The sequence below is a fragment of the Lutjanus erythropterus genome, chromosome 4 (assembly GCF_056507025.1).
Source record: "Lutjanus erythropterus isolate fLutEry1 chromosome 4, fLutEry1.hap2, whole genome shotgun sequence".
Classification (NCBI taxonomy): domain Eukaryota; kingdom Metazoa; phylum Chordata; class Actinopteri; order Lutjaniformes; family Lutjanidae; genus Lutjanus; species Lutjanus erythropterus.
In genome coordinates, this window is record NC_139320.1 from 2,570,999 (window position 1) to 2,695,728 (window position 124,730).

General features: G+C 39.5%; 4 protein-coding genes across 5 annotated transcripts; 3 read left to right on the forward strand and 1 right to left on the reverse strand.

Moving 5' to 3' along the window:
- Positions 1–9,501: 9,501 nt before the first annotated feature.
- On the forward strand, positions 9,502–25,652 carry kcnj13 (potassium inwardly rectifying channel subfamily J member 13). Its single transcript, XM_084716764.1, has 3 exons — positions 9,502–9,788; positions 19,748–20,310; positions 24,796–25,652. Exons 2-3 carry the CDS (start codon positions 19,794–19,796, stop codon positions 25,368–25,370), a joined length of 1,092 nt encoding a protein of 363 aa, XP_084572890.1. The 5' UTR covers positions 9,502–9,788; positions 19,748–19,793; the 3' UTR covers positions 25,371–25,652.
- Positions 25,653–34,693: 9,041 nt separating this feature from the next.
- efhd1 (EF-hand domain family, member D1) lies at positions 34,694–63,629 on the reverse strand. The gene is made up of 4 exons (XM_084716765.1): positions 62,608–63,629; positions 43,776–43,923; positions 41,731–41,865; positions 34,694–36,173 (listed from the first exon to the last, which is right to left on the reverse strand). Exons 1-4 carry the CDS (start codon positions 62,925–62,927, stop codon positions 36,039–36,041), a joined length of 738 nt encoding a protein of 245 aa, XP_084572891.1. The 5' UTR covers positions 62,928–63,629; the 3' UTR covers positions 34,694–36,038.
- A 2,635-nt stretch (positions 63,630–66,264) lies between these two features.
- On the forward strand, positions 66,265–94,193 carry nlrx1 (NLR family member X1). Its single transcript, XM_084716766.1, has 12 exons — positions 66,265–66,506; positions 69,096–69,149; positions 74,640–74,758; positions 78,477–78,870; positions 79,656–79,887; positions 80,600–81,767; positions 83,657–83,840; positions 84,037–84,132; positions 86,840–86,926; positions 89,287–89,535; positions 90,057–90,261; positions 91,655–94,193. Exons 2-12 carry the CDS (start codon positions 69,133–69,135, stop codon positions 91,802–91,804), a joined length of 2,901 nt encoding a protein of 966 aa, XP_084572892.1. The 5' UTR covers positions 66,265–66,506; positions 69,096–69,132; the 3' UTR covers positions 91,805–94,193.
- Positions 94,194–98,082: 3,889 nt separating this feature from the next.
- Positions 98,083–119,736, forward strand: LOC146327356 (Na(+)/H(+) exchange regulatory cofactor NHE-RF3-like). Of its 2 annotated transcripts, none has more exons than XM_084716769.1 (11): positions 98,083–98,176; positions 101,617–101,644; positions 104,673–104,734; positions 104,843–105,054; positions 107,879–107,950; positions 112,057–112,189; positions 114,038–114,174; positions 114,277–114,484; positions 116,849–117,045; positions 117,119–117,268; positions 119,304–119,736. In XM_084716769.1, exons 1-11 carry the CDS (start codon positions 98,161–98,163, stop codon positions 119,331–119,333), a joined length of 1,245 nt encoding a protein of 414 aa, XP_084572895.1. In that variant the 5' UTR covers positions 98,083–98,160; the 3' UTR covers positions 119,334–119,736. The 2 variants fall into 2 exon arrangements, with proteins under 2 accessions (XP_084572895.1, XP_084572894.1); XM_084716768.1 differs by having other exon boundaries at positions 98,084–98,176; positions 119,301–119,736.
- Positions 119,737–124,730: the final 4,994 nt, after the last annotated feature.

Genomic DNA, 124,730 nt, shown 5'->3' on the forward strand with positions numbered 1-124,730 from the left:
ATATGTGACAATATTTTCATGATTCCATACAAAGTCAGTAATTAATTAGCTAGAAGATGTATAGACCAGAAATGACCAGCCAGTTATTTCCTTTCTACCTCCAAATAATGTGTCTGTTGGCAAAGCTCCCTCTTTTAATAAATCCATTTGATAATTTTTGATTTCCTCAGTAAAACAATAGTTACAATTCCTATGTTTCAGATCAACTTTATTCACAGTGACAGCATTAAAAATCATACCTTCGGCATTTCTAAATATCCTGGTATATTGTAGTACCTTGATACCACCCAAGCCTGCCATCAGTACCATATTCAACTTTCTCATGAGGTAAATGTTTTGAAATATTTCATGTAAGAAATACAATTTGAAAACACCCTGCTCCTTTAATATTCCAGCTCATCTGCTGCAGTCAAAGGGCCCTCAGACGTGACACACTGCTGTCCCACAGGAGCAGCAAACACCACCAGCACAAGATCCTTGTGCAAAAGTGCCAGCTGTAGTCCAGGAGTACAGAAATGGAGCAGGTTAAAAGATTTTTTTTAAAAAAGGATGTTTTGCACACAGTCTGTTACACTGTAAAGGAGAACCAGCCCTTTTCTTGTGTGGTGTACATGAAGAGTGTAAACACGATGATTTTGTTCTTTGCAGCTTCATTTGTAACATATTTGTGGAGAGGAAAAAGCTCATGACCTTCTCACTACTCTCTTTAATTATAGTCCACATGTCCTGCAGTTACTGTGTAACTATACATAACAAGAGGAGAAAAGTGTCAGTGGGAACCTAAAGCACTGACACGTCTCTTGTTACACAGTAAGTACTGGACATGCCGTGTTAACAATCATACTTACCCTGTAATAGAAGAATAGGCACCCATTAAAACATAACTAGGGCTGCAACTAACAATTATTTTCATAGACGATTAATCTGTTGTGTATTTTCTCAATTAATCGATTAATTGTTTAGTCAATAAAACGTCACAAAATGGTGAAAAATGTTGATCAATGTTGCCTAAAACTCAAAATAATGTCATCAAATGTCTTGTTTTGTCCACAACCCAAAGATATTCAATATGATGTCACAGAGGAGTAAAGAAATCATGAAATGTTAATATTTAAGAAGCTTAAATCAGAGAACATTTACATCTCTAAAAATAACTAGAATATACATTTTGTTTAAATTTATCCCAGATGTCCAGATAACTGCTCAGTAGATCACACTTACCCTGTAATAACAGAATAGTTAAAAAAATCAGTATTATTTCTTTGTAAAATCCTGACTTGTTACTCCCTTATTCCATCTTGTTACACAGTACCTACATAGATGTATTGGTAAGTACTGTGTTAGTACAGTGTTATTAAGAAAGAATTCCACTGGAGTGGAGTAATTACACAGTACGATGTGGGCTGTGATATAAATTGTTACCAAAACACAATCTAAAGTTTTAAATAGGTTTACTGTTATATCTTCAAACTACAAGTGCAGGGCTGTTGTGCTTCAATCAGTCCCTGTCACAGGATGATACTGGTATACAAAAGCACAATGAAATGGCTTTGATATTACTTACAACCAAGTGGGGGAAAATGAGCTCAAGAAAGCAGGAGGGGGCTCTAAACTCCTGCTGAGGAACTGGCACTCTCTAATAATGAGAGTCACCCCTTGATGGAAGGGGTGGAATTGGTGGCTCCCATAAGACCACATTGGTACAGGGTACATGTCAGTGTTAAACGACTGGGTTGCTAATAAAACACAATTATCTCAGGTGGAGGCCCCAGATGATGACACAGTGTCTGTGTGCTTGCAGGGACCTCTGGGGACACACTTTAGTCCTTTGTGACCAATTTTTATGCAGTTTTTAATTTGCCATCCCAACACAGATGCTGTGTGTGTGGCTCTAATTGATTTATCTTTAATTACTGGCTAGCGGTAGTGGTCCGAACATGAGACTAATAATTGCTTCGCGTGCTCTCTATCCTAGGAGAAATAAATTGCTTCAATTGCTCTGTGGTTAATTTTGCAGGAAGAGGGAAATCTTCCTTCCCCCGAGAGCCTGTGGTCTCCACTACAAGGCCAAGAGTCTCATGAGCAGTAATGAATTAACCTCCATTTAAACTGGCCAGTCAGTGTGACATTTGCACATTTCTTCAAGCGAGCTTTGTAAAGGAACAATGCTTAAATGTTCAAGTGTTGGGCCTGTATTTGTTTCAGGTTGAAGCAGACAGTTCTCTACTTGCACAACGTAGTGTGATGTGTGTTTTACAAACTGCACATCTGTGAACTGTTCTGTAATGTTACTTTCATATCCGACCTGAAGTTGCTTATATCACTTTTCACTGTTTGCTTGGTGCATATTGTTGATAGTATTTACCCTTCACTTTTGTATATATTTTTTTGTTATTTGAAAAGCTATTGTAAAGTTGCAACTGATGATTATAATACCTTAAGTACTCATGTATGTAATTTGCATTACATTACATAGGTTAACTTTTGTTAAAGTAACATATCAACAGCCTCTTAAAGTAATGACCTGAGTCATTTTTTCAGGTTTTTCAGAAAACACAAAACAAAACTGAACATGAACAAACATTGAATATATGATATTTTTTAAAAATTTCACTCAAAAACGTTATGACAATAGATAACTTTTGACATACTAATAACAATGTCTGTCACTTATGTACCATAAGAGAAATAAATGACTTAGACACATTTTTGAGCATGCCTTTGTGACTTAAGCAATTTTAAACATTTTTTGTTTAACGTATTGTATTTTTTGTATTTTTTGTTTAATGTATGGTCTACTTCATCTGAATCGTGGCCTAGTACATGCTGCTTCATCTTTTCAACGATGGCCTCATTGTCATTTTCAAGGGATGAGGTCTGATCGGTGTCAGAATTGTAAAGTGCCTCTCCTACCAAAAAGGAAAAACATTTATTGCCTTGTGGTCACTCATATTAAGCTACATCAGGGATTTCCAAAGTGGTGTGCGTCCACAAGCTGCTTGTAGACACTGCACATCAGGCATACTATAATATTGGTTAAATGGTGTTATGATTACTAATATTATATTCAAGTGCTATTTTCATTAAATAAAAACACAAAAGTAAAGAGCATCATGCAGTACTCTTGGGTGTATGCTTTTTTGGATGTAGGGGTCTGGTAATTCTACTAATTTCCTCCAACTAAACTGCGACAAATCCAAAATTATCATCATTGGACCAAAAGCACTCACCAAATCCACCCATAACTTCAGTCTCAACATCGAGGGCTCCACAGTATCAACCTCTCCTCACATCCAAAATCTTGGCATCATTTTTGATCAAACCTTCTCCTTCCACCAGCACATTAAACACAACACCAAAACAGCCTTCTTTCACCTCAAGAACATCGCCTGTCTCTGTCCATCACTGTCCTCCACAGCTGCAGAAACCCTTATCCACATCTTCATCACCTCCCATCTGGACTCCTGCAACAGTCTCCTCTATGGCTTACCATCAAAAACCTTCAATAAGCCCCAGTGCATCCAGAACTTTGCTGCTCGACTACTCACCCACACCCGCAGCCGTGACCACATCACCCTGTCCTCCATAAACTCCACTGGCTCCCCATCCTCCAGAGAATTCACTTCAAACTCCTCCTCATGACATACAAAGCCCTCAATAACCAGGCCCCACCTTACCTGTCTGAGCTCCTTCATCAACACACTCCCACCCGCACACTTCATGTCTCCACTAGGTGGCGTTATGACTCCCGATTGTTATGTAGATGTGTTCACACCGGGACTCCTGCCAAACATGTGAAGTTTGGTGCATTTAATCCATAGTTATAGCAATTTTGTGTTTCATGGCAAGACATCAAAACTCGACACCACGCCACAGCCACACCCTTCAATCTTTCATTCAGATCTTTTAATGACTTTTGATCACAAACTTGTCTAGATAGCAGATACCGATTTTGAAGTCAATCGGATTATTTCTGTAGGAGGAGTTTGTTAAAATATGACGTGTGTAAAACGGCAAAATTGAAGACTAAATTCAAAATGGCCGATTTCCTGTTGGGTTTGGCCTATGGGACCAAGAGATTTTTCTGTGCATCAGGACATGTCTGTGTGTACCAACTTTCGTGCACATCAATGAAATGTGTCGCAGGGGCTGTTCTTTCAAGGGCATGGCCAAGCCACTTAGCCATATATAAACTGAATAGTTGTAAAAGGACTGTGGGGGAGGGTGGACGAGAAGGACAGAGACACCAAAGTGAGCAGGCAGTCTCATGTTCTCACATGTGCTTAAAGCTCTTTCAACCCTTTAACTCGCCCCCTTGGAGAAAAACTACATGAGAGAGAGAGAGAGAGAGAGAGAGAGAGAGAGGGCGTGAATGAAAGAGTGGAACAGTGGAAAAGTGAAGGGTGACACATGTCTCAGCAGTAGGCGAATGACCCATCTCTCACTCTTCAGACTAATGAGAGAGAATGAAGGCAGAGCTACAGTAAAGCAGCTCCAGTGCCTCACATTCTGATGCTGTCATCTGCCACCTCCACTGGAACCAGTCAGACCGCTGGAGGGGCCGTCACTCACAGAAGAAAGCTCACGTCTGTCTGTCCAAAATGGAAAAGGTCCAAGCTGTGGGGAATTTTCATGTCCATTACAGCTTGATATTTATTTTGTAGAAGTGGAATTATTTGCCAACAGACAGCAGAGGAAGAACTGATTTTGCAGGAGAAAAGACAAACAACAACAAGCAAAACAAAACAAAAACAGGACAAAGGAAACAAGGACAGAGGGAAAACAACAGACAGAGCATTATATACATATATATGTCTGCCTGTATATACTATACATATGTGATACATATTCTACATGGACAAATCATAAATATCAAGTTGTACATCATATTATGCAAACCAGCTGACACCTCAGATTATAAGAAAGGGTGCAACCCATCATTACGTCAGGTTACAGTAGAATAAGGGACCCATATTTTCTTGTAGATGTCTTGCTTATCTATCAGCTTATAACATAGTCTTTCATAGGAGGACATTTTAGCCATTTCAACCAACTGCTACTTCACCAATGTATCTCCTTTAGTTTTCCAATGTTGCAGCATGAGCCTGCATCCAGTGATAAGCGCTATCCTGCATCATGAGATCTGGTGAACATTTAGACCACTTCCTTTCAGCAGCATTCCTAATGGACAAAGCATCAGTTGCTGTATGATTGAAGAGGATATTACTGTAAGAATGATGGTCATCTTAGACTATAGAAGATCTATCATGGAGCATGAATACAGCATATATAAGAGGGTTCCACAAGAGGTTTCATATCTCCAGCACAAGTTTCTAAGTCCTAACTGTGTCATTTTACTTGGGGTCCAATAAATCCTTTTGATAACTTTATAATTAACTGCCTTAATATGGCTGAAAATACAGTAAACTATAAAAGGTGACAGTGCACCTTAAAACAAATGCAAATACAGTATACTCTGTGACAGCACACCTTCACATTGATAACAGTCTTCATGTCTACATGTTCCCATTAGCAAATAAACAAAAACATAAGTATGTTGGTTGATAAAAATAATAAATAAGTTCTACTTACATCGTAGGTGCATTCTCTTCACTACATCCACAGGAACAACCTGTGCTGCTCGTTCTGAAACTTTCTGAAAGAAAACTATTTTTGGGAGCTATTCGTCTTTCTCTGCTGCTTCTTTCAATTCTGCCTTCTCAAACGTACTTCTGTGTTTGTATTTTGCTTGTTTCTAAATAACTTGCTGTCTTTACTTTTCACTAGCTAACTTTCTGTTGATTTTCCCTTGTGGTGGTATCGCACATGTCCATAACTGCAATTACTCAGAATTCCACACGGGCCTCTTTGTACATTCTGGAACAAGAAATCGCCAATTAATCTTTATTTAAACTCAATTTGCGAAACATGACATAGCTTATAACTTAGTTTGTGTTATTGTAATGTTATTTATTTGGTGAATGACAGTAACTATGTTGCACCATGACGTAAATGTCTTGATTGAATAAGCACTATAAATACCACGGCTTCTCAACAAAAAGTGTGAGAGGAAGTAGAAGCTGTAATAGTGTAATATTTCATTGTTTCATGAGAATTAGAGCCCATATCTGTTTAGTAAATGATTTGAGACTCATGCACACGGGCCCTAACTGGTCACAGGTGTAACCTGTTGGTTTTCATCTGTGTGCAGGTGTGACACCTGTTAGCCTATATGTTTTTCATCCATGTAAAGGTGCACCATCACCAGTTAGTTTTTTTGTATGAGAACTTGCTCAGACATTGATGATGCTTTAATCTGTTGTGATGCTCCAACACCAGATTTTGTCAGGCAGGCTGGTTTATCACTATCTTGGTCTTGCTATTTTGTCTCCTCTGTATCACTGCAATTCATTTCACTGGTGTTGGTCATTTTAAAGCTGTATAATTTCATTTCTTTCTGTGATGGGTAGGGCCCAGTAATCTCGCATTAGGGCCCGGTGCTGACTCGTTACACCACTGGTCCCCAGTGTATATTCCTAATTTCACCCATCCAGCCCAGTAATTTTTTTTAAATATATTTAAGGGTTATATTTTACTACAATGATTTATGATTTCTTTATAATGATACCAGACTATACAGGAGGCCCTGTCCTCCATTCTCTATGGTGGCATAAAGTTTTGTCTGATTTACATGTGGATTTTCTACCAGCCCACAAAAAGTTGTATTTAGCTTCACTGTATTTCAATAATACATTGTGTGGTAAGCTTAACATGTAACTTATATAATTTATTATCTTTAAAAAATAAAATAATCTCATAGAGGTGTTGGCAAAGTTTCAATATAGGTCAAGAAGGGCTGCCAAATCTTCTGAATTTCCAAAACCCACCTAGCTGTGGGGAAATGGGAATCACTGCTATCAACTTATTGACAATGCATTTTCCACAAACCTTCAATTCACACTATTGGTTAAAATAAAATTCCCCAATAAAGAAATCTGTGGATCCAGTGGAGAAGTAAATCCTGTTTATATATTAAAGGGATGGTTTCACAGGAAAACAGTGTTGCAGAATCTCCAAAACAGTGGAAGTGAATGGTGACCAGTTTTCAAATGTAAAAACAACAGAATAAAAATATAAAATGCCTCCATACTGCTATTCCACATCTAAAACACGTTTGATCATTCAGGTTTACTTTTTAGATATACTCTATTTTGTTGCTGTTTAGACGTGTTGTCATCACCAGCTTTGCATTTCACTTTTCAAATACTGCAGTGAGTGTTGTCTGTCATCAACGTACGGTTGGTACCATTAAAAGCTCAGAGTTTTGGTCCCAACCCTACAGCAGACACACACTGGGCCTTATGCAAGAACCACTTACAAATATAAGTGATTTAGGAGAACCAATGGCATTCACCAGTTTTATCATATTTTGAATTTTCTTTCAGATAGAAACAATTTATGAGGTCCAGACCTGTCATACAGTCATGTGCAGTCAGTCTGCTGGTATCCAGACCAAAGTTTTTCACTAATGACTGAATATTTCATTAGTTTGAAGACATTTTGAATGTGACAAACAAATTACACTTCATAATTATGTCAACATCATCCTGTTTGACTACATTTCAAATTATAATATAGCTGCAAATTTACTTACAAAGCCTCTCATCATTAATCTAATGATCTATTATTACCTGCTGTCAGGTGTATTGGCTGTATATCTATGCAAGTTTGTGAAGTCGCTGTTCATCCTCACTCTGTCTTCTGTCCCCATGATGAAAACTTCAGCTTGTCCCCCTCCTCCTGCTGCAGTCATCCATCACCTTGCTATGGTGACATTTCATCGTTATTTCAGTGACAGCCTGAGCCTCAGGTAACACGACATTAACAGTACTTGTGTCTCCCGTTTCTTTGCTTTAGCAGGTCTTCTAATTCCACAAATATCTGCGTGAAAATAAACATTCAGAACTATTAGACAACCTGGTTCAAAAACAGCTCATTCTGCTGTTAAGACCATGTCTCAGACTGTGTGGGCAGGACGAATCACGTTCCAACACAGAAGCTTTACTTTCCTTTGCTTTACTTAGTCATTAGACAGTGTTTTACAACAGGGAACTGAAGCCACCGTCTGTGCTCTTTATAACAACCAGACTCCATCAACACAAACAGTCATTACAGCTTGCAGGACACAGAAGTTGTAGGATTAAGGCTGTCTAAATCTGTTTATTTGTGATATTGTGTGAGTTTGGTGTTTTAAACACATTTCTTTCAGGGTCTGAACTAACGTTACTTGCTGCAGATTGTGCAGATTGAGACAGTGGTAGATCAGCAGCTCCCGTGTCCTGAGGGGGAAAATTGATGTTTTTCCAGTGGAGTTCTGTGGGTGTGAGGAGAGCACAGACGGCTGCTTCAGTTCCTGTTGGTAAAGACTGTTTCACAGCAAAGTAAAGCTGTGAAAATGTTCTAATTATAGCGCACATTTACACCAATATTGAGTTTGTCCAGGTAAAATCACTATTTGTGTCAAAAGAGTGATTTAACTTTGTTGGGTTGGCTCAGACTCAGAGAGCAGCTGCAGCAGCGGGAGAAGAAAAGATTTGTTACAACCACATAGCAGTTGACATGGATTTTTTATGATTGGTTTGTGGAATTAATTAGGTAAATAATTCATGTAAAAAATCTCTGAGAACAAACACCCCTCAATTCAAAGACAATATTTTGATTAAATCTCATTCCTAATATTTTTTATATGTTTATTATATAGATGAGACCCTAAATGACATTGTTAGAAGACTGCTGTGGGTTTGTGTTTCCAGAGGCTTTAAGAAGACATGGATATCCCAATGGATTTTAGGTCAATTCTGCTTCAGAGCAAATTGTTGGACAAACGGACAGACAGTGCTGTCCTGCTGCTCGAGGGTCAAAAAAAACGTGTTGACTTTTAACCTCCAGTCATGTGGTTCTACTGTTCTTCTGTCACCGGCAAATAAACTCTGTGTGACCCCTGAGTTAATGTGTTAACTATTCTGTGGAGAAAAAATAATGTGTCAGTTGTTCATGAATGAGTTTCGTGTGAAAATGAAAACTAGTAGCATATATTTTAACCATAGTTCAAACACACTGTGCCAAATGGGAAAAAAGATTTTAAATTTATCCTACAAATTTAGGAAAATGTGTATGGAGTGATGCTGCACAATGTTATTTTTCTTTCTATAAGCCTTTAAGATGTGTTATTATTTTATGTGACAGGAAACTTCAGAAAATCCATGAATAAAGAAGAAGAGAAGGTGGGGACAAATCTCATGGACTCAGGCAAATGCATGCATTCACACTTTTTACACACAGGGATGCAAAACCTTATCAGCAACCCCAGTTTCTCCCAGCAGCAGCTGCAGGACACCAACCAGCAATAAGCAGCTCTTTGAATGAACTGTGACAAGGTGTTGTTCTTCCCCCCTCCCTCCCTCTGTCTTCTGTCTTCCGGGAACACTAATAGGCTCCATGCAGAGTAATGTGACCAATTGAATCATCCTCGCCCCGGAGCTGGAAGCTGCAGATCGGAGGAGCAGAGAGAGCGCCGCGCTCAGTCCGGCTCCCACACTGAGAAAACTTCTCCGGGGTGACGCTTTCTGCTCGGGACTCCTCTGGGATTTTACGGCCCGTCCTCCAAGGAACTAGTGGCACTCTTTCCAAAAGCCTCGGCCCCTTTCTTTGCCCACTTGGCACACCTCAGACCAGCTCTTAGGTGAAAAGGTCAGAGGGCCCTGGTTCAGCCGTGACCGCAGCTCGAGGTGAGTACAAACTTGAGCGTGTGATGCTGGGCACAGCTGAGGCCCTGATAGCAGGACAATGAGTGAGTGATCAGCTGTGATCTGATCAGTCCTGGTGACCTGTGAAGGTTCCTTACTAGTCAGATAACGTCATTTATGTGCACTTTATAAAGTTTACAATACATGCTGTAAAGACACAGGAGCTGTTTTAATCAACTAAAAACTTTTCTACAACTGACTGTGGCTGATCCAGGTGGTGGATAACCAGCATGGACACAAGGGCATCTGAAAGTCAAGACAACAGCTGTCCATTTGTATCACTACAATGAGACAGATGATCAAACAGATGAGTTTTTCGATTTCAGATGTAAACGTTGTGTGATAAAGTGGTGTTAGAACAAGAGGTGAACAGCTGCACACTGAACGTTACATAAATCCTTCTGCACTGCTCCGAGTATTTCCACTAACTCGCTCTCTTAACTTGTCATTAGCACAGATAGCTAAGAGACGGGAAAATGGCTGACTAGTCACTGTCCCGTACAGACGTCATTACTAGGAGATGACTACAGTAAGTCTAAATATCCAGCAGCCTCAGGGAGCTCACGCTCCTCACAGCAGATACACAAAGTGCTGTTTGTTTGCATCGTCATACATCTGAACAACTCCAGGAGGAGAACACTGCAATGTCATGACATTACAACTGCATTACTTTAGTGGAATAATGCTTTAAGTAGAAGGTATGCATTCAAAAAGTTCATTCAAATAAAAGTGTGGAGGTGTTCACAGTTACACATAGTCTAGTGTGAAAATATGTCAAAGTAAAAGACACAGTAAAAGATTTCCCCCAAGCATCCCATGATCAATGTACTGAAGCACAATGCTCAAGAAAAATGTTCTGTTCTCTGACTGTAATCAATTTAAACTTCAGAATAAGAATCAGGTTTATTGCCAAGTAGGTGATTTTGGTGCAGAACAATCAACACCGTAAGTAGATTAAGACTGAGGTCAAGAGGACTGAGAAGTCAAGAGGCACAAACAGAAAATTGAGATATGGAAGAAAATATATGCACAATATGTTGTATAGCACCCATTCTTCAGAATTGAGACAAATCATGTCCTCCTGCAAAAAACTTTAAAAAATATTAATGCCAACACTATATACAATTTTTTTTGGTGAAAATGTATTCTTTAAGAATTTATATATATATATATATATATATATATACATATATATGATTTTTTTCTTTTGTTGGTCCTTTAGAGTTGTGTCCCAGATTTCCACCAGATTCTTACAAAAACATGATTTAATCAGGCATAAAAAGGGTTATCTATACCCTAAAGACCCTGTCTTACTTCCTGGTTTAAAAAAGGCCGGAATACTGCTGGTAAACTTTCTATTTCTGACAAATTCATTAAATGATATTTCTATCAGATGTGTCTCAAGCATAACATGTTGACTCTGTAGTCCTTCTAAATCAAAGATAAATAAGAATTGGGTAACTTTAAAAAATAAAATGGCTGTTCACTACGACTGTACTGTGAAAATTCATCTACATATGATAAAAAGTGTAATCTCTAGGAGACTGACCGATTACAATGTCAAACCCCCCTCAGAATATGAGTGAATGAGTGATAGATGACAGGACTGTACAGTTTTGTACAGAGTGTGAGGTATTTGAGTGTGTTCAAGAATCAGGGTCCAGTCTGAAAACACAGTGTGATGTGGAAACTTGAAGCCTGCAGGTCACAAACACTGACAGCAGACCTTCACAATATGAGCTGAAAAATACCTCCCTGAACTCAGTGAAGCAGACTTTATTTAATGACTATAATTCACACACTGCATTTACATGAACTCTGCAGAAACTTTACAAAATCAGGATACATCATGACTGGTATGAACGATGTGTGATGGTGTCTGTTTTTAAGCCTTTAGGTTAAATAACAGACACACACTGCAGACTCATCTGTCACTACCCTGACTCCTAGAAATCAGTTCATATGCTACTTGTTTGCATTGAGGAAGCAAACATTTTAATGAAAATAGTTTTGTTTCAACTTAAATTTGATATATAGTTACAAGTACAAAGTTTTTGTTTTGTTGAAATGCAAAAGCTTCATTGACAGCACATATCATTTGTTTTCCTCCAACATTCTCTCATTGGTTAAGGTCAGAAGTGAGAGGTAACAAAGTGCAAATACTTTCTTATTGTGCGTTAGATATTTCAGGTCTATTTTTAGATCTATTCTTACTTTTACTTACTACATTTAAAGCAAATATCTGTACTTTCTTCTCTTCACATTTTCAAATCAGGCTTGTTACTTTACTTTTAATGATTAATGATTTCAACCTAAATGGATAAAACAATAACACATGACAGTTCCTCTGTGTATCCATCAGTGCATATCTTGCATGACCTAAAACAACTTAACAAGACATAAAAACATGTAAAAGAAGTAATACAATGAAAACAGTGTAAAAGAAGTGACAAGACATTACAGACTGAAAAAACACAAAAGACAAAAATGACGTGTGACAAAACAAGATGAAAATTAAGAGGGTGACTTTACTTTTATACTTTAAGTACGTGCTAGAGCCTGAACTTTTTCACTTTTACGGCAGGAAAGAATTTGAATCAGTACTTCTATATGAGTAAAGAATGCAGGAGCTTTTGCCAACTCCAGTGAAGCACAGGGAAAGTTGGTGGTCTTTGTTGAATACTGAAAAAGTCAACAGTAACTTGATGCAAAAGATATGTTTACAACAAAACCACCATTCTTGCCTAAAACCACCATATTTGCTTAACCAGAATGTTTGTGTAGAAAAAAACACTAATCATGCATGGGACACTGAAGACAAACCTCTGTCTCTAGTGTCAAAGTCCTCTGCTTTGTTCACCTACTGTCCACCCTGACCACCTCCCTTTAACCTCTTTGCCCAACAAGAATAAAAGACCTCCTGAACTGGAAATAAAGTTTCTGGTGAACATAACCCAAAATGCATTCAGCAAATCCATTCAGTAATGTTTAAAGTGTATTTCACTTTCAACCTGCATTGTGATAACTTCATGCCATTACAACAACTGACAGCTAAAATGTTCTTAATGTAAAAAACAAAAAACTATGACACATATCACCTGACTGCTCCTCAACAGGACAGAAACGTTTGAGTTACTCAGCAGTTTGCGTTACACACATGTATTACATTCATCTCGTAAAGAGATATCTGCAAATGCATGCAGAATCTGAAGGCATGGGACCAACATTTGGTATTGGAATCACGTTTGAACAGGCATGCAGGTAAACAAAAAAGAGCAAAAGAGGCAGAACATATTGGTAAACATGCAGTCTTATCATCAATCAGTTTACACAGTTAGATATAGTTTGAACAAAATTTATCTGCATCTTTATATAGATATTCATTTATAGAGATTAAATGCCAACTCCAGCTTTCGCATTTCAAATTGCTAAATGAATAAGACTGAAAACAATGAGCGGTGTACAGAAGGAGTCTTGTCCTGGATGTCCTGGCTGCACCAGAAGCCCTGAAACACTTACTGTCGCCCCCCAGGGGCCAAAATTGGTGTCAGACAATTGCAGATGGGTTCTGAAATTCATATGACATTAGTACATTTAAAGGACCAGTGTGTAGGATTTAGTGGCATCTAGTGGTGATCTTGCTGATTCCAAACACCTCACCTCACTCTCCCCCTTCAAAGCATGTAAGAGAAACTGAAGTGGCTGCAGATTTCACCAAAAATTTGAAAGGCTGTATGTAGAACCAGCATTTGCTCTGTCTCTTCTTGGCTACTGTACAAATATGGGGGTGCAATATGGCGGACTCTGTGGAAGACGACCTGCTCCTTCTGTAGGCTCATTCCAGAGATACACTTGCTTTTAACTGTGTAAACACATGTGCATCCACATGCATCATGGCTGCCTCATGTATCCATTTCACATTTCCATTCTTATTTTCAGGTGACACAAATGAAATATATGAATATTATGAATATTATATTCCATTTCTGCCAAATTCTGACAATAGATCCCCATAAATCTTACACGCTGGATGTTCAATGAACATCTTTACAATTTTAAGCCATAAAAGTCTAAAGAATCAAACATGCATGTTGTAAATGTTCACTTAAGACTAATTTATGCTCCCTTTACGAATGAAAATAGACATGTATGTTTTAAATGATATAAATGTCACTGCTCACATACTTCCATGCATCTGTTATGTTGGCTTGGATTTTAAAGCAATACATCCACTAGATGGCGCCACTCAGAGTCAACCCTGAAGAGAGGGAATCAAAAGTTTCTGATAGCAATAAACACGTCAACGCTGGAGTAGGCTGTAATAATGAAGCACTCGAGAAAGAGTCAAAAGTGGAGGCAGCATTGTATGCCGTTACGTACATCACAACATGCAGACAGAGATATTTTTTTTTCACTGCCTATTTGATGACAAACATCATTTATTGGATTTGGAAACTTTCTTCATTGTGTCATGTGGTCATTTTTCACTTGAACTACAGGACACACCACTGTACTACCCTGACGACTACTGAAGGTACCACTCAGTTCTCATTCTTCAGGTGAAGGGCTCATAGGTCACGGTCAAATAGTCTCACTAAAAAATCAAACGTGCAAGGCTCCTTTAAAAAACACAGCAAGGCACACTGTAAGGTTTGTTTAAAATTAGGATGCTTTTATTTTACATGGCAAAAAGAGTCAAAAAGAGTTAAAAAAAAAAAAAATGACTGACGTGTATCGACCAGCTTACTGCTCAGTTCAGTCTCTATCTGTAAGCTTTCAGAAAACATCCAGAAGAACAAACGAAATGAATGCAGAGTACAGACAGAAGGCTTCCTCTATATCGATGTTTATCTAAAATAAGACATAAATGAACCTATACAGTACAGGTTTTCTGTATGAATATACTGCACAATATTTTAGTATTGCCTACCCTCATGCAAGTGTCATATAACTCTGTTTACATTTCATTTTTCTATATTTTTCCATCATGTTATCCCATACACTGAAATACAGCGGTTTGACCATTGCACTGCATTTTAAGTTGTTTACAATAAATTCCAAGATTTTACTGGATTTTCAAACAAAACAGTGAAGCTGTCAAAATTTAAAAAGGATCTTGTTAAAAACCAAAGCAGAAATAATAATTCAGAAATATTGGTACCTTAAAGGAATAGTACAACATTCTTAGAGCAATGACTTTCTTTCAGAGAGAGTGAGATGAGAAGGTGGATACAGAGGTTTGGACAGAGTCAGGCTGGCTGTTTCCTCCTGTCTCCAGTCTTTATGCTAAGCTAGGCTAACCACAACCTGACTCCAGCTCCATACTTAAAGGACCCATGTGTAGAGCTTGAGATCTGTGTCTGAACCCAATGGGTTTGGGTCGAATCGAGCCTTATTTCTGATATATTTCATGGGCTCACATCAGGTTGGGGCTATTTTTTTTTTTTTTTTTTTTTTTTTAAGTTATTTTTTTGGGCATTTTTTTGCCTTTAATGATAGTGACAGCTGAAGGTATGACAGGAAAGGGGGGTGAAGAGACAGGGGATGACATGCAGCAAATGGGCCGCAGGCCGGATTTGAACCGGCGGCCGCTGCAGAGGACTAACAGCCTCAGTACATGGTGTGCACGCCCTACCAACTGAGCTATAGGGGCGCCCAGGTTGGGGCTATTTTATACATAATTTTATTTACTTTTTTTTTTTGTCCCTGCCAACTATTGTTCCTTTGGTCTAATCATTATTATTATTTTGTATAGTGCATGTTCACTATAAGAAAAGTTTCATCTCAGTCAGGATGTATAGAGGGGGGCTTGAGGGCTGTAATCAGGTTCAGGCTGAAATATGCTAATAAGGGTCGGGTTTGGGTTGGTTTGAGACAGAACTTTTGTCAGAACATTTCAAGCCTGATTAAAGCTCTACCCATGTGTAGGATCTGGAAGCACATAGCCGTGTAAGGCTGCAGATTGCAGCCACCTGAATACCCCTCGCCTCGCTCTGCTGACTGACTGGTCCAGTGACAGCTCTGTAACAGACAATGGAGCTTCAGCCTGCACATGGCTCTCATGTGACAACCTTGCTGACTGTTATCAGGCTGCTGTTTCCCCCAGACTAAGCACAAAGACAAATTTCATCCCAAACCAAAACTCTTCTCAATACTCTGCTGTTACTGCAGCTGATGTCCCACACAAGTCCGTCTGGCAGCTGCTGGCTTAACAGATGTTGTCACATGTTGATTATGCTGTTCCTATTTAATGACAAGTACTAAACTGAGTTCTCTTAATTATTTTTTTAGTCACTGAAGTATTTTTTCCCTGTGTTTTTAAGGTTGGAACATGCTTTAGAAAAATATCAGGAATATATGTCATTTTTGTTGTCATTAGTGTGTGCGCTTTCCAAATGGCACCACTGTATATATGCATTTTAACATTTTAACTTCACTCACTGTGCCCTCACATTTGATTTATAGTTTTCTTCAAACTTTAAATCGGTCATCTCCCTGCTTCTTGAGTTTTTTGTATTTAAAAGCCGTGCAAAGTTCACAGCAGATGCATCAAAAGAAGTTGCAAGTGCACAATAAATGCATGTGTAAAACGATGGTGAATGTATATTGTAATTGGTGGACCAGATGAGTGGAGAGCCATGCAGTGCAGTAAGTTTAAAGCTCCCTGCAGATGAAAGACGCATTCCTACTCTGCATGTCGCTGTGTTCCTCAGACTGATTCCCAGCTGGGACCTGCTCTAATCTCCTGGCAACAATATTGACATAGAAATAGAAACTCTGACGAGGACAGGACTCTAGCTGTCTGCCTGTCAGGACTGCTGCCACATACATCTGCTCACAGTTCTTCCACACACAGTCTGCATGTCCTGTTTAAATAAAACACGTGGCGATCCTGTACATGCAGCTTAGGTTTGGGATTTAAAGGAACAGCTCTACATCTTGGGAAATATGATACCCAAACTCAAATGAAAAGACGGATTTCTCTTAGAGATGTAATCGTATGAAATTCTCATAATCACAATTATCATGACCAAAATTCACGGCATTGTTAAAATGTGCTGAAAATGTATTTTAAAAGGCACTAATACACACCCTGAAACCACTTCACCAAGTTTTTTAATGAAAACTAAAAATATAATTAGCAGCACTTTGCACTGTGTTTGCTTAAATATTAAAATAATAACAGCCATTGGCACAAACTTTTTGGAAGCATGTGAAAATGTTAAATGAGCAGTGCACTGACATTAAAGATGGCACTGTGTGGCCCGGAGAGGTAATTGTACTTTGTGTGTATTGCAGAGATGAAAACAAAAAAACATATTAAAGGGTGGGTGTTTAAGCAGCCTGTGTTTCAAATGTTTGCTGCAAGAATATGAAAGGGATCCAAATTCAAATCAGTACACAAATAAGATCAAGTAGAATAAAATAACATTACCAGTACCAGATGAAACAATATCATCTTAGATAAAAACAACATGTACATACATACAATCCAGTCTTACCAGATACCACAGTCTACCAGTATTTGCAGCGAAATTGTTTTATATGATATTATTATTCTCCATTCACTCACTTAAATTTGAAGTGGTAATACTAACTGACTGGAATTTCTAGGGGCTTTTCTAGAGGGGGGGCATGGTGGAGGCACAAGCCATCTCTGAAATCTCATTGGCCACCACAAGTGGCACCCCATTATCTTCAACTGTGATTAGTTATCTGTCCAGTAAGAGGCAGGACCTTAGGTTTAACCAACTGTTTGATGTGTATTTTTAAACATGCATCTTTTGTATGTAGCCTTCTTCTCATTTTTACAGGATTCATTTAGCCTACTTAATAACTTATTTAAATAAAATACAATTATTATTAAAATACAATTATTTTTCATGATGGAGTGTAGGGGATGAATTAAGGACTATCACAGCTTGAGGACAGATGTGTGATGGAGGTACAATTTCCCTCTGAGGACTTTATATCATATTTGTATGGTGTCACTGTGCTGTGATCAGTAGGACTGTTAAAATTTGAAACACAAATATTAAACACTAAGATATTACAGGTTGGTAAGTTGGTCCTTTTGGTGCTGCTACAGGAATGAATAGTTTGTCTCTAAAATCAGACATGTACATGCATGTGTGTGGACTCAAGTCATCTGCTGACTTTAGACTTGATTTGACAAAATGACAGTCAATTGAAGGATGGAAAGGGGGAAAGGTGTGTTTGCAAGTGCAGACCAGCAGAGAGAAAACAGTTCCTGTGATTATCACACACAGATGTACACACTGTGCTGTGGTGGACAACAACAGATGACAACATGCAAAATATGTAGGTCAAAAGTGAAGTAACTGTGTCATAGAAATAATAGCTGATTACTCTGCTCTTAAATGATCTCAGCTTTATTTGAAAGTAATAAATACACATTTTAAACAAAATCTGTTACTTGTGTGATTTCCTCCTTTGGGTAGAATGTGAATTCATGCAATCTGCCTGATTTTCATATTGTTTTTTCTAGTGTGTCCACATTCAAACTGCAAGATGTTCAACAATACTTTGAGCTAAATGCTCACGTCAGCATGCTAACATGCTAAAGTTACGAAGCAACAGACCATTTTCACGGCAGCCATATTGATATGAAAGAGTAGGTGAAAGGAAGATTCTCAGTCAGAGGTCAGAGAAGGTGGAAAACAGGCACAAGATGATTCTTAGTTCAGGCTGATTTATTCACACGTTCACATAGAATCTGTGTGGAACAAAGAAAACACTAGTCTTTTATAGGTAAAGTGTGTCTGTATGTGTGACTAAGATAACAGAGAACTGTAGTGATGTATCTCTGTGTATTTGTTTTTATTGTAGATTCAGACCATCTCAGCTTTTTTTACCACATAAGGTTTCAGTCTATACTTCTTTACATTAACAAACATAAATTAAACCAAGGCAACATTCTTTGTCCCTATATGGACACTCAGAACTGATGAAAGCCTATGGACCCGGAGTGTAGGCGCATACACTGATAGAGGGAGTCAACTTTGAGTCCTATTCAATGTATATAAAAATCACTCATTGTTGAGAATTTGGACAAAACCTTTTTTTTTTTTTTTTTTTTTTTACAGGGTTTTGATTTTTAGTTGTCGATTTAGCTGGAAAATATATTTTAAAAGATAAAACTCTTTATTAAACTTTAGAATGGGCCTTCTAGTAATCAAATTTTGTGTCTCAGAGTTCTCTTAATGTTAATCAAAGTACACATTTTTAAACCATAATTCTTATTTATCTTTGATTTAGAAGGGCTACAGAGTTGACATGTTATGGTTGAGACACATCTGATAGAACTATTATTTCATGAATTTGTCGATGAATAGAAAGTTTATTAGTGTTTGAGCAGTATTCCCACCTTTTTTAAACCTCTGTAGCAGCCGTGGGTCCAGTTCCCACCTACGACCCTTTGCTCCACCTTTCCTACCCTCATTTCAGCTGTACTATCTTAAATAAGGCATAAAAGCCTGAAAAAGGATGACCAAAGTGATTCTCATGAATGTACAAATGTATGTAGAAAAAGAGGAGACAACCCACCTGATATTTGTTGATATATTTCAGTCTGGGCAAAAGTTAGATAAAGAAGGTTAATTTGCTCTTTCTTTTTTTTTTTTTTTACAAATGTAAAACCGTGTCACTGACCAAAAACAGCTGACTGAAGTTTCTACTCAAATCACTTTGCTAACAAAGTGCAGTACAGAAAAACGTGTTCATTCATTTGGTCTTGTTCAAGGTTTCACCTTTGACATTGCAAGGCAAGCCATTTCACACTGCCTTCAGTCTTTGTGCCAGACTAGACTAACACATCTCTCCTCTGCACTGGACACACACAGATGAAACTGATAATGACACTGACTGATTACTTCTGCCTGTAACCTTCTTACAAGCTGTCTTTTCTCATTTTGTTTCAGGGTCATCCTCACAGTGACTTACCCTGCTTAAGATCGATCTCTAACCATGACGACCAAATCCAACAGTAGTGTTCTGGGTGGCAAGGCTTCCTCCTCTCCTCTGTTGTCCTCTCCACCCCGCCAGCGCCTGGTAACCAAAGACGGACATTGCTCCCTCAGTCCACCTCAGAGCCCGTCAGGCTCGTGGCGCGGGGCCTCGGCCAGAGCCTGGCTGCTGGCCTTGCAGGACCTGTGGGGACTGTTGGTCGGCCTGCGCTGGAGATGGGTCCTGCTGGCCTTCTGTGCCTCCTTCTTGGCCCACTGGCTGCTGTTTGCCTGCCTGTGGTACCTGCTGGCTCACCTCAACGGAGACCTAGCCGTGCAGGACCATGATGCCCCCCCACAAGGGCATGTGGTTTGCGTGAAGCACATTACCAGTTTCACAGCCGCCTTTTCCTTCTCCCTGGAGACACAGCTGACCATCGGCTACGGCACCATGTTCCCCAGTGGGGACTGTCCCAGTGCCATTGCACTGCTGGCTGTGCAGATGCTGCTGGGGCTCATGCTGGAGGCGTTCATCACAGGTACAACTGTCCTCTCTCTACACACATCACTTACGCTGAGATATATCAAGAAGCATTTCTACAGGGTATTACATGGGAAAGAGTGAGGGCTGTTTTATACCCGAGGAATAGATAAATCTGTTTCCTCCTCCATCAGTCATACAACAGACCTTGTGATGTTTTACCTTGTCTTACGTTTAACAGTAACTTCGGTATTTTTCAACTTGCACTGTATTTTCTCATGGTTTTGTATCAATTTCTGAACAATTTTGGAATTTTGTCTAGTACTGAGGGAGAGCACTGCAGCTGTCAGATGCCTAACTGCAATGTAATCCTTATGGGCAAAAGTGCCCTCCAAAGTGTATTACAAACAGTGGTGGAAAGAGTACTGAATATCTGTACTCAAGTACAAGTACTGTTACATTGCTAAAATATTATTCATTTACAAGTAAAAGTACTAGTGTTCGGAATATAGTATATTTAGTAAAAACACAAGGTATTCGTTTCAAAAATGAGTTACAAATTTTGTGCATATTCCTTACCTGATAGTTGAAAATGCCAACAACTGATTACCATTAATGATTTATAACAACAAAACACTTTTTTTGTTTCTCAATGTCAGTTTTTTGACACTTTTTTTCATTTTAAGTCTAAGTTTCCTTTGTCAACAATTGCCTCCAGCACAGAAAACGATGTCAAATGAGGTGAAATTACTGCCATTAAATTTCCATGAATACACTTTAATTGGTTAAATTCTTAATGATGACTAATGATCAATCATTAACATCCTTACACGACACCTGTGCTGCTGCAGTATTTTATTTTGTGTCCATATGTCCTGGTTGTCATTGGCCTGTTTGTGATTAGATCACCTGATTGGCTACAAAAATGCAGATTAAATCTTTAGGTAAGTAAATGAAGTAGAATACATAGTGTAATGCATACTTAAGTATGAGTAAAAATACAGACTAAATCTACTCATAAAAGTACAAGTACCTAAAAAATACTTAATTACAGTAATGTGCGTATGTGTAATTAGTTACTTCCACCCCTGGCGACAATTATAGAAGGGATCCCTAGAGATATAGACCTTTTTGTGAATGAGTAAGAAATGGTTTGTTTTACCTGAAACAGCTGTTTTGTTTTTTGTTGTTTTTTTTTTTTTGGTTTTTTTTTTGCTCTCGATAAACCCACCATACTCCATTTACAAAACCCTCATTTTAACACCTCATCCTTATTCAAATTCAACAGAAACCAAATAAAACTAAGCAAAACTAGCTCAGGTTTGGTCCAAATAAACCCTTAATTCCCTGAGTTAAATGTGAAAATATTCTGACTCTACACACCATTTCTGCCTGCTTCTTCTCTGATGTCTGATCTCTCTCTTGCTCCTCTGCTGATATTTTCACATCTAACCTGTGAACAAACTGTTTCTGACCAAACCAAAGCTGTTGATCGTTCTAATAGTGGAAAGATAAACCATGACAGTGTTGATAGACAAAGCAGAAGAGCAGGATTCCCAGGAGGCAAAATAACAACAGAAGGCCAACACAATTAAGCCAAACTGGAGTAAAAACAAAAAACCCTCTAACTTGTCCATTTGTGTGAATGTGAACATGAGTGGTTCTTTGTCTCTATATATCAGCCCTGAGATGAACTCGTGACATGTCCAGGGTGTAGCACGCCTCTCACCCAGTGTCAGCTGGGATAGGCTCCAGCCCCCCATGACCCATCAAGGATAAGCAGTTATGGATGATGGATGGATGGAGTAAAAAAACACTGAGCCAAAACTGAAGTAAAACTAAGACACAAGCAAAAGACACTAAAACAATAAGACAGTAAAAGAGATAAGAACAGGAAAAGAAATGGTTTGTTTTACCGGACAAGAAAAACATGACGCTGTCTCTTTTAATACTGGACCAGTTTCAAAAACTGTTGTCCTCATCGTCACTTAGACCCAAAAACATGGGAAAATAGGGTCCGGTTTGAAAAACACTGAAGTTACCCTTTAACCTTAAACAAACCTTCCCTTACCTAAACAGTAACAGTTAACTCTGAAACACTTAACTGATCTAAGACCAAACCCCAGCTTCAGAGGGCAGAGCTTGTCCTTGTGTTACTAAATCCATTACATTAAGAGAGTGTTTAATATTAAGCCCTAAAAGTGTTTCTCTGGGAAGGGTGAACCACTATGAAGCAGCCGTGCTGAAAACAGCTCATTGTTTCAAAGCTTTTGATGCAGACAGAATGTGACCTCTGCTGGCCGACCCTTGGTATTGCATTTACATGGAAGGCTCCAGGACTATGATGGCACAGGAAGTTATAATATTGTCTCAAAGCTGTTATTTTGATATTTAGTTCTTTTAACTAAAGCACTTTTAAACAGTCTACAGCTGTGCTTTTACACAGTGTGTCAGATCATCCCTTATTCCAAACCAAACATCTGTGATCTGACAGTGATGTAACCGTTCTCAGTATGACCTCAGTGTTTCTACAGTCCTGGTTACAGCCTCTGTCATCACAACAGTGGTAGAAAGTAACTAAGTACATTTGTTTACGTATTTGACTAAAGAACAACATTGAGGAAGTATATCTATATTCTATTACTTTGTATTTCACTATATTGTAGAAGGAAACATTTAACAGGTATAGTTACTAGTTACTCTACAGATCTTACATTAAAAAACATAGAAGTTTATAAAACACAACAGACTGTAAAGATTAAACCATTGTTTTCCAACCACTTGGCTTGTGATCTCAGTTGAAGACATTTGCCATATTTCATATGAGTGGTTAGCAGTTCAGCCAAAGAGACATTTCCCCACTGAATGTTTTGCATGGTTTTACTTTAGTGATTAAGTAATATTTCACACACAAGTAAAGGTTTGTACGTCAGATTTATTTTTTCTTCTCTTCTCTTCCATTAGTCATCCCATGACCCCTCTGATTTAACCGGTGATCCACAGATTGGAAACCACTGGACAAAACTGTGCATGTGTTAGATAAAATCTAACTTCTTTAGATACAGTCACAGATTATGTGTGGGCTGTGGAGGTAGACTGCAAGGGGGTTAAATACACAGGACCCTTCTAATTTGTGCTAATGCTGATAAGGATAATTTAAACTCTAAATTAATTAAGTATGGTAAAACAAGTTTCAAGGTTCATTTGTTTATCATTCTACAACACAGGGTTGTACAAGAAAACACAGTAGTCCCTTTATGCTCCCCACAAAACAAATAAAAAGAAAACTAATATTAATGGAGGAGTAATGAGAATGAATGAAGCAGTCTGACAGTCTGAGGGAAGAAGATGCTCTTCAGTCTGGCTCCAGCAGTGGATACTTGTCTATGTCCTGTCTGATGGCAGCAGGGTGGACAGAATGTGTCTGGGTGGGTGTTGTCTGTTAGTATTCTTTGGGCTCTGCAGGCTCCTCATCTCCCCAGTATCACTGATGTTCTGTAGATGAGTATCATTGGCAGTTTTAATGACCCGCTGCAGTCCTCCTGTCCTGGGCTGTCCACACAATGCAAGTTTGTGATGTTTCCAATCAGAATGCTTTCTATTGCTCCTCTTCCTCTGTTCAAGTTACCAAGGAATGTTGCCTTATAATATCTCCTTAAAAGTTCCCATGAAATGACTAGCGGTGTGCTTAGTGCTTCCAAATATTACATATTTCCTATAAAAACAGGCAAATATGGAAGTACTTGTTGTGGACATTGATTTGGTGATTATAATAGTGCTGAATATCAGAGATACATGCCATGCAGGAATAATGGTCCATGGATGTTGAACGGTCCTATTAGCTGACTCTGCTCAGACTGAGAGCTCCCAGACCAGGACTGAAAACAGCTTCCAAGACCAAGAGAGGCTGATTTGATGACAAAGAATACAGTACCAAGGTGGTTGTGGCTTCTAGTACCCCATAACTGAGTCAAGGCTAACCGAGCTAACGGCAGCTAGTGGTTACCTAAGTTATCTTTGCAACAAGTAAAGCTATCAGGAAACTCATAAACGACCTCATTATCGGTACTATTGGGTTTGGAGGCTGTGTTCATCCTGGTGCCCCCATGTTCACTGGGTGGCTGCTGAGTCCACTTCAATTGCCCACGAAGAGCAGATTACAGTTATGGTTAGCTACTTTAACAAGTAAGCAGCTTAAAGCTGTCTATCAGTGAATGACGTTATGGAGTTGTGTTTTTGTACAGTAAGGCCCAGCCCCCAGAAACACTCCTCCCTGATGGTGTCATAGCCAAGAATGCATTTCATTGGCCACAAATTTAGTATGTGCAGGTCAAGTCTTCAACAATTTTAAATTTTATAATTGTCAGGCCAGATACTGGTGTACAGGCGATTTTGGCTTCATGAGATCTTTAAGGAAAGTTATGTGTCTTGCTGCTTTTTGTCAGAGCCTGACTTCTTTTATTGCAGTTCACTGCAAAGCTGCATGAGACAAAAAAGCCAAAACATCTCATCATATGAAGTTTTATTTTGTTTTATCCTTCAGGTGCATTTGTAGCCAAGATTGCACGTCCCCAGAAGCGAGCAGGAGTCATCCAGTTCAGCCCCCAGGCAGTGGTGGGCCAACACCAGGGTCAGACATGCCTCATGCTACGAGCCACCAACCTGCTGCAGCGCCCTCTGGTGGACGTAAAGGTTAGTGCTGTGCTCTACGAGGAGCATGACGGTCAGGCCCTGCACCAGACAGCTCTGGACTTCCATTTGGATCATCTGGGCCAGCAGCCATGTCCCTTCTTCATCTTCCCACTCACCTTTTACCACCCCCTGGACCGTCGCAGCCCCCTCTACCCCGCCCTGTGTGAGGGCATGTCCAACCACTTTGAGTTGGTGGTCTTCCTCTCAGCGCTGCAGGAGGGAACTGGTGACTCCTGCCAGAAGAGGACCTCCTACCTCCGCCAAGAAATCCAGTTTGACCGTCGCTTTGTGCCCGCCTTGGGGCTGGATGCTCGGGGGAGGTACATAGTAAGCACCCAGCATTTTGACACGGCCCACTCAAAGGAGCCTTTGAACAAGGACTGTGTGGTGCAGATCAACGGTGACGGCAGTGACAGGATGGAGTAAAAATGCTGAAGGGGAGGTCTTATAGGGACAGCTGTAGTTTCTGAGGGATGACTGGGGAGGGTAACAACAGGGGAATGTTTTGTCAGGAGGTACTTGTTGAAACTTAAGTTCAGATTTAGGAAATTAAAACATTTAAAATTCTAAGTATATCAGCCATGCTGCTGACTCCCTCACCTCCTCCCTCCAGTCACCTGTAGGTCTTTTCCACTAACATGGAACCAGCTCCATTCTGGTTTTCATTTGTGTTTTCACATAAAATAAATTGCTTCAGGAACCTGAAAAGCTGTTTCCCGTTGTTGCCCTCCATTGATGATGATGCTTGATTACAATACACTCAAAACTGGTGGAAATGCAGGCTGGTTCACCAAGGTTCCAAGAATCTTGAGCGAAACCAGTTCAAGTTATTTGTTGGAAAGGGCATTTGGAGTCCGTATTGGAGCAACCAGGGTATGATCCCTCACTGGCTTCCCACCCATCACTACTTCCAGTGGTGTTGGTATGAGAATGCTCAAACTATATTTAAAAATATTTAGTTAATTTGTGGTGGCACAATCAATTTCAAATTCAGTTCCAGTAATCAACATTTTACTATTAACATGTAATCAAATTACTAGTAATTGGAAAGTGGTGCGTTATGAGTTTTTTTTAGTGTCTTTCTACTTATTGTTTTAGGGTTTATAGCACGTTTGGTTGGCAGCCAGCTGTTTTCTGAAAAAAAAAGCTCTAAAAACACTGTACAATACAGTGACAACAAATTCCTCTCAGGAGTTGGTGGTGACCAAAAACAGAGATAAAAGAGTGAATATTGAAGTTACATTCATGAGGGGGACACCAAAACTCTACATGAATGATAAGGACCCGTGTGTAGGACTTGGTGCTATCTAGCGGTGAGCTTGCCAATTGCAAACATCTTGTCTCACTGTCCCCTTCCAAGCATGTAGGAGAATCTGTGGTGGCCGCAAAAATCCAGAATAGCACAAAAGGCTGTACGTAGAGCCAGTGTTTGTCTGCTTGGGGCTACTGTAGAAACATGGAAGTGCAACATGGACACCCCAAAGGAAGAGGAGACACTCCCTCTGTAGATATAAAGGGCTCATTCTAATGTAACAAAAGCACATTGATTCTTATTTTTCTGTGATTTTACACTAATAAAAATATACTTATGAATATTATACTCCATTTCTGCCATTTTCTGCCAATACATCTGGCAAAATCTTATACACTGGACCTTTATGAAAAACTTCATCTTAAAGCCACATGTATATTTGTGACAATAATTGAAAGTTGCTATGATTTAATAAATGTGTGGGGTTTCAGAATGACAAACACACAGTGATTTCTCTTTAAGTGAATGGAGACACTCTCTGAGAAAGTTGTTGATTTGAAATGCATTCTGCCATCACAATTTGAACTTTTTTTGTATACCTGCATTTATTGAAATCTAGTTTGATCAATTCAGTTTCACAAACAATTGATTTTCCAAACTTTTCATACAAGTTAAGAACATTGATTGATTATTGCAAACTTAGATGTACAACATCCAAATATATGCCCATAGGTGAACAGGTAGTGTGGAAGACTAATAAAGTTATGATAAGATAAATGAAATGGAAATTTGAGGATTGGCATCAGGCAGATTGAGCGGTGACAATTATTTCCATTAACTAACTTCCATAAGCAACACATAATGCCACACTTGAATGCTGTAGAAGTACAGTTTGATAGCTGTTCTCCCTGTGCCTGCATGGGCTTCTTCCATCCAAAGACATGCAGGTTAACTGGTGACTAACTTGCCTGCAGGTGTGAATGTGAGTCTTTATGTGATTGGCTGATGACCTGTCCAGGATGCACCCTGCCCCTCACCCAGTGTCAGCTGGGATCAGCTCCAGATTGCTGAATGTTATTTTCTACCTTCCAGGGAGCCACTGCTTTCACTTCAATTCACTTCACTGTCAAAATCATCTTAAAGGGACAGTTTGGGCTTTCTGATGTGTGGTTCTATGAGGTACTTTAGTCACTGTATAACCTACAGCAGGTGGGGGTCAACATGTCTCCAGTTTGGAGAAGCAGGAGGACCAGTGCAGGAAGCAAAGCAATGTACTGCTGTGGACAGGGTCAGTAAGTATACACTAAATTTAAAATATTTTCACCAAAATGAAGGTGACAATGAAAGTTTATCTATTAGTTTCAAAACAAATGTCTCAATCTTGTGATCTGTTTCTATGATGACAGAATAGTTACACCAGTGAAAATGTCTGAAGTCATGGTCAGGATTTCATTACAGGCGATATGAGATGAGCACAGAGATGAGCTGCAGAGTAAAACACAGCAGCATCTGTCCTGTCTGTTCACTGCAACTCTGCATTGAGATTTGGGGTATTATTACTTCTATGAAAGTAACAGCGACAATAAAACTGTGTTTTACACTATGATGGTGACATGTAGTCTGCAGATCACATGTGTACCAAACCGTTGGAGGTGATCCATACAGGACATGGGACAAACTGTGATCCAATGCACCCCTGCACAGCTTCCTATACGTGTACTCCTGCTGCTTCTCCATACTGGGGCCATGTCGACCACCATCTACTGTAGGTAATACACTGACTGTGGATAAGTACCCCATACAACCAAACTATCCCTATCCCTCTAATGGACACTTTAGGAGACAAACTGGAGCCAAAATCAAAGCTATTTACTGTACTGGGACCTTATAATTGGGGGTTATAAGTGGGGGTTGTTTTATATTGGAGGAGTAGATATTGAACAGCAGGTATTAGAGTGTTGTGTCCAAGTCTGTTACCCCATCCATCAATCCTAACACAAACCTTGTCATGCTTAACTTCAAACAAAACTTCCTTCAACTTAACTCCAGTACCAGTTATCTCTGAGTACGCCCACTTCAAATAATCTGAACTATCTCTCTAACCTGTTGTAGATTTAGGGGTTCATTACAACAGTGGATCTGAATATTTTATGAAACTGAATTGAATATCTTTAACTTCTTCAGAGAATGATGAAGATCATTTAAAGCTGCCATGCCTCAGTGCCAGCCCAGTAAAACTGAACCTGGCATTAGTGTATTGAAAGTCGTGAAAGAGCAAGTACCAATAAGGAAGGGACAGAATACAGTGACTCCTCTGTCATCTCTATTAAAGGGCATTGATTTCCTCTGCTGATGTTTGTGGACTGAAGGCTCACACTGTAGACTCAATCACCTGAGATGACAATCACAGCAGACCTTCACATGGTTGTAATTCCACTGTCAATATTAAGCTGCTAAGGTTACTCATCGGAAGCCTTCTGGAACAAAGACATCACGTCTTAAAATGAGCTATCTAACATTAGACTGACCTGCATACAATGACATATGGCTCAGTAGTGACTGATAGAATGATATTGACTGCTGATTGATTTGTAGATTAATGCCTTTATTTTGAAAAATCATCACCTAAATCATTATGCAAAGCAGAAATTAATGTATTATGTTCAATTTGTACGATAAAAAATGTCTTTAGATTTAGAGAAAGAAAAGTTGAAGTCTAAATGTTGTAGAAAATGTGTTTTTATTTGGAGTATTTTCCCTTTACAGGCTGACCTGCAGAGCATCACTGTGTTATCTGTGTGGTTTCAAACAAATCATGTTGCCACTTCAGACACAAGAGGAAATGTTCCACAAACTGTGATTGTGAAGGATGAGATCTCAGTGTATCTCACATGCTTTAGTGCCTTTGTACAGTGTACATGACATGAAATAAATATTTTCTAAACAAGCCTAGAAGTGACGGGACCTTTACTTCATTTAACTCCTATGTCATGGTTACCATGGTACCAGGATGCTGTACTGTGTGGAGGAGGTGTGCTGCACCCTGCTGGTAAAAGGCTGCACTATACATCTGTGCTGCATGTGTCAGCAACGTCCATTTGATTGTCTTCAAGTGACCTTTAGCCCATTGTTTTAGCCCTGTAAAGCACTGGGCTAAAGGTCATAGTTGCCAGAAAATTGTGTTTATTGGATCTCTTAAAAAAATCCCCTTGAAAAATTGATGTAATTTATATCTATAATATTTAGTTTCTATCATATTTGATATGCTGGGCATTTATGAAAATTAGTTTGTTTGTTTTTTTATTTCACCTCGTGGTGGATAGAAACAGCTCAGTCAGTATACACTGAATTATGATAGCCAAGAAACTGCTTTAGTGAAAATCAATTAAAAAGACAATTATTGGCAAGTGCTCACATAACTGTTTGCAACATCCAAGTGATTATAATGTTAAACAAAAAACAAACAAGCACATAAATATCTCACTTTCCACTCAAAATCTTAAAGGGATAGTTGATCCAAAAATGAAAATTCCATCCATCCATCCATCCATCTATCCCTCTATCTATATATCTATCTAATCAATGGAAGTGAACAGTGACCAGTTTTCAAACAGAAAAAACAACAGAAAAAGTCGCAACATGCCATTTGCACACCATCACACCACACACACCCAGTTCAGACAGTGTGCATGTGAACATGGCTCCAAGCTAAGGATCTACAGTGAAGATTCAGATTAAAAACATGGTGTCAATAACATTTTTTACTCAACTTGGCATGTTGGGGCTTTAGGAGACTTGGATTACACCAGACGAGCAGTATGGAGGCATTTTATGTTTTTATTCTGATGTTTGTGACACTTGAAAACTGGTCACCATTCACTTCCATTGTTTGGGAGATTCTGCTTCCGCTTTCCTGTGAAAACTGTATTTATGTTTTGTGGATTAAAAAATTAAATCTGACTTTCAGTCATCATGAGGGTGAGTTTAATGACTGACTACTACAAAATAAGGTACAAAATATGTCATATGTATTCTCATATTTGCTAACCCTCCTGTATTGCTCCCATTTAGGACAGATTTTCACTTCTTTTTTTTCTTTTTCTTTTAATCATCACAACCTGTTTCTTAGACTCTACAGCGTGTAAAAGCCCTACGACTCAAGTATTCCAGAACACTGGTGCTAATGCTAATTTTTCACAGTATCACTTTGGTGTGTATGTGTGTGTGCAGGCTTGTTGGGGCTCAGCTTTTCTCAGAGTCAAATAGGGGGTTGGGGAAACACTGCTCTACACCAAACCAGACGTTCTGGAAAGAGCAGTTAACAAGTTTTAAAGAAAAGGAGCATGTATTTTGTAAAAACTGTTGCCTCAATGACTAAAAGAAAACTCACCAGAATGCAGGAAACAAAGTCTTGGATACTAAAATTTTTTGTTTCAAAATCCTCCCTGTTTTTGAGGTCTCAAGGTTGGCAGGTATAGTTATTCTTACTAAAGCCGTTTAAAAATTAGCAGATGTCCCTGCTAAAAATGTGCAACTCACTATGTGAAGGCAGCCATGGTGGATTTTGCAGATCTTTTTTTAGTAAAGTATTGACCATACTAATGTCATAGAGGTCTCAGTAACTCATGTATCAAATATGATGCAGATGGCATTAGAGGGTAAAGGCATATTACAACCTCTTACACAGAGTGAGAGGCTCCTCTGTTGAGCTGTTTCTCCATGCTGCTCAGGTGAAGTGGAGACTGTGAAAAGCCAGAAAGTGTGTCACTCTGTCTGTTCCAGCCCTGTGATGAATTCATAACCCATCTGACTCCTGCCTATGCATGCTGGGATATGCTCCAACTCCCAGTGACCCTGAGCAGGATAAGCGGTTTAGAGAATGGATATCAGGGATAATGCCACCACTCCTCCTTCACGAGTCAGAAGATGGACGGAGTCATTTTTAACATCAGTGTTATTTATCCTTTATTGCAATCAAGTCAAACGTTTCCATTCTGACAGCGAGTATAACAACACAATATCTTTACAAGTGACCAAAAATAGATTTCACTGACCTTTTTTTTATATTTGGCAACTTATAGGTCTCTGCTAAAACAAATAACAATATATACTATTTTATTTATGAAAAAATACATTGTCAATTTCCACAACAAATACCAAAGAAGGTATGTGATACATACAGTAGTTTGTTATATGACAACTCCAACATGCTACAACTTAAATACATCACTACAGAGGAAATAAAGGGCCACACATGGACTGCATGTAACAATAAGCACTGCTCAGGTCAGGGTTTGTCTGCTCTTACAGGCTCACGACTCCATTTTTAGGTTCTAAAACAGTCAGTATATGACTGATGTCAGATTAGTGGGTTATTATTGTTGCATTTTATACATGTAAATATATTTATGCTGTATTATTTACTCATGTTCATACTTTTACTTTATCTATATCTATCTATCAACCCCAAATGGATTCCTGTCCCTCAGGCTGACAAACTCGGACGTAGGCAGCGATGGATCAGGATAGAGCGGGTTCAGGACTTGGATATGCCATCTTTTTTTAGGTTTGGCGTGTTGCGGATGTGGTGCATATTTGTGGCACTGTCCTTCTAACATTTGAAAACACTGCACACTAATGTCAAGAAAAAAACCCAGCAGCGCCCAGAGTGACGGAGAGGTTTTCTCAGTCAAGAGAACCGGATCCACATGCTTTTCTTCAGGCTCAGATGGAGCCACTGCTGCTGTCTGTGCTGCACTGTTACTGTAAAATCCACCTTAAAGAAACAGTTCAACATATTTGGAAACATACTTTCTTTGTGAAAGTGAGATGGGAATATGGACATCAATCTCATGTCTGTGTGTTCTGCACAGAGCTGGAGTCAGGACATGGTTAGCCTAGCTTAGCATAATGGCTAAAGGCAGGGGAAGACAGGTAGCCAGGTTCAAAAACACCTGCCAACACCTCTAAAGCTCATGGATGAAAATGACACATCTTGTGTGTTCAATCTGTGTATAAACACAAATGCAGTTACAAACTGGAGCTAACTGTCTCCACTTGCTTCCAGTCTTTATTCTAAGCTACGGTCACTACACCCTGACTTCAGCTCTGTACTGAACACACAGACATGAGACTGATCCATCTGAACACCTCAGACAGAAAGCTAATGTTGCTAATGAGCTAACATATTTCCAAAAATATTGAGCTATTTCCTTAAGTATCACAGTTCTTTTTTTAATGCTAATCAGTGAGAACACCCACTGAGTTCCTGCTGTCACAGACTGAACTCACTGACAGGGTGGGTCAGTGTTTTTCATTATTGTACAGAACACATATGAGAGATAGGTGAGATCACATGGTGCAGAAATATGTATGTCTCTCCTCCCTCTGACCTGGCCATGTCCTGAGAGGACAAACTAACTGTTCAGGACTCAGTCTGCTGTACTCCAGCCCATTCTCAGTCATGTGAGGTCATCACATACTGATGTTTGGTCATGTCCCTCACTGTCTCATACAAACAAGCACTTTAAACGTGGAGGCCAGGGTTTGGGTCCCTAGAGGAACCAAAGGTCAATGTTACCTAAATAACAAAAGGCAACATAAAGTAACATAGGGTTAGGTAAGGTAAGCTAACCTAAGGTAAGGTAAAGGTAAAATAAGGTAAGGTGACGTAACGTAACGTAATGTAACGTAACGAATTAAAGTAATGTAATGTAACGTAAAAAGGTAAGATAACATAATGTAATGTAACAAGCTTATTTTAACCCAATCCATGACCTTTTCCTAAAGTGCAAACATTTTACAATGTTAATCACGTGTCAGAAAGGCTTTCTGGCAGCGTCTCATACAGATATTAACAAATGATGGGACAAAGACATCAGTATCTGATGAGCTGTGATGAGAACAGGTTGTGTACTCATAGTGCAGCACCAGAGCTTTGTTCTCTCATTAAAATATGAACTGCTACATGTCTTAGTTTGTGGCTGTGACGAGATGTTACCATAGTAATCCACAGCTGAATGTCCAGGGACAAATCCCCTACACAGATGATCAGTACATTGTAACAGACTCTAAGATCATCAGAGTGCTCCAAATTCAGCCTCATGAGTCAGTCAGAGGACGCCTGAAGATTTCAGTCTGTCTGTCTCCATCTGATGTCCTCAGTATTAAACTGTCAGCGTTACACATTCTGTCTACATGAGCAGGAAACACTGTGAGTCACAGGTGCAGAACTGGAGGAGACGGTGGACAGTATGTCTATGAATGACTGGTCACATTAAAGGGGCACTCCACTGATTTTACACAGCAACATCAGTTTAATGCTTTGAAAGATGTGAGCAAGGAGGGAGGGTCTAATCAGAGATGATATAAAGCAATGCATTGTGGGAAATGTAGGAGCCAGGGTTTTTTTTGGAGTTTTGACAAGTCTTTTACAAATCGGTCTTGTGCAAGTTATTGGAGTGCAATACTAAATTAGTGGAGCACCCCTTTCAAAGCTACACTACTAGACCTTCCAAACTCTACACCCAAACATGATGTCACAGTGTGTAACTCAAAGTGATTCAAACAGTGCTGACCCCTGCAGGTCTGCTCTGTTTTACAGATAAACCACCTGAAGCCTGAAAGATTTCCCAACCTTGACTCCCAGCTTTGAGGTTGGGGACTGTGCTTCAGTGTCTTGTTATGCATACACGCTTGCAGGAGATTTCTATTACTGGAAAATAAGCTAAATTGATGTAAAATCTATAAGAATCTATATAATACACTTGCACTGCATGCATGGCATGCTCTTATGTTCATTGAACTACACCATACCAAATTCACATGACAACTTATCAACTGTGTAAATGCTGGGGTCATGAGAATTTAGATCCTAAAAACAGAATCACAGGCGGGCGGAGACACCCTGGATCACAGGCAGGAAGCATGCTGACAGGGAAGCAGTCTGCTCAGGTCGGGGACATTTAGAGAAATATGTTTATTACTGTTCTTGCTGAGAGTGAGATGAGGAGGTGGATATCTGTGTGTGCAGTACAGAGCCAGAGGCAGGATGTGGTTAGCCTAGCTTAGCATAAGAACTGAAAGCAGGGGAAACAGCTAGCCTGGCTCTGTCCAAAGTAAAAATACACCTACCAACACTTTTGAAAGGTTCTTACTTTCTGAATTTATACCTAAATAGAAATGTAAAAATGAAATATGTGTGGTTTTTGCATAAGTTACATACTCAATCTAAAAATGTGAAATTAATTAAAAAAGTTTCAAGATGTGTGAAATTAAAATCACAAGCTGTTTATTGTACATTTCTGTTTGTCTACGGATTAAACAAATGAGATATAACATGTAACTGAGCTTTAGCTAGCTGTCTTTATGCTAAGCTAAGCTAACCACATCCTGACTCCAGCTCTGTACCTAATGTTACTTTCCATTTAAACTTGGAAGAGTTTCCAGATGGATATTTCCACGGGAACACCCCCTGAGGGCAGATTTCAGATTCGAAGGACCTCACTAACCCTGAACTCAAAATCAAAAATGGCTGCTCCTTACAGTAGTGAAAGCTGTGGTAATACACTGTTTATTAGTAGGGCTGCAACAATAATTCCCTATTTTGATAATCAATTAATTGATTTGAGTCATTTTTTTAAGAAAAAAAGTAAAAATTCTCTGATTCCATTTTCTTAAATGCGATTAATTTTCTGTTTCTTAGACTTTGGGAAACACTGATCAACATTGTTCACCACTTTCTGACATTTCATTGGCCCAAACAACTAATCAATTAAGCCAGAAATGATCAATAGATTAATTGATAATGAAAATAATTGTTACAGGAATATGGCAAGATTATGACAGCATTAATTAATTGATTAACTGAGAAAATAAACAGAAAAATCTAATCAAAAATAATCATTAGTTGCAGCCCAATGACATCATTCCCAGCTCTGACTTGCAAGGGAAATGGAACACAGCCTAACACAGAGACACGAGACTGGTGTTGGTCTTTTTATCTCACTCTCAGAAAGATAGTAAATAAGATAAACTCCCTGATTTTGAAACAGTTCACAGTTGAGCTTTAGTGGTCATTTCGGGCACAATAACAAAACCAGGGAGCGTACCTTTAGTCCAGACTGGTCCGGTCTACAGGCTGTGTACTGTTGATGACAGCCAATCACAGTATGACCTGTTCAGTGTTGGATTAGAGTCAAAGTCAGTGGTCAAAGGCGCATAAGGCTCACATTGCCACTAACTTAAGTTCCCACACTATACTTCCTATTATTATATTATATTATTATGATACAGTTATTCATACTATTATCTACTAATCTAATTCTATTAGGTTGCAGAGCTGATGTTTAGTTAATGACACCCATTGTAACAGTGTTAACAAGGTGAGGATGAAACGAGATCATATGACACAAACCATGAAATTAAAAACGCTTCACAAACAACATATGCATAACATATTCACTTAATCTAAACAAGTTAAAATTCCCTTCACTGACATTTGTTGTACAGAGGGACACAAAGAAAATATTCCACAGAAATGCACAAATCTATGATATTTCCATGAATTTGGAGAGTTGACTAAATGTTTCCTTATTGTACATCTGAAGTGGTGTTTTTGACTGACTGTTTTGCAGAGAGTCTCATATGAATGAACCTCGCCTGTGATATCAGGTATTTTCAAGTATTTTAGTGAGTACTTACTTAAATGCATCTTGCTATTGTTGTTATAAAGTGCCAGATTCAGAGTGATGGCATTGGTTAAAGTCTAAGTGTGAAGCTAATTCTAAAATCTCACTAACACTGACTGCGTGTCAGGGCTGTTGTGTGTCTCCCGGGGCGGGTCATGAGCAGAAGGTAGACTGCAGCTGCTTGAAGGCAGCTTGCCTCTGTTTCTTCTCCTCCTCCTGTCTCTTGCGTTCTTCTTTTTCCTCTCGAATCTCAGCCTCAAACTTGCTGCCCTGAGAAGCTGCCTGCATCTGGTGACACACAAAATGACAGTGTTCACTCCCATCAACACAAATCATCCTGAAATCCAGACTAGTCCTTTCTCTTGTTGTAGAAATGAGCTACAGAACCAGTTATCTCGTAGACTTGTACCACTTGCCTTCCAGATCTCTGCCTCAGAAGGTGTGGAGCTCCTTGGACATGATAATGTGGCTTGTGGGTTAAAAAGACAGTTCACCCAAAAATGAAAATTCAGTCATTATCTACTCACCCTCATGCCAGTTGAGGGTCAAGTTTATTTTGTTAATCTGCAAAACACTGCTGGAGTTTCACAGAGAAACAGTGTTACAGAATCTCCCAAACAATGGAAGTGAATGGTGACCAGTTTTCAAACTTAAAAAAAAAGGAAAAAACAAAAACATAAAATGCCTCCATACTGTTTGTGTGGTGAAATCCAAGTCTCCTAAAGTCCCAACAGGCCATTTGCACACAGTCACACCACACATACCCAGTTCAGACAGTGTGCATGTGCATGTGAATGTGTCTCCAAGCTCAGGATCTACAGTGAAGATTCAGACTAAAAACATGGTGTTAATAACATTTTTTTAGTCAGCTTGGCATGTTGGGGCTTTAGGAGACTTGGATTACAACAGACAAGCAGTATGAAGGAATTTTATGTTTTTATTCAGTTTTTTTAATGTTTGAAAACTGGTCACCATTCACTTCCATTGTTTGGGAGATCCTGCGACATTGTTTTCCTGTGCAACTCCAGCAGTGTTTTGCAGACTAACAAAATAAACCAGATCCTCAGTTGGCATGAGGGTGAGTAGATAATGACTGAATTTTAATTTCTGGGTGAAGTGTCCCTTTATGGTTCTGACCAGCAAATGTGACTTTGACCCCATTTACACCTGGTCTCCACTGACCACTTGTGATTGGATCTCGCATCTCCGCTCTATTGGGGGGTACCATTTATTTTTGAACGGATACTGATACCTGGAATTTGGTACCAGTACCCAACGATACCTTTTTTCCATTACTTTACTCTCTGTAATATCAAAAATGTAGTTACAGTTATGAAAAACAAGTCTAAACTTCTCAATTTCAACATTGTTTTTCTTTATTTGGTTATTTATTTAGAGCGTTTTACACACTAAATAAAATCCCCTCCTCCCTCCTCTCAAACCTGTCTCAACAATCTGCAGTTTGTGTGTTGTTGTTGTTTTTAGCACTGCTGTGCTTACATACTGTAATTTTTCCCTGTTAATATTCTGCACTGATTGATTTAACATGAATTGGTTCTTTGTAGTACTGCCAAAATTCGGTCGGTACCATTAAAAGTACAGAGATCGGTACCCAGCCCTACGCTCTGTATGCCAATAAACACTAGTTATTTTGTCAGTAAACATCCATTACTGCCCATTTGGCTCTTGTTACTTTTTAGTTTTATAGTTCAACTCCACACGAAACTGTGCCAACAACGAACCTTATGTTTTACCTGTACTGTCAACAAACCTGCAGCAGAGACGCTCTGTAGTGTGCTGAGATTTCAGAACTGAACTATGAGCAGGACAATGTACACTTTCTCTTTTCTGACTGTGTGGAAATTTGCTGTTTCCACATCACAGATGGCAAAGAAAAGCATTAAATACACTGAACACAACATTCAGCCTAGGGCTCGGTGATATGGAAAAAAATATTATCACAATAATTTTTCCCGTATTGATCGATATCGATATTTATCACGATATATAATTTGATAATGCTGTGAGTTTGAAAAGTATCCAGATAAAGTCTGACACCTGAAGAAACCAAATGATTCATTAGATGAATTTAGAATATAGTTTCTTAATATAAAATTAGGTAATATAATGTAAAGAACTGTGCAAACAGTTTGTAATAACACTGAAAACAAGCAAACATGCTTTGTGCATTGCCCTTTAGTGTAAAAGGAAAATAAAGTGAAGCAGTATGTCTTCTATCACCTAGTGCAAACATTCTCCAGTTTTGTTTTGTTTTTTTTATGGCCGAGTCGCCAGTTTTGCCTACATTTTTGGGAAGTGGTACCTCTAGCTTTGTTTTTTAAACAACTAATTAAAACAATCTAAAACATGCAAAAAATGTAAATAAAAGTAAAATCTGAGACTTTCTATCACATCAAATTCCCAGCAGCAAACATTTCAATCTCAAATGTTTGTAGTGATACAACCTAATACAAAAAACAAACAAATGACAGAGAATTAGGGAGAAGTTGAGAGAAATAAGTACCTGCAGTCTAGCGTTTTAATTAATTTCTTGAATCAGTCTTCTCCACGGTGCTCATGGGCATCATGTCTTTGGCTAGAAAGTATGACACTGCGTCTGTTATATCTCTGCTCCTTTTCGATCGCTTCTCATATGGGGTTACAGTGGCAAAAGAAGACACTATTGATTGTTGTTTTGGTACAGCTCCGCTAGCGCTGCTCACAGCAGCATTAGTACTAGGCCAGTGCGTAACACTTGTTGGGGGATGTGCTGCAGTTTTAGGCCAGATTTTCATGCTCTCAATGTAGTCGCTGGGATGCCACCTTTTCAAGGGATGGAAAAGGTCTGTTGTGTTTCCTGTTCTGGTTGGCACCAACCGACAACATTTTGCATACCGTCTTTGTGCATCGTCACCTTTCAAGTAGCCAAACCACTTCCAAATTACTGACATTGTGTAACTTTTTTTATCCACAATTTCATCCGTTTTTGAGGATAACACAAGCTCTTCTTCATCTTCCCCACCGCTTTGCTCCTCACTTCCATTCTTTTTGTTATATCGTGTAAAGATATGGTGGAGGACTGTGTCACACTGTGAGTTCAGTCGTCTCTGTTCAGACAGGATGGACACATGTGCATGTCCTTTTCAGTGTTCCATTTATCTGTTTTCAAAATGGCACCCTGGTGAGTCATTTTCTCATATTACAGCTTAACAGTCACTAAAATACACTAAATGTCATACATACAACATTTTAGGCAGAATATTGATCCATTCCTGATCAACACAATTTAGTTTGACAGCTTGATCTGAATTTCAGGAGTCCCTGTTGGAAACGGTCATAGCTAAAAGGGAACCCTGGGTTTGTTAAACTGTCATAGGATCTGTACACATTTTTTTATTGTGCACACTGTACAAACTAATTGTCTTTTAAAATATGACAATGCTTTGTTTAAGGTCTGGGTAGGCTTACAGACAGAAAATTCATGGTTTGGGTTTGGCAAAGATCATATTTTGGGTTAAAAAGATCACTCTTGTAAGGTCTATTGCAGGTCTGGAGCTCCCTTCTCAACACAACAGCCAAAATGGTGGCCACCTGGTTACAATCTTTCTTGTTTTACAATAAAACAGTCAATAAAAATTGTTTCTGATAACATTTTGGGTGAGAAAAAGGCAACATAGTGACAGAATCTTGATCATCACTGCCTTGTTTGACAGTTTGATGAGAGTTTTATGAGCAGTGCGAGTTCAGATGACACTTTTCCCCCAAACTTTACTGAAAAAATGAAGTGTGCATTTGTTTTGGTCTGAGATGCTGCTGCTCTATAGCGACCTCTGGGGTAAATGTGGTATACAGCACCTTTGATGACAGAGGCAGACAAAACAAAAGCCTGTGTCCAGCACACGACACAGCGTCTCTTTGCTTCTCTTAGCAGCACTATGTATTTTACAAGACAACAAACAACTCCACAAAGAAATAACTTAATCTAGAACATCTGCCAAATTCAAGATTTAAGAACTTTATTGTCACTGTGCAGGCACAATGAGAACGTATTTAGAAGAAGGACCAAAAAAATAAGAATTTGTTGTAGACTTTGAAGTCATGTGAGCAAATCAGGATTGATTTTTACATCCTCCAAAAAGTTTTTTTCAAATATCTTCAAATTCACCATTTCACAGAATCTCTTTCAGAGAAGAATGAGATGTGTTTGAAATTGTTAGAACTGGAAAATACCTTGGTCTCAGCCAAGACTCTCAAGGGTGTAATCTCAGAGATTTATACTCTGTGGTGTTGCTCTGTGTATGATTCCCTGCAGCTGTTGGGGGAGTGATCTGGGGCAACATTTATTTCTGCTGACTGGACCAAGATCTGCAACAGGATCTTTCAGAAATCTCCTTCAATTTCTATACGTGAACAAAATTACAATTTTTGTCATAGGATTTATTATAAATCTATTTGCCTCAAGAAAATGTTCTCCAACAGCTCACAATTCTGTTATAAATGTAAAATACACAAAGGTACATTCCTTCTGGTCATGTTATCACATCAAGGTATTTTGGAAAGAGGTTCAGTCTGTGTGAATCTGTGTGAATACACTGACTCCTTCATATCTGCTGAATCATATTTCAGCCAATCTCTTTGATAAGGAGACCAACTCTGTTAATAATTCTTTTATTTAAGGCTAAAAGTGTATCTTGCTACTGTCATACTGTTGTACAGTTTATCTATTTACAGCTTTATTTATTCATAATACATGACACTATTGTTGTTATTGTTAATGTTGAAGGGTGGATCTGTTTGTTTGTATGTATGTTTGTATATTCAGGCTCAGGAAGTAATGGATAACATGTAACAGGATTATGTAATCTGGATACAGAAAAGGTAACTGTATTCCCTTACAGTTACAGACACAAATGCATATTTTAGACAGATGTAAAATACATTTTAAAATAAAATAACAATATACAACACTTCAGAGTCTCACAACAGCACTCTGATAACAGGTGAAACCAGCTAATCTTACAGTCAGTTCATTATCATGGCCCGAATCAATCAATCAGTCAATCAATAAATCAATAAACCATGCACAACAAAGGAAGGAACAGCTGGACAAACTAATAAATGTGTCAATTAACATAGAATGTTAAATTAAGATAACAATTCAATCAAAATTTATATTGAGGTAATCCAAAAGTAGTACTTTAATATTGTGATTCCTGGATTGGCTTACTGATTACATTTTTAACAGGTAATTAGTAACTGTATTGGAATACATTATTCCATGTTGGCTACTACTGTTGCATCGCCGTTTAGAAGCATCATCATATTTGGTCTTTGCAAACAGAAATGATAGAGCTACATGTTTATTTGCATACAGAGCGGAGAAGTTCAATCTGATCAACAGTGGTGACATACTTAGAGCTGTCACTTAGGATCAGACCACACAAGACACATGTTAATACCAGCTGGAAACGGGGCAATAAACAGGTGTGTTCCAGGTTGCTTCAGATGCATATAGAGCCATTACACCAGGACATGCCCGGTCATTTAATTCATACTTCTGCTCGCCTTTTAGCCCTCAGCCTTCAGTTGCACCACAATAAAACATGTACAATACAGATATCATATAAAATATACCACAGCTGGTTCATCCCTTTGTGTCTAAAATTAATCTGGGGAGTAAAATGTTATCATATGTGATTGAAATGATGAGTAAGACTTTAAAGTAGGTAAAAATATAAGTCGTATTGTTTAAGATGTTCTTGAAGAAGTTGCGGTCAAACTAAATCCTGTCACTCTGCAGATGGTAATGTCATACAAGACAACAGAGAGAACAAACATAAGGTACCTTGGCTTCAAAGAAGTCTTTGGCCCCCATCACTCCCTCAGTGGAGACGTTGATCTCAGATAGTCTGGCCAGAGCCATCAGACCGCTCTCCTCCTGCAGCTCTCCAGCAGCCGCTCTCCGGAAGATCAGCAGGAACTGCAGGAAGAAAGATCAAACACATCTTCAGTCAGTTGTTCCCTTTGCTGTGTTCATAGACAAATTGTGTTTGTCCCCTCGGTTTGTCCTTCTCCACACATCATTACCATCATCCTTCGGTCCCTGTTAGCCCACGGACACAATTTCTCACCTCTATTCTTGTCTACAACACCTGCAGGCAGGCCACTTTTTTGATGCAGAGGGAGATTTTCTGGTTCTGATGCAAAACCATGCAGAGTCTAAATGTCCGTCCACACAAAGACCCATAAAAAAAACGGTTGTAACTCTAGTGGATGGGGGAGTCCACATCACAACTTGAACAACAACAATCACGGTGAACAGTATTGTTGGGATCACTTTCAGAGAGATTTGATAAGCAAGAGAAATGCTGACAGTAGGGATGTAATGATTACCAGGTTAATGGTAAACCAGGGTGAAATTACCAACAGTTAGTCTCCAGTTTAAATTATATAACAATGTGTTCAATAAATGTAACATAAAAAACTTACAGTCTGCCACAGTCCCCCGGCCACAGGCACACGTGCAGCAAGCAGCGTGGATTTGTTTGGTAAAATGAAAACATGGCAGAAAGCAGTGACAGTACTACTGAAGCATTTCGGCATGGTGGGGAAATGTCTTAGTTATGTACTGTTTGTCATGTTTGTGTTGAACTATGATGTAACCCAGTAGTTCCCAAACTTTTTATTTGCATGCCCGCCTTCAGAGGCTGAAAAAAAAGTCCACATCCTCCCACCACACAATAATGTAGAATAATCATTAACAATAACTGAGGAAGAAACTGAACTGACTGTGCAACTGAATTTTAGTGAAATAAATGTCAGCATGATAATATTATTTATTTACACTTCATAAATCATATTCACTCAACTTTGTTTCACTCTGTTTTTTGAACCTGGTCATCCGCAACCCACCAGGGGGGCCCACCCCGCAGTTTGGAAACCACTGATTAAAGCATATATACAAATAGAATTTGTGCCATGATTGGCGATTGTAGAGTTTGCAGTTGAGCAGGGATCAGAACATCTACTACAGGTGTTACAGCCATCAGCAGTTCACTTCTGCTGTGTTCATGCACTCATACTGTAGATCAAGGGTCTTCAACATGGGTTCCTTGATCCTTAAGGGGCCCTCAGAGTTACTGCAGAGGGTCCAACAAATTATTGTTTTATAATGAAAAAAAAAGTTCAAAAATGAATCTTTGTGCCAACATGTGAGCTAACTAACCTATTAAATGACTGTGTAGCATGAGTTAGCCATGTATTATTGAAACATATTGGCCAGTTAGCTGTATTATTATCCAGAGTACAGACACTCTTGTGAACCACAATGTAACTTCACATGCAAGAGACTGCACTCTTAGCTGTGGTTTGAGATGGAGGGTCTGTCTAACACTTCTGATATTAGCCATGCAGCTGACTTAGCAGCTACAGATAAGCATAAATGAGAGAAGAATATATATATGTAGCAGAAAGTCCCTGTTCCATCTTTCTAATCAGCTGACAGGTCCCTGGCCTGAAAAACATTACAGACCCCTGCTGTAGATACTGTGTGCCATTCATGCCTCTTGTTATTCCAGAATTCAGCAGTATTCTCACAGCCTCCTCACACTGCTGCACACATTAACACCTTAACTTCACTTGTTACATAAAAGTCTAAAATGAGCTACAATTATCAGAAATGTCAGTGTTTCCCACACAGAGCTCAGTGGGGCTGTCTGTGTGGGTACATGATGAGAGAGGCTGTCTTTCTATGAACTCCTATTTAACAATGCTGATGACGACTGAAGGTCAGATTTAGCTACATTGACACATGTGACATCACTCACAGCATGAAGAGCCACATAGCTCAGGAACAGGATTAACTAATGCTGTCTGAAGCCACACCCTCACCTCTCTGAAGCTCAGTTTGCCATCGAAGTCTTCATCCACCTCTTTGATCATGTTCTTGAGGCCCAAGTGTGTCTGTGGAGCTCCCAACTTCTCCATCATCAGCTTCAGCTCCATCAGGTCGATGAAACCATCTCTGCCAGTGTCATACCTGCAAACCACAAAACCCACACAGAGTTAGGTCCAACAGGGCCGGGAGCGTGATGACAGCCCACACAGCACAGCGGTAACTCATACACTGATTCGCGTTTCATGCTCTGTCACTGGAACAGAACTCAGTAACACTTCAATTTCAATTCAATTTGAAATTCAAATTACTCACAAATTTCATGGTTAATTATGTGACAATTATCAAGCACCATTTTCATTTCTTGGTATTAATTGCAGAGCAACATGTAAAAAATTCCTCTGAATTTACCCACATATTACCCACAAATTTCATGGTAAGTATGTTACAATTTGCAACTGTCATTTTCATGCATACTTAAAATTTGCAGGTAATTTGCAGGTAATTTCTATGAAATTTCAAATACATTAGTTTGCCCAGAAATTATGCAACCTGGAAATTGAACTGTTACCCTGTACTGTTTGAACAGTTTGAGACTGGTTGTAATATGATTCTGGCATTATTTCTGATTCTGACGTTACGCAACGAAGTGAGATTCATCATGCAGATTAACAATGTTTAACTTTTTTTTTAGTAATATTTATCTCTCTTACATAATATCCCAATCTGTAGACAATAACTCAAACACAACCTTCACATACTGGAAGAATTAGCAGAATTGGAAACATGTAAGACTACAACATCCTTCCTGCCATCAGTAACAAACTTGTTTTTCTGGTCAAATGTCACAATGAAATAAAACAGCTCCACTCAGGTCTGTAATTCGCCCACAGCTACACTGAAAATTTAGAACAGTCCAACAACACCCTCAAAACCACCCAAACACAGAAACAATGCTCTCTGTCATAAACACATTCTAATTTTCTCCAGATTTCCCAAAACACCCATATTCCAGAGACACTAATCAAAGACTTTATGAAGACCAGCTCATTTGGGATTAAATTAGTAACAGCAGCGTTGTTACAGTGGACATTTTACAAGAAAGATACAACCCAACTCCAAAAAAGTTGGGACGTTGTGCAAAGTATGAATAAAAACATACTTATACATACAATAATTTTCTATTATTTTTTTCAACCTATATTCAGTTGAATACAGGACAAAGACAAGATATTTAATGTTCAAACTGATTCACTTTATTTATTTTTGTTAGGACAGAAGCATGTTTACTACTGTGAGACATCACTGTCTCTTTTAACAACACTCAGTCACTGTTTGCAAACTGAGGACACTAATTGTTGAAGATTCATATAGCCTTTTTTTCTCCTTCTTGCTTGATATACGACTTCAGCTGCTCAACAGTCCAGGGTCTCTGTCGTCGTATTTTGTGCTTCATAATACACCACACATTTCCAATGGGAGACAGGTCTGGACTGCAGGCAGGTCAGTCTACTACCTGAACTCTTTTACTATGAAGACACACTGTTGGAACATGTCCACAATGTGTCTTGGTGTTTTCTCACTGAAAAAAGCAGGGACGTCTGAAAAAGACGTCGTCTGGATGGCAGCATATGTTGCTCCAAAACCTTTATGAACCTTTCAGCATTAATGGCCTTCACAGATGTGACAGTTACCCATGATGCCATGGGCACTAACACACCTCCACACCATCACAGCTGCTGTCTGTTGAAGTCTGTTGTAGTGCTGGTAACAATCTGGATGGTCCTTTTCCTCTTTAGTCCAGAGGACACGACGTCCATGATTAGTGAAAACAGTCTGAAATGTGGACTTGTCAGACCACAGCACACTTTTCCACTTTGTGTCATTCCATCTCAGATGAGCTCAGGTCCAGAGAAGTCTGCAGTGTTTCTGGATGTTGTTGATATATGTCTTTCTTTTTGCATGGTAGAGTCTTAACTTACATTTGTAGATGCAGAGACAAACTGTGTTTACTGACAACGGTTTTCCAAAGTGTTCCTGAGCCCATGTAGTATCCTTTATACAATGATGTGGGTTTTTAATGCAGTTTTTAATGCAGCACTGCCTGAGGGGTCAAAGGTCACAGACATTCAGTGTTAGTTTTCAGTCTTGTCCCTTACATGCAGAGATTTCTCTGGATTCTCTGAATCTTTTCATGATATTATGGATTGTAGATGGTGAACTCTCTAAATTCTAAAGATGCACCGATCGACCGGCCAGAGACCAGGACCGGCCGGTTTTCAGCGTGACCAGCCCTGACCAGTGACCGGCTGGTCAGTGTCACATATCTGATTCTGTGCCCATCATTGTCGCACACACGTTCTGCACGATGGTCACGTCATGCGCGCAGCAAACAAACTGGCCGTGACGTCAACACAGCGCTGATAACAGCTACACACTCTGATACTTGTCTGCTTGAAGCTGGTGTCAGTGACAGATTCCAAGAACAAGATAAAGAGAAGACAGACAGTCTACAACGAGACAGAGCAGCTGACAATGTCGCAAAACAGCCGTAAACTTTGTAGCTCTTCATGCTAATGTTAGCTAGCAGCAGACTGCTGTTCACAGAGGGACAATTAAAATCTCACCTCCTGTTCTGGCTGAAGAATAAACAGCCTGTGTTGATGTGTCTCCTCAAACATTTTCTCATCCAGACTTGTTTAACTTCTGCATCTGTTCTTCTGATGGCAAAGTTTTACCGTAGCAAACTGTTGCACAGCGTCCGTCTCTGGTTTGTTTACATCTGCTTCCACAGGAGATCACGTGAAATCGTGTCCCGTGAAATTCCAGATTCCATGATCTCGTGGGATTTCACGAGTCATCATATTCAGTTGATTCATATCATATATATTCATATATGATTCATATATATTTCATAAAACTATAATAAGCCCTGGCTGTAACCTGGAGGACTATGGAGAAGATTTAAATAGCATTTAATGAATATTTAATAGTCAGTGTCTTATTATGAACATCTTATTTAATTTTTACAGGAAAAGTTGCAAAATATTTGTGAATGCTGTCAATTACAGTTCTTAGAAAGACTGAAAATCAGAATCGGCCAAAATCCGAAGAAAACAGCAATCGGTGCATCTCTACTAAATTCCTGCAGTTTTGGTTGAGAAACGTTGTTCTTAAACTGTTAAACTGTCACAAAATGGTGAACCTTGCTCCATCAATGCTTGTGAAGGCTAAACATGGACTGAATGTCTCATGCAACATAAAGGAGCAACACAAAGATCATTCTCCCATCCTGAAAAAACGTCTGGACTTTCTTGGCATGTACTTCATCCTCTATCACTGCTCAACATCAGCATAAAACAGCAGCTCTAGAATGTGAAACTTTCCCTTTAAAGCTCTTACCTCAGTCACGACTGCATGTGACCATGAGAGATTCAAGCAGCCAGTCAGACAGCTGTTATCACCAACTGGATGAGATGAGCCAATGGCAAAGCCCACAGAGGCTTATGTCTGATAGGATGAGTATTTATAGAAGCTTTCAGCAGTTGTGTAGCGTGTGTGTGTGTGTGTGTGTGTGTGAATACATACTGAAGTATCAGGCCTGCTGACCTCACAGTGAGATTAATCTGTTCAGACCAGAAACCGAGTCATTGTTTCATTCAGGCTCTTGAAAAGGCCATGAGGACCTAAAAAAACAGTCTCACGGAACTCTGTTAACAATCAGCCTGATATGACATCATCACATACTGAACCCCACCCAAGATTCAAAGTCTCTGGACTAATACCCAAAAAATCCAGGGTACAGCCACACCCAGTGTTATTTAGAGCTATTTTGGCTCTTCTTTTTAGAACTATGAAGTCTATTGTCAATAGGAACACTATTGTCTGCTGGCCATGTCAGCAGACATGTAGGCATTCACACTCATCATAAAAACCTCTCCTTATCCCGACCTCTCCTTCACAAACACTGTGGTGGAGCTCCGTTATTGCAGGTCAGCGTTGGTTTGTGAGATGCACGATGGAGGAACGTGTTTGTGAAGAGATGCAGAAACATGTAATTATGCTGAGAGAAACCTTTTCTCTAACTGGGGCCCTTGGGACACAGAGAGCACACAGAGTGCAGCATTGTTTATCACAGCAGTGTGTATCTGCACACATCTTACAGCTGCAACTCTATTTGTTACATGGATCACACAAGCAATGGCTGCTTTACAGAACTTACATTTAGCATAGAAGTGCTATCTGTTATTGGACCGGTGTTACTGGTTTGTATACAGGATGTTCCTGGCGACCAATTTCCCTGTCAATTAAATGCAAATTTTAATTTGGATTAGTCTAACAGTAAGAAAACACTCAGAAAACAGTTAAAATTGAGTACAATTTTAACATTTAACAAAGTACAAACTGGTTGTTTCCGGTACATTCAGGGTCATGACTTTGTCCTGTATTTAACAGGCGGTTTGCTTAGTATCCCAGAAATGCTGTTTATGTTTAAATAATTGATTTAATATCATAAACATGTGATGACTAGTCGTCTAATGCAGAGTTTTCCAACCCTAGTCCCAGTGTCCTGTTCTGATTCAAATGATCAGGTCATTATCAGGCCTCTGCAGAGGTTTGATGATGAACTGATCATTTGAATCAGGTGTGTTGGAACAGGGAAACATAAGAAGCATGTAGGGCAGTGAGCCCCAAGACCAGGATTGGGAAACACTGAATGGCTTGAACTAATGGTCAGCTAGAAAAATCTTTGGTTGAGGGCAGCCCTACTCTTTAAACATTTTACAGTCTACATGTATATGTATATATGTAATGCAATATGTAATTTTGTCAACATAATTTGTATGTAGTGTGATTTGTATTCGTCTGCTCTGTCATGCAGCGTCCATCTGTCCTGAGAGAGGGATCCCTCTGCTGCTGCTCTTCCTGAGGTTTCTGCCATTGTTGGGCGGAGTTTTTCGTACCCAAATTGCAGGTAAAAAGATTGAAGATACTGTACTTGACTTACTTACCAGATTATGAAATTCTATAATACAAAATGTTAAAGAAATGCATACAGCAAACATCTGATTGTCTGGTCCAATCTAAGTAAAGATAAAGGAAACTTGGTGGTCACAGGAAGTACTGTGTGCACAGTAAGATTATATCACATTTGTGCAACTAAAGCAAGATTAAAGGTAAAGGTTGCAAGAAGGTTGTGGTCTTTATATCCAGAATAAATCAATAACTTGAAGCACACAATGGAATGTGAAGCCACAGAGAACCATGTGGTCTTAAAGTCACATATTTCATTCTTTTCACTATGTGAACACACTATCTCCTGTGTAAACAGAAGAAACACACAGGAGCGTCACATCACTATGAGGGGACTTTTTGTCTCTTCACATGAACACGCAAGAAACAATGTTCATTTAATTAGTGTGTTTGACAGCTGCTGTTTGTATCAGCAGTGTGACAACTGCACAAACGTCTGATCATCTACATAACCGTGATTCCTCAACACACTGATGGACCAACGGTTGTTAGAATTAAAGGGACAATTCACTCCAAAAACAAAAATCCCCTGGCCTGTAGTGCTGTTTATCCATCTAGATAGTTTTGGTGTGAGTTGCAGAGTTCTGGAGATATCAGCCATAGAGATGTCTGCCTTCTCTCCGATATAATGGGACTAAATGGGACTCATTTCTCTGCACCACAAACCATCTAGTGACATCTAGTCCCATTATAGTGGAGAGAAGGCAGACATCTCTACAGCTGATATCTCCAAAACTCTGCAACTCACAACAAAACTATCTAAATGGATAAACAGCACTACAGGCCAGAGAAAAGATGTATTTTTGATTTTGGCATGAACTATCCCTTTAAATACCGAGGTCTAAATGTAGAATATAGTCGTTGCATTTAGTTATCATGGTAACCAGTTGTAAGCGGGTTGAAAGTGATCACAATTAGGCCCTCATTTGCATGATGGACTGATTACAGACGGAGAGGGCTTCCTCTCTTGGCACAGCATTCCAGTCCTGGAAACACAAAGGCAACCATGGACTAGTTTGGCTCTTCTTTGTGGGAGTGCAGGAATTCCAGAGGGTGTTTCCCTGCTGCCATCTGAACATGAGCAGAGCAGGCGTTACTGCCATGGGCACACAGGAATGCTCACACACTTCCTTCCAGGCACTGTAATGCCCTGACCCCTTTGATTAGATATTTTTTATGAACCCTGTTCAGTTTTGGTTTTCCTTCATATGACTTTGTACAAAACAAAGTTGCTACAAAGAAATGGGTCTTTAGAGAAAGACGCACCACCCTCTGTGGTTAAGTGTGTTCTCACCATTGTGTGTCAGCCTACTTGTGAGCTTGGATTTTTCATCTTGTCAACAGCAGCAAATAAGAATTATCATTGTCTGCAAGATGTCAGAGAAGGACTGCCTTGGACTTGGACCTGTTCTAAATTATAAATGCCTCCCTCTACTTAAGACATAATGAACATGCACGTTTGTTTTTCACCAACATTTCAATACATTCTTTTTGAAATTTTTCCAGTGTCTCAAATAAGAATTTGCTCTCGTTGACTTGCCTGGTTAGATTAATGTAAAACAAAAAAATAAATTAAAAAACCTCACCTGAGACCTGCTTCACTTTAGTGGGGACAACGGCATTAATAACATTTGTCATTTTAAAAGTGAAGTCATGTACAAGATATTTGGCTGAGATTGAATGGAGCGTGGGTGTGGAAGAGAAAGCCTGAGTGATTTATTCACTGTGTTTTCCGTGGTTTTCTGATTAGCTCTGATTGAACATTTGTGTGCACAGAGATGTTCATCTAAAAAGAAACACAGGAATGATGAGATAGAGGAACATCAGTCACCACAGCCTCAGAGATGATTAAAGCCCTTATGGTGTGTGGGCTTGGTCACATGCTGAGTCAGTCCATTGTTATCCAGACTACCACTCACTTCTTTAGTGCTGGAGTTGTCAACATGAATGTTAAAATCTCCTACACTGACTACACAATTAAAGTCAACGCAGATGATAGAACAGTTGAGCAAAGTCTTCAAAGAAAGTTTGTATGCAGATCTTGAAGACAAATGTATTCAAAAGAAGCACATTTCTTGCACAAACTGCTCAGGTTTGTTATCTTGATCAAGCAGAGTTTCAGTTCAAGATAAATTCAAATCTGTGCTTGATAATTAAATCATTAAAGAAAAGATTTGCCTGCCAAAGGAAGGTTTAATGAAGTCAAAGTTTAATTTGTTAAAGCATTCTGTGCCAAACTGAAGTTTTTGTGATTGAAGACAGACCACCACCAAGACAGAGTGCAACCAGTCTGCCTCTATTACCCATCATGCTTCATGCTAAATAGTTGGCTACTCCACTCTGTCACCTCACCCATTTTCCTGAGAAACTTTATCCAAGTGAAGAAGATACTGTTCTCTTTCTGTTTCTTTTTTTAAAACACTTTAAGTTGATGTTTGGAACAATCAGAGACAACAACATTTAACTTTTACACATACAGTCTGGTCTCAAAGTGACCAAACCACAAAATAACTGTAATGAGAATAAAGAGCAAAGAAAGAAACGGAGGGCAGCGTGTTTGAACAAGAGCCTGGTACAAACCATCTCTGCTGCTGTGACTGATGCCTCAGCTGACAGAGCTGTCAGCAGCCACTCAGCAGGGAGGATTTTATAACTAAACTCTAACCAGGACACATCATTTTTTTTCTCTGACTGTCTGGAAATGTCATGTAACTGTGCTGTAACTGAGCAGAGGAAATAATGTAGGCTACTTCTCATCATAAGTAATATCTCATTAAAGGAATGAATAACATGAGTAACGATGTTGAATATTCAAAAATTATCTACAGAAATTTATAAGAAAAAACAACCACAAGCACCTGACAAAATACAGAGGTGGAGTGGGATGCTTAAAATACTGTGCTGTGACAATGTAGAATTATCCCTTGAGTGAGGCGTCCATACTTACCACGTCAGACACAGAGAGCTTTATCTGTGCTATCTGTATTGGTGGATGGTGGGATGGGCAATTCTCTGTTGGAGACCTATATTGTGTCCCAATTTGCACACTTCTGTACTTACACTTTCTGTTTTGAGTGCATAAGTGTGCTCACATGGATGGCACAATGAAGGTACTCAGATGTTGTACTCAAATGGCCAAAAAATTGAGTGTGGAACACGGGACAACTCTCACACTCAACTGTCACCATCTTGTCTACGAAGTGCAAGCGGTGGTCCACCAAACAAGGCAGCAAGAACTACCACCCAGACAGAGTGCAGCAGCTGTGGTGACAATAATGGCAGTGTTTCCCCTACAGTGTATTTGGCAGGGCGCCCCGCCCTCCCAACAGGACCACCACACAGAAATTCAAGTTGTAGATTTTTTTAAATTTCATTATTTAATTTATATTTTAAAAGGGCCTATAACAGGTGTTTTTTTATGAAATAAAAAAGCTAACTCTAATTTGTGCGATTTCACAGTCTAATGCGTTGCTATCGTTTCATTACATTCATTTCAATGCATTTCTCCTCTCCTCTGTGATGGGCGGGTCTCCTCCCTCGCTCCTCTCTCACAGCACACACCGATGCACCAGTACAGACACACCCACCCACACTCAGAGAGCGGAGGAGAGACAGTTTCCCACCGTTACGGTAAAAAACAACAACAAACAGACAAAAGTTGTAAATGGACGACCAAAGGTTCCCAAACTGTTTGCCTCACCAAGCAAAAATATCGGCGTTTTTTAAACGAACCGTACGTGGCGAGGCGGGAAGCACAGGTAGCTCTGCGGCCAGTGTTAGTCAAAATGAGAGCATCTCTCCCAGCCCCGACCACAGCGCTGCCGATCTCCTGCCCCTGTTAACGTCGCCACGACTAGACCCAAACACACTTGTTCCAGCCCTCCCACCGAAGCACGCAGTAAAAAGCTGCAGACGGGTCACCACCGTCAGTCTGGCTTTGATCCAACATGGCTGTCAGACTGTAGATACTCCGCATGGCTGTACAAGAGTGAACTTGGTGAGTGAATTGATTAATGAAGATGGATGGATGGATGGATGCATGGATGCATGGATGGATGGATGGATGGATGGATGAATGGCAGGCAAGGCACCAGAATTTTAATTTTGGGTGGGTCACGGTAACTTCGGATGGGCCTTTTAATTACAAAAGTTAACACTGTTTCCAACTGGTAATCTCACTTTAACAAAAATCACTGGTATCATACTGTGGATGGCGACTAGCACTTCCAGTTGATTATGACACTTAAAATCTTTTGAACAGTTTCAATCTGCAGTTTATATTTATTTCAAATGGCACAGGATATCTCCTTATCTCAAGTAGATCAGTATATCAATCCATTAAGAAAACTGTCATTTTATTCCTTTTAATGCATTTTCATTTGATCTGGCTGGATTACTCTTTAAATTGATTGTAAGGAGAGAGAGAAACAAAGTGATCAGAATGATGGGTGAGCTACAACGACTTTTACCAGGAGAGAGAGAGTGGGTGGGCCCAGGCCTGTTAGGCCCACCCACAATGCTGCGCCTGATGGATGGGTGCATGGATAGATGCATAAATAAATAAATAAGTAAATGTTCCATTGCTAAAATAAAAAAATGTGAACACAAAGAGGGTCCACGTTCATTCCAGAGCGGAGGACCCTGAGACAATCAACAAATACAGTAAGCATCTTTTGAATATACAGTCAGATCAGATGGACGATCCACCGCAGGTGACCACCACAGGAGGAGAGGATGTGAGCAGACAAGAACCATGCTACAGCTGGGACTTAAGGCTGCTCCTTTATAATGCCTGCATAGGAAAATGAAACAGACTAAATAGGACTCAAGCTGGCCAAACAACAAGAAACCAGAGACTGTTATGTCCACACATAAAGACCTGCTCCACAGCATCCTGGATCGGCTGTTGCACCCAAAGGACGGCTTCCACTACGAGCTGACAGGATGCAAAAGACAAGACGCCGGCAGGATAATGGAGGTGGGCTCTGTGTTTTTACGGCTGTGATGCTTTAGCCAGGCAGCTAGATTCACAAGATCTGGCTTCAAATTAACCATTTGCATCAAAAGTGGTGCTAGCCAATCAGTGTCCCTGGAGGGACTACTTGCAGCTACGGGCGTGGTTTTAGACGACAGCGAGAAACGTCCATGGAAGTCCATGGACTTGTCTAAAGCAAACAATGGCAGCTCCTGAAGAGGTTAGCATAGATACTGCGATAGCATCAGTTACATCAGAAGTATTTCTTCTTGTAAGAAGAACAAAGAACAACACTGAAGGCTTTTCTCCATGGAAAAGATGTTTTCACTCTTCTCCCAACCGACTTCAGCAAGAGTTTGATCTGATTGGTTGAAGTTAGCCTGTGTTAGATGTGCTAGACAGATGGTTCATCCAATCACCTGCCAAGTGTTTTTTGAAAGTGCCTGCCCTTTTCCAAACAGTTTCTAAAGATGACCTCCCAGATGGTTGTGTAGAACAAATCATCTGGTGTGTCAGGTTAGCTTCTTGCACAAATACAGTCAAAGCTGAGGGACAATGTTTTTGTCAGATATGCAACTTTTAACTGTGAAGATATCAACCAAATGATCATGATTATCTTGTTGCTGCTTTATATTCTCACCCTATTCCTTTCTGAATTTAATTAAACATCTGCGTTGCATTTTGTGCGTATTAAGAAGGAACTACAACTCTCATTTCGTTGTACAACCCTGTGTTGTATAATGATATCAAATGTCCTTAAATCCTTGAATCTTTGAATTTATTTAGACAGGATAAAACTACACAACAGCGATATCACATGGAACATTTAGGGTAAAAACTATGAGACGGGACCTGAAAAATTTACATCCACAATGTAAATCAATCAAGAGGTTTACAGCACTTCATTTGAGAGGGAACTGATGCCACGTTGCCTGCAACAGTCTAAACTGAGCCTCATTGTTCTGCAGCTTCCTTCTTAATTATAGATGCCTGAGTGTTTGGCACAAGGGAACTCACTTTCTCTGCTAGTATTCTTCTCCATCTCCCCCATTATGACCCACTGAGTTTAGCTCAGCTCCAACAGCTCTCTGTTCAGTGCAAAAACGTTAAAGCAGCACATTCAAAATGTGATGCTCCTATTTCTCAATGGCCTATCATAAAGCTATCAAAAAGCTAAAATTCACTTTGGTACATCCGTCAGGATACATGAGCAAGTCTGGAAACATTCAAAACTTACTCTTAATAATTCAAAATTCCTAATCCACTACAGCTTTGTAAAATGTTGAAAAGTGAAATATGCCTTTAAGCCAAAAGCTTTCAGAGGAGGAAAACTGGGTCACCAGGCGGCCGATGCCCCATGGGAATGTGGACTGTGTGAATGGGATCAGTGCAGCAAAAGAAGTGAGACTAAAGAGATTTGAGACAGGGGAAACTGGACCTCCTACATGACAAACAAGTTTGGAGGTTAGAAACCAGGTGGTGCTGAAATGGAGAGGGTGGATACAGAACAACACGGCCTGCTGCTTCGCTCATGATACATGCTACAATTGCAGCCTGTCTACATTCTCTGTCTGGAGAAAAACCAGTGCAAATCCAAACAATGAGGACAGTCTCAGAAATCACCAGTCAACATCATCTGACTAACCACCAACTTAAACCCACTGAGGCAAAGGTCAGAGGACAAGAAGCCTGAAGGCTCCAGATATCTTAAGTACAGAGGGTGCTGACAGAGCTCTATGGGGGGAATTCTCAGTCTAGCCAATCAGAAGGCCTACCCTACCCTAGAAACCTTACATGACACATTATCCTGGATAAAACAATAAACAGCATATTCTGACAAGACTAATACCTGCCACTGGAATAAACAAGAAACTGGAAAAAAAAAAACTGTTCTACTACTTAACTTACAAAAGAATTTATGGTTTAATGGTTTCATTAGAGTCAAGCATGTATCACATGGTTCAGGCCATTGGCTCCCAACCTTTGAACACCTAAGGGGGCAAGCCAAAAATCACAGGGGGTCCCCAAGACTTTCTCTGCTCTAAGGTCATCAAAATTAGACTTGCACGTTAACTAAAATCACAATTTATACAAAAGTCTGTATACAAAACTACTTACAAAAGATACATTTGTCCTCAATTAAAAATAGAAGGTGACTTTGTAGGTTACTTAGTAGGCCACAATTCTGTGACAGTGTCACTCTCAAGCTCTGTGATAATGAATCATTATTGTTCTGTTGGAAATATGACTGGATAAGCCCTGCTCTGTTCGGTTGTTAAAAGAAAAAATGTTCACCTCATACTAGAAAAGAGACATTTACCAGAGATAAAGGTTCTAAGACTTGAATTGAATCATGAATTCTAAGAGAGAATGCATCACTTATTCTATTAGCATATGTGCACCATATGGCATATGCATATGAGATGGGGGGGGTTCCAAGGAAAATAAGGTTTATGCTACTTCACCAAATAAACTCTACATGTTCTACAGAAACCAGAAAAACAACTGGCTGAACTTTCCTTCAAAGTAAAGTATGTGGATCTTCCAACCAATGATACCTGTCCTGTCTATCACTAGTGACCACTTGTCAGCCTTTGTATCCATCTGTCAAAGGTTGATTACCAGTGTTGGGGGTAATGTGTAACAAAAATGTAAAAACCAAAACTTACTGTAATATATTAAAGGCTGTGTACAGTGAATTCAGAATTTTTTTTCTTCTGAACACATTGTACATGTTAGAAACAAGCTGCTGAAACCACGTGAATACACTGAGAACTACAGAATTACAGAATTAGACCATTAAATTGTTGTTAAGGATTTTTTGGGTGGGACTGAAACATGCCTCAGTGACGTGCCAGAGCCATGGTCCTCCATCACTATGTAAGACCCAAGAATCGACACATGAACAAGACTGCCTCATCCTCCCTACCAGTCAGTTATGAATATATTCAAATCAGCCCAGCAGTTCACTTCAGCTCGCTTCAGTTCCAACAACCAGACACAGAAGAAAAAACATACCATCCTGTCAAAGTCCTCTGGCTCTGGTGGCTCAAACATGTCTGGACATGTCCAATAAAGCTGCTGGATGGAGTGACCATGTTTCAGGTGGTTTTCGGATCACAGTGTTTGACACTGAGACAGTGGAGTGAACACACCCCCAGAGTTTCAGAGTTGAGAAAACTGCTCACTTTTTAATGATTTTGAGAGCTAATTTTATATTCTTAATGATTTCTTTACTCAGTCTGATTTGGCTGGGTGGTTAATAACACGTTTCAGTGCTGTGACAAACTCAGAACATACATTTATTGTTGTTTTACACAAACTTTACATGAACTGATTTTTAGCAAAGGCACCAGATAAAAATCAAAAATGGGAGGCCCTAAAGAGCCACAAGATACAGCTACTGTCAAGAAATGCCACCTCAATGATGGTCCAAACTTTAAACCAACACAGAAATTACAGACAGTTACCAACATACAGCACACACAAAAACTTCACAAACTGCTGCATCTACTGAGAAGCAAACTACTCAGTACTAGGCCAGACAGGAAATGTGGGCCATCCACAATATTTTAACCTACATTACAAACCTGAGCGCAGAGCAGCACACTGTAGATGAATATATTTATTCAGTGCCTTTTTTATTAGGCATCAACCTCATGTTTACATGTGTTTTGAAAAACGCAAAATAAATAAACACTTCAGGTTGCAGTTGAGACAGAGGGACACAGCTGAGACATGAGCCTCCATGGAGATGCAGACACGGGGTGGACAGGAATGACTGAAAGGTCTTTTTACCATCAGTGCTGTGATATGGGGGCATTTGCAGGGATACACATTACTCTTTTCATTTTATATGCTTAGTCATACTTCTGCAGTTATTTTGGGGAAAGTAATGTAAAAATACTGTGATGCATTACTCCACACAAACAGTAATACTGTAAAATAACTTATTACTTTGAAATGTCCAGAAGAGTTGTTAAGTTGCTCAGTCAGTAGGCGCTGTAGTTAATCGATTTCTTTGTCTGTTTTCATGTCTGCAGATTGTATTTTATTTTGAAAACTGACTGAACTCTCTTTACCGTTCCTGAGTCTGTCTTCCTGCCCACAATCTGCTCTGTGCAGCTCGACACAACTTCCATTAAAAATCGACAGTGCGTATTCTCTGCGGAACAGAGAGAAACTTTTGTGACACAATGCAGTGCTGTTGGTGGAATCACAACTTCTGTGCAGAAGGACCACTTCTGTGACGCAACGCAACATGTCTGCCAAAATCCAACTTTTGCTCTGGTTCAGGTCAACTAACTTTGACTTTAAAAAAGCACTTTTTCTTTTTTCTTTTTTTGACTGTGAGAATTTGTTGCTCAAATGCTTCAGATTTACTTTGAAAAAATATATATATGAAGAAATAGTTTAGTGATCAGTTTGGACTCGTGTTGAATCGTCAACAGTTCGATCAGACCCGGTCAATTCTTCATGGAGAAACAAAAGAGCCTTGATGTGAGATCCCATCAGCACGCACACAAAGATACACAAAGATGCTATTGTGACATGGAGCAGTGTCTGCCCCTGAGAAAACTGCCAGAGACAATAGTTGTCCTTCTCCTCAGGATGAAAAGCTCTCCAGCACGTGATAACTGTAAACTATGAAGTCCCACAATCAGCTAATGGCACCAATATCTGACACGTCAACAAAATGTAGTATAAATAACAGGAATTACATTATTTAAATGATTGACTATTGAATATTGACACTTCCCTACAACTCAAATCACTTGATCAATTTCAAATAGGGCTGCAATGGTAGAAAACTCACACTATGATAATAGCACAATTAAAAAAAAGTCTACAACATGATATTCATCCCAGTATTTAAAAAAACAAAAAAAAATGACAACTTCACAAACATCTTGTAGGTAATAAATCTGATGTGTACATATTTTTTTTGTTTGTATAAAATTTGTTTTCCTTGTAACTTAAAGTAGACAGCTATGACCAAAGCATAAATTTTATCTGGCAATGAATATTTGAAGTATGTTTGAACAATTGCAAAAGAGACACAAAGCAGTAGTCAGTAGTAGTCAACAACAGAGTTGCTAAACCCTGCACTACATGTTGTTTAGCAGCCCAGTTGGTCCTGGTCCTGACTGAAATGTGGGCTGCATACAAATTTCCTTTCTCATTTACAACACGTTGCTTTGGAAGACTTAAGGCACAACACTTCACACAGGTCAGAAAATTGTCATTCTTAAAGCTCCAACTGGCTGATTCATGTGCGCTCTCCAAAACTGGACGTGCACAGTGCTGGTGGAAGTGGTTTCCACTCCACTGCCTTGGCACACAGAACAGAACACAGCACTCATGTCAACCTGAGCGCACAGCTTGTGCAGCAAGTAAATACAACACAGCGTGGAAGGCCGACAGCACAGAGTGGTAAACATTTGGTTCATCATGATACGGTTCAGCATCACTAAACCCACACTATGTGTCTGACTACACTGAATACCTGCCTGAAGCGATGATAGACATGAATGTTAGCTGCACATGTGGTGAAAATATGTAACTGCATTTTTTCTAATTTGTTTTTCTTTTTTAATTTAGTTCTCATTGAAATTGTGATCTACGAGATTAAGTTTTTCTTGGCTTTGAATAAGGTTAAACTATGTTATGCTAAAGTCAATCAGCTGCAATCATCAACCATCACTGATGAACCTGACATGGACAAGGACATGGAGGTGCAACAATACATCAGTCTGAATCAGTTCTATTTTCAACAATCAATTGTGATCGATGCAAAGTTAAAATATCAATCTATATTACAGCTGCAATGATTAATCAATTATTAAATTAATGGCCAACTATTTTGATCACTGATTAATCTTTTAGAATTTTTTTTGAGTATTTTTAAGAAAGAAAGGCAAAGTTACCTGATTTCAGCTTCTTAAATGTGAATATTTTCTGGTTTCTTTACTCCTCTCTGACAGTAAACTGAATATCTTTGGATTGTGAGTAGATTTTTGAGACTGACATTTTCATCTTGGGCTTTGGGAAACACTGACTGACATTTTTTACCTTTTTTTACTTTTTTGATTTTAAAATAAAAAATTAATAATCAATTAATCAAGAAAATAAGTGATAGATTAATCAACTATGAAAATAATTGTTAGTGTTTTTAAAGCTACTTCAAGGAATTTTATCTGGTTATGAATATATAGGGCTGCAACTAATGATTATTTTCATTATCAATTAATCTGTCAATAATTTTCTTGATTAATCAAAAAGTTGTTTGGTCCATAAAATGGCAGAAAATGGTGAAAAATGTAAATCAGTGTTTCCCAATGCCCAAGATGATGTCCTAAAATTCCTTTTCTTTTTTTGTCCACAACCCAAATTCAGCTTACTGTCAGAGATGAGTAATGAAAGCAGAAAATATTCACATTTAAGACACTGAAATCAGAGAATTTGGACATTTTTCATTAAAAAAAAAAAAAAAAAGACTCAAAGTGATTAATCAATTACCAGAATGTTTAGCAATCAATTAAATAATCAACCGACCATTGCAGTTCTACTCTCAATTTAAAACTGATGATTTAATATGACCTGTATAAGATAAAAAGGCTATCTGCGTTTCTGTGCAGTTTACTGCCCACAGCTGGATCAGATTCTCCTTGAAATCGGATTTAACAAGTCAGTGCTTACGTCTTTTCCAGACAAAGTTACAGAGAGTAGTCGGTTAAGTCAAGCAAAAAGAAGCAGGAGGAGATACTTTTATTTTTGACATTATATTTTCTGGTTAATATGGTTGAAATGGTACCATTTTTGCCCACAGGGGGCTCCAAAATCAACACAATATAAAAGGTCCTTAAAGTAACTTTAAGATATGCCTTTATTTTGAAATTCCCATGGCATGTTTGTGTCACAAATGATTGGAAGAGTTGAGTCATAAAATTGTCGAAAGCTTTTTCTCAGCTGACAGCTGCAGCTAAATGAACAACTTATCTGATATTGATTGCAGGCCTCTGAATTGAACTGAATCCAAATCATGTTGTGGCAGACATTATGATATCTGCAAATATCTAATTGGGATTCAAAGAATCAATATAATATTGTACCATGATGAATCGTGTGATTTACACCCCTAACAGCTATGCAGCTCATATGACAGACAGGTCTCAGACCCTCGCCAGAATCCTGAACAGATGTACAGTGAGAACCATGTAAGAGCTCACATGACTACACACAGTCTGAGAGTAAGTCCTTACAGTCAGGAACCATCAGTCAACACTGTCCTAAAAACGCCTCAGAGATCTGACTAATGTCAGCTGTCCCGGCAAGACTGGGAGCCTGGAGCAGTTTGCATCTTCATCTCATGTCATCCTGTGGTTCAGTTCTTTCCCACACCAAAGCATTAAAGGTCCACTGTGTCAGATCTATCAGATCTATTGCCATCTACTGTCACAATATGACAGAAATGGAATATTCATAAGTATGTTATTAGTGTAGTATCACCTGAAAATAAGGATTGTTGTGTTTTCACTACCTTAAAATGAGCCCTTTATATCTACAGAGGGAGCAGCTCCCCTTCCATGGAGACCACCATGTTGAACCGCCATGTTTCTACAGTAACCCAGAACGGACAAACCAAACACCAGATCTACATACAGCCTTCTGCATTTTTTCCTAACCTGACACACTAGGTGATTTGGTACACAAAACCATCTTGAAAGCCATCCTTAAAAACTGTAAACCAAAGGAAAAGGGCAGGCACTTTAAAAAAATGCAGGTGATTGGATGAGCCATGTCTAACAAGGATAAAAGCTTTCAGTGTCCTTCCTTGCTCTTCTTTCAATGAAGACACAGATATCACTAATGCTATCACAGTATCTATGGTAACCTCTTCAGAAGCCGCCATTGTTTGTTCAAGACTGTCATCACACCTAAACCCATGCCTGCAGCTGCCAAGTCCCTCCTAGGACACTGACTGGCTGCACCACTTTTGGTGCAGACACAAACTGGTAACTTCAGAGTGAATGGAGGTGTTTGCAATCTGCAAGCTCACCACTAGATATCACTAAATCCTACACTATTATAAAAACAATAGCTCGATAATTCTAGGTAATTCCACATTACACAATATCTACCTTAATAAACACATTTTCTCTAAATTAATCGTAAATTTTAAACTGAGACTAAGCAATGCAGAAAATATCACAATATTTTTCAAGTTGCAACTATTTTGATAATCTATTAGTCGTTTACTCATTTTTAAAGCAAAAATGTCAAACATTCACTTGTCCCAGAATCTTAACTGCATCTAAGAAAATAAGACAAGTGTGAATGTGGAAAAATAAGGAGATAATAGATCATAAACCCTTTAATTCATTGGATTATTTATATTTATAGGCCATATTCAGATGCAGGTTCATTGTGTTAGATTCCACAGCAGATTAAATTGACCAGTTGTGATTGTCAATAAATCCAAAGCCCTCAGTTTGACTGGAGATGTTGGCATGTCAAAGTGTGACGGGTCAACCCCGCACCTCAGCTGACTCACAGGTCTGTCCTCTGATCACGACACTGCATTAGACAGACAACATGTCCAAGAAGGACACGCTGCCTGCCAACTAAAGGCTGATCGGGCCTGCGGTGAGTCAGTGTGAATCGGTGAACAAATCTGACAGCAGAGCTGCACCTGAACGCCTCACGTCAGCAGCACCTCTATAATCTCATCATGAGCTTCATTCAGTCTCAATCCCCACCACTACAGTAAACATGTCGGACACTCTGTCCATGTGTGCGGAGAGACAAAAGAAGCCTACCGTTTGAACATGGTCTCCATGTCTTTAATCTGCTTGCGGGAGAACTCCTTGAACTCGGTGTAAGGGTTGAAGACGCGGGTCGCTCGGGGAGCAGCATGTCCCTCGTTGATGTCCAGCCTGCGGGTCAGTTTGGCGGACAGCTCGGAGGACGAGTCGCCGCAGGCTGCCTCGGGCTCCTGCGGTCTGGCTCGAACCGGGCTCTGTTGGTGGACCGGGCTCTGGTGGTGGACCGGGCTGTGCTGGGGCTCCGGCCGCGGTTCGGCGTCCTGCGTAGCGGCCAGCCGCGACTGCAGCTTCCGAGCGAGCTCTTCAGAGGCCATGCTGAGGATGCGACGCTGCTCACGGGCTGCCAGTCAACAATGGAGCCTGACAGCCGCTTCAGCACCACTGCTGTCAAGTTGCTGGGAGCTGCAAAGAAGGGAGAGAGCGGTGCTTCCGCTCGCGCCTTTTCACTATAAGGGTTATGTCTAAAAAGGAACAACAGACCGGCGAAAGCTCTCGCGAGAGGGATCTTTTAATCCAAACTAGTATCTTTCCTTCATCCTAATCAAATGGTTTTTATCCTCAGACCTACTCAGATCGTAATTACAGCGACTGTTACATTGTGAAACATAATTTGTTGATTCAGTGTGCAAAATGGGGGAACAGCACGTACAAACATCGCGAGACTGTTGCAAATCGAGGGTTCCCTTGTAGGCACGACCTAGAATAAGAGTAATCCAAGTGAACATATTGTTCAGGTTTTCTTTAATGGGGGTTCCAAATATGTTTGTTTGAGTTCACCATCTGTGCCACCTTCATTTTCAGCGCCTGGCGTGTTTGTGTTGCAACAACAATTCAGGAAGGCACTTTTTGTTTTCCCCTTTTCAAAATAAAAAATAGAATAATAGTAATACTTTGGTTCGAGATTCACCTTAGCCAGAAGATGGCGGTACTTGTCTACATAAAATTAGTAAGAGCTGCTGTTAAACACAAGGTGCTGTTAGAGCAGTATTTTCATTGATTTGTTTTCATATCTGACTGTTTATGTGTTTATTTTTGGCTGATATTTTGTTATGTTTTATTTATATCTGTCTTAAAAGTACTTTGTCTTTATTCATTATTTACAGTACCACTACTATTATTACTGTTTACAATATTCTACTGTATTGTATCTTATCTTACTTTTTATCTTATCTATTTTCACTGTATGTTTAACTCCAAAAGCCCCAATAAAATAGTTGTAAGGAAAAAAAACATAAGATGCTATTTAAAAGTTAGATTAAAAACTAGCCTTAATTAGCAGGAGACAGAGAAGAATAACAAAAAAATCACAAAAAAAACTTGTAATAATTACAAAAAAATAACTGATTTGTATTGTGGTAACTGTTTTTTCTTATATGTCTTGCATGCTGGAATGTATAAATACAAGTACTGTACTTAAAGTACAAATTTGAGATTACTTGTACTGTAAAATAACGACACAGGAGATTGAAGCCTTCACGGACCATATCAATGCTGTGGACCAAAACATCAAATTCACCCGAGAGGATGTCCAAGGCAACAGTTTGACCTTCTTGGATTGAACAGTGCACATTGAAGAGGACAGAAGCCTCAACATCCATGTTTACAGGAAACATGGACCAATATCTCTTCTTTGACTCACACCACCCACTGGAACATAAACTAGGGGTCATCAGAACCCTCCACCACAGAGCACAGACCATTCCAACCAGTACGGAGGGAAAGGATAAGGAACAAAAGCACATTAGGGCAGCTCTCAAAACCTGTGGTTACCCAAACTGGGCCTTTATCAAAACCAACAAAAGAAACAGGTCTGAGAGAGAAAAAACACCATCAAGGAAAGAAAAACATTGTTATTCCTTACATTGCAGGCGTTTCTGAAAAACTCAGGAGAACTTTTAACAAACACCACATCCCTGTCCATTTCAAGCCCAGCAACACCCTGAGGCAAAAACTTGTCCACCCCAAGGACAGAACACCCAGACACAAGCTGGAGAATGTAGTGTATGCCGTCCAGTGTAGTGAGGAGTGCATAGACCTGTACATTGGGGAGACAAAACAACCGCTGAATAGGCACATGGTACAACACAGGAGAGCCAGTTCCTCAGGTCAGGACTCAGCAGTCCATCTACATCTGAAAGCTACAGGACACTCCTTTGAGGATGACAACGCCCGTATTTTGGCCAGGGAAGACAGATGTTTTGAGAGAGGAGTAAAAAAGGCCATTTTTGTTAACCTGGAACAGCCATCTCTCAACAGAGGAGGAGGCCTAAGACACAATTTATCTGACACTTACAATGCAGTCTTAAGATCACTCCCCAGGCAGTTGGATACCCACCTGAAATCATGTGACCCTAACAAGTCACATGATAGCAGAGTCCTTAACGACTCTCATTCACACCTCCTCCCAGGTGAAACTCATGAGTCACACAACGGAGGGGTGCGCACATGAGTCACATGACCCTCTGGTGTTAACGACCCCATTAGGTTTAATACCTGAACTCCCAAACCAGTCAGGCAGAACTGAAGACTGAAGGGGGGTCAGCTTCTCAAGTCTCTCAGGAAGAGACTTGAAAAATTGATTAAGAAGGCCAACTCTGTCCTAATGACTCCCACCACCTGCAGACCACCATCACAGCATGTGGAGAGTTCCTTCAGTGACAGACTGCTTCAGTGAGTGAAGGAATAAACTCACCAAAACTGACAGCTGGTCTGCACTATGTACACCAGTCGTGTGATATTAGTACCTATTTTCAGTTGAGTGTCCTTATATTCTATATGCCTCCTATCCTCTCCTATTTTTATATTTTGCCTCTTCATGTTATTCCTATTGTTTATCGTGGTCTTTGTTTTATTTTTATATTTTCTGCATTTAAGTTGTTCCTATTTTTCTATTTTTTATTGATGTTTATTTATATTTTTGCTATACACCTTGCTGTTGTAACACTGAAAATTTCCTCATTGTGAGATTAATAAAGGAATGTCTTATCTTATTGTAGGTATTTGACAGCAGTTGTTACTTACTTTACATTAAGATTTTACACATTCAGAACATATGAATAGTTTAACAATACTTTTGAGATTTTAATCATATGAAAATATCAATATACAAACGTATGTACATCCCCTCATAACATTCACACAAAGGAAGTAGAATAAACTAAAGTCAAAGTAAAATATTAATAAATGTTTGTAAATTAATTAAATAGACAAATAAATAAAACAATAAACAAAATAAAATAACAAATATCAAAATAGTAAAATGAAATATATAAATGTATCAATTCACTTACACGCTCACTGGTTTTCTACACAGGTACCTACATAATAACATTTCCGCTTTGGGCAAGCAGCCTTCAAAATAAAACATACATACATTTCTCACTGATAGTTTGAAATTTTATTATGAATTTAAATGATAACAATTTTAACATGTATATATTGTGTTTTTACAAAGTTTAGGATCGGTATATATTACATCAAACGTCGTTCATATTTGGCAACATACGGTCCGTTTGACCCTTTCCACTTAATTATTGTGTGTGTGTGTGTGTGTGTGTGTGTGTGTGTGTGTGTGTGTGTGTGTGTGTGTGTGTTTGAGCTAAAAGTAAAGCTGTGAGTCAGCTTCCAGTCAAGTGCTCCAGATATTAGCTGTTCCTGTTTTACTGTGAAAGATTCTTTCCGGATGTTGAGAACTGCAGCTTCTCCCCTCTCAAGCGGAACACTGCATGGAACATATGATAGACTGACAGCACGGCGGCGTGTTCGTTATTTAGCGGACAGATATGTTTAGCCATAAAGGAAGCCACCGAGAATAAATGAAAGTGAACCAGTTCACCTCAATGTCCTCACACAGGGACCGACGGGAGACAAGGACGCAGGACGAGAACACTCTGGTCTGTAACTGTGCTTTATTCTCATGACACGGCATTTCATTTAGTTTGCAGGAATATACCTGTTAGCTTGTTCAAACTTTGCCACTTAAGACGTTACTCTGTTTGCAGTAACACATTTAGCTACATTCCGTTACATGGCTTCGTCTGTCTGTCAGTCCAGGCTGTAGACTCAGTGGACTGCTGTCTTTCAACCATTACACATACTGTCCTGTACTGTCCTCTTCCTCTTTGGTATCACCGACAGTCTTGTGTCTCCAATACAAGCTGCTCTGTCTGACAAAGATAAGTGCTAATAGTTTGTGAAAACGGAGAATAAGATCATGTCGCTATAAAGAATGATTTGTCACACTGGTTTAAAATTGCAGTTTGAGACTTTCCTCAGTTTAAAGACACCAACAAACTGCAGTCCCTCTCTGGATGCAGTAATGTTTAATTCAGCTCACATGTATGAGAGAGTATGATGTTGACTTTGCTGTTATTACAGTCACATCAATTTAGGGATAAAAATGTCAAATCTCAAACCAACCAGATGAAAGGTCAGAGGACATCAAATACTTACAAATCAACATGCATGTATTTACCCCATTCATTAAACCAGTGTCCCCCAGCCCTGGTCCTCAGAGCTCACTGTCCTGCATGTTTTAGATGTTTCTCTGCTCCAACACACCTGATTCAAATGATCAGCTTGTCATGAAGCTTCTGCAGAAGCCTGATAACAATCCCCCGTTTCCCAGAGCCTTCCTAGCACTACTTGCATCATAAGTTGTATTTTAAGGTCTCCCTTAAGGTTAAGGGCTGTTTCCTAGAGTTGGGACGACCTTTGGTGTTGGAGCAGGGAAACATCTAAAACATGCAGGGCAGTGAGCTCTGAGGACCAGGGTTTGGAAACACTGCATACAAGTACACTTGGTTTACAACAGCCATTTCCAATTTTAAGAAATCCACAACCCAGTTTGACATCTAAAAATCCACCCAAATCTATAATCACAACTCTGATCAACACATGAGACTAATCATACTCAACAAGATATATGATACATTCTGGTGTTAATGGAACTGGTCACCAAGAACTGTGTAACACCTGTTAAACAGGGTCAGATAAATGAAGACTAGCACACAATTTAAAATTCATGGCTTTGTTTTATTAGTTCTGATTACTTTTTAAAAATTATTCATAAATATGTGGTGGTAATTTCAAACCTATAAAATTTATCCTAAAAATATTTATCTCAAATGAACATGCTTTCTTACATCTGGGGAACAAGACCTGTAGGCCAGGACATCTCTGCAGCACTTCATACTTCGTTATAATGCTGTTTGTCACACGTTTCCTACATCAGAAAACTGCAGCTTCTGTGATTTGGATATTGCACTTGGCCACAATGTGATTTTGATAATGCAGCCAGGATTCCATCCATTCAGTACAATAATGAAGATGAGTTGCATCAGTCAATGATTTTATGTCATTTATGTGTTTGGGAAGCCAACAGGGAGTCAGCCAGCTCAGCCCGGGTGGACTCAAGTGCATGGAAGCCAAAAAATTACTCTAATAATTTTCTTGATTAATCAATTAATCCTGTCACAGCTTGTCAGTTGAAAAATAGGTCCAAACACGTGAACCTGTTTGTACCATGTTTGGTCCTGTTTTTCAAGTCTTTCTTTTAATTATTGTTTTCACTGACAGTTAATATTTTGACCATTTTCTCTATTAGTCACTTAGTTGTTTGGTCCATAAAATGTCAGAAAATGGTGAAAAGTCCAACGTGACGTCCTCAAACGTCTTATTTTGTCTACAGCTCAAAAAAAATGCAGTTTACTGTCAGAGAGGAGTAAAGAAACCAGAAAATATTCACATTTAAGAAGCTGAAATCAGATAATTCAGGCATTTTTAATTTTAAAAACATGGCCAAAAACAATTAATTGATTATTAAAATAGTTGGGGAAATAGTAGCGAATTAATAATTCATTAATAATTGCAGCTCTAGCCCAGTCAGTGACTTAAAGGAATCATTCATCACCCAAAAGACAACAACCCAAAAAAAGCATAAAATGCCTCCATACTGCTCATCTGGTGTAATCTAAGTACTGTATCTTAAAACCCCAACATGCTGTTCACATGCAGGCACACACCCAGTACAGCCAGTATGCACGTGAATGTGGCTCCAAGCTGAGGATCTATAGCGAAGATTCAGGCTAAAAACATGATGTAAATTATATCTTTTAAATCAGCTGTTCATGTTGGGGCTTTAGGAGACTTGGATTACACCAGATGAGCAGTATGGTGGCCTTTACTACTTTTTAAAATATTTTTTCTTTCCCCCCGTTTGAAAACTGGTTACCATTCACTTCCATAGTTTGGGAGATTCTGCAACACTGTTCCTGTCCCAACCTTTAGCAGGTATACTCATCATCTCACCACATGCTCTTACTCATATGAGCATCTTTGTGTTCCTGCACAAGATAGAAACAGCAGCCTGCTCATCAAAAAGTTGCTCCGTAGTGCTACTACTGGTCAGAACCTGCTCAAGGTACCTTTAAGTTCCTTTTTGCACAGGTTGTCTCATTTTGTACGTTCACTGTTTTTCACAGATCACTCCCTGACACAAAGAGGCAGCAGAACAGAAGGATGGGCTCACTGCACAGGTTGGTAACAAACTGTTATTGGCTCAAATTTTAGCCATGTGTAAACTGTCTGATCTTCAGGATTATGGATGCAGATTTTAAGCAACTTTATTTTGGCTGTTTTTACAGTCAGACTGACATATGGTATTGCTAGACTTGACCACGACAGTCAGGCACTTCCTTCAGTGCAGCTGTCATAAATCTTAGGCAACTTTCTTTTATCTCCCATAGTTCTCTCCAGCTGCTTTACATGAGACACCGTTGAATAGTGTGTGATTGCAAGGGAACTCTGGCATGATCATTGTTCCTGTAATACAGTTTGTGTGTGAATGCAGTGAATATTTTAAACTATGCTGTCTTTGTCAGCTCTGACTTCATTAAATAAGAGTTCTGAAGTGATGTACACTTAGCATTGTATCACAGTGACTTGTGACATTGCTTTTAGCTGAAGTCACAGGTGCATCAGACCACACTCAGCCCTCATATGGGTGTGGGTGGTGGTGGTGCTGTCATGTCAGTGTGATGACCTTACTTTACATCCTGCTGTATGTACACATACACATACATGTATTTTTGTTTTGTTATTAGTACAGTCCAGGGCTCAGTGAACTGTAACTCTGGAGCCACAAGTAGCCTTTTTGCTCCTCTCCAGTGGCTCCCTATGGCTTTGACCAAAAATACATGGAAATTAATAACAATTGTTAATTAAACATTTACATTTTCATGTATTTTTGTAGGCTTAAAGTGTTCTTACATTCTCCAATAGTTAAAAATGCATAACCTATACACCAGATGGAAAAAAAAAATTCAGTAAGGAAAACAAGTGTCATAGCTAATTGCAGTTATTTTGACTGATGCTGCAATTGTGATATTAGAGGTAATGATAATTTTTACATCATTCTTTGATTAGATGTGTTAAAATGTTAAAATGACTATGGTGTGATTGTTTTTTTTTTTTTTTGCAAGAATCTGCACCAAATTAAGATTTTCTTTGAGTCTACAGCATCTGATTTGTAAGACAGACTATCTCTGTCTCATAACATTCATTCATTTTAAAGTTTTTTGATGCACATTTTGCCTTGAACAAATGTTGTACCTCCTGTGATTTGAAATTTGGAGAAAGTCGATTTGTGATTTTGATAAAATTTTGATTAATTGAGCAGCCCTAGTGTCTAGTCTTCTGTCTCTCTGGGCTCCCTATAGATCCCAGATCCAAAAAAAAGAAAAACCTCAGAGGAAAATAGAGAAGTTAATAGTTGTGGCTTCAAACATATTTTTATTTTGTTTTACAGGCAAAAATGGCTCTTTTGATAGTAAAGGTTGTAGACCACCTAAAGGTTACCACTTTATGAACTCAAACAGATTTGCTGTGCAGTCTCTCTCCTGCATGAGTTTGGTCACACCTCTGCTTCTGATGCTCTTGTTGTCCTGGAGTTGCTCTGATTAGTTGTTATGGCCTTGTGATATTATTGTTGGAACTGTGCGTTACATACTGCACTGCTTACACATTCCATCAGCTTAGCTCTAGGCTTATTAAAATGAACTGAACCGAATGACAAACCCAAACCCACATTTCAAGGTTCAAGATTTTTATTTGTCAGACAATTTGATTACACAATGAAATGCAGTTGAATCCCCCATCATTTTACACATACAATGGAGATGGCATCTTCTATGGATCAGTTGGTTCTGAATGCAAACTGAGGATGGTCCAGGCTGACTGGGAGAACCAGTTTCTCTAAGCACTTTATCAGAGTGAGTGTGAGTGCCATAGGATGGTCGTTGTTTAGATAAGACACTGCAGACTTTTTAGGCGAGGGACGATGGTGGTTGTCTTGAAGCAGGAAGAAACAATAATATGTTAAAAATGTTGGTGATAGCATCAACTAGCTGGTTGGCACATGTTTTTGGCTGGACCACAGGGGCCAGACCTATGTGTTGCTGGGTGGCTGAATTAAGTAAGTTACTGAGTGATGAAGTTCCACCATTGGTCAAGCCAGTGTATGTCATGATGTCATCGACAATGGCATGTCACCAACATACACGGCTGTGCCCGATCAGCACATTTCACCTAGAAAACAAGCTGCAGCCAAAACACCTCGCTTTTGATCCTCTTAAGTGTTTTACACAGAGTTTTGTGGCTCTTTATAAGCTCTTTAAATTGGACATGGCTACATCAGGGTAGGAATTTCACAGTGGCCATGCCCTGAAGAATCACTTAAGGCCTTCAACAGTAAGTAAAAAGGAAATGTTAAATTAAGAATGATTATTCATTTCCATACATGTTTTTTTGTCAAAGTCACAGGGAGCCACTAGAGAGGGGCAAAAAAGCTGCTTTTGGTTTAAGATTCACAGGTTGCTGAGCCCTGGACTGCATTAATAACAAAACAAAATGCATGTACGTGTATGTGTACATACAGCATGATGTAAAATAAGTTCATCACAACCAAATGACAGCATCACAGTCCACCACCAACACCAAACAGAGTGTGGTCTGCTGCACCTGTGACTTCAGCCAAAAGCAATGTCACATATCACTGTAATGCAATGCTAAGTGTACATCTCTTGAACTCCAGAGCTGACAAAAACAGCTCTGTGAGCCTCATGCCCCTCAAACAAGTCCTAGTCCCTGTGGCCACAGTGACTTCAATGATCTGCCCACACTGTATGAACCGCTAGAAAACCACTGGGAGGATTTTTGTGATGACTCCCAGCAGTGAGCAGCGTGTGAATACGAACAGAAGTGTCAACATGAACGTTGTTTGATAATGAAGCCTGATATTACTCTACAAGTTTCTACAAACCTCTATGAAACATTTACATTCCCATGCATGCATGTCCAGGCTCGGTTTCTCTCTATGGAAGCTCATTTCTGCCATTGTGATTAAAAAAGATCCTGTAAGTCATTATAATGAGAAACTGTCTCAAAATAAAGTGTTAGTATCTCAAAGTAGTTAGTATCACAAAATAATGACGTAGTATCTCAACATAAGGACTTAAAATCTCAAAATAATGAGTTAGTTTAGTTAGATTTTTACTGTATAGATCATGTACTAGAAATGCTGTACCACTACCACATAAATGTACAAAAAAGTAATAACAATAATAATAATAATAATGATAATAAAAATTCATCCATAAGTCACAGCAACCCTTTGAATTTGAGGTCAGTCCAGCCATATACAAGGTTTCATCTAGTCTTGTTAGTACATGGTCAGGGACATTATCAGGTCAAGCAGCCTTACTCATGTTGGCTCTCAGCAGGATTTTTCTCACATCCTGTGTTGATCGGGACAGAGGCAGGGTCTCTGGAGGTGGAGTACACTTTACAGCTGGTTCTTAGTTGAGGAAGTTGAGGAAATAAAATCGAGCATAAACTGTGTTTAGCTGATCTAGTAATGTGGTCTCACACATAATGTGTGCGCTCCTGCTTTTGTGATGTTCTGGATCTCTTCTTTGGTGGCAAATGAGAGTTGATACAGAGATGAGACAGAGACAAAAACTTAGTACATAAGAAGAGCAGTTTATTTGACAATTAAAAAGCTAAAGCAAAGATGTGTCACCTTTAATAAATTCTTATTTGTGTATGTGTGTGCTTAATTAAACTCAGATGTTTCCTTCATTGGTCATTTCTGAGAACCCCATCCCCAGATACTCCATTGTTTTGGTGTTCCTAAGAATATGTTGTGTCACAGCACTGTTGAAGTCAATAACCTGTTAACTGGTCAAACACCTAGTGATTCAATTAATGCGTCAGAAAATCCATCAAGTAATATCTTGATTAATACAAAAACCCAGTGTGCCAGAAAAATTCCCTCACAACCCCCATGCTCCTATTTAACCAACTTCATATGTGATCATGTTACTGCTTGCATTGATCTGCGTTACCTTTACACATATATAATCATAACCACACACATCAACATTAATACTTATTTCTACAGTGCCATTACATGTGCAAAATATAACTTCAAACATAACTTGCTCCAGTGTACAGGTGTGATGGGGTATTGGTAACATGTAGTAGCATTATGTTAAAGTGAATACTATGATATCAAAGCAGATTACCACATATCAAAATTATTGTAAACAGGTTATAAGTGCAATGTAGGCTGTGCTGCGTACTTCAGTAGTACCTCTTGTGTTGTTGGTGTTGAGGTGTCTCTCCATTCTTTCCTGATGTGGTAAAGGTGATAAAATGTCAGTGTTGTGTTCAAGTCTAATCATGTTGTGTTTGATATCACAAAACAACTGTTATTGCCTGTTTTAGTCATAGGTAGTAAAGAGCAGCCACTAAACAAGTTACCACAAGGAATATTATCTTCACTTTATTTTCTTTTTTTTTTAACACTTTTTTTATTCATTTTCCCAATTTAACACAATAAAACAAGACATCCACAGCACTAATAAAACATAAACAAAACAAACAAACAAATAAACTAAAAAGGTAGGACAGACATATCAACGAGACCCCCATGAAGCATTTGACATAAAATATTAGTATAGGCTTAGAGTCCACTTAAGGTTCCTCAGAACAAATCAAGTCTGTCACATACAGCAGTGAACTATCTCTGTCACAGTCAGGTAGGTACAAGAATACATTGGGGGGAGGCAAAAAAAACAAACAAACAACAACAGCTGTGCAGTACAGTAAATGTATCGTACAAGTTTTCAGCACTCATAAAAGTTAAAGAATCAGAATCAGGTTAGATCATTAGCTCGTGTCAAAATTTGGCTTCAGACTGCTGGGAAAGCCAAGTTCTCCACATAGTCAATAAAGGGAAACCAGGTTCTGTTATAAATTTTAAGTGACCCTCTCAAAGTGGATCTCAGCTTCTCCATTTTAAGGCACATCATTACTTCCTTAATCCACTGTATAAAAGAGGGAGGGCTGGCAGACTTCCACCTTGTTAAGATTAATCGGCGTGCTAGTAATGAAGTAAATGCTATAGCATTTGATTGACATGAAGTGATGTTGTCAGCTGTGGAGGGTACACCAAATATCGCCACATGTGGATTAGGATCTATTGTTTTGTTACAGATATATGAATACACTTCGAATATTGAGGTCCAGAAACTGTTTAGTGTGTTACATGACCAAAACATATGGGCCATAGTCGCTGGTGACTGATGGCATCTGGGGCTTTACTTTATTTTCTAAAGAAAGACTTAGTGCTTTGTGGGAGTTTCCACTTCATGCCTGATATTGACATACAAAGAAATTGTCATGAACTCCTCAGAGCAGCAGGACAAGTCTTAGCTACTAGGTGTGGGATTTATTGGGCATTACTGTGCATGCTTGCCTAAATGTCAGTGCCTTGGAGGTATGTCAGTGTACCTGCTACAACCTGCAAACAGCCTAACAGCAGGTGTTCTCTGTCATTAAACCACTCAGTGAGACAGGTCTAGGATCAACCAATCCTTTCTATCTTGTCTCTGTGGATTTGCCTCCTGTAAAGACTGTGAACAATGCTAACTGAACCAACCTGTGTGATGTATTGTGTTTTGCAGACAGCTGAGTCAGCTGCTGGGAGTATGGAGGTGGAAGAGGATGGTGGAGGTTAGGCCTACTCTCCACCCAGCCACCAGTTTTCACTGCACCGCCTTCTGCTCCACCACTTCAGAACCAGGTGCACAACTCAGTTTGAAGCTTTATTGCCAGTCATGATTGTGCACTGCTTTCTTTAATACAAGTACAACTGTGAGAGTCTTTGCAACATTTTTCCAGTTCTCATTCCACCTATGGTAAATGTGATTAAAACCTCCCACAAGTTGTTATTTAAGGTTTTGTTTTTGATGTGTAAAGGGTTTGGTTTTACGTAGTACACATAGGCACCATCTACAAGGGTGCATTTGGTTTTATTCTTCCCCTAAGGTCAAGATGGGGGTACAACAATCCCCCAATCCTGCATCTGAAAGGACCACTAATAACATCATAGCATATGCTTTGTTATTCTTCATATTTAATTTACATGAGGTGTAGTGTGCATCTTTTGTGTTACCATCTGAGCACTTTAATTGATTAACAAGCATAAAACCCCATGACTTCAAACATTTCTGACCCTTAATACAGTTTTTACAGCAACTTGTGACTGTAACATCTAAATTGGACTAACACACTACAGTGTCTGTCACCCACTCTGCATGGAAACAACAATGAGGATTTAAAGTGCACTCTAACAAGGAATAAAATGTGCTGGGCTGCAACATTTGGAATATCACAAAATATCATATTTTATCCATATGACAGCATATGACAGATTTACTTCCAACAGTTGGCTGTAGCAAACTCCTTGCAAAATCTCACACGAATTGAATGAGAGCAGAGTTTTGTTTTTTTTTATTTGAAACTACATGCAGCATGCACAGTTTATTTTATGTTCATTATAATGTTGATTAATGTTGAAATGGCACTCTTCTACCTCAATAATTATTAATCCCACCAGATGATAGACTAAAGTGGTCAGGTCTGGAATCGACAAATACTTGATAAATATTGGCTTGAAATAGTCTATGACCAAAGTGTTTTGACAGTATAGCTGAAATTATACCTTAAACACAAGTGAACTTCCTAGGATAGAAAATGTCTAATTTTTGTGAAAAATATTAATCCCTACTCCTCATCAGTTCACACCATCTAACTTACAGAGGCCCACGCTTTTGTCCCCCCAATGTTTAAACTTACTGATTATCAGATTTTAAATGGAGATGCATATCAATTAGGATGTAAGTCACAAGTTTCATCACAATATGATATTATACTGATTCTTTGGACTATGATACATTATTTTCCAATAACACAAAATCTGCCACAATACCATTATGATTTGTTTCCAGGGCCTGCAGTCAGTTTGAGAGAATATCATGTTACCATTTAACACCAGTTACATGATCCGGATTGCTGAGTGTGACATGTATACAATCACAAATATGAGCAGTCAGTAACAGGTTTGAATGGCAAAAGTCAGGGAGGAGAGTTAAGAGACAGTCAGTTCCCAGCAGTGCAACAAAAGTCATCTCTCATTCTACCTCCCTTCACACAGGGCAAACAATAAAATCATTATTTTTACTTACACATTATGCTCACACTTTGTGTGTGCTCACAGAGTTCTGTTGTTGTGGCTCAGATTAGGTTTCACTCAGTCCCAGCAGCAGCACAGCCACACCAGAAGTTGTAACTTATACCAGTAATTCTAAACTTCCTTTAAGAACAACAAACTAAGAGTTAAAGGGATAGGTCACACAAAAATGAAAATTCAGTCATTATCTACTCACCCAGTTGAAGGTCAGGTTTATTTTGTTAGTCTGCAAAATGCTGCTTTAGGAGACTTGGATTATGGCAGAGGAGCAATATGGAGGCATTTTATGTTTTTATTCTGTTGTTTTTTTATGTTTAAAAACTAGTCACATTCACTTCCATTGTTTTGGAGATTCCTGTTTTCCTGTGAATTTTGATTTTTAGGTGAACTATCTCTTTAATAGGCCTAAAACACAGCTATATAACTGTGTGTAAAACTCTATTGTTGAGAATACTCACTTAAAGTTATAGGGATTCTTTTTGCTAGGAACAACACATTATGCACCAATACAAAGAAATTCAGTTCATATAGACAGTCAAAGTGTTGTGATGCCTTCTTATAAAACTGGAACAGACATAGTCACAGATAATAACCATTAGTTTACTGGTTACCAGTGTTTGACAATGTTTACGAAATTGGCATAGGACAATGTCAACAGACTCGCTCACCAGCTCATCACTGTAGTCACCACTCCTTCCTACTGTTGCTCTGACGACAACCTCCAACTGAGCAGGCAGATCAACTCTAACATCCCTGCCAGGCAAGCATCTGACATACATGTCCATGCCTGTTTAAAAAGGTCTTTGTCTCTGCACTATGTGTCTGCAACTTAGTTGTATTAAGCCATCGCTGAAGCTTGAAAAAGTTAGCTATACTATGGAAGCTAAACTATGTAAACAATTGCGGCACGATTGGAAAAAAAAACGAGAAAAAAACACAGCTGCCATCAATATAACTGAGCCATCTTTGGTTCGCCTAACTGTGGAGGTTTAATAAGACAATATTAAATGGGACAGAGAGAGGAGGGATGTGCACAAGTAGTTGACTATGCGATTAACATCAACACCCTTGCTAGACGGTACCAGAAATACTAGTCGGTTAAACTGTTATTCAGTATTTTAATCATGTACAATACCGGTTAACTGTTGCCTCTAAGATGTTACACAGCCAGCTACAGCTAGTTGAGTTTGCAGCCCTGGCGGACAGCAGCCCCTGTCACCCAGCATGAATGCCCTGATAACCTGGATGTTGTTAACAACAAAGTGAGACAGGTGACAGCTCATAAACGGCGTGATTTGTCAGTATTTTGATGTAGAAATTAAAATTAGGTTGAATATAGGCTGCGTCAGAATAAACTGGTATAAAACCACACGATAGGAGCAACATGTGACCACATTCAGCACAGACATAGACATTAATCTGCAAGCAGGGCAGCTGCTGCTGCCAGCACTGCGTGTTTTCTTACTGATGGACTAGTCTAAATTAAAAATTGCATTTAATGGACAGGGAAATTAATCGCCAGAATCATCCTTAATGGAGACATTTACATTAGTGCAGTGACCAGTAGCAGCAGCTTCTTTTTTTTTTTCTGAAAAGAAAGTCCTGCTTTACAGCAACTCTGAGGGGGCACACTGCTGTTGAGCTGAGTTCAAGTAGAGGGCCCTATGGTCAGTGACTGTCAGTCAACCATAGACCCAGTGACCCAACCCTACTGTTACTGAGATCTTAGAAAGTTCTTAAAAAATGTTTCAAACAGTGTGCAGATACCCCGCCTCTACAACAATTACACCGCTGCAAGAAAAAAAAACCTGATTTCTCATGTTTTTAAGAGCCACTTCTTCAATTTCACATGACAAAGTGTCTGTCATCCTGCTGTAACTGTATATGATGTGCTCTGTGGTTTGGGGAGCTTTTGTTAAAATTTATACAGAAATGTAACAGCAGGCATTCGTTACTATCTCAGGGTGTGGAGTTTGAAAGGTGTGGGCCTTTTCCAGGCAGGGTTGTATTATGGTAAAAGTAGGATCCAGTGTTTTTGAGCTTGACCAATATTAAGAACTAAAGTAAAAATATCTCAGCCTCTGCTGCTTTGCTTTAGTTCATTCTATTTGAATCTGTCTTTTACAAGTGCTCCAGAATTAGATTGGTGGTTCCACACTGATAAATATGTTTTATCTCTTTAATCACACCAGGAAATACAGAAATAGGTAAAGCAAGACAGCTGAAAACATACAGTCAGAGTGTAAAAATACTCTTTACTCTCTTCTAGTAGACGCCATAGAGATCCACAAGAGGAAGCTGTTCCTGTGGTTCAGCCACCTTCCTCAGGAGGAGAAGCAGTTCGGTGGTTACTTCAGCCCTGAGACCATGCATGTGGACCCACTGATCCTGGAGAGGAAGGCTGAGGAGAGCGCAGGACTGGTCAGCTCCCCTCTCCAAACCCAGACCTCCTCCAGTCCCTCTGTGACTGTAGAGCAGCTGTTTGAGCCCACCGTGGCCTGGAGCGAGGGCCGGGGGCTCAATGTGCTGTTGTACGGGGCCGTGGGAACCGGGAAGAGCACAGTGGTCCGGAAGCTGGTGCTGGATTGGTGCACTGGAACCACCCTGAGCCACTTCAAGCTGCTCATTCCTTTCTCCTGTGAAGACCTCAGTGAACTGTCGAAGTAAGATGTCTTTCTCTGTCTCTTTCCCTCTGTGCTGAGTGTTGAATCATGTTACATGAGCTATTTCCACTAGCATCACAGCAGTCAACACATTCAAGTTCAGTGTATTTCACATCTGACTTGGGCTGCAACTGATAACAATTCTTATTATCTTTTATGTTTCAATTAAACACACAGTTCACCCCAAAATCAAAATGACATATTTCTCCCCCGGCATCAAAAAATACATTTGAAAAATTCAAAACCAGTGTCTCTTTCCAGAAATCATGACTTGGTTACTCAAGACAATCCACAGAACGTGTAAGCAGTTTCATGTGGGAAGTATTTTCTTTCTAGTAGAAAGAAAGTAGCAGTACACTCATCACCATGACCAACACCCAGAGATTTTTTTGTATGTTGCAATTTAAAAAAAATAAGTAAGTAGTAGCAAAATTTGAGAGACTGTAAAACTTCCTCAACCATGTATATCAAGGCTAAATGGGAAAGGGAACTAAATATTGTGTGAAGCACAACACACCACTATAAGTTCAGAGATTGGGTGGAAAAATCTAGGAAACACTTTATTTAGATAGTATGCCAACAGATAATCCGCTATTACAGCACACCTAAAATAAAGAGAAAACAAACTGCTCCACAACAATCATGTTGGAGGTTATGTGGGAACAGAAACCACACACACATTTTTTGGGATACACTTATATTGGGAAAATGTTTGTGTTGTGTCTGTTGCATTACTCTGCTGTTTGTAATAAAGTGCAATAAGTGACAAAGCTCCTCCCACACAGGGTGGCGTCCTTAAGAGACCTTGTGAGCAGGAAGTACCTCCACCTGAGGAAACACCCCATGCTGACTGGGGAGGGAAACCAGGCCAAGGATGTGCTCTTCCTCTTCAATGGGATGGAGAAGATGAAACTGGACTTTCGGATTGGAGCCACAGAGCTGTGCAGTGATCCTAATGAGCCGCTGCCTCCAGGCGTGGTGGTGGTGAACCTGCTGAGGAAGTACCTCCTGCCTGAGGTAAGAGACGGTCCACCGCCACTGCAATGGTCTTTATCTAGGATAGGACAGGACTTAAGCCTATCTTAAGATCTTGTAAAGCAAAAAATGTTTGTTGTGAGTTTGTCACTCCACAGAAACACGTATTAACCACACAGCCAAATTTTAATGATTTAAAAAAAAATCTGTAAATAAGCCTGGGTGATATGGCAGAGAAACCTATTAAGATAGTGAAGCTTTGTATCAGTCGATATCGTTAATTATTGATGATATTGGTTGTGGCTGACAACAGCTTTTGTACTTCAAGGGGTGGAAGCGACTAAAGTGATAAAATGAACATCAAAACAATACTGTAACAATAAATATTGAAGCTTTCATAAAACATTACAGAGACCAATTACTAATGAGATTTTTTGATAAATAATCACCATTAATGTGGATATTGTGACTAAGTGGGTAAAGACAAATAATATAACAGCAAGAACTGTCTGCTAAGTTCTCCAAAAAAACCATAATTTTACTGTAATTCTTCAACACTTATGACATATAATGATATAACAGTATCCAAAATCTATCATGATATCAAATATCATATTACGATGCAATATAATATTGATATATTGCCCAGCCCTAACAATAATATATATTAAGTTACATACAGAGAATAACAACATAACAAAATAAAACAGTAATAATAATAATTTATAAAAGTTGCCTGCTGTATCTTCTCCAGGCCAGCATCTTGGTCACCACCAGACTGTCTGCCTTGGACCGTGTCCCTCAGAAGTACGTGAGTCGCTATGCACAGATTTGTGGCTTCAATGACCCGGACCGTCAGCGGGCGTACTTCACCAGCCGCCTCATGCATCAGAGCGGGGAGACTGCACGTAACCACGAGGCCCAGGCTCTCGTAGAGCTGCTCTACCTCAACCTCCAGAGAGAGAGCCAGCTGGCCGCGGCCTGCTTCCTCCCCTCATACTGCTGGCTCACATGTGCTACCTTACATTTCCTCCATTTTACCGACGCCAAGGCGCCCATCCGCACGCTGACCGGCATATACACCAGCTTCCTCAGGCTCAACTTTGGGGGTGAGGTGCTGGCCAAAGGGACAGGAACAAATGTGGCCAATCAGGACCTCCACAGTTCTCTTATGCTGTATGTGGTCCGCACACTTGGTAAACTTGCATTTGACGGCGTGACCTACAAACGTACGTCGTTCTCAGAGAAAGAGCTGGAGCAGTGGATAGGAGGGAAGACCAAGACAGATGAGGAACTCCGTCAGCTGGCTGTGTTCCGCACCGACGTGCTTGACTTCTTCTTGGCTCCATGTGTAGAAAGCGTGAAGCATTTACCAGAAGATGCCAGTGAGAATGATGAGCGGCGGTATGTGTTTGCTGTCCCGGCCATGCAGGAGTATCTGGCAGCTCTGTATGTGGTTCTTGGAGAGAACAAATCAGCTCTGGAGAAGCTGACCAAGCAGGTGTCTGTGGCCATTGGTCAGGCCAGTGAGGATGTAAACGCCCTTGTCAACATCCTCGCTAAGTTCATCCCCCTGCGGATCTTTGCTGTATTTAACCTCCTCAAGCTTTTCCCAAAAGTCTACATGAAAATCAGCAGCCGCAGCAAAGGCAGCATAGCCAGAACCATGGCTGCCGAGATGTTCCGCACAGAGGACAGCTACAACGAGGATGTCCTGGATCAGGTAGAGCAAAGCCTGCTGGGAGTCCATGGCCCACAGCCACAGCAGTTCACTGAAGGCCAGCCCTTTGAGCTCTACCCTATCTTCATGGGTGGACTGTTGCATTATGGGAACCGTGTCCTTCTCCAGCAACTTGGCTGCACCATTCAGAGCAGCACTGTGTCCCAGATCACACGGGCCCTGAGGAAGTACCTGGTCAGAGGTAACATACATGTTCTCTTCAGTCTGTCTGTTTGAAGTTGAACTTACTCCAGTTTAAAATATCACACATGTACTGACTTTGTTTGTTTGTTTGTTTATTCATTTATTCATTTATTTATTTATTTATGTAACAGGGACACAGCAGTGTATAATATATGGTGTAAATAGGCTGGAATTAGCAAGAATGTAGGCAACAGAAAAAAAACAAAACCATACCACAAAACATTAAAAAACACACACTCTGAACATGTGCAATTTAGACAGTCAAACATAACAGACATCTTGCAGTATGTACACTGTAGAAACAGTCCATACATAGACCCACTCAAAAATGTGCATGTGTGTGGATACCAGATCCAGATGTGTTGACCAGGGACATTTGAAGACACAGGGCACATTGAAAAACCCTTTTGGGAAAACTTCCCTTAAAACTTCCAGTACATTTAGACTGAGCATGTCTTGAACACATTTCTTGCTTCCACCTTCTTATATGGGAGTGTTTTCTGCTTGTCTTTGTCATTAAATGGAGAGTCTTTGGATTGGACTGCTGCCCTACTTGACACCTTTGTAGTTGAGGTTGACTGGACTGATACTGGACATATTCAGATATGACTTTACACAGCTATGAAGCTAAAATGGTAGCTTAGTCTAGTCTTTACTTCCCCTGCTGCAGAAATTTATACCATATGATTGTATAATAAAGTGTTTTTACTCATAACTGGGCTTTTTGAGTTGAAACAAACCAAATTAAAAGAAGGTATGGGTGGAATCATGCACCAGGGTTGAGTACCAGTAGTAGTGGCATCTTTTCTTTAAAAAAAAACTTTTTTCATGAACACCTCTGCACTTGATAGACTGCAACAAATATATATATTTTTTAAATCTGATGCATCCTATGCACTCTGTGCATTGCCTCTTGTGCTGCCTGTCAGCACCTACGTTTTCTCAGACTCAAACTTTTGTCATGCCACATGTTCTTCCTGACTGGGTCCTTGCTTGTGTTTTGTTGGCTCTCAGATGTACGTTGCTTTGGATACAGACATCTGCTTAATGATATTAACTGTAATCTTTGTTTGAGCTCTACCTGAGACAAGATTGGAGGAATTTAGTTTCTGAATTCATTTGAATTGTCTAAATTTGACAGAAAGCTTTATGGATATGAGAGCTGAGACGATGCATTCATCTCCTGATTCAATACTGTCACAATACTCGGCTGCTGATTTGATATGTACTGTGCTTCTTCAAATACTGTCAATGTCATTCAATACTATGATTTATTGCAATTTTTGTTTTTTGTTTTTTTTTAAACCAGACCATGTGAAAAAGTTGAATCAAATTTGTAGAGACTCTATATCGTGATTAATTTTTATAAAAACAACGCATATCACATATCAGTCAGTCTTTGAGTTTCATTTCAGTGGTATCATTACTATACTGCACATAAAAGAGGCAATTAAAATACTTTAGTTTACTTAAGTAAACTTAAGCTGTTCCTGTTCATCAAGTCAGTGCCTTAAGAAAATAACAAATAAAGCAAGATGTTTAAAAGGTGTTTTAGATGCTGTTGTTGCTCAGTGTGCAGTGTTTAATAGATTTAGTCAGCATTATGAAATTAGCAGCCATTAGTTTATTTCCACAGAGCAGAGAAAATATAAGCCTGAAAGTCTGAGCACACGTTTTATGTTGAGCATGTGAGGATCTGTTTGTGAACATGATATTACCGTAATTGCAATGCTAATTTTTGTTAGCGCATCAGTGGGAATTCCCATTATGTGCATCAAGCTAACAGTTTAAACACTACTTATTTATATATATTAAAAATTGATTCAGCAATTCAGAAATCGATTCATGAATTGTAAAAGAAAAATCTTTTGTCTTTTTTAATTCTAGAGATCAGCAAGCCACAGCCACCAGAGGAGCTGATGGATCTGCTGGTCCTCCTGTATGAGTTTCAGAACCCCAGACTGACTGCAGAGGTTCTGGCATCGATCAGGAGCATCCGCCTCACCAACATCCGTATGACGTCACTCAAATGCTTCGTTCTCAGTTCTGTGCTCTCATGCGCCCCTGCAAGGTAAACTGTGGGTTGTGCCTTGTAGCTGTGTGAAATAGTTGTTGAAGACGGCAGCAGTGTCTTATTCTGTAGCAGTTTTAAATAGTTTGGCAGGGATTATAGCAAGATTACCATGTCTGTATGTGAAATGCACAGAAGTAGAGTGTTTTATTTTGTAATAGAATGATTAAAAATGTGTCATGTTGCCTTCCTCTAGTTATCAACTTGAAGTGCTGGACCTGTCCTCATGTCTCCTGACTCATGAGATGCTTGAGATGCTGTGGCCTGCCTTCAGACACACACGGAACCTCAAGTGAGACAAACTCAGTCACTCTTCTGTTATGATTTGCGGTGAAAATCCTTTAATAACAACAATCCTCTGACAGGAAAGATGTGTTCCGTTTGTATTCCTGACTAAAAGTGACAGTAAAACAAGTGGATGTGTCTCTTCACACGATGATCGTAGCCAGCTGCTGAGATACTGCTGGAGGTTCCAGTCAGGTTCTCTGGCCAGCCACAGTTCTTACTTGGATTACCTGGTTACAGAGGGTTAAGAGGGTTTCTTAAAAATGTATTCCAATATAGTTACTAGTTATTAGAAAATGCTGTCAATAACATAATCCAAGTCTCACAAAAGTAAAATATTGTAACTTGATTACTTTCCATTACTTTTAGATTACCTCAAAATGATTAATCGATTAATTAATCTTTCATGTAATGATTATTTTCATTACTGATCTCTCTGTTGGTCACTTTCTCAATTATTCAATCAGTTTTTGGTCTATAAAATGTCAGAAAGTTATGAAAAAAGTTGATGGTAATAAAAAAGTTAATAAAGATGACGTCCTCAAATGTCAAAGATATTCAGTTTACTGTCAGAGAGGAGTGAAGAAACCAGATTCACATTCACTTTTAAGAAACTGAAATCATCATCTTTTTTCATTCAAAAATGACTCAATCGATTAATCAGTTATCAAACGAGATTCCAATTAATTCAATAGTCAATTAATAATACATTAATCATTGAAGATGTGTTTTACATTAGTTGTTAGGTTAATTAATTTATCCAGCTGTTCCTGTTGTGCTGGACTGATTGATTGATTGATTGATTGATTGATTGATTGATTGATTGATTTAAAGACAAAAATGTTGAAATTTCCACCCAGTGAAGTATTTTTTCACTAGAGGTCATGATAATGAATTGTCAGCTGTGTGTGCACTGTACATGGTAGGATATTGTTTTTTTATTTTAAAATTGTAATCCATCTCAAAATCCTAATTTTTCCTAAATATAACTGTAATCTGACTATGTCTTTTTTATCTGTAACTGTAATGGAATACAGATACCGTTTTTTGTACCCAGATTATGTAACTCCTCAAGCCTGTGGATACACCTCGAATTGGGGTGAAGATGTGAGCTCAGACTCTCAGTTTTTAGGCTGTGAAGGTGCATTTGGCCTCAGGGAGAATCCATCCCCTGAACTGTCATGTCTGAGTCTGAGCCTGTGAGTGTCGAGGTTAAGGTTCAGCTGCTGTTGAACTGAAGCAGAGGGTCTGTTCCTCATGGCACTACTGGTTTGAATCGACTACTGTTGGTCAGGAGGGAATGAAACAGAATGGAAGTTACAGAGGTAACTATTGTTCTGTGAATTCCTGTGTGTCACTCTGAGCATTTTAGTGTGAGAGGAATCTGGAAGAATCAACCACATGATATTTATAGTTAGGACATGCTGATAGCGTGCAGAGACATGTCCACTTTGTTTACTGCCACTGTCATCATCCAGGAAATCGCACACTGTAGTGCCCTTCGTAGCTTTGTTTTGTTTTGTTTTTTGCCTGGTGCTGATCATTGTAGATGTGAAACTACTACTACTACTACAGATTTAAGAAGTTAGATGTCTCTGTATCACAGTACATTTATCAGTGTTTGTTGAACCGTAGCTAAGTCAATACATGAAGGTCACAAAGATCAGAATCCAGATAGTAAATCTGTCCTGACACAAAGCTGCAAACTGCAGCATTCACAAGACACTGAGTCCTGCTGCTGAGGGAATGTTGGGAGCAAGTACAGTTATTTAGATTTGAACTGAACTGGAGCTGCCACGGATTTATAATTGGTTATTAAATTAATCTGCAACTATTTTGATAATCGATTAATCGTTTTTAAGAAGAAAAAAAAAGGAGTAAAGAAACCTGAAAATATTCACATTTAAGAAGCTGAAATCAGAGAATTAAGACATTAAGACTGGCGTTCTGAAATGTCAGTCTCAGATCAGTGTTTTCTTGCTCTGTGCACATTCATTTTAATCCACCACACTTAACTGTTTGATGTGAAAAAACTGAGACATTGTTACATGCACCAGTTTGCCTGTTTTCCCTCCTTCCAGTAACTTATCTCCTGGTGGGAGCTCTCCTGCTGGGAAGTTCTCATGTTTGCAGCACAAAGTTGCGCACATCCAGGCAAAAACTTTAAGGTGCAAGACAAAAAATATCACTGCAGAGTGCGAAGGAGAAAAGTCTGCAAACTGTTAAGCTCCAAAAATAGTTTAATACTCTTTTCACGCATTCTCTTTTAAGGCAATGTGTAAATCTCTTCAGGCAGATCTGTGTAGATCGAGACTTTTACATTAAAATAGAATTAAACTATGTATTTCAAGCCTAACAGTGAGTAGACCTGTCTCCTTCACACCGTGCAGATTCTAATGGTACAAACTGAAACAGGATCAGCACAGCTCTGCAAAGATGACAATACACCCAGTTGCCAGTTTATTATTAAGTCAGTCTAACCCAACATTTCTGCAATAAATCCTCCCTTTACCTCATCATTTTTTACAGTGATGATTGATGAATAAACATTCTGATTCATTTTGTTGAGGTGTTTCTGTTATTTAGCTAACCCTCATTGACTGACTATCAACACAGCCCTCAGCTGCTTTAAATGCATTTTTTTTTACCGTGGATGATTCTGTGCTCGTCTAGCATGTGAATGCTGTGTGTCTGCCTGTCTCTGTCTGTCTCAGTCTGCAGTTTAACAGCCTGGGTCCTGAGTCCTGCATCCTCCTGAGAGATCTGCTACTAGACCCCAAGAGTTCTATTAGATCTCTACAGTAAGACAACACTTTTATTCATGTGTATGTTTTTTTAACCAGTGGAATCCTCTCTACTGTGCTGCTCTCTTTTAATTTGAAATATTCACAGTTGAATGAATTATACACAGTATGTTCCCAGAAGCTCTGCTCTCTGCGATGATTTTTAAATGTTTAAATACCGTAAAATGAGAAAAGACACAATAGGCACTTTGGGCAAAGTTTAATACTGCAGCTGGAGCCTGTCCAGCAGGTCCTGATTAACTCCAGGACAAAATGAGCTATGGGTCACAGTTCTTCACCCTCTGTGCATTGAGTAAGTAGAATAGAACCTTCAAGAACCCATCAAGTGTCGTGCAAACAGCTTTGTTTATTTACTTTTTTGGCCTGGGAGTCCAAAGGCCAACACGTATTCCCATACTGGAACTGTGTCTGGCGTCAGGTTTGTCCTTTGACAGCTGGTGAATGGTAAATGGACTTGCTTTTATATAGTGCTTGTCTACTCCATCAGCTACTCAAAGCACCTTTACAAATACTGGTAACATTTACCCATTCACTCACACAATTTCACACACATTCACACAGCGATGGTGACAGTTAAGGCTTCAGTGTCTTACCCAGAGACACTTTGACCGCATACTGGAGGAGCCAGGGATTGAACTGCCAATATTCTGATTATTACACAACCCACTATACCTCTCCAGTTACTATGTGGGGGTTTTCTTGTTTGTTTGTTTTAATAAAACAAAACTTTTGTAAGATTATGTGCTGTGTAAGCACAAGAAAAGATCAACTTTATTGATAACACACCGGGCAAATTCACATGTTACAGCAGCTCAGATAGTTCAAATAGAAAATACAGTGAGTGACAATAGAATACTTATAGAATAAAAATAAAATAGAAAAAATATATATTAAAGAAGTTTAAAAAATATAAAATATTAAGTACTAAATTTGACAAATTATACACTCAAGACTATATACAGTATACCTTTCACTTATACAATATATAAAAATCTTTGGATATATGGACATATATATGGGTATATACAGATAGTTGTGATAGCTGCTCACAAGTTGTAATACACACATGGTGTGTAGCTTTATAATTAAAGGAACAACAATGTAAACAGTGTTGCGCTGCAAAGGCAGATTGGTTTGCACAAACTATTAACAGCAGATATTTCACAGTGACGATTTACAGTAGAAAAATAGATATTGCACAGAAAAAGATTTAACAGTGTAAATGTACAGTATATTGAACAAAGTAAGTGAATGTGAGTGTGTGTAATGTAACAAACTCTTAACAGTGCTACATTAAGACATGTTGGTGTTCAAGGGTCTGACAGCTGTTGAGATGAATGTATTGTGGGTGAAGTGGTCCACTGCTGAACGATAAACTAATAAAAAATAAATAATAAAAGTCTTCAAACATGCACAGTAAACATGACGAGACATTACTGATGCAAATGTAACTAATAAACTGAATGTGTAAATCAGTTCTTGTGGATTTTCCCAGTTGTTGCTGTTGGTAGCTGTGATGTGAAAGTAAAAAGTGCATCATACCCATGGTGTTAAATGATAGAGACCTGGTGGAGATAATAACAGTCATTCTGACATTGTGTTGCAAACCTTTCATAAGAAACCTGTCATACTAGTATTTAACTATACAATTAAAAATGTAGCCACCATTCTCTAAAGCTGTGTCTGAACAAACAACTACATTTCATTATAACAATCATGGTGGTACAACTACTGACGGGCAACAAATCTAATTTTCCGAGAGTTGTACCAGAGCAGTGTTCGTTTCCTGCTGCTGCAGCTTCACAATTTTAGCTCACAGAGGTACTCCCATAAAGCTGTGGGGCCTGAGAAACCAATTTCAAAAAAATCTACTAGGGTTGGGCAATATTTTAAAATTTTCCAACTGGCAACCATCAGCCCATCAACTGTCAAGTCTCAGCTGGGAGATCTGTGCAATCTGAAATGTACGAGACTTGTTATCAAGGTTAAGGCTAATAAATAACACTTTAGTGAATCTAGGTCACTCTGCATGGACAGCGACAAACGGTTACAACTTAATACTACAAAACAAATTACATGTGACCAAAAATGATATACAACTCACAAATTAATGAAAAGTTATCAACCAACCGTTTACTCTTGTCACAGCAACAAACAAACAAAATTTTCTTTCCACGCAGTTGTTCCGACTTAAGGGGGCGTTCATGTAAATTTTCTTACTTGGGAAATTATTTCTCCCATAATTCCAAGACCACATGAATTCACTTTATTAGGTTATCCAGGGTACAGAGTCCAGTGTTACAGTGTGTTCTGAGTAGAAGACCAGAGAAAACTCATTCTTCCTCTGTGTTGTGCAGACTGTGTGATAACCCTCTGCTGGAGTCTGGAGCCCTCACCCTGCTGGAGGCGCTGCCAGAGAACCAGTCCCTGTCCCATCTGTCATTGATGCACACTGGGCTGGGGGACCAGGGGGCCCTGGAGCTGGCTCAGAGGCTCCACAATCACCCGCTGCAGGAGCTGAATGTGGCCTACAACAACATCGGAGACAATGCTGCTCTGGCTCTGGTGGACGCTTGCAGGGAGCACCCCAGCATCCACACTGTGCAGTAAGCTGCTCCTCACTACACGTAACACCCACAACTAGACTTATTCATGTTGCTTCTGAAAGCCACAGACACACACAACATCACAATCTGCCTTTTTTCAATCATATGAAAAATGACAGCTAGGATTGTATCAGTTTGGGTTGAGAGAGAAAGCAAGCACACATCATAAAATCCTATAAATAGTGTTAACAACAATCAAAGGAGCCATGCCTATGGAGTTGAATGCTGCTGTCTCTGCTGTTTAAAGGAATGAGATGTGGTTTGGAGCAGGGCCTGGAAAGTCACCCAGAACCCTTTAAAACACCTCCAACTGTTAACAAAAGCAAACCAACACAGGGATACAGAACATGAATACTGATGAGAAGCTCTTGCTGGGATGTGTTGTGTAAAACACACATGGACACACTGAAGCCATGGCTTCATGTGAGCTGCAGTAACTGTTACACATGTAATCCACTCAGAGTGACACTACAGCGTTGGTATGTTCCCGTGTTGATGTCATGTCCTGTCTGTTTGTACAGTTTGTATCTGAACCCTCTCAGTGATGTGGGGAAACAGTCCCTGTATGTCCGTGGTGGTCCAAAGAGCCGCAGCGGGCGGCGGGTCAGGGTCCTGGCTTCAGTCACTGAAGGCTCAGACCTCTCTGAGGACTGGCACCCCATCCTCAGTGTGATCCGAGAGAACGCCTCCTCCTGGGACAGAGAGCGCGTCAAGCAGCAGCTGAAGGTACGCAAACAAACACACATGCAGAACAGAACCCACCAGTCTGTAGTCTCCTCAGTAGGACTCGGACCAGTGTGGCTTTGTGTCAATGTTTTCAACACGCTACTGTGAAGAGAGGATGACGATGATGATTTTTAGAGGCTGATAAAGACATAATTTGAGTCTATTTCCAGCTGTTTCCAAGATAATTACAGAAAAGTAAATTTGCTTGGTACAGCTCCCCCTTGAGGTCAGTAAGTGTCCTTTTTACCAGAGTAGTGCCAGTTGCCATGAGTTTCTGTCTTTTGGTTTTTGCTGAACAAACAGTGGCACAAAACAATAAGAAAAAGAAGAACAAACAAGACCTGCAAGCAGGTTTTAATGGGGTTCAGACAGGTTGTGAAAACTTAAAGATTTGTACAATTTTGCAGCAGAGGAGCAGATGCAGTTGACTGATGAGGTTAAAATGATGAAAGAATGTTGACTCTACACACAGCCATTTTTGAGATAATACAGCATCACCTTCAGGTCAGTGAGTGTCAGTCTACATGTAGTTTGGATTGTGAAATGTCTGTAAATTTAGATTTGTTGTAATAAGTCATGCTCACTTTAATCAGTCATTACCAAATGTCATGCATGGACTTAGTCACGGCCCAAAATCATGCAAAACGATTGATGTATGAATCCATGTGGCGCCCCCTACAGGTGAAACACTATGCACTTTAATATGTCTCAATTTTCAAATTCATTAGTTACTGCAAATTTTGGAAAATTTGCTATTTTGATACAAATTTGACCTGGAAATGTATTTCTTTGATAACCTAAAGATCAGCAAAGTCCGTAGATGATTCTGACTCTTTTTCAGGACAGTCTTGATAGAACTGAGAAAAACTAAAAAAAAAAGCTGACATTCAAATTGACAGAAAACCAACTGAGCAAAGATGCAGATGAACTGAACAACTAAAATGGTGAAAGAATAATGTTTTCAACATAATTGTGAAAAGTCAACTTGTTTGTTATAGCACTGCCTTGAGGTTAATAAGTGTCCTTATTTTTTTTGCCTGTGGGTGGAAGTTACAACCCACCTACCAATTTTGGTGAGCTTTTGGTCTACCATGTTTTGCTACATGAACACTTTAAGCAAAGAAAAATAAGAAGAAAGAAAGAAAGACAGAATAATCAGGACAAAAACAATAGGGGTCCACAGTGAGTGAGTTTGACAGAGTGAGTCATTCCCTTTCTCTCTCTCTCCCCTGAACTCAACTGAACTGAACTCTGTCAAAGATTTCTTTACTCTTTTGTAACATTCGGTGGATTTGGGGAGTCAGACTCCAACACTCTTGAACAAACCTGAGTATGAACATATTCCTGCATGAGGTCCGTTGTGGTGTCAGTGACCGTGTCCCCCTGTGTGCAGGTGTTCCTCAGGGATCTGGAGTGGGGCCGGCAGCAGCAGCAGAGCCTCTGGAAGAGGCTGCACTTCCGCAGGGTGGAGAAGGGAGTCCATCAAACTCTGCGGATGCTGGAGAAGGACGAGCTACCTCCATCCACAGGATACAGCAAGTAACCACCCAGACAGAGGATGTGTTCAGCAGTGTGCCAGGTTCTTCTGGACGTGTCCACACAGGAGGTCCAGGATACATGACTTCAGTATTGAATTGTATTATTATAAAGGAAAAAACTTAATTCAGCCATATTTACAGAGCAGCTTCAAGATTAAAGATGGACTAGAGATTTCAGCAGAGAGCTGAATCATCCATAACACAACTATCATTCACTCTGGACCCTCTCATCAGTATACTGGTGTTCATGCCTATGTGATGCTCTGGAACAAACATGAGCAGGCCTGTCACAGACTGTCACTGCTCACAGACGCCCCAGCAGAGCCTGAGATACACAACATTTAACAACGGCAACAACAACAAACTTTATTCATACAGCACCTTTCATACACAGAAATGTAACTCAAAGTGCTCTGCAGGAGAAAAATAAAATAAGATCAAATAAGATCAAATAATGCAAGAAATAAAAACAGCAAAAACAATCTTTAGATAAAAACATAAAACAAAATAAAAAAGAAATACAGTTTATTAAAAGGATCAAATTAACCATAGAAATGAGTCTAGAGCAGTTGCTTATCTGAGTGTGTTCCAAACATTTGGTGCATAAAAACAGAAGGCTGCTTCACTGAGCCTTTTGTAGTTCATTTTAGGAATATTGAATAAAACTGCACCACAAGATCTAAGACGGCGGTTTAGAACATACTTAGATAAGCAGTCATGTTTTTGTGATGAAGTATTAAGAGCCCAAAAAAAACAGGCCTTAAAAACAAATGAAAGAATTTTAAAATCAGTCCTCCGCCAGTGGAATGATGCTAAAACTGCTGTAATGTGATCTCTTCTCCTGGTTCCTGAATTTTGCACGAGCTACAGCTTATTAATCAACATGAACTATTATTAATATCATTCAAATTCACATTTAAGTAATTGCTATTACAGCTAATGCTAATACAGCGGGAGGCTGGGGAGGTGGAGAGAGTCTAGTTTGTAAAAGAGGGCCTGAACAGTTAATTGAATTACTACAAGTGCAATATCCAAATCACAGGTGCTGCAATTTTTAACAAAGATAAAATGTGTCACAACACACCATGATACAATAAATGAATCATTGTGGTGCAACATAGATGTCCCAGTCTACATATCATACTCTCCACATGTAAGGGAACATGTTTGTTTCTATATTTTTTCAGTGAAAATGAAATGCAAAATGTACCTTTCCCTCTAAAATTGTGAGTCACATCGCAATATCTGTCAAAATAATAGTATTATTTTTTTTAGATCATTCAGTCTGAGCAGGCAGCAGCGCAGCAGTGAGGATGCAGAGCTCAGCTGCGTGTATATCAGGTCTTCCATCACATTTTGGAAGTGAAATGTTCAACAGCAGCAGAAACATCCTCCTCAGTGTCTGCATGATCTCTGGTATGTCAAAGCCATGTTATCTGGAGCCACATGCAGCCTCATCTATGCAAAGCCATACTGATAACATTTAAAATGAAACTGTACATAATCGATATTCCGTGGACTCACGTTTTTTCAGTGGATTGAATTTATTTACTCTTGAGTGCATTCAAGTGTCTGTCTGTTGTTCAGATGAGCCTCCAGATGCCTTTTTGAACCATCAGTGGTACTGTGCTGTAGATTGTTAGACCTTATTAATGTGTTTATCATTATTGTTTTTATTATTATTATTATTATTGTGGTTGTTATTATTGTTAACATGAGTTTTAGGAACAAGTATTCAACAAAAAATAATGTTTTGGTACCATCTGACACAAAGTATCCAAACCTGACATCAAATGTTACATTCGGAACCTTGTTACTAAGTTATTGAAATGTTTTAAAATGTCAATTTTTAGAATATTTTATAGACAAAGTTGTTGCACTGCTTGTGTTTGGGAAACATTTTAGAGCTTTTGCTCCTGATGGTTACATGAACAAAATGTGTCAGAAGTAAAAAGTATTGAAACATTAGCCATCTTTATTAGGTGTTGTTGTTAATGGTGATATGTCTAAATGTTGTATGATGATTTGCACATGTGATGATGCAGTGCTGCAGTGTGGTATTTAGACTTTTTAAAATTATTTTTTGGGGCATTGAATGATAGTTCAGCTGGATGCTGACAGGAAAGAGGGCAGAGAAAGAGAGGAGCCAACATGCAGCTGCAGGCTGGAATCAAACTGGGACCAGAGGACTGAGCCTCAGTCCACTCCACCAGCTGAGCTACCAGGACGACCCCCTTATTTAGATATTTATTTAATATCAGGTTGTGTCTTCTCTGAACACAGTGATGTGATGCATGTTCATACGAAAGGATCAGCTGTATGACTGATCAGTGCTGTAATAATGCTGATGGAGTGTCATTCAAACCTGGTGCATTAAATGTTACCCTGCAGGCAGTGTGTTCTCTCAGCTCTTATTGTGGAAAACAAATATTTTTTTCAACATCTTTTTATTTCCAAAGGTTGTACTATAAGCCAGTACCATTATGTGAGTATACAATCATAACAAAGTATAATGAGTTTCCACGGGTCCCTCATCGCTTTCCTCCACCCTCTTACATCCAAATAAACAAACCAGAACCAACAGACGAGCAAAAAAAAAAGTATACTTAGAACTGCACTGAACAAAACAAAACAAAAAATAAATCAAATTTTGAAGAAAAAGGTGAGACAAAAATGGTGACAAAGTTGATGGTAACAATTACTTCATAATCCATTATTTATGGTTTGTGTATAAAGGCTCTGTCCAAGTCCATTATTCATCTCCTTTTCAGTTTGGATCTAATTGGAAATCTGACAAATTATGTAATAAATACAAACAAGGATTTAAATTAAATTGTATTTTAAGGACTGATTTAGTGAATGAATGAACACAAACATACTGAAGACACACATAACTGCATCACACAGTGTAGTTAAGTAAGAGAAATTAACTTTATTTGTAGATCACCTTTTAAAACATTTGCAGTTTGAACACTTCGAGTGTTTTACAGAACACTCAGTTCAGATAAAACCAATAAAACAACAAACACCATAAAACAAGACCCAGTGAAACTGAAGTTAATTAAAAAAAACAACAATAAAATACATGTGATTTTAAAACATTAGATTTACTATACAAAAGCCTTCTAATAATAAAAGTAAGTTTGTGGAGTGATTTAAAAGAAGGTACAGAGCTTGTTAAGGTTGCTAAGGTTCTCCAAGGAATTGGTTCCCAACCTGTGGTCCAGGCCCCCCTTGGCAGACTTTGTCAGCTCTGAGGTCATTAAAATTACATTTGCAGTTGTTAACTACATTCACAATTACGCAAAAGTCTGTACACAAAAAGATACATTTTTTGTCCTGAGTTTTTAAAAGAAAACACGTAATAATAATACCAGAGAAGAGAAACTAGAAAAGAGACATTTGGTAACAGTAGAAGTTCTCAGAATGGAACCACTTAATTTCTGTTGATTTTGGACAGTAAAGCTTTGGAATGAGTCACATATCCTTTTGGTGTGTGTGCATGTGTGCCCAGTTGTGCAGGGCTCCGCTTTCCTTAGATACCAGAAGTGGGGGGTTCCAAGGAATAAGGCTGGGAACCGCTGCTCTGAGGTTCCACAGCAGTTAGTAACAGTTCGACATGGAATTGATTTTAAATTCTTAGTTACATTCAAAGCCCTGCATGGCCTTACACGCACCTACATCATAGAACCCTCCTAAGAGATGGCCAGAGTAATGTTGCAGAGACGTGAGACATGGTTTTATGTCTTAGAATTAGTTACAAGTTGTTTCAGATCAAATCTCTGTCTGTAATTAGTAATTAAAACTAGTATAAATGCAGTAGCAGTGCAGTAAAAAATATAATATCCTCAGTACAGAACTGCTGTTATTGTCTTTGTCAAATGTAGTAAAAGTTTTGCTGTATTTTAATGTTGAATCTGAATAAATGTGTCAACTCTTTAAGCAGGTAAAATGTAGTGGACACACTGTGTGCTGCTGTGTGTACTGTTACCAGTTTGTTAGCAGTACATGTACAATGAGCGCCCTCTGTTGGTAAGATGCTGTTATTTCACATTAGACAGAAAACACTATCACAGCAGAACAGTAGCCAGTTATTCGTCAGGGGTAGACAGTACAGGTAAATAGCATGCAGACAGTCAGTCAGAATACTGGAGGGTCAAAGTCTGTGTGAAGGAAAAACTGTTTTTTCTTCCAAACATATTATACATGTTTGAGCATAGTTGCTGAAAACGTGAAAACACTCAGACCTTTGTAGAATTGAATTGTCCCCCCAACACTATATAAACCCCAAAAACTGACACGTTTTGTTTGTTTGTTTTTCAAGTCTGTAATTTTACTCCTACTTAAGTGTGCATCACAGTATGAAATCTACTTCACTACATTTAAAATCATAATTCACTCCTGAGTAGGCCTACAACTTTGAGGTGGAGGAGGTACACAGAAAATTTGAGAAACAAAAAACTATTTGATTGAATGCTGCTATTTTACTAATGCCTTAAACATCAACAGTTAAAAAGTAACTAATACTCTGAGTAGTTTTTGAGAAGAATATTTTGTACTTTTATTTTAACACCAGTAGTTAATTGCGGTGCATTCTTTTGTGGCTCTGTTTGTGTGGAATCATCCACAATATCATCAGAGTCAAATGTACTGGTTCCTTTGCTCTCAACTTCCAGAAGAGAAATAGCATTCAGCCCTGGGAGTCCTCAGTTCTTTTTTAGTCCTCCTGCAGGTGTCTGTCATGCCAAAAAACGGCTGCTTTTCTCTGGATCAAACAGTCAGAAAAAGGTAACAGAACTTCATGTCTTTGGTAACAGCAAAGGTTTGTCTTTGTGAAACTTCAACATGTCTTGTAACTGAGAGCGTTCATCACGACTGTGGCCAAACTGCCTGACCTTTTCCACTCTAGTCATGTGCTTTTTTCCCGTTCTTTATCCATTTTATTTGTTTTTCAACTTGAGCTCCACTCCTTCTGTCCTGACTTCATTTGAATATTTAATCCACTTGAAGGGGAGGCTTTACAATATTAGGACGGTGCATCACCCGAATCAGATGGGCTGATTTATTTATTTATTATATTTTATTTTTCTCTCTTTTTTTTTTTCTTCTGTTGGTGGCCTTGCAGCTCACTGGGTGGTCCAGCCCATCTGGCATTTGCCAAAATTGCCAGATTGCCAATCCATCCTGCACAGTAGAAGTTTCAGTCTCATCTTTTTTTTTGGAACTTGTTTTTGGTTTCAACCACAGAAATACAACCAAATTATTAAACTGCCATCCTTGGTTCTGTGTGGCATTTTGCTCCTACATTCCCACTAAACTGTTCTATTATCAAGGTGCCCATTCCACATCATGTCAAAGTACACACTCTACTGTCAAGGTGTTCCTTACAGTCCATGCTGTCTCTTTCTCCTCTGAATCACAAGCCTTTCAAAGACATGTTTGGTTTGATGTCTCCTGTCTTTAAAGGAACAGCTCACCCCAAAATCAAAAAGACATATTTTTCCTCTTGCTAAACTACCTGGATAGTTTTGCTGTGAGTTGCAGAGTTTTGGAAATTTCAGCTGTAGAGATGTCTGCCTTCTCTCCAATATAATGAAACTAGAGCAGCTTGTGGTGCTCAAAGCACCAAAAAATACATTTGAAAAACTCAACAGCAGTGCCTCTTTCTAGAAGTCATGATCTGGTTACTCAAGATAATCCACAGATCTTGCGGTGAACAGTTTCATGTAGGAACTACTCTCTTTCAGTAGAAATTGTAAATTCTACTACACTCCTATTATCTTGAGTAACAGGGTCATGATTTCTGGAGTTTTTTAAATGCATTTTTTGGTGCTCTGAGCACCACAAGCTGAATGCCATCTGGTCCAGTTATACTGGAGAGATGCTGATATCTCCAAAAACACCAGAAAATCTAGATGGCTCTGCAGGCCAGAGGTCTATATGTATTTTTGATTTTATGGTGAATTGCCTTTTAAAGGGTTGGAGAGGATGAGTGGATCGGTTTGGCTCTTACTGGAGCTCAGCACTGCCTGCTGTTGTTGTGGGTAATATTGTTATCAAGTTTTGGACTACAGCTCTAATAGTGTTTGAGTCATGTTGACTGGTGCTGGTCTGAGGACAGCTGACCAGTGGACGGAGACTGGAGCAGCTCCACTGTAGCAGTGTTGTTGTTCCATCACAGTGTGTCTCTCTCAGCTCAGCTTCTCTCCACACTGAGTAAATCTTTAACCCACCAGGCTGTGGAGGAAGGAAGGAGTCACCATCTCACCTGCCCGACGAGTCTTTTATTGCGTGTGTCTTGTGGACCTTGTCCGTCCACAGTGTGAGCAGGTGCACGCTCCGAGGACACACTCAGGACTCCATGAGGTCCTCCACAGGTAGGCTCTGTCTCTCTCTGCTTCAAAAACTAATGATTCTATGATTTGACTATTCAAATATGAGCTGCTGCTCGGTGCTGTTGACAGAACTCACTTGTGTCCATGTGCAGGTAAGTCTCTGTCTCTGTGTGCTGACTGCTCTGCTCATACTTTCATGTAGGACCTATCTGATGTGTTGTGTTGTACAGGTGCTATGTTGCAGGGCTGCTCTGGATGAACACCACACACAGCCTGCAGTTGTTTTCTTCCTGGTTAAACATTGTTCATGCACAGTCCTTGTCTCATTACTCACTGTGACTGTTACATTTCTTACACTGTTAGACTGGAGACGTGCTGTGAGAAAGCTGCTGACGCGGACACAATCAGGCTAAACTGTCCTCAGCTCAGTTATCTTGGCTATCATCCTGAAGCCACTTCCTTTATTACAGTGTTGGTGTTGCAGGTTCTTGTGTAAATGTTCACACAGAGGTGTTGGCTGTGGAAGAAAAGTGATCCACTGATACAGAATAAGTGAAGGCTGAGGTGCTGCTGTGAGCACAGCTGTACAGCTGCAGGTCCATCTGTGCTTAGGGTCAGTGGTTTAGTGATCTAGAAGCTCCAGTGAGAGTGTTCTTAGTATAAAAAGGGACGGTTCACCCCAAAATCTAAAATATATATTTTTATATATATACTGTTGTTACTAATGAATAGTGCTTGTAAAACTGTTGTATAAATGTAATATCGCACCTAAGGTCGTGCTGTTGGACTGAATATTAGCACCACATCACAGACATGCTTCAGTTCCTCCCTGCAACCCTTCAGTGTCTCAGCTGTGAAGATAACAGCTAATAGAGAGCAGATAAAGAAAGAAAAATACAGTGTCAGCACAGAGTGTAGATATGTGTTTGTGTTGGATGTTCTGACTGGTTTGGGAGTGGACTCAGGAGGAGACAGAGATGAAGTGATCATTTTGGTTTGTGTGATTTATTAAATGAGGAGGAGATATCAGAGCAGTGAGGATCTCTTTAAAGCTCCAGTTCTGTGTGAAGCCGTCTTGTTTTGTCTCATTACTCAAATGGAGAAAACCTCTACATTCAGTTTGCACTGAATGAGGCAATATTTTAATCTCATACTATTATCTTAAATTTTAATTAAATATGAAAGCACAGAGTTGACCCTAGCAGCTAATATTTACTGAGCCAGTTGTGAGTCTTGGTGTCAAAAGCAGAACATTTCTCATGTTTTTGTGTCTACCTGACTAATAAGGACACCAGTTTTTGAAACTGTTCCAGTATTGAGTTAGAGCGCTGCAGCTGTCAGCTGTGAGACAGGCTGCAGTGTCATCTTATGAGCAACTGTGAACTGTCAAAGTGTGTCCACTGCTCTTTTTGTCACTGACAGGCTCAGATTGTAAAGTGTGTGACAGCATTATGGAAAGGATTCCTACAGAGAGATTTTTGTTAAAGAGTCAGATATGTTTTGTTTCACCACAAACAGCTGTATTTTCACTATCACCAAACCCACCAGACTCCAGTTACAAAAGTGACATTTTAAGAAGAAGGCATACTTTACTAACCCCCTGGGGAAATTACATTTTTCACTCTGTTGGACATTTTTATACATACACAGGCCCGAAAGACATACACATGCGTCAGAAAGATGTCAGAGCAGTGGTGGAAAGAGTACTGTTACACTGCTAAAATATTATCCAATTACAAGTAAAAATACTGGTGTTACTTACATATAATTAAAAGTACAAAATATTCATATCAGTATTAGTTACTTTTAACTGTTGATGTTTAATGCATTATCAATAGGGGTTTCTGTTTCTGTTACCAATAGTTGAAAATGCTAACAATCAGTTTGTCATCAATAATTCATCAGACACAAAACATGCTTTTTTTTTCTTCTCATTTTCTGTTTTTTGTTATTTTTTTCTCATTATAAGTCTTAGATTAAATGATTAAGTTTCCTGCAATTACTGCCATTACTAGTACCATTTATTTGGTCAAATTCTCAGTGGTGATTAATGGATTAATGATTAATCATTATCATCCTCACTCCAAACCTATGTCATTGATTTCATTGGCTAATTTGCAATCAAACAACCCGATTGGCTACAAAAACGCAAATGAAAGGTTTGGATATTAATTCAACTTGTACTCAGTACTCAGTACTTAATTATGATTTTAAAGTAACTAAGTAGATTACACAGAATAATGCATACTTAAGTACAAGTAGAAGTACAGACTTGAAAATCTACTCATTAAAGTACAAGTACCTAAATAAATTACTTAATGACAGTAATTTGAGTATTTGTAATTAGTTACTTTCACCGTTGTGTCAGAGTGAGGGGGCTGCATACATATAGTATACACATATAGTCAGGCGCCTTGAACAGTTGGGGGTTCGGTGCTTTGCTCAAGGGCACCTTGACAGTGTCCAGGAGGTGAACTGACACCAGTCCACACTCTGTACTTTGGTCCATGCAGGACTTGAACTGGCAGCCCTTTGGTTCCTTACAGCCTGGATCCTGCCACCCAGGCATTGTCATTTTCACTCCAAGTCAACAGAAACAAAATAAAAGTCACCCAAAATGTCTTGACTCATCTTACAACAATCACCAGCTCTGGTTTGGTTGAGATCAACTCAATTCACTGAGTTAGATGTGAAATCTGAAAATATTCTGGCTATACACGTCGTCTCTCCCCACTGCTTCTCTGATATCTGACCTCCCTCTTGTTCCTCACCCAATATTTTCACATCTAACTCTGTGAATTAAGAGTTTATTTCAACCAGACCAGAGCTGATTGTTATTGGAACAGTGGAAAGATGAATGAAGATGTTTTAGTGAGTTTTATTTTGTTTTTGTCCAGTTTAAATAAAGATGACAGTGATAAAGTTACCGTATCTGTAAATGGTGTTTGGTGAAAGCAATAAATTGTCCATTTCTTATTAAACAAAACATATCTTACTCTCTAACAAAAAGCTCTGTCTCTGTAGGGATCCTCTCCATAATGCTGTCAGACACTTTTTTCTTTACAGTGGTAAAAAAAAAACAAAAAAAAAAAAACTTAGAACTGGACCGATTTCAAAAATGAGTCACTTAAACACAGCAACATGGGAGAATTGGCCCCGGGTTGACAAATACTCAAGTTACTCAGTAAGCCCAATGCAAAATTCATTGTTTTGTTTCTTCAGGAGTCATTCAGTAACTCTCATCTGAACACATTTTTAATGAACTACTTGTGTGACTGTGGGCTGCTCAGACTGGGCCCTGTGAAGAAAAGAAGGGGCCACAGGCACCAGTTGTTTATGGTTGTTGTTGTTGTTGTTGTTCATTGATCATATATTTTGAATAAAGGCATGAGGACTGTTGTTTGAGTGTTTACCTGAGTGTGTGCTGATGGCAGAGCAGGACTCCAGCTGTGTATCTCACTGTGTCACTGTCACTCCCACAGGCTGCCAGGATGACATGGAATTTCCACGGTAAGTTCAGCTATAGACACACCACTATCTTAGCACTAATACCTCCTAATAACCAGAAATCTGCTGCTTTTTAAAGCAGACATGTTTTAGACCATTTTCTACAAATCTGAAATATTTCAGGGTAGTTGTAGTAGCAGGGTCTGAGGTTCACTCGTTCTTGAGTATAAGGACAAAACCATAGTTTGAGGGGGTTTTATTCTTTAGTTATTCTAGAAAAGATATTTTAAATGATAAATGATTAAATCTTGTAACAGGCCAATCTTCTAGTGATTAATTTTTTATTAAATCAGCTCCATCAAATGGAAAATCTCAGTTGATGTCTTACGGAGTTGTCAAAATGTTCTGTTCAAAATGTGTCTCAGAGTTCTCTTAATACTAATCAGATACACAGAATGACTACAGAGTTGATGATGTTATGGTTGAGACACATCTGATAGAAATATTATTGAATGAATTTGTCTTAACATAGAAAGTTTACCAGTTTTTTAGCGGCATCCCTGCCTTTATTAAACCAGGAAAAGAGAAAGAGGTCCTTAGGGTATAGATAACTCTTTATATGCCTGATTAAATCATGTTGGACATGAAGTTTAAAGGACCAACATTCATATTCACATTCATAAAAAATCTATTTTGAAACATAGTTGATTATAATAACACATATTTATACCTCTGTTATCAGCAGGTGTTGTTAGTTTTAGATTTTTTAGGGTTTTCACACATTTTTTAAATTGTTTGAAGTTGTGAATGCCAGAAAACTGGCACAGACCAAGTTTGGAAATTTAAAAATTTAAACAAACCAAAACGTTTCAGAAATTACACTTAATTCATATATTTAAAACAAAACAAAGAAAAAACAAATCAGAGTGCTGGTATAAGATTTTTTGTAATTTTCTTTTCATTTCCAAATTCACAAGAACGGGCTATTTTCTCACTTCCATCTCGTATCTTTCCATGCAGACAGTGCTGGTTTGATTCATCCAGGATTTAAGACATCTGTCTCTGTCTCTGAGGTTTCTGCCTCCAGTGCAGCACAACAGTGAAACATGACATGAACAAAACTAAACACCAACATTCCTGTGCAGGAGCACTGTCTCTGATAGTCTTGATGATTCACACACTGTCAACAGTTTCCATAGGAACTAAGACGTAGTCCTTGTGAAAACTGTTGACAGCGTGTTGTGTTCATGCCACGCGGTTATAAACTTTGATAACACTGAAGACCGCAGATAAAAGCTGAACTGTGAGCTCACATGTGCAGGACTATTCACCTGTTAATGATTGCTAACATGTGCTGTTATTGTTATTATTATTCATTACTATCTTTTCAACTCTGTCAGCAGAATGTTGATATCAGATGATTTGGCAAAATGTCTGATTAATGTTATGTGAAAATGTTTTTTTATTAGCTCAGTACCTTTGATATACAATATCTGCACCTTCAGCTGTGGTACCATTATTGTTACAGAAAGTTTTGAAAAATAAAGTGATTGAACTAGATGATGTAGGGGAGAGTGGAGTAATTTATACTTATGTTGTCTGCTGGGCAAGGAAAAATGAGACAGTGAAAACATTTACCCTTATTTCAGGTTGTCTCATGTCAAATGAAATCCTCAGAATGCATTAGTGACATTGCATGCATTAATGGTCTTGAAAATATGACTTTGAAAAATTAAGTGCTTCTGGGGTTCGACTTGCCCCAGGTTAGGGGTAAGTTGATCCGAGTCAGTGTGTACATAAACTGATCACCTGAAGCCAAGCATCATTTTAAAATAATTCAAAGTAATTTAATAATGCATGTTTCCTTTCCAAATAGTTGTATTTCTTGTCTTAAAGCTAACTTGTTGTTTATGTTAGCTTTAAGACAAGCAAAACAAATAAAGTGTAAAGTAACAGACAACCAATAGAATAGGTATTTTTTGTGATTTCTTGTCCCTAGTTACAGAGTGCAATTCACTCATATGTAAATATGGACAGCTGTTAATGTACATTTGCTATGATTACATTACTTATGATCAAAAACTGGTGAGTTGCTAACTCTGCCAACTTCAGTCTCCTCCCCTCCATCATGATGTGCAGAATCATCCAATCATTCCCATTTCCTTTCTTTTTCATTTTTATACAGATATGGTGATGATGGATGATGATGATTGGTCACGATGATTGTGCAGTGAAAATGTAATATTGTGACAGCGCTATTCTGAAATACTGTTCAAGTATCTGGAAGATAGTAGAATGAATGTTATTAACATTAATATGTAGATAATATCTCTGCTGAAATGGTCAGCAGCGAGAATTAAATACAACTTTCAAAAGACTGGTATGGTCCTTTAAAAAGTTTTAAACAGACACGATGCATACCACTTTATATGTTCAAGGGACACTTCACAACAAAATAAAAAGTACATATTTTATATTCCTTTTCCTCTTCACTGTAGTGCTATTTACCCATGTAGATTTTTGTGTGAGTTTCAAAGTTTTGTAGATACTGCCCATAGAGATGTCTGCCCTCTCTCCAATATAATATGACTAAAATGGTACATTTTAAAAATTAAAAGCCAGTGCCTCTTTCCAAAAATCATGACCTGCTTACTCAACATAATCCACAGACCTTGCTGTGAGCAGTTTCATGTAGGAACTACTTTCTTTCCAATAGATTCAAACATAGTTCCAGTAGATTCTACTGCATAAAGAAAGTAGTTCCTACATGAAACTGTTCAAAACAAGGTCTGTGGATTATCTTCAGTGACTGGGTCATGATTTTTGGAAAGATGCATTGCTGTTGAGTTTTTTAAATGTATTTTTTGCAGATTTGAGCACCACAAGCTGAGTGCCATGTAGTCTCATTGTATTGAAGACAGAAGACAGACATGTCTACAGCGATATCTCCAAAACTCTGCAACTCAAACCAAAAGAATACAGACTAGGGGGAAAATATGTGTTTTTGCTTTTGAGGTGAACTGTCCCTTTAAGTTTCCCTGCTGTACCACTCTCTCATACTGACTCCATTTTTAATTTCTCTTCACATCAGTTTTACCTTCAATCCAAAGGAAGGGATTGATAATCCAGCTCTGGTCATCGCTGATGATCCTGGTGAGTTTTGATACACACACCTTCACAGACACTTTCAAAACTCCTGTCTTAAACTCATTTCCCAGCATCCCATCAGTGTTGCTGATTTTTACTGACCCCTGTGTGCAGAGCCTGATGAGAGCCTGGTGCCCAGACTGTGCCAGCTGAAGCGTCTGGAGGGACAGAGCTTTGGCTTCTACCTGCGTGTGGACCAGAGCGGCCGGGGCTTCGAGATCAGAGACGTGGAGCCGTGGAGTCCTGCAGAGCTCAGCGGGCTCAGAGACGGAGACCGAGTCCTGGAAGTCAACGAGGAATATGTGCATGACATGGACTTCTCAAGGGTTAGTGTCCACAGTTCAGTAGACAACCAGTCCACCCATCTGCTGTCCACACAGAGGAAGATGTCACAACATGTTCTGGTTTCTATGAAATTAATTGTGCATATTACTGTTCAGTTATTTAGGTTTAGAGATTTGTTCACAGATTTGTTCACAGGTCAGTCCTTCTCTGTCTAATATGGCAGTGACATATGATGCAGGCCAGTGTGGCGTCTCCTCAGTGGCTCTTTCCCAAACCAGCCCCTATGCCACTCCATGATGAGTGTGACTTGGTGTAGAGTCACACTCACAGCTGCAGAGGGTCACTTCAATAAGGGGGAGGGTGTAAATACACCAGTAAGCTTTGGAAGCCCTCACCTTTCTGTCACACAAACAGGAACATTCATCATGATGGATACTGTAATTGAATACATATTAAAACAATAATCTTATAAACAGCACTGACAAAGATGTAAGTGGCAATGACATGACACACTCAGTACATTCATGACATAATGAGCTTGTGAGAGGAAAAATTATAAATTAAATAAATAAATTCATCATCTCATTTCCACATGTGAATGAAAAAAGTCTGTCAAAAGGCTGTTTGAGGTAAAGTAACTTCTTAATGATCTTTGGAAATAACCGCACCTTACATGGAACTAACTTTCATGGCGTTTCCTCCATCCCAGACACAAAACACACGCTACACCTGAGAGGAGTGTGGTTTGTGATCCTGCATCAATGCAGACTCACCATTGGAGGGATTTATAACCGACTTGGCCTTCTGGCTGACGGGTTTGGGACAATATTCAATGTGGTAGACACTCCACGTGAACACGCAAACTGAGTAGGAGTGTGTGGGTTTGTGATTGAACCAGTGTCTCCATATGTGTCAAGTCCAACTACTTAGCGGGAAATGTCCTCTTCTTGCTCTGAATTTCTGGGACACACGATACCTTGCAGTACATTGCTACCTCTCAGGTCAGGGTTAGGCTGCAGCGTGGAGTCTCTATCTGCACAGGTGTCATCCTGTCACAGTGATGAATTTAAGGACTGTTTTTTGTTTGGTTGGTTTTTTGCAATCTTTGACTGGTTCTTGGTGGGATTAAGCAGGGACTGATAATGGCATGATAATGTAGTAATCTCTCACAGAGTTGACAAAATGTTTAATTAATTACACAAATTTCACATATACAAATCCTTCAAGGATAAATGTTCACCAGAAAGTTGTAATAGGAGTGGTATACATATATATATATATATATATATATATATATATATATATATATATATATATATATATATATTTCTTTATAAGTTTTAAAGAATTTCTGATGAATTCTGAAGAATGGTTGTGATCAGACTAGAGGGGTGGTGGTGTTGAATTCTGAACTGTAATCGATTAACAGTATTTTCATATAGTTGTTTTTGTTCACAGAATCTTCCATTTAATAAACAGCATTCACAGTAAAATTTATGTTGTTTTCCTGTCTATCTCCATACAACCTACTCTGTAATCACTGATGATGTTAATGTTTTCAAGTTGCAAACATTGGACTCTTTCCTCCTATCTCTACCACCCATCCCATATTATGTAAACGGAGTGTAACTGATAACCCTGTGTTGTGTGTGGTCAGCTGGGTGGTGACAGACAGAGAAACACCACTGATCATTGGTTCATCACTGCTTTCCCTTACAGTTTGATGAAATATAAACAGAGTGGATTGGTGTAAAGGGTTTGGCCTGAATGTGCCCTCGTCTCCTTATCTTAACCTGAGCTTAATCCTGATCACCTGTGAGGGCTGAGAGAGGACGACAGATTGTTGTCTGATGCTCACAGGTTCACAACATGACCTCCTGTGTTCAGGATGGACATAAATACTAAAGGAACCAGGTGTTTGGGACACTAGTCATGGAACTTCAGTTAATTCACTGACAGCATTTGGAGGATTACTTTAAAAATGTAATGTGATACAGTTACTTATTACCTGTTGTATTATAATATTGAAGTAATGTATCTTGATTACTTTATGTTACTTTCTGATTATCTCAATATATAATATAGTAAAATTGTTACGCCTAATATAGTGTTTTTAGGGCTGTGACTAATGATTATTTTCATCATCATTTAATCTTTCGCTTATTTCCTCAATTAATGGAATAGTTGAATGAATAATCTGTTTTCTGGTCTCTATCATCACTGAGATCTCATCCTCCAACCTCTTCACTTTCCTCTTTTGGTCCACAGCTATTCACTGTAAAAACTCATCATTTCAAGGCATCTGTCTTCACTAAATTTTGGGATTTTATGTCAAATTCAAACTCAAGTTTCAGAAAGTCAAAGAATTCTGTATGTCAAAAGTTCTCTATTTATCATTATTTGGGTGCTTGAAAATCAAATGGTTGCAATTGAAAATATTAAATTATTAACCATTATTCACTTTCACTTTAATAAATTCACTTAACAATTTTTGAAATACAGAAGAGGTTCAACTTTATCTAAAGGAGAAAAGCAAAATATGTCAAACCAATGTATTGTGATACAGTTACTTATTACCTGTTGTATTATAATATTGAAGTAATGTATCTTGATTACTTTATCTTACTTTCTGATTATCTCAATATATAATATATAGTAAAATTGTTACACCTAATATAGTGTTTTTAGGGATGTGACTAATGATTATTTTCATCATCATTTAATCTTTTGCTTATTTTCTCAATTAATGGAATAGTTGTTTAGTCAATGAAATGTCAGAAAATGTCCAAGATGATGTCCTCAAATGTGTTGTCCTCAAAACCCTGTTCACTGAATCCTTTGTGCATCTGTGTAATGATCTGACAGGTGGTGAGGAAGATCCAGTCATGTGGCTTTCACCTGTTTCTGCTGGTGCTGAGGAGAGAAGAGTATGAGCAGGTAAGTATTAGGAATAACATGACATTATAATTTAGGCTAATTTTACAAGAATGGCCACCCCAAACCATTTTGGTAGCATTAGAGGTAAAATAAATAAATAAATAAATAAATAAATAAATAAATCAGTCAGGTTTATCAGGCTACACTCATTATGCTAAAAGTAAAGGGCTAACATGTAGTTAGAGCTAGCCCTGATAGCTTAGCTACCAGACATTTAAGGTTCAACACATCATTGATAGTCACTGATAATTGTGGTTATATTTAAAGTCTATGTAAATGGAATTCAGTGTTTTTCTTCTTATTATACGTTAGAAAATAGAGGCTGAAAAAATAAAAAGACAAAGAACTATGTGGTACCGAATTATGTTGCGTTAGATTGAGAAACTGGTCTTAGTTTCTGTGTTCTGGATTTTCCATCCATCCATCCATTTTCTTCCGCTCATATGGGGCCGGGTCGTGGGGGCAGCAGTCTAAGCAGGGATGCCCAGACTTCACTCTCCCTGGACACTTCCTCCAGGTCTTCCGGGAGGATCTCAAGGTGTTCCCAGGCCAGCTGAGTGACATAGTCACTCCAGCGTGTCCTGGATCTTCCCCAGGGCCTCCACCCAGTGGGGCATGTCCAGAACACCTCCCCAGGGAGGCACCCAGGAGGCATCCGATATAGATGCCCGAGCCACCTCAGCTGACTCCTCTCGACGTGGAGGAGCAGCAGCTCTACTCCGAGCTCGTCCCGGGTGACAGAGCTCTTCACCCTATCTCTAAGGGAGCGCCCCGCCACCCTGCGGAGGAAACTCATTTCAGCCGCTTGTATCCGAGATCTTGTTCTTTCGGTCATGACCCAATGTTCATGACAGTAGGTGAGGGTAGGAACATAGATTGACCGAAAAGCCGAAAGGCTCAGCTCCTTCTTTCCCACGACAGACCAGTGCAACGACTGCATTACTGCTGCTACCGCACCGATCTGTCTGTCAATCTCACGCTCCATCCTCCCCTCACTTATAAACAAGACCCCAAGATACTTGAACTCCTCCACTTGAGGCAGGAACTCTCCTCCGACCCGGAGGGAGCAAGCCACCTTTTTCCAAAGAACCATGGCTTGGAGGTGCTGATTCTCTTCCCAGCACTCAGCTGCAAACCATCCCAGTACATGCTGAAGGTCCTGGTTCAAAGGAGCCAACAGGACAACATCATCCACAAAAAGCAGAGATGAGATCCTGTGGTCCCCAAACCGGACTCCCTCCGGCCCCTGGCTGTGCCTAGAAATTCTGTCCATAAAAATAATGAACAGAACCGGTGACGAAGGGCAGCCCTGCCGGAGTCCAACATGCACCGGGAACAGGTCTGACTTACTGCCGGCAATGTGAACCAAGCTCCTGCTCCGGTCATACAGAGATCGTACGGCCCTTAGCAGAGGGCCCCAAACTCCAAACTCCTGAAGCACCTCCCACAGAATGCCATGAGGGACACGGTTGAATGCCTTTGCCAAGTCCACAAAACACATGTAGACTGGTTGGGCAAACTCCCATGAACCCTCAAGCACCCTGCGGAGGGTACAGAGCTGGTCCAGTGTTCCACGAGCAGGACGAAAACCGCATTGTTCCTCCTAGAACCGAGGTTCGACTATCAGCTGAATTCTCCCCTCCAGCACCCTGGAATAGATTTTACCAGGGAGGCTGAGGAGTGTGATCCCCCTGTTGGAGCACACCCTCCGGTCCCCCTTCTTAAATAGAGGGACCACCACCCCAGTCTGCCAGTCCAGAGGCACTGTCCCCAACTGCCACGCGACATTGCAGAGGCGTGTCAACCAAGACAGCCCTACAACATCCAGACACTTGAGGTACTCAGGGCGGATCTCATCCACCCCCGCAGCACACTTGGCCTGCCGGTACCTGTCGGCTGCCTCAGGAGTCCCACAAGCCAACCAAGCTTGATAAGACTCCTTCTTCAGCATGACAGCATCCCTTACCTCCAGTGTCCACCACTGGGTTCGGGGATTGCTGCCGCAACAGGCACCAGAGACCTTACGGCCACAGCTCCAAATGGCCGCGTCAACAATGGAGGTGGAGAACATAGTCCATTCAGACTCAATGTCTCCAACCTCCCCCGGGACCTGGTTAAAGCTCTCCCGGAGGTGAGAGTTGATGACCCCTCTGACAGAGGGTTCCACCAGACATTCCCAACACACCCTCACAATACGTTTGGGCCTGCCAAGTTTGTCCAGCTTCCTCCTCTGCCAGCGGATCCAACTCACCACCAGGTGGTGATCAGTTGACAGCTCAGCCCCTCTCTTCACCCGATTTTTCAAGACATATGGCCGAAGGTCAGTTGACACAACTACAAAGTCGATTGTTGACCTCCAACCTAGCGCTCGTGCCACGTGCTCTGATGGACACCCTTATGCTTGAACATGGTGTTCGTTATGGACAAACTGTTACTAGCACAGAAGTCCAATAACAGAACACCACTCGGGTTCAGATTGGGGGTACCATTCCTCCCAATCACGCCCCTCCAGGTAACGCTGTCGCCACCCACGTGGCCGTTGATGTCCCCCAGCTGAACAACAGAGTCCCCAGTCAGAGCACTTTCCAGCACCCCTCCCAAGGTCTCCAAGAAAGCCGGGTACTCTGCACTGCCGTTAAGCCCATAGGCCGAAATAACAGTGAGGCACCTATCCCCAACCCAAAGGCGCAGGGTGATGACCCTCTTGTTCACCGGGGAAAACTCCAACACATGGTGGCTGAGCTGGGGGGCTATAAGCAAGCCCACATCAGCCCACCACCTCTCACCGTGGGCAACTCCAGAGTAGAAAAGAGTCCAGTCTCTCTCAAGGAGCTCCCACACTAGCTCAGGCTCCTTCCCCCTGAGCGAGGTGACATTCCATGTCCCCACTGTGAAATTCCATGTCCTGGGATTGGGTCGTTGAGGCCCACACCCACGACTGCCACCCAAACCACACTGCATCGGGCCCTTCTGAACTCTCCCGCGGGTGATGGGCCTATGGGAAGGCGGGCCCATGTTGCTCATTCGGGCTGGACCCGACCGGGTCCCGTGGGCAAAGACCCGGCCACCAGGCGCTCGCCTGTGAGCCCCAACCCCAGGCCTGGCTCCAGGGTGGGGCCCCAGTAATGACAATCCGGGCAACGTAAATGACCCTGATCTTTCACCACTCATTGGGGGCATTGGAACCACTCTTAGTCTGATCTGTCACCTAGGACCTGTTTGTCTTGTGAGACCCTACCAGGGGCAATTAGCCCGCGACAACATAGCTCCTAAGATCATTCAGGTTCTCAAACCCCTCCACCATGATAAGGTGGCAGTTCAAGGAGGGGTGTTCTGGATTTTACTTTATTTATTTATTTATTTATTTATTTATATTTTTTTGTTGTTGTTGTTGTTTGGTTGTCTGGTGGACCTGGCTCAGTGACATGCCACACAAAGGAATAACACACCTTCACTTTTCAATCTCAGCATCACTCTTTTGTTTATTGTACCTGTATTTGCATTCAGCAAACTGTAAACCCCAAACCATTCATAACATAAAGTTGATTGTAGTCCACACAAAACAGGCTTCTCATGGAAGCCCATTTCCTCCAGTAAAAAAAAAAAAAGAAAAAGAAAAAGAAAAAAGTATGGGATAAAAATTTGAAATTATGAGATGGAGTAATAATCATGACATTTTTATTTTTATCTAATTATGATAGAAGGTCATGATTCAGAAATAAGAAGTCGAAATTATTATTATTATATAATTATGACTTTTTATCTCATAAATTTGACTTTTTATTTCATAGTTATGACTTTTTTATCTTATAATCTCTATTTTTCATTTATCTTATAATTATGAGTTATCATAGGGATTTTTTTCACTGGCAGAAATGTGCTTTCATACTTCAACTTAATTTCTGAAGCTTATTGAAGTCGAGCCCTCACGTTCACGTTCAACTCAACTTGTTTCACAAAACTCAAATAAAACTTGTAATTAATTATTCAACCTAAATTCAGTTAACACTTCAACACTTAAATATGACTATTGTGAGTTACTGTGATTCAGTTCCTCTGATTCATGCCTCCATGAGTTGAGTCCTGCTGATGTCTCTCCTCTCCAGGCAGTGTCTCTTGGTGTGGACTTGCAGATGCTAGCCAAGGCCTCCAAAGGGGACAGCTGGTCCAGACCCAGAGTGTGTCACATCAGCAGAGACCCAGAGCATGGCCTGGGAATGTCCATCATCCCAGTGCAAGGTACCAGCACACCACCGTCACTGTTTGACAGAGTGGTAACTACTCATTTACAGCTGCTCTGAGGACAACACACACACATCCTGTAGGTTTTAACTAATTCGCAAGCAAGCCAAACAGTAGATGTTGTGATGATCCACAGAACATTAATGATTCAACTCTGCAGACATTTGTTTAGGTCAGTTTTGAACTTTGGACAGAGCCAGGCTAGCTGTTTCCCCCTGCTTCTTGTCTTTATGCTAAACTATGCTAACCATACCAGCCCTGTACTCAACACACAGGCATGAGATTACAGAGGTGAGGCCAAGTCATCGGTTTCCAAGTCTTTACACTTAAGTCCCAAGTCAAGAAATCTCAAGTCAAGTTCCAGGTCCTAAACTTTGAGTTTTGAGTCCTGAACAAGTCCTAACTTAACAGTGATTATCCAGCACCAGTGATTTACAAAGTTACTTAGCTGGTAAGCTAATGTTGGCTAAGTACCACTACTCCATAAAAAAACATAGTTCTTGCGCCCGGGGCAGAGCCTTACGTGCTGCGTCACACAGAATGTTGTGTGCCTGATGTTGTTGTCCATTCACCTTGGGTCGCCTCATCACTTTCTGGACAAACTAACAAAACAATAACCTAAAAAGTTGTTTATTAACCTGATACTTCCTATAAGATACCTCACATCTGATTGTAGCTTCAGACAGAGAGGAATTTTGCAAAGATACACTTTTTTGGCTCCATGCCCTGCCCTGATTTTTAATGACTTTCACCTGACTGAAGATAAATTCTTACACTGACCATCATAACATTATAATGGAAAATCTAACTAAATCAGAGGGTGTAGAGACAAATACAATACAAGACACACAATACTTGTGTCCCCTCATTGATTGATACAGTTGATTTGATATTTGTGTTAACTGAACTAGAACTAGATAGTGTTAATATATTTTGACAAAATGGACTAAATTATGTCCAACAACAACAATACACTAAGATGTGGGGTCTGTGTTCAGATATCAGTGTAGTATCTTGCTTACGTAGCCTTGCTTACAAGGCTCACAGACACCAAATAAACTGATCTCATCTCATGAGCTATAACAATTAATTGATTAACTGATTATTAATAGATTATTAATCAATTATTAAATTAATCTGCAACTGTTCTGATAATTGATTAATCAGTTTGAGTCATTTTTTTAAATAAAAAAAGTCAAAATTCTCTGATTTGAGCTTCTTACATCTGAGGACTTTGGGCTTTGGAAATAAAACTAGCCTTTACTTTCACACTCAGTCCAACCTTTTTGTGTACTCAGAGCACAGGCTGAGACTGTCACATCACTTGCACATGAGCTCGCTGAATTGTGAATTACTACGCAATGCAAAACCATGTGAGCGTAATACCAAGTTTTTAGGGAGACCTGAGAAAGTATAGCGTAAATGATTGGTGGAATCACACTTTTTAAATAACAGACTTTGGCCTTGGGGGAAGGTATCAAGTATTTTCAAATCAAAAGGCTTAAATTCAATTCAAGTTATTGATGTTTGAGCCCAAGTCAAGTTGAAAGTCTTAAATTAAGCCTGAAGTGTGACTGGAGTCCACACCTCTGTGAGATTGATGCATTTTCTCATCTCACTCTCAGAAAGACAACAGTAGGAGCTCCCAAAATGCTGAATCATTCCTAAAAGAACCTTGTGTTTTGCAGTAGAAAAACTGCCTGCATTGTTCCACCCCTACAGAGAGATTAAGTGCCAAATCATTTATTAACTGCTGAGAAAGTTAATCTTGTTCCAAAGTACAGCAGTTTTATACCACACCACCCTGATGATAATGACTGAGATAACAGTACAGATGTGTCACAGGTCAGAAGGGCCAGTACGTGGTGAGCACAGTGACTGACAGTCCAGCAGAGAGAGCAGGTGTCTGCACTGGAGACAGACTGATCTGGATCAACGGTGTCATGGTGTCAACACTCACACACTCTGTCCTCAGCAGAACTGTAAGACTCACACACACACTCCATCCTCCCCTGTCCTCAGTCAGATCTGTGTGGTTTGTCAGACTGAACGTGTGTGACTCCTGCGCTGTGTTTGGCTGACAGGTGAAGAAGAGCAGGGACTCAGTGACGGTGCTCGTCATCGACAGTGACAGTGAGTGTTGCTACGTGAGGAGGAAGATGCCCGTCCTGCCTGTGGTGGCAGAGTGTCGTGGCCTCCCACACACTGCCAAGACCATGCATCTGGTTAAAGGACCTGACGGATACGGCTTCCTGCTGAGACAGGAGAAGCTGGCGGGCTCTCGACGGATAGGTATGCAGAGATACACTGAGGCAGAGTCCAGCAACTCTGAGAACTAGAACCAACCTGTTACCCACCAATATTGATTCAATATATGATCTGTAGTAGAGAGTCATCAGTGACCTGTCTACATGAAACTTAGCAAGTTTCTGCAGACAGAAGAGCTGTTGTTGACCTCTCATACACACCATTTCAATATCAAAGTCAAAAGTGAGCTTGCTGTCAGTGACTGAACCAAGGTATTTATAGGTGACAACAGCTTCCACCTCTTGACCCTCAGTGATGATGGTCTGAGCGGTAGAGGACTGCGTCTGAAATCTATGCACGTCTTTCGTTTTTGATACATTGAGTTGAAGAAATGAGTTTTTGCACCAGTTTAAAAAGTAATCAACCACAGGACCATGACTTGATTCATCATTGTGGAGAAGACTGACTATAACAGAGTCATCGTCAAACTTTAAAATATATCTGTTCTCAAACTGGCTCCAACAATCATCTGTATACAGAATATAAAGGAGTGGAGAGAGAACACACCCCTGGAGAGAACCTGTGGGTGAGGATAGTTCTCCTGACATGCACTCATTCACCCTCACCCTCTGGGTTCTGTTGGAGAGGAAGTCCAGGATCCAGCCTGCTAATCTTGAGTCAGCAACAAAGTAAACTTTTTACAAGCAGCCAAGCTACTGATATCATGAATTTAGTTAAATATATTTTTTACCCATTGCACAATGTTTTTGCAGGTCACCCGCCACGAACATGCGGTTACACTGACGGACACATGACAATACACAGACACATACACCCTCACTTCATAGAGCCAGCTTACCATTTTATAAAATCAGTGTGAACCTGATATAAGAGAACAGTTTAGATTAGACAAAGATAGTGAGGACAAATGCTGGGAAAAGATTCACAACTACTCAAACTTAACTACTCAAAGTTTAAAAGTCTACATAGTTTCCATCTGAAGGACATTTGTAGTGGGTGTCTCTGTGCCAAGCTCACTGAACCTTTTTTCCATGCCGGAGTCTCTATCTCCATCAGTTTTTTTGTCTTGTTGGATCATTTTCATCTGTTATGCACAATATGCACTGACGGATACATCAATGAATCATCTTTTCTATGTGTTATTTGTTCCATCCATTTAAGCTGAAATCGGTCTTGATGTTGGGAAGCAAGTGCACAATAATGCAAAATAAATGAATAAATAATAATGACGATAATGTGTTTCAGGAGCTCCATTGCTGTGTCCTGGGCTTAGCACCACCCAAGACATTTATGACAGGTTTAAAGAAATCCAGGCAGAGTGGGGGTTTTTTTCACCCTGATTGCAGAATGTGCATTGATGAAGCTGAAGCTTTCTCCAGCACCAAGCACTGTGGAGAGACATCTGACTAGGGAAGGTGGTGTAAGTAAACATGTCAGAAAAATACCTGATATCTGAAAACTCAGTTTAAAGGAGAAATCTGTAATATACGTGTCATCAGAGATCAAGGAAACATGTTAAGTTGAAAAACTCACTTCACCTGACATGAATGCTGCAGCTGTGGTGTCCCCCTTTGACATTTCCTTCCTGGACCAGAATTACTGTTTTGTATGTCTGTTTCACATTAATCAGAGTTCAAATTAATGCTAAATTTTCACCAAATGAGCAACTGTCTGTTTATGAGGCGTAAGAAATCATTTAGATGTTTATAGTATAGGGGACACAAGTATAGTTAAGCAAAATGTTAATGGAGTTTGGCAGCAGTGAGACAGGCAGCCACTTAACTCATCATCCAGAGTGTGTTATTTCAGAGCAGTGGACTTGTGAGAGAAACACCTCTCTTTAAAACAGGATTACAACCTATTTAATATACAGTCTATGGATCCAAGTCACTATTTCGACTGCAGTACTTTTGGCTACATATTGCCCCTTTAAGTACAGTAACAAAATATTTGTTTGTGTATTTAACATGTATGTTGATGTTTTAGTTTGCCCCATGTTCTGTCTATTAACACTGAAGAGGCAGAGTTTATGACCTCTACTCCACTCTGCCACCAGGGGGCAATTCAGATGCTATGGCTTCACTTTTGGGGAGCTGTCATGTGGTCCATTTGTAATATATGTCAGTGAGTGAAACCATCGTGCTGCCCTCAATTTCACAAAATTTTTATTATTCGCCTGGAGCTGGAGGGATGAACCTTTTTCACCTTTTGAACAGGCCCACACCAGAAAAAGTTTGAGAACCACTGTCTAAATGCTGTTGACAGGCTCTGCACCTATAAAACCTGTGCTGGTCCAACCCCATTTACATGACACTCTCCTCAAAAGCATGTTGGTACCTTTCTCGCAGTAGTTGATTCAAAGTCTCTGTGACCATGTCTCTGAACCAGTTCACGTGCTGCGGGAGGTGGATGCAGGAAGTCCTGCTGAGGGGGTGGGGATGGAGGACGGAGACCTACTGCTGGCGGTCAACGGGGAACCTGTGGAGTCTATGGAGCATGAGGACATTGTGAAAAGGATCAGACGGAGTGGTGATAAAGTTACTCTCATCACTATATCCATACCAGGAAGAGACTTTTACAGAGAGGTATGATCAGACACATTAATGTGGACACTGTATCAAGACCTGCCTTTAACCACCGTCTGCTGTTCTCCTGCAGTTGGGCATCTCTCCCCTGCTGTTCCATGACCCGTGTACCCCACACGATGGCAGACAGCAGACTGTCTCCCACTCCAACAAGAACCAGAGAGAAACTCCCTGGAGAAATGGGAATGGACATCTGACATATCCCACAATGCAGGAGATACAGGTACGATCCTGCTATTCTTTACATCCTCTGTACTGTGACCCAGCAGCAGTACTGTGTCTGCTCACAGTCAGGGGCCACACATGTAGAACTGTACACTCTTAGAAAATAGGGCTGAGGCTCTACCCAGAACAATTTGCGTCTGAAGAACCCATTCTTGATGAGATGGTATATCAAAGGTTCTTGGGTTCCATCAAGAACCCTTTTTGGAAGAAAGACTTGTTAAGGATTGTTGAAAGCATGAGTCTTCATCCTCAAATATTCAAATGTTTTGAATGGTATTTTTAAATGTAGATGTATATGAAAACCTCTTAATCAATTTGGTTTACATCTGTTCTTCTACCTCATCTGTAGAACACAATATGGCTCTTTGTAGAACCCTCGGAAGACAAGAGGATTGTAAGTGGAACCTGTATACAAAGTCTTTCTTAGATCCCCATCAGTGGGTTAGATAAGACTCATGGAATGTAAAAGTTTTCATCAGGGTGCAGCTCATTCCCAGGTCGTCAAATACTGTACCCACACTCTGGGTTGGTACTTGTTGCCTTGGTTAGTTGGGTTGGTCAAGTTTGGCATGAAGAGTGATTGGATAGGGTTAGGGAAACAAATATCAGGGTAAGCCAATCAGAGGCTGAGTAGGGTGGGTCATGACTTTGTTCTCCTGAAATAGCCATAGTTCAGTGCCCAGTAAATGTGTTGTTTCAAGATTAAATGTCACATTAGAGTGTCCTTTTATTGGGACCAGTCCAAGCACACGTGTGTGGGAAGTAACCAAGTACAAATACTTCATTACTCTACATCAGTAGAGTTTTCTGGTGTCTGTACTTTCCCTGAGTATTTATTTTTCTTACAACTTTCTTCTTTTCCTCTCTTCATTTGGACACAGTTATCTGTACGTTCTACTCCTTACCTTTTCAAAACAGACTTGTTACTGTAGTGTTAAGGCATTTGAGGGGAATTACTGATTATTTCATTTTGCTTCATTGCGTGCTGCCTTCCAACATTCAGATGAAAAATATGGATCAAGACAAAAATAATAACAAGGCATTAGGCAAAAACAACATTAAGACAAACAATAATGTTGTAGAAGACAACAAGCTGTAAAAAGACAAAACCAACATAAAAAATGATGTGAAGTATGTAACATGACAAAAACAACTAAATGAGATATAAAGACACAAAAACAAGACAAAAACAATGTAAAACATCTAGCAAGACAAATAAAAGACTTAAGAAGATGAAAACGACACAAAGAACACAAAACAACATAAGATGTAACGAGATGAACACGATGTAGAAGATGAAACGATGAAAATGACATAAAAGACAAGATGTAACAAAATGAAAACAACGTAAAAGTTGTAAAAGATGTAACAAGACAAAAACATGACAAGACATAACATGACAAAAAAATGATGTAACAAGATGAAAGTGACATAAAGACACTATGACATGAAAATATAAGGCGTCACAAGATGGAAATGTCATAAAGGACGTAACAAGACAACACAGAGTGAGAGGGAGACTGGACCACGGAAAGAAGGCGAGGTTCAGTTAGCTTTGCACAGAAATCCAAGTATAAATGTCCTACAGAGGGAGACTTACATTTCAGAGCCTGTACTTCTTCACTTTTACTGCAGTAAATAAGTTGAACCAGTACTTCCACTTTTTTTACACATTTATCTGTACCTCTTCTTGAGTAAAGAATGTGTGCCACCTCTGATCTTGACAGAAAAGTGCTCATTAACACAGATTTTAACACGTTTGTGAACAAAATTTGAGAGGAATAAACCTTTTGTGTGCACAGAAGAAGTCTGAAATCTTTGACTCCACCTCATGAGAAATGGGACCAAAACCAGTGATGTCTTGATATTTTTGTTGAGTGAACATGTCTGAGCACTGAGAATGACTGAGAACTGAGAGTTTATAAAGCAGTGTGAATATGTACATGTGAGAGGAGAACAAAGGTATGTGAAAGTGACATTAGAGTGTTTTTCTGACTGAATGAACATTTTTACCTGGCTTTGTTTTTCAGCAGTCAGAGAGAACAGATGATGCTTTCTTGTGATGGATGGATGAAGAGAGAAAAACGAGGAGCTCGGGTCTAAAGAAACAAATGATTTGACAGCAGACTGAAGCTGTAGATAAAGCCCGTTTGTTTTTTAAATCACCACTGTGTCACTGTCTCCTGTGTTTTAACACAGGACTGTCCTCCAAATCTGTAATGACATCACATGACCTGCCGTTTTAACCCCGTGATCTCGAACTCTACAGTCTGATTCATATTTTTCTGTCAATTATAAACACTGGTTAGTATTTTGTGTGAAAATTCTTATATAGTGTAAGATATAAGCTGTGAAATATCTCCATCAAAGTTCTATATAGAGAAATGTGCATTTTAAATATGTTTGTAACGTGAACATACTCTGTACTTTACTATTCATTCATATTAAATATTTTTGTGATGATTCTTTTTGTGTATATATGCATGTAAATTTTTTGTTCTGTATCTGAAAGCAGAGTATAAAGTGTGTGTTCTATTTATTTTGGGGTGGAACTGATCCATGATTGATCTGCTATCATTTATTAGTGTAAATGTACAGCAAAATCAAATCAGTATCACCTTAACATGTGAACATTTTAGAGGATTTTGTCATTATAACAATATATTTTCATGTTACACCATATTAACTTAAAATTTTTAAGTTTGTGATAACTTTGTTATAAATATTTTAAGTTAAAATACTTATAACAAAGTTATCACAAAAAGTTTCACATTCTAACAAGATATTTTCATTTTACTACAACACACAAACATCGCATCATTACGAGAAACTTTTCTTCCTAATAACAGCGTGCTATTTATCTTGTTAGTGTGAAATGTTTCAAGTTATAACATGATAAAATATTGTTTTAATGTGACATTATTGCAGAAATACATTATCACATTACAACAAGATATTTTCACATTATTACAACATATAAACTTATCAGGTTATAACAAAAACCTTTTCCCAAGTTATCACAAGTTATCATGTGAAATGTGTGTTACAACAATGTAATAATGTACCTGTAAGTTACTGTCAAACATGACAGGTTTCATGTGAATATATTGTTATAACATGAAAACATCTTCTTAAAGCAATACACTTTTCATGTTCTTAAATGATACTGATCCATTTTTATTTTTCAGGCAAGGCAGAAATACACTGCTGTATAAATCTAAGTTACTCATATTACACAAGATGTGGGGATAATGAAGTGTACATTCTATATAAAAAGTATATAGTGTATGTATACACACATGGGGGTGTTGAAAAGTGAGGATGTCAGGGTGAATCCCACAGACCCTCAGACTGATATGAGACAACATATCATCTTTGGGGTTTAGACTTTTTAGTAAAAACATGGTCTGAAGTGTGGCTGCTGTGTTAATGTGGTCTGATGGTGTGAGAGGCTGTCTTCAGTCTTTGAATCCTGAAACAGAAGTATGGACAACAAGGTTTGGCATTCTTTAAATGTCACATTTAATGTTTTCACCATTATTTTCCAGATGGAACCTTTTGAGTCGACCTCACACTTTCCAAAATGACAACCGTCAACTGGATAGCTAGTCTTTAACTTTGATTTACAGTGCTTGAACGCAGAGTTTAATAGATACATCTAGGTACTGTATATACTGCAAGTTTTATTCAAATTACAATGCATCTGATTAAAACATCAAATATACAAACATTGTTTAGGACAGCAAATTATAGGAATCCAAATATTTCAGTAGTTGCTGAGTCGTGGTTAGTCTCTCACATAAATTTGTCAGTTATTACTCTACAATTTTCCAAAATGAGCATCATTTGATTCAAGTACTTCATTCCAACACAAAAGAAAACATAGGAAACTACTATATCTACACAAAGAGTTCATACAGGCGATGGGGAGGGAGAGTGACGGCTGGCACCACTGCTGGCTGCTCATTCCTGAGAGAATTCCCATTCAGTCTCCAATAGACCCACAGCAGGGCTCTTTTCTGTGATCTCATTCCTCACAATAGTCCTGGTTGAATGGGTACATGATAATCTGATCAATAACGCATGGCGTCACTGTGCAGTTATTTTACATAATGGGCTGAAGTGGATTATCATCATGTTAAACTATGGCAACGTGGCAAATCAAATTATGATCCTCATCAGGAAAAGTCAACGGCAAAGTGTGTCAGAGGGAGTCAGAGAACTGAAGTTATTTCCAGGTCATTTCAGACTTTTGGGTGACATGACAGAGAGCTCAGTGCACTGCAAGGTGAAAACACCTGTAACTTTTTGACAACAAAAATTAAACACAAGAAAATGAAGAAATTTGACCATCCACAGGTCGCACCAAGAAACACAAGCAAATGAAAGATCTGACAAGATCATGGACATTTCCAGGGGACACTCATGGACACAGTGGTTATTAAGTGTCTGCTGTTTTCATATTCTAGCAGAGAGATGTTGTGGATTTTATCTGAGAGCAACACTTAACCCAGCAAACAAATTCAGGTTGGTCTTGTGATCATGATTTGTAAACTTAGGAATTAGGAAAATATGGAGGTAGGAAGTGATTTAGGTGCTACTTACACAATGTTTTCAATATAAAACAGTTAACTTTTGTTGCGTTATGGCTGATTGTTCACACGACAACAGTGTGAAAATGCTTGAAATCAGGTTCCTGAATGTCAATATACATACAGGGGGGTCAATATACATGTATGACACTGACATGGGATACGGATATGATTGGTGGAATGGAGGAAGCTATGATAATTGATAGAATTTGCAGAAAAGTTTGCAGAATTCACAGGTTTAGATTGAATTTGTGTGAACTGTTGAACAACTTTGTGGAGGGACTGTAATATATATGTCAATGTTCAGTGTTGATTTCAGTGTCAATGCCAGAATTTAAAGTCACTGTACTGACTCTGTATGGAGAACACAGGAGCTGATAAAAAGATGTTTTTCTGCAAAAACTGTGAATATGACTTTACACTAGGTGTATAGCTAATATCTCCAATAATATCAGAAATAGGTGATGCATTTGTTGGTTTTCGGTGTCTTGTGGACATTTCTGTTGTGTTGTGTTAGACCTGTCGGTGGTGTTTTTAAGTTAGTTAAGTGTAAGCTTTGTGTGGACTGTCTGTAGCTGTCCACAACTATACCTTAAAGCTGTTATGCTGTTACAAGCTACAGAATAGTGTCTGCACGTGAGTTGAAGGCATCCAAGCACAACTACCGTGGCATCCATGTACATGTCTGTTTGGGAGTATATTCAGGCCTTTAGCTGCTTGTGTTTTATTTTTTTCTAAATGCTGCTGTGCATTGGAAAATGATGGTGTTTTCTTCATTTGCTTGGGTTGTGTCTATTATTTATTTGGTTTTCTAAGGTTGCAGAGTATTGAGCCCTCTGAGCCACCATACAATATGAGACTCTGTCAACCCTGGAAGAAACATTACTAGTATATATGAATGTACTGCTGCAGCTGGCTGCTGGTAACTGGTGCCATATCAGATGTGGTTCTCCATTGATGAATCTCTTATTTTATTCTTTTCATCAGCAAACCATGTAAATTTTATTTTAAGCAAAAACAGGGGTGATTACAGATTAAAATGTAAAAGTCTGCCAGGTTCAGTAAGTGGATTCAATACTGGGTCAGGATATAATATGGATACTGAACCCAGCTGCAGACAGTGCAGCCTTCAAAAACCAGATATAAAACTGCTTTAATCCTTAGTAGTCTGAAAAGAAGTCATCAGAAGAAGATAAAGTGTTATGTGAAACTGTAAAAATGAACTTTGTATCAAACGGAGTCCTTGATACGGAGCTTTGAACACAGCCGCCGTGGTGTGAGCCATGACTCTCCCTCCCCAGAAGATCCTATTCTATCAAAGAGTGAAAATCGACTAACAGTCAGGGAACCCTTGGCTATTGGTAGGACTCTGTAATACAAACGTGATGATTCAAAATGTCAAGTGGATGCTTTGCACTTGGACAGTGCAGGAGTGGGCAGGTGAGGGTCTGCGGGGCGGGTGGAGGGAGGGAGGGGCAGTATATTTTTATCATTTCAGTATAAAAGCTTGAATAGACATTCAAGTGTTTGAATTCATCCCCATGTGAAATCAGAAACGCATGGGGGTAAACAAAGCCAAGTTATTGAGCTCAAGAGGTAGAGACCAACACGGTGAATCCTTTATATACATATTCACACAGTGCTGCTGTGATGAAATCATTAACAACAATAACAAAGAAAGGCTTCTCCTTAGATATATCTACAACTCTGCTGTACACACAAGATACAGTTAACATGACTGTGAGTCCTTATAGGATTTGTTGTCCTCTACACATCCTAGTTGCAGGGTAAAAATCAAGAAAATATATACATTTGTATGCAAGTTTTAAAAATAAAATTAACTTCACAGCCTTAGAAATGTGCAGGCTAATACAATTTCTATACAGTGGTATTGTTTTTTTAGGTTGGTGTGTAGATCTGCTTCTCTATTTAACATATATACAGAATCATACTTTGAGGTGTGAGAAGAATGCATGCCATAGGACACAAGAACAGGAATAGAAAACAATTCTAAAAATATATTAAATAATTTACTTCAAAGCTCTTTTTTTCTGGAGACAGTGTACATGTATGAGGAGGAGCGGGGCACACTTTAGCACTGGATTACCGTTTAGAAAAAGCCATACTGATGAGACCATGCCGTCATTTATACATCATTCATATGCTACTTGTTTCTGTCCTATGGTGAGCTGCTTGAATGCAATCCATGAGGAAAAAGTTGGTCAATAGTATGTGGTGATATATTCAAGTAGACAGAACAAAGATTTAACACCCTTATAATAATGATATTGCTGGTTTAACTGCTTCTTTACTGTGGTGCATTTGATGTTTTGTTCAGAATGTGATGACAATTCCCCGTTTGTCCTTGCAGTCCACAGAGAAATAAACAGAACGCACCTCCTGTTTTTAAAGGCAGGCTCCAAGGGAAGACTGGATCATGCCTGCAGTAAGCTACCACAGCCACGCAAGGTTCTAGAGGAGTTTTAACCTCACACTCTGGGTCTGAGTCTCATAGTGTTGGCCATCATCCTTACCAAACATGACCACAGCTTTACAACCAGCAGAACAAACAGTCACTTCAGAAGAACCACAGACAAACACGCTAGATAACAGAATCTCCTCCACCTCAGGTTCTTTAAACACACCAGTTAAAACTGACTTGATCCCACATTTGACTGCGGGCGGCTGTAGCTCAGTCCGTAAACGCTTGGCTAGCCAGTTCAAGTCCAGCATGGACCACAGAGTACAGAGTGGACTGGTAGCTGGAGAGGTGCCCTTGAGCATGGCACAGAACCCCCATCTGCTTGGGGAGCTCAAATTACCTTGCGAGGCAGCTGGATTCGCAAGATCATAAAATCAAGTGCCAGG

Coding starts and splice junctions, on each gene's coding strand:
- nlrx1 (XM_084716766.1), top strand. Junction 79,888..80,599: donor GGAAGTACCTCCTGCCTGAG/GTAAGAGACGGT, acceptor TATCTTCTCCAG/GCCAGCATCTTGGTCACCAC. Junction 89,536..90,056: donor CCCAGCATCCACACTGTGCA/GTAAGCTGCTCC, acceptor CTGTTTGTACAG/TTTGTATCTGAACCCTCTCA.
- efhd1 (XM_084716765.1), bottom strand. CDS start 62,927: ATGGCCTCTGAAGAGCTCGCTCGGAAGCTGCAGTCGCGGCTGGCCGCT. Junction 43,924..62,607: donor ATGGAGACCATGTTCAAACG/GTAGGCTTCTTT, acceptor TGTGGTTTGCAG/GTATGACACTGGCAGAGATG. Junction 36,174..41,730: donor AAGACTTCTTTGAAGCCAAG/GTACCTTATGTT, acceptor GTGTGTCACCAG/ATGCAGGCAGCTTCTCAGGG.
- kcnj13 (XM_084716764.1), top strand. CDS start 19,794: ATGACGACCAAATCCAACAGTAGTGTTCTGGGTGGCAAGGCTTCCTCC. Junction 20,311..24,795: donor GCTGGAGGCGTTCATCACAG/GTACAACTGTCC, acceptor TTTATCCTTCAG/GTGCATTTGTAGCCAAGATT.
- LOC146327356 (XM_084716768.1), top strand. Junction 104,735..104,842: donor GGTCATCGCTGATGATCCTG/GTGAGTTTTGAT, acceptor CCCTGTGTGCAG/AGCCTGATGAGAGCCTGGTG. Junction 114,485..116,848: donor GGCGGGCTCTCGACGGATAG/GTATGCAGAGAT, acceptor TCTCTGAACCAG/TTCACGTGCTGCGGGAGGTG.